At 37.9% G+C, this 119,407-nt stretch overlaps 24 protein-coding genes across 33 annotated transcripts; 10 read left to right on the top strand and 14 right to left on the bottom strand.

Annotated features, from left to right (window-relative positions):
- Positions 1-1,719: 1,719 nt before the first annotated feature.
- Positions 1,720-4,848, bottom strand: LOC137735674 (uncharacterized). The gene is made up of 4 exons (XM_068475122.1): positions 4,436-4,848; positions 3,428-3,893; positions 3,045-3,278; positions 1,720-2,941 (listed from the first exon to the last, which is right to left on the bottom strand). The coding sequence occupies exons 1-4, from the start codon at positions 4,547-4,549 to the stop codon at positions 1,971-1,973; spliced, it is 1,785 nt and encodes a 594-aa protein (XP_068331223.1). The 5' UTR covers positions 4,550-4,848; the 3' UTR covers positions 1,720-1,970.
- Positions 4,849-5,742: 894 nt separating this feature from the next.
- Positions 5,743-10,510, top strand: LOC137734091 (uncharacterized protein At1g51745-like). Of its 2 annotated transcripts, XM_068473368.1 has the most exons (5): positions 5,743-6,317; positions 7,291-7,484; positions 8,037-8,321; positions 8,829-9,067; positions 9,172-10,510. In XM_068473368.1, exons 1-5 carry the CDS (start codon positions 6,127-6,129, stop codon positions 10,090-10,092), a joined length of 1,830 nt encoding a protein of 609 aa, XP_068329469.1. In that variant the 5' UTR covers positions 5,743-6,126; the 3' UTR covers positions 10,093-10,510. The 2 variants fall into 2 exon arrangements, with proteins under 2 accessions (XP_068329469.1, XP_068329468.1); XM_068473367.1 differs by having other exon boundaries at positions 7,291-8,321.
- Positions 10,511-11,487: 977 nt separating this feature from the next.
- LOC137735574 (phospholipid scramblase family protein C343.06c-like) lies at positions 11,488-16,985 on the top strand. 3 transcript variants are annotated; one of them, XM_068475005.1, is made up of 11 exons: positions 11,488-11,604; positions 12,080-12,730; positions 13,080-13,166; positions 13,620-13,807; positions 14,035-14,083; positions 14,199-14,255; positions 14,368-14,429; positions 14,554-14,674; positions 15,219-15,296; positions 15,392-15,498; positions 16,753-16,985. In XM_068475005.1, the coding sequence occupies exons 5-11, from the start codon at positions 14,075-14,077 to the stop codon at positions 16,781-16,783; spliced, it is 465 nt and encodes a 154-aa protein (XP_068331106.1). In that variant the 5' UTR covers positions 11,488-11,604; positions 12,080-12,730; positions 13,080-13,166; positions 13,620-13,807; positions 14,035-14,074; the 3' UTR covers positions 16,784-16,985. The 3 variants fall into 3 exon arrangements, 2 of the variants coding, with proteins under 2 accessions (XP_068331106.1, XP_068331105.1); XM_068475004.1 differs by having other exon boundaries at positions 14,035-14,100; XR_011068665.1 differs by lacking the exons at positions 14,199-14,255; positions 14,368-14,429; positions 14,554-14,674; ... (1 more) ...; positions 15,392-15,498; positions 16,753-16,985 and having other exon boundaries at positions 14,035-14,053.
- A 1,044-nt stretch (positions 16,986-18,029) lies between these two features.
- On the top strand, positions 18,030-19,514 carry LOC137734000 (gluconokinase). Its single transcript, XM_068473228.1, has 4 exons — positions 18,030-18,268; positions 18,409-18,451; positions 18,810-18,889; positions 18,970-19,514. The coding sequence occupies exons 1-4, from the start codon at positions 18,247-18,249 to the stop codon at positions 19,374-19,376; spliced, it is 552 nt and encodes a 183-aa protein (XP_068329329.1). The 5' UTR covers positions 18,030-18,246; the 3' UTR covers positions 19,377-19,514.
- Positions 19,515-19,628: 114 nt separating this feature from the next.
- On the bottom strand, positions 19,629-22,513 carry LOC137733998 (cell division cycle 20.2, cofactor of APC complex-like). The gene is made up of 5 exons (XM_068473226.1): positions 21,822-22,513; positions 21,277-21,546; positions 20,891-21,160; positions 20,215-20,796; positions 19,629-20,116 (listed from the first exon to the last, which is right to left on the bottom strand). The coding sequence occupies exons 1-5, from the start codon at positions 21,918-21,920 to the stop codon at positions 19,976-19,978; spliced, it is 1,362 nt and encodes a 453-aa protein (XP_068329327.1). The 5' UTR covers positions 21,921-22,513; the 3' UTR covers positions 19,629-19,975.
- A 377-nt stretch (positions 22,514-22,890) lies between these two features.
- LOC137734796 (protein VASCULATURE COMPLEXITY AND CONNECTIVITY-like) lies at positions 22,891-25,301 on the bottom strand. Its single transcript, XM_068474080.1, has 3 exons — positions 25,079-25,301; positions 23,684-23,886; positions 22,891-23,429 (listed from the first exon to the last, which is right to left on the bottom strand). Exons 1-3 carry the CDS (start codon positions 25,172-25,174, stop codon positions 23,090-23,092), a joined length of 639 nt encoding a protein of 212 aa, XP_068330181.1. The 5' UTR covers positions 25,175-25,301; the 3' UTR covers positions 22,891-23,089.
- A 1,019-nt stretch (positions 25,302-26,320) lies between these two features.
- Positions 26,321-28,449, bottom strand: LOC137734093 (protein MET1, chloroplastic-like). The gene is made up of 6 exons (XM_068473369.1): positions 28,231-28,449; positions 27,774-27,995; positions 27,341-27,507; positions 27,144-27,228; positions 26,813-26,881; positions 26,321-26,725 (listed from the first exon to the last, which is right to left on the bottom strand). Exons 1-6 carry the CDS (start codon positions 28,354-28,356, stop codon positions 26,555-26,557), a joined length of 840 nt encoding a protein of 279 aa, XP_068329470.1. The 5' UTR covers positions 28,357-28,449; the 3' UTR covers positions 26,321-26,554.
- A 2,002-nt stretch (positions 28,450-30,451) lies between these two features.
- Positions 30,452-33,474, top strand: LOC137735303 (late embryogenesis abundant protein At5g17165-like). Its single transcript, XM_068474716.1, has 2 exons — positions 30,452-30,649; positions 33,020-33,474. Exons 1-2 carry the CDS (start codon positions 30,546-30,548, stop codon positions 33,294-33,296), a joined length of 381 nt encoding a protein of 126 aa, XP_068330817.1. The 5' UTR covers positions 30,452-30,545; the 3' UTR covers positions 33,297-33,474.
- A 1,964-nt stretch (positions 33,475-35,438) lies between these two features.
- LOC137734586 (uncharacterized) lies at positions 35,439-37,089 on the bottom strand. Its single transcript, XM_068473822.1, has 2 exons — positions 37,045-37,089; positions 35,439-36,002 (listed from the first exon to the last, which is right to left on the bottom strand). The coding sequence occupies exons 1-2, from the start codon at positions 37,087-37,089 to the stop codon at positions 35,439-35,441; spliced, it is 609 nt and encodes a 202-aa protein (XP_068329923.1).
- A 3,691-nt stretch (positions 37,090-40,780) lies between these two features.
- LOC137735131 (LOB domain-containing protein 2-like) lies at positions 40,781-41,913 on the bottom strand. The gene is made up of 2 exons (XM_068474512.1): positions 41,271-41,913; positions 40,781-40,842 (listed from the first exon to the last, which is right to left on the bottom strand). Exons 1-2 carry the CDS (start codon positions 41,911-41,913, stop codon positions 40,781-40,783), a joined length of 705 nt encoding a protein of 234 aa, XP_068330613.1.
- A 968-nt stretch (positions 41,914-42,881) lies between these two features.
- On the bottom strand, positions 42,882-45,516 carry LOC137735130 (protein APEM9). The gene is made up of 6 exons (XM_068474511.1): positions 45,276-45,516; positions 44,999-45,169; positions 44,726-44,803; positions 43,998-44,283; positions 43,291-43,619; positions 42,882-43,177 (listed from the first exon to the last, which is right to left on the bottom strand). The coding sequence occupies exons 1-6, from the start codon at positions 45,374-45,376 to the stop codon at positions 43,048-43,050; spliced, it is 1,095 nt and encodes a 364-aa protein (XP_068330612.1). The 5' UTR covers positions 45,377-45,516; the 3' UTR covers positions 42,882-43,047.
- A 583-nt stretch (positions 45,517-46,099) lies between these two features.
- LOC137735470 (putative pentatricopeptide repeat-containing protein At5g36300) lies at positions 46,100-49,003 on the bottom strand. Its single transcript, XM_068474896.1, has 5 exons — positions 47,676-49,003; positions 47,421-47,573; positions 47,219-47,290; positions 46,689-46,884; positions 46,100-46,550 (listed from the first exon to the last, which is right to left on the bottom strand). Exons 1-4 carry the CDS (start codon positions 48,912-48,914, stop codon positions 46,774-46,776), a joined length of 1,575 nt encoding a protein of 524 aa, XP_068330997.1. The 5' UTR covers positions 48,915-49,003; the 3' UTR covers positions 46,100-46,550; positions 46,689-46,773.
- A 2,499-nt stretch (positions 49,004-51,502) lies between these two features.
- On the top strand, positions 51,503-53,530 carry LOC137733717 (large ribosomal subunit protein eL13x-like). The gene is made up of 5 exons (XM_068472877.1): positions 51,503-51,630; positions 52,109-52,224; positions 52,388-52,521; positions 52,891-53,049; positions 53,152-53,530. Exons 2-5 carry the CDS (start codon positions 52,116-52,118, stop codon positions 53,371-53,373), a joined length of 624 nt encoding a protein of 207 aa, XP_068328978.1. The 5' UTR covers positions 51,503-51,630; positions 52,109-52,115; the 3' UTR covers positions 53,374-53,530.
- Positions 53,531-53,988: 458 nt separating this feature from the next.
- On the bottom strand, positions 53,989-56,180 carry LOC137735379 (protein AGENET DOMAIN (AGD)-CONTAINING P1-like). The gene is made up of 3 exons (XM_068474804.1): positions 55,611-56,180; positions 54,802-55,248; positions 53,989-54,279 (listed from the first exon to the last, which is right to left on the bottom strand). Exons 1-3 carry the CDS (start codon positions 56,067-56,069, stop codon positions 54,265-54,267), a joined length of 921 nt encoding a protein of 306 aa, XP_068330905.1. The 5' UTR covers positions 56,070-56,180; the 3' UTR covers positions 53,989-54,264.
- Positions 56,181-56,215: 35 nt separating this feature from the next.
- LOC137735375 (pentatricopeptide repeat-containing protein At3g18110, chloroplastic) lies at positions 56,216-61,855 on the top strand. Of its 2 annotated transcripts, none has more exons than XM_068474799.1 (6): positions 56,216-59,994; positions 60,109-60,309; positions 60,430-60,520; positions 60,620-61,218; positions 61,362-61,442; positions 61,595-61,855. In XM_068474799.1, exons 1-4 carry the CDS (start codon positions 56,357-56,359, stop codon positions 61,178-61,180), a joined length of 4,491 nt encoding a protein of 1,496 aa, XP_068330900.1. In that variant the 5' UTR covers positions 56,216-56,356; the 3' UTR covers positions 61,181-61,218; positions 61,362-61,442; positions 61,595-61,855. The 2 variants fall into 2 exon arrangements, with proteins under 2 accessions (XP_068330900.1, XP_068330901.1); XM_068474800.1 differs by having other exon boundaries at positions 61,544-61,855.
- On the top strand, positions 61,183-61,764 carry LOC137734585 (uncharacterized). Its single transcript, XM_068473821.1, has 3 exons — positions 61,183-61,218; positions 61,362-61,467; positions 61,595-61,764. The coding sequence occupies exons 1-3, from the start codon at positions 61,183-61,185 to the stop codon at positions 61,762-61,764; spliced, it is 312 nt and encodes a 103-aa protein (XP_068329922.1).
- A 641-nt stretch (positions 61,856-62,496) lies between the features above and the next one.
- LOC137735377 (SWR1 complex subunit 2-like) lies at positions 62,497-65,315 on the bottom strand. The gene is made up of 11 exons (XM_068474801.1): positions 65,127-65,315; positions 64,971-65,040; positions 64,795-64,866; positions 64,651-64,697; positions 64,331-64,574; positions 64,135-64,210; positions 63,887-64,006; positions 63,683-63,751; positions 63,540-63,582; positions 63,356-63,421; positions 62,497-63,200 (listed from the first exon to the last, which is right to left on the bottom strand). The coding sequence occupies exons 1-11, from the start codon at positions 65,195-65,197 to the stop codon at positions 63,011-63,013; spliced, it is 1,068 nt and encodes a 355-aa protein (XP_068330902.1). The 5' UTR covers positions 65,198-65,315; the 3' UTR covers positions 62,497-63,010.
- A 64-nt stretch (positions 65,316-65,379) lies between these two features.
- Positions 65,380-66,661, top strand: LOC137735380 (uncharacterized). Its single transcript, XM_068474805.1, has 4 exons — positions 65,380-65,844; positions 65,952-66,005; positions 66,119-66,241; positions 66,387-66,661. The coding sequence occupies exons 1-4, from the start codon at positions 65,395-65,397 to the stop codon at positions 66,564-66,566; spliced, it is 807 nt and encodes a 268-aa protein (XP_068330906.1). The 5' UTR covers positions 65,380-65,394; the 3' UTR covers positions 66,567-66,661.
- A 149-nt stretch (positions 66,662-66,810) lies between these two features.
- Positions 66,811-69,273, bottom strand: LOC137735378 (VAN3-binding protein-like). The gene is made up of 5 exons (XM_068474802.1): positions 68,778-69,273; positions 67,691-68,213; positions 67,497-67,607; positions 67,313-67,414; positions 66,811-67,232 (listed from the first exon to the last, which is right to left on the bottom strand). Exons 1-5 carry the CDS (start codon positions 68,877-68,879, stop codon positions 67,066-67,068), a joined length of 1,005 nt encoding a protein of 334 aa, XP_068330903.1. The 5' UTR covers positions 68,880-69,273; the 3' UTR covers positions 66,811-67,065.
- Positions 69,274-70,547: 1,274 nt separating this feature from the next.
- LOC137734740 (cullin-associated NEDD8-dissociated protein 1-like) lies at positions 70,548-80,595 on the bottom strand. Its single transcript, XM_068474014.1, has 29 exons — positions 80,437-80,595; positions 79,800-79,909; positions 79,481-79,650; positions 78,701-78,908; positions 77,645-77,810; positions 77,181-77,310; positions 76,855-76,969; positions 76,554-76,711; positions 76,328-76,451; positions 76,155-76,205; positions 75,997-76,079; positions 75,577-75,661; positions 75,397-75,498; positions 75,202-75,300; positions 74,914-75,024; positions 74,745-74,828; positions 74,514-74,654; positions 74,307-74,399; positions 74,057-74,178; positions 73,782-73,941; positions 73,457-73,696; positions 72,911-73,159; positions 72,646-72,822; positions 72,395-72,541; positions 72,098-72,214; positions 71,659-71,827; positions 71,479-71,556; positions 71,258-71,396; positions 70,548-71,091 (listed from the first exon to the last, which is right to left on the bottom strand). The coding sequence occupies exons 2-29, from the start codon at positions 79,833-79,835 to the stop codon at positions 70,995-70,997; spliced, it is 3,651 nt and encodes a 1,216-aa protein (XP_068330115.1). The 5' UTR covers positions 79,836-79,909; positions 80,437-80,595; the 3' UTR covers positions 70,548-70,994.
- A 4,241-nt stretch (positions 80,596-84,836) lies between these two features.
- LOC137733440 (protein MOR1-like) lies at positions 84,837-100,671 on the top strand. 3 transcript variants are annotated; one of them, XM_068472592.1, is made up of 54 exons: positions 84,837-85,206; positions 85,362-85,467; positions 85,557-85,680; positions 86,302-86,381; positions 86,472-86,649; positions 86,743-86,807; positions 86,903-86,985; positions 87,361-87,446; positions 87,643-87,756; positions 87,858-87,977; positions 88,676-88,778; positions 88,971-89,107; positions 89,492-89,557; positions 89,659-89,749; positions 89,877-89,911; positions 90,114-90,185; positions 90,296-90,403; positions 90,501-90,606; positions 91,272-91,384; positions 91,499-91,586; positions 91,723-91,823; positions 91,975-92,082; positions 92,187-92,292; positions 92,367-92,446; positions 92,527-92,676; positions 92,786-92,861; positions 92,944-93,068; positions 93,163-93,273; positions 93,350-93,499; positions 93,739-93,813; positions 93,914-93,992; positions 94,076-94,188; positions 94,271-94,366; positions 94,445-94,519; positions 94,613-94,708; positions 94,793-94,894; positions 94,994-95,095; positions 95,201-95,383; positions 95,484-95,595; positions 95,727-95,803; positions 95,886-95,965; positions 96,973-97,035; positions 97,152-97,281; positions 97,455-97,577; positions 97,687-97,764; positions 97,894-98,052; positions 98,139-98,297; positions 98,486-98,583; positions 98,686-98,842; positions 98,930-99,046; positions 99,193-99,288; positions 99,416-99,487; positions 99,605-99,878; positions 99,993-100,671. In XM_068472592.1, the coding sequence occupies exons 1-54, from the start codon at positions 85,047-85,049 to the stop codon at positions 100,247-100,249; spliced, it is 6,015 nt and encodes a 2,004-aa protein (XP_068328693.1). In that variant the 5' UTR covers positions 84,837-85,046; the 3' UTR covers positions 100,250-100,671. The 3 variants fall into 3 exon arrangements, with proteins under 3 accessions (XP_068328693.1, XP_068328691.1, XP_068328692.1); XM_068472590.1 differs by having other exon boundaries at positions 84,838-85,206; positions 89,659-89,776; XM_068472591.1 differs by having other exon boundaries at positions 84,838-85,206; positions 89,659-89,776; positions 97,455-97,581; positions 97,691-97,764.
- A 1,201-nt stretch (positions 100,672-101,872) lies between these two features.
- LOC137735405 (uncharacterized) lies at positions 101,873-104,772 on the bottom strand. Of its 2 annotated transcripts, none has more exons than XM_068474831.1 (6): positions 104,594-104,772; positions 104,384-104,501; positions 103,163-104,025; positions 102,930-103,041; positions 102,719-102,814; positions 101,873-102,637 (listed from the first exon to the last, which is right to left on the bottom strand). In XM_068474831.1, exons 1-6 carry the CDS (start codon positions 104,650-104,652, stop codon positions 102,554-102,556), a joined length of 1,332 nt encoding a protein of 443 aa, XP_068330932.1. In that variant the 5' UTR covers positions 104,653-104,772; the 3' UTR covers positions 101,873-102,553. The 2 variants fall into 2 exon arrangements, 1 of the variants encoding a protein (XP_068330932.1); XR_011068646.1 differs by having other exon boundaries at positions 102,592-102,637; positions 102,930-103,058.
- Positions 104,773-105,392: 620 nt separating this feature from the next.
- On the bottom strand, positions 105,393-109,521 carry LOC137733892 (autophagy-related protein 13a-like). Of its 3 annotated transcripts, XM_068473104.1 has the most exons (5): positions 109,333-109,521; positions 108,943-109,043; positions 107,344-108,853; positions 107,071-107,252; positions 105,393-105,904 (listed from the first exon to the last, which is right to left on the bottom strand). In XM_068473104.1, the coding sequence occupies exons 3-5, from the start codon at positions 108,709-108,711 to the stop codon at positions 105,601-105,603; spliced, it is 1,854 nt and encodes a 617-aa protein (XP_068329205.1). In that variant the 5' UTR covers positions 108,712-108,853; positions 108,943-109,043; positions 109,333-109,521; the 3' UTR covers positions 105,393-105,600. The 3 variants fall into 3 exon arrangements, with proteins under 3 accessions (XP_068329205.1, XP_068329203.1, XP_068329204.1); XM_068473102.1 differs by having other exon boundaries at positions 107,344-109,043; XM_068473103.1 differs by having other exon boundaries at positions 107,344-109,038.
- Positions 109,522-114,217: 4,696 nt separating this feature from the next.
- On the top strand, positions 114,218-114,933 carry LOC137735209 (protein RESPONSE TO LOW SULFUR 3-like). Its single transcript, XM_068474613.1, has one exon. It carries the CDS (start codon positions 114,292-114,294, stop codon positions 114,616-114,618), a length of 327 nt encoding a protein of 108 aa, XP_068330714.1. The 5' UTR covers positions 114,218-114,291; the 3' UTR covers positions 114,619-114,933.
- Positions 114,934-119,407: the final 4,474 nt, after the last annotated feature.

Below are 119,407 nucleotides of genomic sequence, written 5' to 3'. Positions count from 1 at the left end.
TAGGAAAATAACAGATAGAGAAATGCATACAAAACCCTGAAGTTTAATCTGAAATCTGACTGAAAAGGAAATTGCAGATCGTTTTTGGAAAGAGTATCGAAATGTACCTGGAACTCAAGTTAGAGAGAGAGAGAGAGAGAGAGAGAGAGAGAGAGAGAGAGAGATTTGAAAATTGGTATAGACTGGACTGAGAGTGAGAGAGGGGTCAGGTTTTTGTGGATTTTTCCCGCTCATCTTTAATTTTCAGTTTTCAAGTTTTAATTGACAGAGTGTGAGCGACGGGTGAGGTTTTGGGCCGTTGGCCCTTATGAAAATACAAGGAAATTTCAACTTTGATTTATAATACAACGTGATTGAAATCACACTAAATAAAGCATTATTTACCGCTTAGAGTTATGCCCTAACATTCCTTCATTTGCTTTTTTTTTTTTTCTTTAAAAAGGAGACAACTGTTGGCTTCACCACAAAAATCCACTTTTTTTGGGGTCGATAATACTCACAAAGACATTTCATCTTCCTCTTGTGCGATTCACCAGCGCCAAGAATCAAACCCAATACGTATCGTGTGGAATATGGGTCTAAAATTTATCTCTGACCACTGTGGCACCTTGTGGTGGTCACATTGTTCGTTGGTTTGTTGGCTGTTGTTTGTTTTTTTGGGCAACAATTATTCACATTATCATAATTTCAATATGTAACTAAAATTTGATTATTTATTTACTAAATAACATTATTAGATGTTGATCATTAAAATGTGACCGAGAAAATAGACCGCCTAAATCAAGTAGCAATGCAAATTTAGAAGGAAAAAGGAGGTTGGATTATAAAACTCCCAAAATTCCAATTTACTGAAAAATAATATCAATTATCAAGTTGGCTCATTCGATATATTGATTGTTTATACATTCTTCTTATTTTTTAAGATTCTATAATGTTGATGGATTTTAAATCTTCTGCACCAAAAACCGTGTGTGGTCTATCTACTCAAGTTGACTTAATTTGTCTTTGCTTTTTTAATTCATTTTATTGAGAAGATAAGTCAAAGAGTTAACACTATTATGAGGGGTTTAAATGAATGACTAGATGTCAACAAAAGAGATAAATTTAAAAATTAACATTATTAAGTGAGGTTTAAATAAATGGCTAGGTTACAAACCACACCACATAGAGCTTTGTTTGTTAAAGATTTGAACTCTGTTTGATTATCAGAACATTTATTTTGTAGGCCATTCTTTGAAGATCAACTTTCCAAAAAATCAACAAAACCAAAAAATGTTTAATCATCTGTTATGTTGTCATAATTTTTTTTACAACGATATGGGCTAACAATAATATGATTCAAATTCGCTTTTGGGCTAGTAATAACATGATTCAAATTCGTTTTTAGCTAGAATTGAACTTAAGATCATTTACAAGTGAAGAAAAATACCACTAGACTGTAGTATTAAGTAGCCATAATTTTTATATTTAATTAAAAGGTGGTTTATTTGTTGGGAAGCAGTTAGATGAAAGTGACTTTGATTTTAAGGTCAGGTCATATCCATAGAGAAATGCTAAAAATACTCTTTTAAAGTAAAAATTTTCATGAACTCTTTATCACCTCATAGGTTGATGTTAATTTCCATGACAACATTGTAAAACATTATACAAAAAAATATAAGGTGACAAATAATTCATGAAGAGTTCGACTTTTAAGAGAGTCTTGTTTGCATTTCTCTAATTTACACTTAGAAAGAGAGAGTTAGCTGATGTATGGATTGATATGTTGCAAAAAATGGTAAGCACAAATGACAAATTCCAAGCCCACAATCACATGATTGGGTTGGTGAGCATTATTATTAAGGAAAACAAACCCCCAAAAACTTCTCTATAAGGAGGCAAAATCAAGGTTTAACCCCCAACACCTTAAACCCAAAAATCATAATGTAAAATGACCATTCTCTCCCCCTTACTCAGTCTCTGTTTCTGTTTCAGTTCCCATTGCCTGCCATTTGGTTCTCTGCTACTTCCTGCAACGCAGTTCTTGGCTTCTCTACCATCTTATCTTCTGTTTTGATCTTTAATTGACTTTTCAGCATTTTCTTTAGCTGCCTTAGACTCTTAGCCTCCAATTCACTCGCCACGCTATCCTTGTCGGTGGCATCCGCGTCTCTCTTTACCTCAACTCCTCCATTGTCACTGCCACCATCCATGTTTTCCTCATTGTCATCAAAGATGTAGCTCATGATTTCCGATCGCTTCTTGCCTGGAGACTTCCCGGGTTTTGAGAGAGTTGGACGGGGAAACTGAAGCGGAAGCTGCTCAGATTCCGAGGGTGGCAATGTTGGAGCCTTGTCCAAAACTGGGCCGCCTTTTACACAAACATCGACTTCAGAAGTTATTCCGAGGTTGACAACTTCTGCTACTTCAGCCACATTACTAGCACCAACCAAACTTTCATCACCAAATTCTTCTCCTTCCTCAGTGACGGCATCATGAGAACCATCTTCGGTCATGGATTCTCTTTCCGAATCGAATTCATCACACTCAACTGAGTTTTCAGCCGTGGTTTCATCTTCACTAAATTCTCCTTCAGTGCTGTCATCAGAATCTCCATCCTTGATCGAGTCTGATCCAAAATCGAATTTCTCGTTATAATCCGCCTCTGCCACGTCATACGTTGAGTCCTTGCCACTAAGCATAGGCTGCTGGTCACCAGACAAGCTCAGAGTCAATGGCTCAGGCTTATCAACTTCTTCTGTATTAGCCACATCCATAACTTCTTCAGTCTCCCCAGCGGCAGATTTCGAGTCAGAATTGTCATTCTCAAGATTTTGATCCTCCACCGCAGTGATTTCATCTTCCGGTTTCTCAGCAGCAATAGAATGGTCCATGTCCTCAGCAGAAACGTCATCAGAAACTTTGGCGGCCAAAGAGTTTTCCGTTTCTTCATCATTAGGTTCTGCAGCAATCACAAAACAAAATGGAACCCCAAAATTAGAATTGAGAACCATAAAATCAAATGCACAAGTATCTTGGCCATAACAAAATCTCCTTAAACTTACTCTTGTCATATGCTGCATCCGTAACTTCTGAAACCACAATGTCATCTGAGGCCGCCTCTGATTCAGATACCTCAGCTTCCGGTTCAGATTTTTGCTCGAAATCATCTACTTCAATCCCATCGGCCTTGCTATTTTCCTCCACATCACCGTTCAACTGCCCTTCATTCTCCAATGGAACTTCAGAAACATCAACTCTCTCTGAGTTCGCCTCCGGTACTGTCCGCATATTTGACCCTGTTTCATAACAAGAATTATGTCAGAGAACATGATTTTCCTTCCTAATATATATCTGAGAAACAATACACTTAGTTGATTAAAAAAATCAAATTATAAGTAGAAAAAACTTGATATGCAAATGAGCAAACGAATGCCGCTGGACTTACCCTCATCAACTGAGACATCAGTCTTCTCCGAATCATTGTTGATTTCAGAGGAAAGTTCATTCATCTTAAAAGGCATACTGTTCTCATACCCCAAGCTCAAGTTAGCCATGGTCTTTTCCAGCAGCCTCACGGATCGCCTCGTGTTATACACGCTCTTCTGCACGGAAGCTGTCTCCTTCTGCGTGTCTGTCTTTTGGCGAGCAGAAGCAGCTGGAGCCCTACTCCGAGTGCTTGGTGCGGCAGGAGTCTTGGACACCACCTCAGCCATTTCCTGGTCCACCACCTCTTCAGCGACTGCTCTCCTTGTCACCCCGCGGCGATTGCGTGTCAATGGCTGTGAGCTTTCTGGCTCTTCAGTGATTGGCTTTCTTCGAGCGGAGGTTCTTGCAGCAGTACGAGGGATACTTAGTGAGCCATTCATTGTTTTCTGTGGAGATTGATTCAGCAACTCTTCAATTCCTTCCACCTGACACAGCAAGACAGTCAGATTACAAAGAGACAATTTCAGGCATGTTTAGCTTCAAGAAAATACATGAAAATAAAATCAACTATTTAGATGTTGTTTTCTGATTGGAAAATAGGCATCTGATTCTCGGCAACCAAACAGAATAGGATTTCAGAGAACGATTCCCTGATTTAATTTATCTTAAAAAATTATGATTCAGCTGATACTGAATAGTATTATATAGGTTTGAATCGATATACGAAAGATCCACAAGGATTGAGCTCCAAACACAAAAGAAAAAAGTTCAATCATTTTTTCCCCTTCGGCTCATTTTCTCACCAACCAAACACAAAATAATTTAGAAAATGAGATGTACAATCCAAATTAAATAGATAAAATTTAAACAAGGAAACGGCAATCTCCAGCAAATTTGAATCTGGAAATGTACCGACTTTGGAGATTTCACTTTCACATATCAATTTTCTCCGAATCCAAACGGATACGAACTTAAACCAATATTTTATACCAAATCAGGAAAAAGAAGAAGGGGATAAGAGCATTACGAGTGTGAGATTCTTGAGAGAATCGGCCATGGCGACATTGGTGAGGTTGGCTGGGAGTTTGTTCCTCTTGCACAGAGTCTGGAGCTCTCTTCTGGAAAGGGTGGAGAAATCCATGGCTGTAGGGAACCCCTAGATGATCAAAACAAGCTGTTTTGGTCTTAGAAAGAGACGGCTAAAGATTCAGAGTGAAGAGTGTAGAAGCGTTGGAGAAAACAAGTGAGCAATCGGGGGTATTTATACTAGGAGAGAGACAATTGGAAAACCCTAGAAATTGTGACCGTTAGGGCGCGGATTTGAAATTTGAAATTTGTTTATTATATTCCTTTTTTTATTTTATACGTAAGTGATTGAAAAATTCGACCACTGATAGAAAAAAATATGACAAATTCATATGAACAATTCTTCGCTGTCCAAAGAATAGCAGTAGCTGTTTTTAATTACGAATGGACATCTGTCTAATAATTGAAATTGAAAATTATGTTTGGACACATGTCTTTATGTAATTTGAGAGTTCAGCAAAGAAGTGGTGTTTAATTCGTATTTGGTAAATATATATCGCTGTATATATAAAAGTATCATACAGTAGCGAATTGCGTTAATATTTCATTGGCCCTAATTTAAATATGAATTCATAGTAGGATTAAATTTAATTATCAAATTAACATTATTAATTTTATTGTTGGATTTCTAACTCGAAAGTAATCTGATCATGGTAGCTCTTTTGTTAAGTTAACGAGTTATCTAATTATCATATTGAGTGCCTTAGTCCATCTTCTATTGATCATATTAGGTTGGATCCAAAATTGATACTGTTTAAATGTATGGAATTAACAAAATGTGAAAATTGCACTTAATCAATGATTAGTCGAGTGTTTAGTTTGATAAAATGATACATCTGCACTAAGGGGTTAGAGATAGGTGAGTATTTATGCCTATATTATGACATGCAAACTTATAACATTGTGCAACGGGGTCAGTCATGTGACCTAAGTCAAATTTTTTCTATTCCAAATTCTTCACTATGTTACTTTTCCTAGTTCGTTAAACATCGAAATTCAATTGAAGCAACATCCAATAAAATTAGAACAATGTAGAGGAATAACAACGGGACTTGCTCAAGAACCTGAATTTTTTTTGGGTCAATTGGGCCTAGAATGTTTTTGGGCTAAGAAGTTGTAAAAACTGCAGCCCAAACATATAACCGTCCACGTGTTGAAGACAGAAATGCTTTCGCAGCACGCGTTGGTTGGGACCAAAAGTCGTCCGATTTCCGCAAGTGGTATTAATCCCCCCACAGACGACCACAGACGACCACAGAGATGCATGACACAGACCCACTTTTTGCTTGCTCAGCCAGCCCACCTTCTTCGACAAACCATCCAATTTTTATTATTTTTTCCATATTTTAATTTAATTTTTTTTTTTAACAGAGAGAAAACAAACGGAGGACAAATAAAATAAAGGCATAGAAATGAAAAATCCCCAATTCTGAATGGAAACCCTAGCCCTAACCCCAATTTCTCAAATTGGACCCTCCATTTTCGTAATTCTTCGGATCTTCCCTCCCGCACTATTCTTTGCTGGAGGCTGAGCTCAGCTCCGACTTCCTCCATTGTTCGCCGACCGAGAGAAACACAATAGAGAAAGAAGGGAGAGAGAGAGAGAGAGTGTGTGTGTGAGTGCGTGCGTTTATGTGTGTTATGGGTAGTGCGGATTCAGGTGCGGGCGATTTCAGCGTAGGATCGATCGTCTGGGTGAGGCGGAGGAACGGGTCCTGGTGGCCGGGGAAGATAGTGGGCCCGGAAGAGCTCTCCACTTCGCATCTCACGTCGCCTCGCTCTGGGACCCCCGTCAAGCTTCTCGGCAGAGAAGATGCCAGTGTGTATGTCTCTCATCATTTCCCCTTTTCTGCAAAATACTTGTTAGTTTTAGCATATGGTTGTGATTAGATATTTATCTATAAATCAGCAAAATAATGAAGTTTAGCGAGTGTAATATCATGTTTTAACGTTTTATTGTATGAGTGAGCCGTAAAGAACGCGGTTTTTTCTATTTAACTTGAAGAAATCACAACATATTGGAGCAGAAGTAGAAACCCATGTCAGAAAATTACTGCAACTTAGGTTTAAGATGAGATTATGGAATGGAAAATATTTGATTAGTTGTACAATTCGGAGTCAAATGAAATGTTAAATGCCAGGACTTAAACCCCATTTTATGCATACCTTTAGGTACACCCTGTCATGAAATACTTTGGTTATTTGTCAAAGGATAAAGAACCAAGCTCCGAAAAATCTAGATCTTTCATATAGAGATGAGAGATTTCTGGCACACGTCTGAACTTTGAGCATATTATTGTCATAATTATGCCTTGTTTGCTTAAACATGTATTTTGATGATAGATAAGGTATATCCTTATGTTGAGAATTTATTTGTTAGTCAGTGAGTGTTTGGAGAAGGGTAACAACAAAATCACGAGAGCAGTGGATTCTCAGAGATGTTGTACTAGTACCTTGGAGGCCTTGTCATTATTTCCATGCCATTTTAAACTGTGTTTCAATGTACATATGATTGGTTGTCATGTAAAACTATTTAGCAGAATCCTTCAAATGGTTCAGATCTCCAGAGAATGATTACATACTGATGACTCTTTTGGCCTTATCTACCTAGCAGACATTTTTTTTGTTACAGATTAGTGAAGATGGATTCGATTAACTATGTTACTTTTATGGAATAGTCTTCTCTTTTCAAACTGGAGTCTGTTCATACTTGCTGATTCTTCTACTCATGCCTTCTTTGGTTTTATGGTTTTACCTACTGCTATAGTAATGGATATTCTGTGGTGTTTCTCTCAGTGACTGGTACAATCTGGAAAAATCCAAGCGTGTTAAGGCATTTCGATGCGGTGAGTTTGATGATTGTATTGAGAAGGCCGAATCAGCGCAGGGTATGCCTATAAAGAAAAGAGAGAAATATGCACGTCGAGAAGATGCTATTCTTCATGCGCTTGAACTTGAGAAGCAGTTATTGAAGAAACAAGGAAAGTTAGGTATAACTTCTGAACGCTTGAACAATAAATTATCTGATGCTGTGAAAAAGGAGTTAGTTATTTCTTCTGGGAGCTTGGGAATTGACAATGCAAAACTTGCAAATTCCAAATCACCTACGTCTCATAGAAATGACATTATAGGCAGTCCTATGTCTTCAGAAAGAGTCGAAGAGGGAAATCAACTAAGTGGTGATGATGATCATTCTGAAGTCGTGCCTCGGATGAGAGGCTTGCAAGACTTTGGTCTCAAAATTGCCCCTTCGAAGCAAAAAATTTCTTCTATTGCTTTAAACGGTTCTTTGAAACCCACACTTAATGGTAATGTTCAAGCTCTTAGTCGCGGTGGTCTTAGCATGGGAGGAACAAGTCATGTGAATGGTAAACATTCTTTAGAGCAAAGGAAAAGGTCACATGATGGATTAAGTGATGAAATTTTGGTCAAGAGACCTGATAAACGTCGTCCTCTTGTTCAAGTTTTGCAGAATATTGCAAAATTAGCAGTCCCACAGTCCTTGCAACCTGACAGTACTACTCTTTCTACTTCTGTTTCAGGAGTGGAGCCAACGGGAGTTATTTACAAGGCAAAGAGGAGTAAAATTGTATATTTGCCAGCTGAGTCTGGTGAATCCTTGGGGTATGAAGCATCTCCTTCAAACCATGTAGAGATCTCAGCTTCCCCAGTTGGTGCTCGTCCTCATGCTGAGTCCATGATTTCAGAGAACACTTCTGGTTTTACAGAGGATGGCTCTGATTCTTCTGAAACTGATACTTCTGAGTCCGAGTTGGATTCATCTGAGACCGAACCAGATATGGATGAAGACATGCCTTTACTTTCAGGTTCAGCTTTTTACTATCTTTATATTTTGAAATTCCATGGGTTATTAGTTGCCAGATTGTCTGATATAAAATAGTCCCACTGTTCATATTTGTTGGAAAGTTAAGCTCTATGATTCTTATTTATAATATGTATGTTACATGATAGTATGAATTCTTTTTGCATTTACCTCCTTTAATGTTTGGTACGCGTATTTTGATCTTCCAGGGAAGATGTGATTTGTAGCATGTTTCTCTCATCTCAATGCGCAGATTGTGATTCAGCATTTATGCTTTTAAGCGTTTGCACTCCAACTACAATCTATTGTTTGAACTTAAACGAAGTCTATCCTTCTTAATTCTTCCTTATTTTTATTCTTTATATTTGTAAATGTGTGCTGTTATAAATTTTGGAATATGCACTTCATGCTATTGCGTTGGTCTCACTGAGCTTTGGCCTCAAGTGTTCATGATGGCTTCACCACTTCTTTGTCAACACCCTCTAAGTTTTGTATGTACATCAATCTACAGAACCAGAAGTGGGAAGATATGAAGCACAAGAACACAGAATCATGGTTGGTGAGGAGCCTGATGAATTATCGCATTCTGGTGAGATGTCTCACCTCTATAGTCATGACTCTCTATTTGCTAGTGGAGCTGTGTCCAAATGGCAGCTGAAAGGGAAAAGGAATATCCGCAATCTTACAAAAAAGTCTATGGATGCAACTTACGGAAAAGGCTATAATTATGGACCGTATTCTGAAGAAAAGGTATGTGCTTTCATCTAAAACATTCGTAAATCTCAAGTTTATGTTGATACAGTGATTTTAATGATTATCATCATAGGGCTAATGTGGATAGTAATGATTTTCAGACTGAGTTTGTACTGGAAGATGAATACTCCATGGCGTCAAGAGCTTCAGCAAGACGTCAAAACAGTGTTGGTCGGAATATGATTGATTGGGAGGACTGGACCTGGGAGGATAGGTCTGCTTGGAACGAATACTGGGACATCAAAAGAGAGCGCTTTCACCCGGTATATGATGGCCGTCATCATTATCGCAGGAGGCCAAAATACTTGATAGATGTTGACTTGAAGGTCCAGGCAAGTTACCAAAAGGAGCCTGTTCCAATTGTTTCTCTGATGAGTAAGTTAAATGGGAAGGCAATAATAGGGCACCCAATCCAAATTGAAGCCTTAGAAGATGGTTCATCCAACTCGCTTCTTTCAACAGTTGATGAATTTGGTGAAGAAGCAATTGACAATAATGGGGTTGCAACTCTTCCACACGCATGGAGGACGGCAAGGAGGACAGCAAATGTTCGAGTCCCACGCCCTCATTTATCATCTGCATTGGATGGTGATGAAACTGCTCACTACCCTCCCTTTTCAGATGAAGAAAGCAGACCGCCATTTAAGAAACTAAATATAGGGAGTTTCAGTAACAAGGCAAGCCAGGGCAAAAGGAGCCTTCCTTACAACTCTCGGCTTCCCACTGATAGAAAGCTCTCAAAAAAGGCGGCCAAGAAAGTGATCTTATCGTCAAGCCAGAAAACGAGGACCATATCTTCAATACCCGTTGAACAGAATTTTAGTAACAAGCGAATGCATCATGATAGCAGTAGTTATCAAAGGGAAGGGCTGATCAAACCGGAGTCTTCTGGGGCTGCTACTACTGTAGCTTGCATACCGGTGAAATTAGTATTCAGTAGGTTACTTGAGAAGATCAATAGGCCTCCATCAAAAGCAGTTAGTACGGTTTTATTGAATAGCGAAAAGGAGAGAAATTCGTGATAGATTTTACCTGTACATTGTTATATAGTAAAATAAGTTCATACTGCTAGCACCATATTTTACTGCTATTCTCTTCTTTCTGGGCGAGCACTACCCACCAGGGTCCAGGACACTAGAAGAAGACCGAGTTTTTCTGCCGTCTTTTGGAATAATCAGATGAAGCGGGTAACCGACATGAGGAAGCAGCCATGGAAGTACACAGGGGTTGTTAACTGCATTACATTTTGCTGAATATGGAATTCTGAGGATGTGAAGGAACTAAGGTTATGTTAGGGAGGAAGTAGGTAATAGATAGAATTCATAGGAAAATGTACATTTAATTCCATACAAGGTTATTAATATGTATCTTGGCTGTTTTTCATTGACTAATTTAAGTAATAATATGTAGCTATGAAAGTGGGGGAATGTGTTCTGTGAATTTCCAGTTGTCACGTTATCAGATTAATGTGTGTGTTGCTGATATTTCGTTCCTTTAAAATGCTCAAGCATTTCGAATAGGAAATGATTTCTGCGCATATTCCCCTTAAGAAATGCTAAGGACTCTTAAAAAAAGAAAAAGGGGCTTTTCATGTAGTCTTTGCTATTTGATGTTTTGGGCACAATGTTTTGCAGTGTTGGCTAGAACTGACGTTGAATTGTGAGGTGACAGAGTACTCATATAAACTCCTACTTTGAAAGAATCCACTTAGTATTTATCATAGTCTTTTTGCGCACCCTTTCTATTTTCTTACTTTGATTTTTGAGTTATATATTTACAAGTAAATTGGATTGTCAGTCGCTAAATGTCAGCTTTGTTAGAATTTCTTGAATTAAAATTTGTAGGGATTAATTTAGTTATGGTTATCAAGTTAAAAAATCATTAAAATTGATAAAATATTATGTCAATTCCGTAAATAAATTCTTAAAAAATTGTGCAGGTAAAAAAGAAATTTTTAATACAAACGATATTACTACTATGAAATAACATTATAAAGAGGAAAAAAAAAAAATAAACTCAATATACAATGAATTAAAGAAGTAACCATCAACCACTTAGTATTACGATCTAGCGGTATTCTTCTTCATTTGGAAGTGAGAGGTCTTAGATTTGAATTTTTTAAATGACGAATTCAATATCAAATTAGAAGTTTGCGTGCCTACAATTTTCCTTCAAAATTGCATGTGTCAAAATGCAGCCCAACCCATTTAAGTTGGGTTGATTTAGACGGTTGGCACTGAAATTACGATATTGTGTCAGGCCAGCTTTTATATATCAATTACAGTTGACACGGATTGGTTCAATACCACACTGAATACAAAAACGTTAAGAGTCTTTGTCTCGTTCACAGGCAGAGAGAGGAAGTTAGAGAGAGAGCGGGAAAGCTTGGAACTTCATCGGGGAGAGAGAGAAAGAGAGAGAGAGAGAGAGAGAGCGGGAAAGCTTGGAACTTCTTCATCGGAGAGAGAGAGAGAGAGAGAAAGATAGCGGGGAAAGCTTGGAAATTCATCGGAGAGAGACAGAGAGCTGCATTGGTGAGTTCGTCTTCCTCCATACTGCTCACAAGAATGTTGTGTTTCTTGATAACATGTTGACGATCAAAATCTATTGCGATCAAATGTGACCTGCGTTCTTCGATTCTTCGCTTTTTTCTGAATTAAATGTTGGTTATTGTACAGAGGATTATATGTAAAGCGCTAGTGGATTAACACTTCATTTTCTTTCCTTTGGTAATCTCATGGAAAACAATCGATGGAAAATAATGATAGAGCTTCAGAAAGTTCACTTAAGCATTGGGATTAATTGTGGTTTTTTGCTTATTTCTTTTCTTTGCTCAATTTCATGGAAATTCTTTAGTTTCTGTTAATTATGTATTATGAAGCGTTGGAATTAATTGTGATTTTTAGCTTAGTTTCTTTTCTTTGGCTTAATTTCGTCGAAAGATTCTTTATTTTCTGTTAATTATGTTTATTTTTATAATAATTGTGATTCTGTAATCTGCATACGCAGATATATGCTTCGGGTTCAATCTGTTCAAGAAATTGTAGTAGATTATAGATGAACTGGACAAGGTTTTCCACCAAGATTTACAAAACTTGTGCAGCAGATTCCAGATGTGGATCCTCATTCTATCATACTAGAAAATCCCGTCACAATGCTACTGATAACATCGAAAGCATTCAGGTCCGCTGTGGTTTTCAGTCTCAAAGAGGAAATTTACCTGCTACTTCATGGCCTAGGGATGGATCCTGTGTTGCTACTGTGGCGAAAGATTTTCAAGATTCTGAGCAGAGGTTGATTGGATCAAGAAATGTCATTTCAAGGTTTAATGGAAATTCTGTGTGGTCAAAGCAGAGCCTGGTATCTTTGTCTCGTCAGTTTGGACACAAGGCTGGTAGTGGTGGTGATCCTGAATTGGCTAGGGACTTCTTTGTACACCTCTGGGTTGCAGATAGGAAAATGGAACAGTCTAAAAGAAACGGGAGAGGAAAAGCTGTGAAGTATAGTAAACAAACACCATACCACTATTCATCCTACGGATGGTGTCCAAGTGCACCTTTCAGTCAAGCAGCCTCTTTTGATGAGGATGAACCCAATATGAAGCAACCGCCTCCAAGCCAATCCATCTCGGGATATCTGAAGCCAGAATCTCCAGAAGAGGTCAATTTTTTGCTCCCTATTTCTTTTTTCGCTCTTATAATTACAGCTTGTCAGTTTATCCACTTAGATGCAATAACCTAATTTGCCATGCTCCCCTGGTATTGTTTTGTAGTAAGTATCGTTGTTTAACCTTTCAACTAATGTATGCTCTTAAAGAGTAGCAACTGAAATGTGATTTTTGCTGCTGTTAGAGACATTCGCTTATATAACTATGCTATAATTGTTTGCCACAATTTTTTACTTATGCTCATCCTTCTAAGTCTCTACTTTCTAGTATCCAAGTCGTTCCTTGCTGTGCCTAGTTTGAGTAACATGAAATGTCTTACTTGCCATTCGTTTTATTTTTTAGGCCCAGGTGATGCCTCTTCTTGCTAGATCAAATCTGCTGATTACTAGGGAGATAGAGTGGGTAAATCTTACTCTTGGATTTGAGCAGGTGATTCTTTGCCCTATTATTGTTCTTCCAGGGACTAGTTTGTATGTACATATTGTCATGGCCAGAAGGCTAAGATTATGTACTTCGGTGCTTGACGTATTTGCTGGTTCTAAAACTGTTGACTTCTATTAAAAACTCTTGGTTTTTCTTTCTGTTTGCCCCCTTCCCCTCAAATTGTTGGCCTTGAATGTTCAGAAAATATTTTATAAATTTAATAGGTCTGATGTGTTTTCCACATATCTTTTGAGAACCTTGAATGTTGTAAAAGTTTGTAGAATTCTTCGTCTCAGCATCTCTCTCTCTCTCTCTCTCTATACATACATACATACATACATACATATATATATATATCATTTTCACTCTATCTGACATTTATTGGGCATTTTATTTTTCAGTTCGTCTTCTTGCTTCTAGTGGTACTCTAGTTACTAATTGTATTTGACATAATTCCAGGAAAATCGGTATGCAATAGTGGATGTGTGCTACCCACAGTCAGTGAGTAATCATTCTAGTTCACATCACTCTTGGTTCCCATACAAGAAGTTTAGGTTTTAAACTAATGGACCATTTCCTGTTACTCAATGTTCTTTTTGTAGCCTGTTGGTTTTATTCGTGAGAAGAGTCAGTTTATTGGTAGACAGGTACTTTCTAACCCAATCTTTACATTTTTGGCTGATATTCTTTCATGTACAGTTGTGCAGCTTGAACATGACATAGTTATTTAGTTACTTCATTTTGAATATTAATCTTGTTATTGATATGCTGATTCAAATATAAAATTACCTCCTTTTGACTACTGATTGCTTCTTGTGCTTTATGTTATCTTATAGAGGTTTTTCTGTGCTGATGTTTGCTTTTCATTTTGCAGTTGCTTCGCCTCAGGCGCCCTTTTGTTGCTCATGTAACTGATGCCATGTGTAATGAGCTCTTTAGGGTGAGGATATAGAACATTTATTTTTGTCTTTTTAGTTGGAAAAATGCATTCTGAATATACTGACATATCAGTTTGATCTCTCATTTTGTCTTATTTAGGTTCGCAGGCCTTTTTGGTGGATAACCAGCTCAATTTATGTAGAGATCAACAGTAAGGTTGGAAAACTTGACATAACTTCTGTTGGTCGCCACAGCAGTTAAAGAGATTGTTGAGCATGTGAATTAGCATTCAGATTGTTGATGGTGTTGGATATCTGTTACTTTCTAGGAAATCGGTGTGGTTCACAGACGATGGCATCTTTGGAGGAGGGTGTATGATTTGTACCTAGGGTAATTTCCAAATGCTACTTTATTTTAATGCAGTGTTTATTTGATTCAGAATGAGTTACCTCATGTAGTCAAGGTTAGTGCCCTATTCTGCACATTGTTGCCTTATGCTACATGGTTGTTGTAGGAATAAGCAGTTTGCAGTTGTAGAAAATCCTGGCTTCTGGCATTGGACTTTTACTTTGAAGGACATTGACGACAAAGTTTTGGCTGAGATAGATCGTGAATGGAGGGGTTTCGGCTTTGAGGTTTGCTTTCTTTCTTTCTTTCTTTTTTTTTTTTTTTTTTTTTTTTTTTTCCATTGTATCAATGTATATAACTGCGGTCAAACATACAACATTAATATCTTATGAAGAAAGTATTTTATGTTTTGGAAGATGCATATAGGGACCTAGATATCTAGTGATTATTAATGGTAAACTTGATCTTATCAAATTATGAATCTTTTAATTTTGGTTCAGTCTTTATGTGCATATTTGGATTTTTTTTGTCAAATTTTCCTTTTCATTTGTTCCTTAAACCTCAAAGCATAAGGTATCATATTTGATCCCGCACGGATGTGTACACCCTATGGGCCTCCTCCGGTTGTTTGTGCCGGCCATCTGGATTGGAGGGTCTACACATGCCCTTGGGGATATTTAGTTGGATTGAAGACCGAGAAAGCTTAATGATGTATATCTTCTTTTACCAAAGATCTTTTATATTTGTATTTTTCAGTTAAGCTATTAGATTTTATGTGGCATTGTTTGCAAATTATGTTGTAGATTTACCAACTAATGTTTTACCATTCAGATTTTCACTGATGCGGGGCAATATGTGATTCGGTTTGGGAGTTCTGATGCCAGCTCCATTACTGGTTCTGCTAGATTGGTAGAGTACCCAATCAGAAAAACGATGTTCTGTTTGATTTGATTTATTCCATTTAATATTCTTGCTACTTTTTCTCATTAATTATTTTATGGCAGATTAACGAGTTGGAAGTCATTCGACCACTGACTCTGTTAGAGAGAGCTGTAACTGTTGCCCTTGCTGTATCGTTGGACAACGACTATTTCTCAAGACACGGTGGATGGTAAGCCAAAATCCAAATGACTTTCTTAAGAAATCATGGCTAGAATGTTCATTGTTAGCTCAGACCTTTGCGTGTATCAGTACATCCTGACTTGGTACGAATCACTGGTGTGTGCCATACAAATTTAGAAAGTTCCGATCTATAGACTCAGGCACTCCAACTTCTGTCATCTTCCATTGTTTTCATAGTCCCATCATTGAAATCTATGGGAAATTTGGAAAAATAGCCAAAATTTGGCTTTGTCTATAATTTTGGCCTTCCGTTTTGGCTTATGATAATTGTAACCGAAAGTTGGCATGAAAGTACTCAGATACCTTAATTATTAGAAACTTATTTCCTTTTCTGTCATTTCCCCTTCCCCACCCCCTCTTTATTCTCTTCAGTGCCGACCAACTTCCATTTTCTTGATCTACTTACGCAAACTACCGCCATAACTGGTACCATATTTCCCAACAAACTCCTCTGAACTCTTCCAATCCTTCCAGCGCGTATGTATACCTCTTCAGCTATAGAAGGAACAGACTTTATGATTTTATTGAAAGAGAGAACGAATTAACAATCAACATGGCTTTCATACTAAAAAAACTAAAACAACGGGAACACATGGTACCCAATTAACTTGCAGTAGCATCTGTATAAACCTTTAGATATTTCTAAGTCGATCATTGATTGATCGATAAATATGCAAGCTTTGTAAAACAGTAAATATACGAAAACATGTAAAGAAGAAACAATGTGTCATTTGCAGATGACAATTAAATTGAAATGTTACTCTACAGAAACAATCAATATACCTTAAAATAATCTTGTACTATGAATGAGTTTCTTAAAAATTAACTTTCATGGCGAGTGTGGATGGTAATACTTAGTATTACGACAGTAGGGAAGATGAGAAGGAAAGATGCAGCTGATGAGACGCGAGGGGAAACAAATTAAAACTGAAAAAACTTGGCGGTATAAGCGTGCTTGAAGAGGGGAAGGGAGATGTGGTTTAGGGTAAGGTTATCATAAATCAAAAGAGTTGGCTAAAATTCTAAATGGGACCTAAATTTCAACGATTTTCCAAATTTCCCGAAATATTATGTTCGTTTATTCTTTATACAATGTATGTCTTGGAGTCTTGGAGTGTTGGAGATTGTTTCAGTACTTAGAATGCCATCTCTATCCTCGTTGCCTATTGAACGAGAGTTGAAAATGCAGGCTGATGTTTTTTGTATGTGTTGTGCGTGCGTGTTTTTCTTGTTTCGGTTCCAGGGGATTGCCATTTTATGAAGTAGGAGAATAGGTGTGGCTGGCTGTATGCAGACGAAATGAAAATCCGTATGTTTTCATTCTTAATATTCGAGGGCTCTCAAAGACAAGGCCTTCCCGGCTGCTTTTAGACGGGCGACGGCTGGTTTGGTATTGATGTGCTTTGAAAAAAAGCTGCTTCTACTGTGCTGTGAGAATAAGCTCATTTTTGCTGCTTTACGTTTTCAGCTTTTTTTCACCTGAAACTGTGAAAATAAGCTGTTTTTAAGTCTTTACCAAACACCTTTTTGAGCTCAACTTTTTTATTATACCCACTTTTTATAAAAGCACTTAAGTACCAAACCAGTACTCTAGCAGGTGATACGCTGTTTTTCTTGTTTATTTATGAACACATTATTGTACTTAAAGTCGCGAAGTGCCTGTCTGTGATGATGAATGAGGAAGAATTGTAAATTGGCATATCTTGGTGTTCAAAGTGGATCATTTATCTAATCCTCGATTAGAAACTTCTTATTAACTTCAAATTCCGACATCATGTCCTTAACTCGTACAAACGTGGCTTGATTGTCCCGTTAACTCAAACTGGAATTTGGGATTTGCATAATACCAACTAGCAATATCTCAACAACATTGGCAATATTTCGACTTGCATCCAACCTTAAACACGTATCAAGTTTGGGGAGAATGTCCGCTCTCTAGCAACCAAGTTCGAATTGACTTATACTTCTGTACAATTAGAAATAACAAAAAAAAAAGGACAAATTTGAAAATAATTTATTGAGGACAAGTGTAAAATCCAATTGGCTGATGGCTATAAGCAATCTGTTGCACCTTTCACAATCATTCAATCAGGAGGCGTCTACTGTGTTTACTATTCGGCCTCCGGAATCCCGCAAGATAAATGCTAACGAGACTCTCAAAATAGAAGTTTCTAAGAATTCTCTACCATCTAATATCTTAACGTGAATTATCGTGCTAATATTATAAAAAATCAAATACAAAAACATAAAATGACAAAAAATCTACCAGTCCCACTTTTATGAGAATTTTCTTATCATTTCCCTTCCTGCTAATCAAACCAAACGTGTGGTTACCATTGAATGTCAAATTGTCAGCCTTTATGCTCGTTACCAAACATTTCTATAGCTGGCAACAAAGCAATAGCATTGGGAGTAGGATTCTTCCCTCCAAATTCCCTTTCTCTTCAGAGCAATTTTTAATTGTGACGAAAACACAAATAATATACTACGTGTTTTAATCCGATGTACCGGTTATATTGAAAAATCTCTCCCCTCCGGTCTTCATATTTGAGCCGTCACCATTAACCTGCGTCAAGATATTACGTTGACTTTGGAGGAGAAAGACAAAGCAAAAGGTGAGAAAGGAGGGGAGGCGAGCCGTCGCGTGTAAATTCACCAACCAACATATGATTCATGAAGTTTGAAGAAGAAAAGCAGCATTCTTTGTAGATTCATTTGATCGGTAAGCGCGACGAACATGGCTTCAGATCTTGGCGGAGGTATTGCTTTGCTTTGCCTGAATTTAAAATTTATATTTCTTTTGTAAATGTTGGGAGAATTTTGATATCTGGGTTTGTTTGGAAATTGGATTTAATTTCCAATAGCGTCTCGTGAAATTGATTGGTTGTGAATTGTACAGGAATGGTTGTTGTGATCATGGGAGTCAGTGGTGCTGGCAAATCGTAAGCCTTTGATCTCACCTTTTGTTATTTTTCATTTCTCTGTAAATATATATGTAACATGGTAGCATTCATGAGTTCATCATATCTTTTGTTTTCGAGAACCCTATCAAACTTGCATTTACATGCACCCGAGGTCCTGAGTTCGATTACCCCTCCCCCAATTTGCTTGTATATGGAAAAACAACTAACCTTCTTCAGAAGCACAACCACATACCGGATCCTAGTGACTTTCTCAATTGCCTTGGTGTGATTGGATTTAGATATAACGGCATCACTTAAGAAAGTTGCAGTTTCTTATATTCGATCTTCGAATGTTGTAGTTTGTGCTTCTTATGCATTCCGTTATGTTGTTCAACAGCACGATAGGTGAGATGCTGGCGAAAGAGATAAATTCTAGCTTTATAGATGCAGATGATTTCCACCCTCAATCAAACAAAGGTAGGTGCTGGTGTGTAGTTTATATTCGATGATGGCAACTTTTATAGTTTCTAATCGATCTTTTATCTTCCTGTAATCAGAAAAGATGCGTAAAGGGATCCCTCTCACAGAAGAAGACCGGATTCCTTGGCTTGAGACACTTCGAAATAGCGTAAGGGACAAGTTGGTCGCTGGAGGAACTGTGATTCTTGGGTGTTCGGCTCTGCAGAAGCGATATAGAGAAATTTTAAGATCTGCCGACCCTAATTATAAACCGGGAAGTTGCGCCAGTTTGGTGAAGTTCGTCTTGTTGGATGCTCAGGCAGAGGTGCTGGCTGCTAGATTAGAGAAAAGAATCGCGGAAGGGAAGCATTTCATGTCACCTGCACTTTTGCAGTCTCAGTTGGGGTTGCTTCAGATTGATGATTCTGAAGGAATACTTAAAGTTGATGCCACTTTAAGTCCTCAAGAAATTGTAAACACCATTGAAAGATTGCTTTCGATTTAAGAGTTCAGAATTGTAATCATTAGGCCTGTTTAGCAGCAACCTAGTACGACACTGTAGATTTCTTCCGGTTGAAAGCGTTCTACAGATGTGTGTAATCCGAGTATTTCGTCAATTTAAGATGCATTCCTGTTCCCGTCTCTTTTTCTGGTTTAACCATGGACAGGAAAAAGTATCATAAGTGCTGGGAAAAAAACCTGTACAAATGAAACGTACGTAGCAGAAGTATCCAACTTAAAGAGAGGGAGAGAGAGAGCACAAACACACAAAAGTTACGTGGTTCGGCAATGTGCCTACGTCCACAGGAAAGGGAGACAGAAAATCCATTACTAAAATTAATTACAAGGATTTCCTATTTTCTATCACCCTTTTTATACAGGGGAGTTGTACAAAGAATGTGGACTGAGATTGCCCTGTGCTGCAATCTGAGACTATTGATGAAGAACACTAACTTGCGCTGCTCCGAAGTAAGGATATAATTTCTTATGTTCTTGAATCTTGATCAGCGGTATGATTCTCAAAGAAAGAATACTGCAGCTCCATCTGATGTAAATGTGCAAATATGATTCGAAGGAACCGTAAACCCCTTCTCTTGTTCTTGATCAGCGAATGCGGTTCAAATGAGCAAAGGGCTCAGGGTTAGCTTTGGGAGCTGGTTTAGCCACCTCAGGGACCCCAAAAACGTTCCAAAACCTGAGTGTTTCATCACCAGCTGCTGATGCAACTGTGCAACCATCGGGGCTCTGCAGATAATTCACAACACGAAAGAATTTAGTTTTATGTCTGTAAGGGAGCATAGCTTATGTACTCAATTCCATTATAAAGTTGTCAGATTAATTACCTGAGCCATATAAAGAACTCTAGAAGTATGGCCAGTGAGCTCGGCAATTTTAGCCATCGACGGGTATTTCCAAAGAGTGAGCTGATTCTGAGTAAACCCATGTGAGCTAAGCAATTCCCTTTCATTCTTGTTCCACAGCAAAGAACAGACCTGAGATCCAGTGTCGACCGAGTTCAAGCATGCACCTGTGTGAGTGTTCCAAAACTTTATGCACCGGTCACCCCCGCCTCCACCAGAAGCCAATAAATTGCCCTGGAAAGGACACCAAGCTAGGGCTTTCACTGCAGCTGTATGATCTTCCAGTCTGTGAAGCCACTGAGTTGGTGAATTTGAAGATGCCACTGATCTGTCCCATATATGGAGAAGGTTGTCGTTTCCTCCGCTAGCCAATTGCTGGCCTGAGGCCGACCACTTCAGTCCACAAACCTCTTGCTCATGTCCTCTGTATGTCTCAACAATGTGTGATCTAATTCTTACATCATTGTTCACAATGCAACTGTCCATCCCTCCAGTTGTAAGAATGTGGTTGTTCCATGCCAAAGAGCCTACTCGTGATCGGTGGCAACCTCTCAAAGTTCTCAGCTACAGAAGGAAACAACGTCACAAGAAATGTTGGTAAAATTGGCCACAATGTAACATAAAACAGAAGAGGAAAATGACAACCAAACCAACCAACCTGCTTGTTGGCAGTCGAATCCCATAACTGTACTTCAGAATTGTCCAGTCCAATAGCAATGTGGCGCCCATCAGGAGCCCAACTGACGCTGGTCACAGATCCAACTTCATCCTCAAATGTGACCAGTTCCGAAGTAGAACCATTGGTAGCATCCCACAAATAAACTGTGTTTGCAAGAGCTATGGCGAGGACATTGCAGCTCCCCCAATCCAACAAATTGAGGTAGTAATCATCCACAAGGTCCGGAGCATCCAATGTCTTCTCTGAGGTCTGAATATTGCATCAAATCATTAGTAGTCAGTTAAACACCACAACAAATTTTCAGAGTAACCAATAAAGTTTAAGCAAATATGTTCAAGAGATCAGAATAAAAAACATATACGCACTTGAGGAATGTGTCTTCGGGGCTTTGCAGGTTTATCCTGTTGCAGAGAAGAGAACTCGCGCGGGAACATCTCAACAGGGGCAGGTGGCTTGTTCTTGAATGCAAGGATTCTAGTCCGGTTCATGTTCATTGCCTCTGCCAACTGCTTCCGATAGGCCTCTCTGGATGGGGAAGAGACAGCTGGGTTTTCCTTACCTTTCCTACCTTCCGTTAGCATCATGTTAGCGAAATCAAAATCCATTGCTGACCTGTTTGGTATGAACCTGTCCAACTGGTAAGGTAAATTACAAAAGATGCATATCAGAACATCGGTCAATTAAAGAACCCTAATTACAGAAATCAATTAGATATCAGATCCCAAATCTAGATGAACCCCAAGCCCAAACATATATACCAACCAATAACAAATATCCAAATCAAAGTAAGATCCCTAATTTCTGAAATCAAATTGATTGAACCCTAATAAAGAACAGAATCCCAAATTTCCGAAATCAAATCAATTGAACCGTGAAGAAAAATCTATTCGGTATAAAATTAAAAACTCACGTTTTCCCGAGAATTCCTTCGCTGAAGAAACTGTTCTTGAAGAGGGCACCTAGACTGCGACTTCAAGCTGGGTGAAGAACCCATTGATCCTGCATCCATTATGTAAAAATACCCACACAAAATGTGTATATATATGCGAAAAATAAAAGAGGAAAATTTAAAAATCCTGCAAAAAATATTAGTTAATTCACAAAATCAATTCTGCAAAAAAGGGAATGATTCAAGAAATCCCAAATAAAGAAAATTGGAGGGCGCGTGATGCAATAGATCTCTGAGCGTTGCGAAGAATTGCGATTTCAGAGAGAGAGAGAGATAGAGAGAGAGAGAAAGAGCGTAAGTGAGTAATGCTAGGTTGAATTAGTGGGTTTATATAGCGATGAGATGAAGGGGATGGCAGATGAGCTAGGGTTGATGGGAAGCTTGCAACGGCTATGTGTCTAGAGAGCCGTTGAAAACTTGTGTGACGGAAATACCCGTGCGTTTGGTCAGATACAGCACACCGTTTGAGTTCCCTATCTAGTTATTTTAATTTTTTTTAATGAAAAATCCCTAATCATAATTATTAAGGATATCAATTATTCAATTGTGTCTCATTCACCATAATATTGCAAGATCGAGCATTATTATTTTCTTTTTATGAAAGTGAAGGATCTGACATTTTTCAAGAAATTTAAATGGGAGATACACGATAATTTTTTTGAGGTATCAATAATAGTAATTTTTATTTATTTTTTAATTTATAGCTTCACAATTCTTTTTAATTTTATCTATTTTTTAGTAAAAAAAGATTAACCGATCGTTTTGCTATGATAGTCTACCCTTTCGAAGGCCAAGAAGACTCACATAACATTTCTTTTCAATTTTATAGTTTTTTTTTTTTTAATGATTTCACACGTTTTGAATCATATATTGTTATATGCTTTCTGCATTAGTATGCTCCAATATTGTATTAATAATTGTATTCATTATTTCTAGTTTTATTTAAGTATTATTTTGTAAAGAAAGAAAGCACGTGAATCAAAGTACCTCATTTGGTCCATTTCTGCCAAAATCAATAGCAAAACCAGGCTTATGAATCAAAACTCAGTCCATCCATGTAAAATTCGTAAATCTTAAATAATCCATCCAGCTGGTATTCAAACACATTCGGTTTCTTGGACAGTACGTTATGCACAAAATTAAACCCCCTTCTTAGAATTCCAACTATTACATCTTCAGAGACTGATCAGAGGCTCATACCATAAAGTCTAACCGATGTAAGCCCCAGATCATGTGAACTGCCGCCTCATGTACGTGTCTTCATGGACGAATACTGGTTCTTGGGTAGTAGTACTCTGCGGTGGCATCTGGGGTTGCCCCATAGCTATTGCCCCTTGATTAGGAGTGGAACCAGCCCATGAAGGATCACTGTTCTTTGCTGAATTTAAGGTGACATAGTAGACAATTCCGAGTGCCACACTTGCAATTGACAGAAGGGCACCTCCGGCAAACACTCCGGGTTTCACAACGTAACAGTAGTAGTTGCCAAAGTACATGCTTTCTACACCATGTCGGTCATTGAGTGCGGCACCAGTGAGCAGCAGAAGAAACGCTATAACAAATGTGAACCTGCACCAGCGTGGAGAGTGGAGTAAACGGAAAACACATTCATTGTTAATCCAGTTGAAACAGATAGGTAAGTTGCCTTTTTCTTGTAGAAAAAAATGCGCATGTGCTTTTTAACCAGAAAAACAACAGCAGCAACAAGAATAGTAAGAAACTGACAAGATAACAAAACGATGAATTAACCAGTCATGCTTTTGGATTAGCAGCCTTAGTCATTTTCCTCATGAATGATACAACAAGTTGTGGTTGAGAATTACCAGGAAAGAACAAAGCAGAACAGTGCTACCGTCCAGTTAGAGTTGGAAGGCTGAGGGCTCCTTTTGCAACAAATGCACCCAGAAAATACATTTATAATGATTTGAGCTAACATAAGAGCCATTGCAGCAGTTACACCAAGTCCAAGAGCTGGACTCCGAGGGTATTCACATTGAAGAGTTGAGACAAACCGAACCTGAGACCCCTGCACGTTAGAAAATGAAGTAACAGAACATTTTCAGCATCGACTCCACTATGCAAACTGAATGCCAACAAAACTGGAAAAAGCCGGAGAAGAACATAAAATAAACTTAGCATGAAGAGGCACTTGCTTAAAGGTTCTAAACAATCACTCCATACTGAAAACTGACAACTTGCGAGCATATTCTAAACAGTTTGAGTCCATCGACAATAACTGCCGAATGGAGAGGCAAGGCGTAAATCTCTCAGTCTCTCCATTAATCTCCATCTCAGATTCTCACATGAACACAACTCTTTTGACATTAGAGTTCAAAAGAATGATTAAAGGAAATGATAGAGCCTAAAAGATGACTGTTCTTGCTCCAGATTTGAGATTTTTAATGCATTTGTAAAGAAATAACACAATTCCAAACTGCGTTTTCATTTACCGAAAAATGGGCAAATCTTCATTGGCAACCTACACTAGTGAGTTTCCGCAGAGTCATTTTGGAAGCCCGAAAGCTGAAGCATTGAAGTCAAATAAATAATTGAAATTTGGAAGTTAAGGTAAAGGCATCGGAAGTCAACACTACATACGATATTAGTTTCAAGTCTTACCGAAAAGGGGAAATGTAGAAGTCAGCTAAACAAACAGCCATTTTCTTAATAGAAGGGCTGGGTTAGCCACTCAGTACGTCTATTCCTCTTCACTTGGAAGTGAGATAGGTGTCTTAGGTTCAAATTTTGTGGACGACGGATAGATACCTAATTAGGCTACATGGTAGCCAAACTCCCTCCTCCTTTAGTGTAAAAATATTGATGTACTAAAAAAAAAAAAAAAAAGGGCCGGGTCTAGCCCGTCTGAGGTTAAAAAATGCCTTGGATTTCGAACAGGAAATTCGAACAGATGCAGTGGAAACAAGAAAAACAATAGCAAAAGAGAAAATTAACTGCAATCCTCAAACAACTCTCCGTTCGTTGAAGCAGATAAGAAATTAAAGCTTCAAGCTTTGGAATTTGCACCCTTCAAGGATGAACAAAACAGATTAGTTAGTAATAACATGAATCCCTCTTCTACTTTTCTTAATTTCCCAATTTTTCCCAGCAACCGAACAAAGGGTTAGAGTATAATCAAGCAGAAAGGAAGCAGATTTAGACGAACCCAAGTGAAGAAAAGAAGATCTAAGCAAAACCCAGATGAGCCCTTTAGCTTTTACCTTGATTCTCGTGCCCTCGGCGCCGAAACCTGTGGCGGCAGATAGCAGCCCCAGTAGTCCCACCACGCAGCAAACCAGAAGTACTTTTCTCTCCATCTCTGGCTTCTGGGATCAGCCAAAAGAATCTCCCCACTAACACTCTTTTTTCTGTTTCTTGCTGTTGGGCGTAGATTTTGATAACTTGTCTGAAGTGTGAAGAAGAAAAGACGTACAGTTGACTGCGTGCCTATACAACGAACAGGACAAGCTTAAAAACAAAAACAAAAAAAAAAAAAAAACATCCAGTACATTCTTTTTCACTTGTAAATAAAATATTTTAAATTTAAATTTTGTAGACAACGAATTCGATATCAAATTAAGTAGTTTATTATATAACTTAATCGGACTCTTCTTTAAAATATATCGTTGTACTAATAAAACAGTGTCAAGAACAAAAAAATTAACATAAATTATTCATTATACGACTTAACCGAACTTTTCATTTCACATAATATAAAATATATCGTTATATTAAAAAATAAAATAAAAACACATCAGGAAGAAAAAGAAGTTATTGTGGCTTTCGTTGATTACAATTTACAAGATTATTTAAACACCAAAAAACAGGCCCAACATGAAATGTCAGCCCAAGAAAAAGCTCAACTGGAGAAAACAAAATTGCAAAAATACATTTAATTAGGGGTGACGTTCAAACCGTTAAGCCGAACCGGGAAAGTACATTTGGCCATGATACGTTCGGTTTTCGATTTTTCGACTTTTAAAACCAAACTGATGGGCCAATATAATTTTTTATTTGTCTTCTACACTGGTCTTTTTCATTGGACATCCTACTCAAATTGTAGAGCCGACTCTTATAATTCCATCTATTATTTATTTTTGTCTTTTCTTCTCGTTTGTTTTCTTTTCCAAATTTTACAAAAACAAAACTTATGGAGTTAAATCGAACCAAACCAATTATAAGTATGTATCAAACTTCTCGTTTGTTTTCTTTCCCAAATTTTACGAAAAAGAAACTTATTGAGCTAAATCGAACCAAACCAATTATAAACATGAATCAAACTGAATTGGACCAATTAGGCCCAACCAAAAACGTCTTTAAAACAAAGTATTAATTGCTTGTTTTTGTATTTACAAGCCAAACCAAAAATTAAGTAGTATAAATTGGAGCCTACCCGACTCATAGGATTGTTTTTGGCTCGTGATTAGTTAGTTTTGTGCGTTTATATTTACAAGAAGCTATTATTAAGATTCCAAATATGTTATGTTGCATTCAAATCTGTAATTTCATTCAAATAGATACCAACCTTACCCTCTTAAGAAAGAAAGACGCTACCCTTCTTGAATTGATAATTTAAATCTCAAAAACTCCATGGTGTTTTTACATTTTCTAGAATATATATAGGCCTGTTGCAACAACTGATACATGATCGAGGGTATTAGTATAATTTAATAAAATGCAAGTATTTAGCTGTGTGCTCATTGAAGACCATATACAAGCAAAGCTCCGACGCCGGCAAGACCAACCGCTAGGCCAATGATGACGCCGATCGGAGGCAAACCGCCGCCAATGGCTTTCCCGGTGTTGACATCGTATTGTGCAAACCGCTTCTTTGGTGCTAGACATTGAGGGCATGTGTACGAATCCGGCTGCAATTGCATGAATGCATCAAAATCACGTACACAAACTTGTCTAATCTAATTGGTAATTGGTGAAAACGGAGCTAATTAAATTACCTGCTCATCAAAAGGCTTCTGTAATGTGTATATGAATCCACAGTCAAGACATATGTGGGTAGCTCTGGCCTGAAAATTGTTCATGGTGCACCCAATCAATAGTATAATTCATAGGGCGCGGAATGTAGAAGCTTATGACAAATAAAACACAATAGGCTAGCAATAATGTGGTTCAATAGGCTAGCAATAATGTGATTCAAATTCGCTTTTGATGAGAATCGAACTTAAAACCTCTCATTTACCAGTAAAGAGAAATACCACTAGCTAATGAATCTAAGTAGCACCAGTAATAGTATCATTCCGCGGGTTATGTTAATAAAGTGATGCTTGCCTTTTGAGCCTCGGTTAGTTTCCGTCCAAAACGAGGTGGAGCCGGACGCTTTGGTAGGCGTTTAACGTCGACAGCAGCACCACCTCTACATTAAAAATTACCACAATTAACTTCATTTTTCCGACCTAAAACAGTGTTATTAATTCAATAAAACCAATTTATACTCTTAACATAAAATTAAGAAATAGATAAACAACCTGCTAACAACAAAGTAAACAGAGTCTGGCTTGGCATTGATGGCAGTTTTTGTAAACCCTAGTTTATCTGCTGGCCATAATTCATCACCAAAGAAGCTGCTGGTGTAGATCACCTGGTCCCCTGCCTTGAGCCCTGCCTTTGCTGCATTCCCACCTCCATCCACAGCCTAGACATATTATCAATACATATATTACAAGATTAAACTCCCAATTGTAATTGACCATCTTCGTATGGAAATTATGCGTTAGCACTCCAAAATAGTCATCCTGCAATATATCATCCCTTTTTAATCCTATCACAACTGAGGGGTGCATGTGACTATTTTGGAGTACGACTAACAGCTCCATGTTCGTATAGCCGTATAAATGGAAATTTGTACAAAATTATATTGCAATTGGAGATAGAAAAGGAAAGATAATAAGAGAAACTGACAGTAATGGTAACAGGACCTCCAGGCTTTTGCCCCAAAGTGAGGCCTAAAGGCTTGTCCACCTCAGCCTCGATCGACTTGGCTGCCCCAGCAGTTCTTGCTGTAACCCTAAGCCCTCTTCTTACGTTGTTGCCTAAACCACTCCCATTATTCAAATCTGCTACCAGAGAATATAGCACTCCCCGTTTGGCTTCTCCAAGTGACAATCCTTGGAAGCTAGACTTCTAGATATATAGAATATAGAACAAAACAAATGTAGAGTCATAAGGTTAGATTTCTTGAACAGCATGATTCGGAATCAAAACATATCCAAACGGTGTGACACTGTGGCAATGTCACAAACCAATCACACACCGATAGCTGATATGATCACTACTTTGGAATACTGCCACAATGACATACCCGTTGCGATAGATATTCTTGTGGTTTGAGGCTTTGAGCATTAGAATTGGTACCTACCTGGCATTGAATTGGTGGCAATTGTTTTGGAGTAGTGACCTGTGGAGTTCTTGTCGAGTGGTGCCTGTTGAAGGTGGGGAAGCAAGAGGAGGAGGAGGAAGCAGCTGCAAGCACCGCCTGTGACATGTTTGGTAGCGCTAAATTGTGACCAGACAGAGAAGCTAGAGCGAGTCAGGCACACACTCTTCTAGTTTGATGTCTAGATGAATGAAGCTGCTGTGCACAGGATTGCAGGACCAGATAAATTTCGATTGGCCACGATTGATTTTAGTGGCCACTGGCCAGCCACAAATTACAAGCACCAACTTTCTTCCAAAAATAATTACATCTTATAAAAATTGCTGGGTCGAATGCTAACCAAGCCTGGTCAACCACGTACTCGGGCCATCCTTACAAGCCCAAGGTAAACAAGAAGGACTCAATTACACTAGATGTTACTGTGACATTTCTAATTTATATCACAACATTTTGTGTTTGAACTTTCTCATATGGTGCCGCATCATTGTTTTGTGATATTGTCTCCTTATCATATTTGTTTAATATAAGTTATTTTTCAAGGTAACCCCATGACATGCCAATCTAAATTACAACTTGCACGCCTTCGTCCTTGTATACGTGTGTTCCGCAAACCAAACCCGCGACATGAGGGATCGCTTGCTGCAATTAATTTTCCAATTGACGACTGAAAGGGGTTGATAACTATTGGATATTGATTTTGTCACGAAAATGAACTGTCACTGATTCATTGTGCAATGCGCACATTCGACCCCGCCCTTTAGCATGCCTTGGCTCCCACATGTGTCCCCTCGCGATGTTCTTCCCAATAATGTCTTAATTCCTGTACTTTTGGTCAGCAATGCATAATTAAGTAACGCTCTTTTTACTCCATATGTTTGTTTGTTTTGGCACCCAATAAATTCTAGCGTTCGACACTCGTGATTACGTGGTTGTACGGTACTAGTAACAAAAGAATGGATCATTTTCTGGGTAATTTCACTTACCAATTGGTCACATTTGTGGGAACTATAAAATCTTTGCTTCTTAGTTTTTTTTTTTTTTTTGGCACGCACACTTGTTAGAAAAGTGAAAGATATGCTTATTTTTGAGCTCGAGATTCATGCAAACATAATATTTTAAGTAGTTCTTTATAAACTTGTAAGAGACTCAAGACTTGATGATGAATGCCTAAACATGTGGGTTTTGGTATAATGCCATGCTTGCCTAATATACTGGGGAATATTCGAGTTCCATCTAAGCATAAAAAGGACTTTCAATTGTTAATTAGCATTCCTTTTGTTTTTCTAATAATTAAGTGATTATTAAACTTGAGATCTAGAAATACATGAACAAAAAGATTCTATTTCACTCAAGTGGAGAGGTTGTTGGTAGAGTTGTTAGCCATAGTTAATCAACTAGCAGTCAATAGCGACCACTGGACTTTGGAGCTTAAATAAGAATTGACAAAATATTTGCGGATATAGGTAATTGCACTAAACTTAATGATTACAGTTATATAAAATCGTTTACATAAATACATGATTATGAGTCTAATTATTTACGTGAACATGGATATTACCAGCTAGTACAAACGACAATTCATTTAACCATGTGTACATGTAAACCTCCATGTCTTATGAACCTCAATAATACAAATCACTTTGTTAATTACGTGTCTGTTAAAGGTGAGTTCTAAATACACAAAACGTGGTACAAATATATGCACTCATACATTTAGCATCAATGGGGTTAGGAGAAATTAAAATGTCTTTGTGAGTCTCTTTTGCCCTAAAAAATGTAGACTGTTATGGCGAAACCACCAATTGGTCCCTTTTTTTTAGAATTAAAAAAAAAACCCAATGTCTAATAGAGGTAAAAAGTATCATTTTAGACAAGAGGGCGTGTTATTAAAAATGTCGATTTTGTGTGTCTATTTTAAGACACAACTCAATAACTGTAAAAACACCAGCCAATGACCAAACGCCACCACATAATTACAAAGGCCTCCAAAAAACAGCGTTAAAGCATTAAAGCGAGAATGTTCGACCAAGTCCGCGTCTTGGACGCGTAAAACAAACCAACCGTTCAAGAGAACGACGCCGCTTAGTACTAGCAATTAGCAAAGAGTACGGTGGGCGGGTTGGTGGCATACAAAAAAGCGAGTCTGCTGGGGCAGGTGGACGTAAAATATTAGACACCACCATCCAGGCTTCCGCTATATAAGACAGACTCCTCATCCAAATCATTTTACACATAAAAGCCGACGATCGCTCACTCCGTCTTTCTCTCTATACACTTGCGCTTAGTCTTTTACTTGTATGGCCGCCAATTCGAGCAGTCGAGGGATCGCGAGCTTGGGAAAGCGACTTATCAACGAGATCCGAACGCGCGATTCAGCTCAGCTCTCTGCTCTCACTCTCAGGTATCCATTTTGCGTTTGATTCGAGCTTTTTCGCGTCTGTACTTGCGTTTAATTTCTCAAACTTCTAGGAAATTTTGATCTGTTAGTTAATAATTTCGTGTTGAAGAAGCTGCGATCTGATCATCTGAGTTGTTTCGCTAGTTTACCGTTTGGAAAATTTGCTTTAATTTCTGCAAAAAAAAGTTGAAATTTACTAAAGAGAATATATGATTAATTAAGTGTGACTTGTGAAATATATCCCTTCCTTTTTTGTGATTGTGGTGTGAGATTCTCCTCTGCGTGTTCTGGCTTTTTAACCGTTAGATCATTTAATCAAAAATATGATGACGAAGATCTAACTATTAAATTCTTTGGAATACAAGATGCTCGGAAGCACGGTAGAATTTTGGATCTATTTTCAGCTTCGTTTTTATCGATATTTTATTGTTTTATGACTAATCTTTTTTAGGGAAGAAAAGAAAAAAGTTTAGAAACAAAGTTAAATAATGTTTATGGGCATTTTCGTACCAAGGGCCTGTTAGCCGTGGTACTCGCTTGCTGCGGGGTTTCGATAAGGACACGCCACTGACTAGGATTCTCATTGGACAATCTCCACCGTTCATTAATATAATAAGAGGAAAAAGATGTCACTTTTGGTAAATTAAGTGACATAATTACGATTAGGGTTTCTTTTTTGAAGTTAACCATGGTGACATGTGGTAGCAAAAGTGACATAATTACGATTAGGGTCCCTTCCATCCGGATCCTTTGGATCAAGCTGGGGTGAGAGATGGAGGAGAGAAGATAGAGAGAGAAGAGAGTCAGAGAGAGATGAAGAAGAGAGTCGGAGAGTGAGAGTGAGAAGAGGAAGAAGATGAACAGTGAAAAAGGAAATTAATTCCTAACCGTTCAATTTTTGATTGAACGGAACGATGGAAAGAATCCAGAAAAGATCTTATTCTATAGAGAAATATTATTGGCATGTCAAAAATTTATTCTACGTTATTCACAAGTGTATTTTTTTTTTAATATAAAAAATTTGAAAAGTAGAATGAGATTTTTGAAATGTTAATAACAATTCTTATTTTATATTAGGAAATCTTTAGAATTTTTGCGGATCTATATCGTAGGGTGGTTTTGTCTTTCAAATATCTATGTGGCAGCGTTAACTTTCAATAGTGACATGTGGATGTGCATATGCCTAAAATCTAGTGTCCTTTTCATGGCAAGATCTTTTGATGAAATATCAACTTATAATATTTTATGTGCCTAGCTTGCATTGAATGCTGCGGTCAAACTGGACTTTTGGTAGCTTTTGACATTAACATTTCCAATCCGCTTACTCTGACCATGAAGATTTTCAATTTTTCTTTCGTCAGATATTTGGCTTATAATTCATTTATACGTATGAATGACCTTATTCGCATGCCTGCTTGAGGACAATAGGCCGGTGAAGTGCAGTGTGAGAAATAGAATATCATACTAGTTTGTTTTTTGTTTTTTTTTTTTTTTTTTAAAACAAACGATATTATCTACAAAGCAAGTAGGAGAGTAAGCTAAATCTTACAATGGATTAGCATTAATGTGGTTTGAATTCGTAAGAATCGAATCTAAAACCTTTCACTTACCAATAAATAAAAATATTATTAAATTGTAATACTAAAGTGTTAATATTTATATGTATTAACATTGGAATATAAAAATTGTTGGGTCAGTTGGTAGGTGGTCATTATCTTTTATTAAATAACATGGGTTGGGGTCATGTGACTTGAATATCTTGTTTGGGTGACACCTATCATGGTTGGCATGACATCGATACCTACCCTTAAACAAATCCTTTTATGCATTGGCCATTAGGGAATCTAATTAAGATAAAACCGATGCCCAACTTGTTTGGTAAGCAGGTAAAGAGTACAAAAGATTGTGGGGGCATTGTTATCCTTTGAAAAGTTGAAAATAACTGGCTAGATGGTGCATTTGTGGTAAGGCAAAGCTGTCTGTTCTGTCCCTATCTTTCAAACATGTTAGCTTAAGCTGCAATGTTTTTAAATTCGCTTCCATACCCTTTGTGTATATTTCCAATTGGTTCGTTCATCCTTTCTTAAGTGGCGTTTTGTTTAATATTGGGAAGAAATCGTGCTTTAGGACGTCATTAACAAGAGTGGGAAATAAGAGCTTTTACTTTTAGTTTTCTTTTTCTTAGAAATATAAATATTAGCCGTCAGGCGCACTTAACTACTGTCTCAATTATGTTGTCTCAATTAAGTCTGAGGGACGCGAATCTTATGACATAACCAAATCATTATGCTATTAGAATAATCTTTGTGATTACGTTTCCAATGGTCAAGTATGTACATAATTGATCAGTTGCTTGTATGTATTGATATTCAGGAGGGCTGTTCACACCTCAATCTATGACAAGAACCCAGAGGAGCAGATTCGACCTAGCTTTGTTCCAGATGATGTGATCCCGCCCCAACCTGACAAGTACTGGGCTCCAAACCCCCAAACCGGGGTATTCGGGCCTGAAGCTGAACATACTTCTTCCGTAAGCAGGGAGGACGGTTCCTCCCCAGTGAATGGTGGTGAGGGATCCTCGGTGCTGGAGCAGAAGGCTTGGTTCCGTCCTACCAGCATCGAGGACTTGGAGAAGCCTCACCTCCTGTAACTCGGAGACAACATATTCAAGTATTGAATATATATTATAGATAAATAAATAAATAAAATATATAGGCGTGCTGGAGACTGCCTATATGTATGTATGTAGGTGTAGTGCTTAAAGTAGTAGTATTCTGCGTGTTTACATATAGAATACAAGCAGTAGTACTGGGTTGATGTTGATGCTGATAGAATCATATTATTCTATAGTTGGTAGCAGAGCTGGAGCTTACTGCGTTACATATTGTATGCAACTTAATGGTTATGTACCCATGCCTATGTGCTGTGTATTTGTACGGTATATTTTCTATACAAGGGATATGCTTCTGACCTTACTAGTATTTTCACGAGTAATGTTGGGAAAATTATATTTTTGTACCATATTTAGTACTATCTCAAATTCTCAAGTAGCATACAATTAAAATTCAATAATTAACGTGACATGTACACAATATTTCTCGCATAAAACGAACACAAATATATTACAAAACTATCATTTACCACATAAAACGTACACAAATTTACTACAAAACTATCGTCTCCCTAGTATTTTTCTATTTTCCCTCCTCTCTCTCTCTCTCTCTCCCCAGATTTAGCATGCGTAAAAATCAGGCTTTGGGACGAAGCACCAACCTCGAACGGGGCACGGGTACATTTTTCTACTCTAAAACATTACCTTAAAATTTTGATTGCTCCAAGAAAATAATCCTAGATGCTCATGAATTCATTTTTGAGGAATTCTAAGGAGAGTCTCTCTAAGTGGGCTTCTTGATGAATTCTCTATCAACAGATGATCACACCATCATCTTCCATCTGTGTGCCGCTATTGGCACTGTTACTTGTGAGATGTTTCTCTCACGAGTTTCATTCACTTGGTGGCTGTAGGTTTGAGTTGTGGCATGATGAAAGAGGGTAGAATCTTCTTCTTTTCCGATTTGGAGGCTATGTTTGGTTGGATGCCGGTGAATGCAAGGGGCGGTAGTTCCGATTTGGAGCACTTAGTATTATCTTTCCGAAATCCTTGTCCATCGCATCCCTTCGTTGGAGGAGTAGCGGAATTAGCCACATCGATCGTACAAAAAAAGAATTGGGAAGTCGAAGGGTTTGGGGAAAAGAAAATGGGGGCAACTTTAAGGTTTTGGAAAGAAAAAGTTTGTGAGGGAAAATGAGAGTAAATCTGTGAATTTAAAGAAATGAAAACTAATGAAAAAAACTTGAAAACTTTGAGTTTTAATCAAAAGAACAAAAATGCGTTGTAAGTGAATAGTATCAGAAGTGATTTTTTAGAATAAAAATGTCTTTTTTCGTTAAAGTGAACAGTACCGAGAGTGTTTCGTTAAAACTCCCTTTAAAGAACCCATTTGACCTTTGCGTGACGAAACATTCATTGCGCAAATTCCACAGTAAATACTACGATTTTAATTCATTTTTGACCGACTCACTTTCCACGACGAAGGACGAGTCCTTCCACACTTTGTGCGACAACACCTTCATTGCATAAACTTTGTAGTAAATACTTAGTCTTAAAAACTGACCATTCGAGATCGTTTGCTGCTACGACAGTCCCGTCGCGCAAAGATTTCACGGGAAAATGACTGTCGCACGAGGTTTTGGCACCAGATTTCTCTCCACCAGCGTTATTTCTAATAGGGCTGGGCACGGGCCGGGCTGGGCCCAATTTTGAAGGGACCAGACCGGACCTAGGTTCAAAGAGAACGGGGCGGGCCGGGCCGGGGATTACATTTTCTAATATAAGAACCGGACATTACCCGGCCCGGTTGAAACGGGCTGGTTCGAGCCGGGTCCACGGGTCCTTTATTTTTTTTTTTATTTTTTTTTTTGGTTGTTTGAAAAAAAAAAAAAAAATTTGTACGGATTGCAGATTGCAATCTGCACAAAATTGCACAGATTGCAAACTGCACAGATTGCAATCTGCACAAAACTGCACAGATTGCCTCTCTTCAAATACTCGAAACCAATAAACTATGGTAATCAAATACTCTTAAATTTCTGCAAATTTAAATACCAAACAACTTAAAATCTACAATCTATAAGCAGATCCATAAAATTCAAAACCAATAAACAGTATTGGAAAAATCAACATTTAGAGTCCTCCAGGAATTAGAGGCAGGGGAAAGGGATACAAAGAGGTTTACCTCCAGTTCAACCGCGCCGCCGTGTCCTCCAGTTCCAGCAGCGCCTGCTGCTCTCTCGGTGCCCCTTCGAAAGTGCTCCCAACGAAAAACGAAAACGGTGTCGGAAACAGGTTCCGTCGCAGGTCCTGCACATCCTTCTCCGGCTTCCCGCCCAACCGATTTGACAACCGAATCACATCCTTCATATACGACTCGACCTCGCTGGCCAACGCCTCCAGGTCCTCCTCGCCGTCGTTCGACGGCCGGTCTTCGAGCCATTGGACCTCCGCCACCAGGTAAGGTTTGGTACGGACGAGGTCAGTGACCCGGAACCGCTCCTGGCGTTTGCAGATGAGGAAGAACCGGTCATCGACGAGGCGCTCGTGCTTGACGACCTCGCCGACGCAGCCAACGTCGGCGGTGCCGGAGACGGCATCATTGTAGATAACCCCGAATCGGAGATTGGTCTGGAGGAGGGAGTGCATCATGATACGGTAGCGGAACTTGAAGATCTGGAGGGGGAGGATGGCGCCGGGGAAGAGGACGAGGGGGATGGGGAAGATGGGGAGCTCGAGCGAGGTCTAAGACGAGAGAGGAGAGGAGATTTGGGGAGTGGGGTGTCGACTATGGGAGTCAAGCACGCAGAGTCTGAGACTCTTACTTGAGTGCGATCGGATTAAACCAACGGATCAGATTAAATCTCAAATTTTTGGAAGATGGAAATGGTTCGGGTCGGGGACCCGTTTCCTCAGCAATTAAGACCCGTCCCGCCCCGCAAATGACATGGACCTGCCCCGCCTCGCCCCGTTTCAGGATTTTAAAAACAGGACCCGCCCCGTACCCGCCCCGAATCGCTCGGACCCGCCCCTACCCGCGGGTCCAGGCCCCGTTTGCCCAGCCCTAATTTCTAACCCTTTGAGCAATGAACAGTTGGTGTCGTCGAGCAAATACCTTTTGCGAGACTAATATGTTTGTTGCATAAGGTGTTTAATATATTTTTTTTGTCAACACGTTTTGAGCAACAAAAAGTCTTTTGTCGCGTAAAGTCTTGTCACGCAAATAGTCTTATCTACTAGTGTAAGAGCATGTTTGTCATTGTTTATCTGAAAAGGGCTTTTATTATTAAAATCTAAGTGCTTTATAGAATAGCATAAATACTTTCCGAAGAAACATTTAGAATATAATTTTCCCATAAAGCGTTTTTACGAGTCAAAAACACATTTATATTTTTCTGTCAAACGAAGTCAATAATTATTTTTTAATGTTAGAAAACGCTTAATTTTCACTCTTTAGGAAGCAATGCACGCATGACCCAACACCCCTAATTCACTCTCAGTATAATTATATTAGTTTTTTTATTTTTTACCAAAGAATTTTATTTATTTTCATTAGTTTTCCTGCTAAAATTTTGATTATATACATACTCAGGAATATGCGTGGAGGGGCAGATAAAGGAATTATTTAAGGATTGTTGAGTATAATTTAATGGGGTTTCGATAAATAAAAAAACTTAAAAGGGTTTAGAGACAAATAATGGAGACATGAATAATTTAACGACATATATATCCAATTGACAAAATTTAATTTCTAACAATAATTTTATATTCTGAGGTCATGCCGTACTTGAACAGAGGGAGATGTTGGAAGTATGCCCACAAAGCCACTCATTTGATGTAATAGCTTTTTTGGATACTTATTGTGTTAAACTTTTATATGTTTAATAGAGGGCAAAGCTTATTGTTAATCACTATTTATATTATCTTGTGTTTAAGCAATAAGGGAATCCAAGGAATGTATTTGATCTAAGAGACAAGTGATTTAAGTTAGTTAAATTAACGAGACCTTTCTCTTATGTTCATTCCTAAAACGTTCCTAGCCATAGGATTGCCAATTGGGCATTGACAATCCGCTAAGGTTAGTATGTGTTATGTCGACTCAAGCGTGAGTATGAACTAGTCTCAAGTCATTTGGTGTTGGACACTAAGGCAAACACATAGGTGCTCGAAAGAGTAATCGAGTACACTGAACAACGATCAAACGAGAGTTTGAACATACATGTCATGTGAGAACTCGATAGTTGCAATATGCAAAGTAGTCCTTTGACCTGAGGCATCATTGATGTCTAATGGTTAGGTCCTTGATCTTTGATTATGTCAACGGCATTCCATTGGAGTGTCCACGGCATTGTTGGGGTCAAGCTATCTAGTCATGTAGGCATATGAATGCACAACAAGGGATCTCTAACCTTCCATGGTGGAAGGAGAATGCTCTAAGATATGATTCGAGAGTCTTTGGCCAAAACATATGAATATGACTAAGGAAGCTTGTTCCAAATCTTATTCAATTGAATCATATAGAGAAGTATCACATTGGATATTAGACATGAAACAAACTATCACTTAAACAATGTGATTAAGAGTATTGTATTAGAGAAGGACCGTATTGCATTGTAGTTGTAACTGGATAGGTTCTCCAACCACTTCTACTTAGCTTGGGTAACCATGACATACTGCTAGGCGTCACCCATGGTTTGTGGAAGCCCTAAAGATTAGCAAACACTAATTTTAAGGGAGAATTGAAATGTGGTTTCAATTCACAATCGATCGTTAAGAGTAACATCGCCCACTACCTCGCTAATTGGAACCTAACGGATCGTACACCGAGTAAGGATATAAGTGAAGAAATTATATGAAATGGATAAGCAATTAAATGGTTTAATTGAAGAATGGTCAAGATTAATTAAATAGTTAATTAATTATACGAAACGTTCGTTTTGGGCGTTTAAGTTAGTTTTGGGCTTCGGGGCACAAAAACGTTTTGGTCCACAAGGCCCATTATGTTTAAGTTGTATGACAACTAAAACAAAATGGGCAATTAAGCCCAATAACAACATATGGCCGGCCATAAGGGTGAGGGGTAGCAAACTTGTATTAATTACAAGTTTACCACTCACATGAAATGAAGTATAAAATCAACATTATAGCTTTGTTTCACATTAGGGTTTTCTAATTGAATTTGGGTGAAACATATTCTCTCATTTTCTACATAGAGGCCGGCCACTTAGGGAAGGAACATCTAGCAATCTTCTTCTTCCCTAAGTCATCCATTTCATCTTCACACTACATCTTTGGTGTGGAGACTTAGAGACACCAAACCTTTGGTGTTTTTGGAGAACAAATCCTCAAATCCTCAAAGAAGAAAAGGAGCACTAAAAGGGAGGAAATCACAAGGAAGATCCAAGGAGCAAGGAGGTGACTTGAAGGCCCTCCACTTGGGTGAATCCCTTGTGTAATCAAGGATGAGCTTCAAGGGTAAAGAATCTCTAAATTCTTATTCTCTTTAATATTGTTAAAGAGTCTTATGGTTCACCATATACTAGGCTTTGAAAGTCATGGGTTTTATGAATTGTTTTTGAATGCATGCCTACTTTAAAGTGTTATTAGTATGCCTATGTATTCAAATGTTCTTACATGTTCTTAGCTAGGACAAAATTTTTCCTTCAGGAGATACACAAACAAAAAATTGCGGTGATATCTACACATAATTTTTTACTTCTTATACAAACTATGTTGTTTATGTCCTTTGGTTTTTTCAATTAATGGATTCGACGGTCAAAATTTAAGATAAGAATGTAGTAGTTAAAAAAATATGTGTGGATAACACTACTCACTAAAAACTTCTTGTTATTATTGCGTATTAACAACGACCAACTTTTTAAGACTGTCTTTGATCTGTCTTGTTAACTTGTATGTATTTTTGTTGGTATTAAGTAAAATAAAGAGTTCTCTCGACAACAAAAATGTAAAATAAAGAGTTTAAAATCAATAGATAAATTAATTAATGATCAAGTAACGTCATGTTATCATTACATAAGACAAACTAATTAGTCAATTAGGTCGACTCGGAGAATCTTTAGATCCATCTTTGCAAATTGGCAATTTGCATGGACGGTGTAATTTTTTTATTTTATTTTAGGTCAAGTGAGCGTTTCATTCAAACAAACAAACAAAAATACAAAGAAAACGAACAAGGCCCAAAAAATATAGATTAGGCCCAAACAGAAACAATGGCAGCAAAGAAACTGTTGAAGTCTTTGTCACCATCGTAACATTGGTGAACCATGACGTACGATATACTGATAATAACAAAAAAGAATAGTTTAGTTGCGATCCTGTTCTTTAACCGTTATAAACTTAAACTTTATGCATTTTATATTTTTTATTGAAGCCCCTCTCCTGCTACGTAAATGATATAATAATAAAAGAGATGCAATAATACCAATAAAGATTCAACCGTTTTTTTTTTTTTGGCTGTTATTTACACTACAAATTTAATTATTCAAAATTGCTTATGGGTTTTGATAAAAAACAAAAAAAACAAAAAAGAATTGCTTATGGGTGCATTCCAGATTATTAAAAAAGGGATTTTATTTTATTTTTATAAAATGAGTACATTTATATAATAAAATTTGGCTACATTTACATTAAAACGTGGGCACATTTTATACAGAAAACAATGGGTACATTTTATATTAAAAAAACAATGGTACATTTTAGATTAAAAAATAAATAGATTTTACTTTAAAAAATGGGCACATTTTACATAAAAAATGGTACTTACAAAAAAAAAAGGATACATTTTACATATAACAAAATGGTATATTTGTAAAAAAAAAAATATGGGTACATTATAAATAAATTATGGGTACAGATAAAAGGTTAAAAAAATTATGAGTACAAATAAAAGGTTAAAAAATAAGGGACAAAAAGAAATTAATATATGGGTACAAATTAAAATTTAAAAGAAAATCAGTACAATTTAAAAAATGGTTGCAAATTAAAAATGGGTACAATATGATAAAAAGTTTAGCCATAAATATAATATACCAACTCTAACGTTTCTAATACTAAATGAATATATTTAAAAATAAAACTTAATTATCTTGACATGTAAATATTTTGTTTTTGAATAATTAATGGCATTTATTAAAACCGAATGATCTTGCTAAAAATTTGAAAATGAATAAGGTTTTAATCAATGGAGTAGAAAAAATAAGGATGAGAACCTAATTTCTCCTAACAAAACTAAAAATAAAAGTTCAGTAGATAAAAATATGGACGGGGCTTGAGTTCAAATCACTTAATGCATAATATACATGTAGTTGCATACGTTTTGAATAGTATTGTAGTTCACTTACTGTCACACATACTTCGTGTCACTTGTTTATCTACAAGTGAAAGATTAAAAGAAGAAACTGACACATGTATATTGTTCTTTCTTCAAGCAGTCACGCTTAAGATGAAAGAAGAGGGACGGGGCTTAAAACAATATATAATAAAATCTTTAATTAATGCAAGTATTATGATCCTCCTTCCCATATTGTGCCTTCTATCCTCTTGCCAATTATTTCATTAAATTGACCTACAACAACAAAACAAAAGAAATTTTGTTACATCTGGTCAGGAAATAAATTACAACATAACAAATATATAATAAAAACAATAGTAAATAGTTCATTCGAATTCAATTTCTCGATTAGTTCTTCCCTTCCTTTAATGTAAAAATATCAATGTACTAAAAAAAAAAAAAAAAAAACTCTCCATTTAGTTATAACGTTATGTATGTACTATGTAGCTAGATACTGGTATAAGAGAAAACTTGTACCAAACTACGGAAAAATAGCCACGGGGAATATGAAAACTTAAACCCTAAACCCTAATTACACAAGCCAGGAAAGGACATTGGATGAAGAAGTTATAAGTAAACATTGTCATAAGTTAAATTTCAATCACGATGAAATGTATGCAATCAAATGAAAATTGTCATGCATTATAAACAACAAATTTTACCTGTAAGATAATACCGTTGATTGATATTGTTGACTGAATAATGCTGCTGTTGCTGGTGTAGTGGAACAACAACAGAATCTACCATTTTTACTTGCTTTACCACCTTCTCATGACTCTGTTGTTCACAATTTAAAGGGTAACCAAACGGGGCTGAATCCGGTATAACATCGTCGTTATCACGAAGATAACCCGAATTGTTAACATTAGTGATTCCATTAGTGATTCCACCATTCCAATTACCCACCAAATCCGACAAGGATTTGTTGAAACACAATCCCTTTTGCACTTGTAAAGGAACAGTATGGTTTTCACGATTCTGCTGCTGCTTATACCTTTTAAGCTCATCAGAAACCATCCTATACTCTCCGTACGCACCGAGCACTGGATCTTTTTGCCTACAAAGAGCTTCCCATACCAACGATTCAGCGACCTTTCTCCGATTGGGTTCCTCGACATTCTTCACCATCTTTGTTACGTTGCTGACCCCGAAAACTTTGTGCACGGCGAGGAATTCCCGAGTTCTATCAGCAGGAAAATACGGTGCCAATATGCAACCAGCATGACACTTTTTCCTTTGATGTTTGCATGCTGCACATGCCGGTTGTGTTGATCCTGCTGTGCCATTGTTATTCGTCCTCTGCATGATCTTAAACCCTATATATATATACACACTACTTTAATAAATTAAAACAAATTCAATTAGATATAATACCAACAAGAGTAATTGGTTAACATGATTGCGAAAGAAAAAAAAGTAATCAACGAAAATTCAATTAACTTTTTCTATTTATAAGAAACGATTTTTCGAGTGCGAGCCTTGGCACAACAGAAATATTGTTTATTTATGATCGAAAGGTCACGGTTTGAGTCGTGAAAATAACCTCTTTGCAAAGTAAAGTAAAGCTATATAACACAGATGTTCACCAAACCTTCTAAAAATGGAGAGTCTTGTTGGCTTGAGGTCACTTCTTTTTAAAAAAAATGAGATTTCATTCAAGTAACTTAAACAAAGAGAGGAACAAGAAGCTTACGAACCTTGTTGGTATAAAAAATAGAAATGGCCTGGCGGAGAAGGCTTTAAATCTTATATCTGAAAAGTACGTAGCATGTAAAGATGGCACGCCTTTGGGTTAAAAAGAATGACTTGTGCAGGGTTGATCAGGGTTTTAGGTAGCTCACAGCAAGAAAGAGACTTGTATGGAAAACAATAAAATAATTGGAGATGATTTTTGGTAATCAGTAGGTGTCTTGGACTATTGGGCGCACAGCCCACTTCCTCGGTACTCAAGCTCAAGCCCACATTTAGTATTTGCAACGAAACGCCCAGTCATATCGTTAGGCCCGTCACAGTGAGACTAATGTGTTAGTGTACTCAAACACGGCCACGTGATGTTACCATTATACTTAAATTCGGGTGTGCATTCGTTTTTGATTGATATACAGTGACTTGTTTGACGATTCCAACTAGTTTCCTTTGTTACATTGGAGAGTTTCAAACCCTGTACACAACCTTCTCCTCACCCTACCCACCCTCATCGCTAGGCTTTGATTATTCCAATTTCATTTACCTGTGACCAAATAAAAAACCAACCAAAAGAAATGAGCAAAAACAAAATGCAACAGACAGGTTTTCTCAATCAACAACCCAGATTTTTATCATTGCTTTTGGCAGTTTAGTAGTTCATACTAATGCACTTTCACACAACAGAACTCTGCTATTGGCAGTTGGTTTTCATAGTAAAGAGCGAATATTCAAGGGAGAACGCCTAAAATTAAATCACCGGCCTCCTTGTGTTGCAGCGGCAAGAGGTTGAACAGCAGCTAAAGGATTCACCTGGTATGAAAATGCAAGCTGCCACAAGTCCACCAGAGCTTTCTTCATTGTCAAAGCTTGTCTCTGAATAGTCCTGTGACGAACAAATATATATTTGCGAAATCTCAAATGATTACCACGGGAATGGAATCAATAGTTTGACATGGGCATTGAAGACATGCATGTTGATTATGGAGTATAACTCACCTCTTTATGGTAGCTTGTTTTCTCCGCAAAATGTAATATATGAGCAAAATCAAGAATCCTGAGACAATCTTTCCATTAGATATTACCACCCGAGCACTACCAAATTTCAGAGTGATCGTACGGAACCACCAGACACATGGTTCCAACTTTTTGGACAGATTAAAAACTGTTTGTTTCTTAACAGTCCCTCCATATCTGGCTTTTGGATATCCGGCAGGCACAGCTATCTGCTCCACATCATAGTTGTCCTCCAGTGAAGACGACAGGGATCCTTGCGGTGAGTTTGTGGCTTTAACAGAATGTAGTGAGTGTAATCTTCTCAAAAGTACCTAGAAAGACATGGAAGACTCTGAACTGGTATCAATTCTTTTAACCTATGACTTCGATTAACATAACATACCATTCTAAATTAAGTTATATTCACACGAATAAGCATTATGGCAAGAATTCAAGAAAAGAAATAAGTTAGAGGACAGTCTCATAGCACATGGAAGAAACTTCTTCAATAAGCGACTCAGCCATACTTGTACTTAATAAGGAGTGCGGCTTGCCATTCAAGAGGCAGACATAATTTACGATGAATAGGGTAACGATAAAAAAAGTGAAATTTGTTTATATTTAATAGACATAAAGTACAAACAATAGGACCACCTCAATCAATTGTCGCAGTGCCGAGTCTAACATAAGATGCATATAGATGTAGTTACCTGTCTCCTATCCTCAGGTAATTCAGCAGTCTCAACCCAAGAGGTTGCAAGCTTGACATCATTCAAAACGGTTCCCAGAAGCTTCAGCACATAGACCTCAACTACTTCTACATACTTGTCAACTCCCAGAACAAAATGCTCATCACTTCTTTTTGCATTATCCGCAAATTTTTCTGTACTAGCAAGAACATAGTATTGTTCATCCACAAAACTCCAGCTGCTAAGGAACTCTTCCAGAAATTCTTGAATACCAAGGGAATGCCCTTCTGATATATAAAAACATACCCTGACAAACAAGATAAGACAGAAAAATGAAACTGAAAAATCCAGTTATGCTTGGCGAGATTCTTTCTGTTTAAAAGGCTAAAAGCAATGTGAAAATCATGTAAAAAAAGCGTTGTTATGGGTCAAACTTAGAGATCTTTTTGCAGACATCTATATATTTGGTTTTCAACTGGGTTGGACAAAAATAAAGAGGATTTTTCAGGAATCATTTTAAGTTTACACCGTTATAATTACTTTCTTACAGTTATATCGACCTCCTTTTCAAACAAATAGAATTTCAATGTAAGAACTTTAAACAATACACACTTTTGGATAGGTCCAAGAGAAGCGGTAAGCATCGCCCTGAACAGTGGTTTTTCTAAGTCCATCAATGGTTGAAATCGTAAAATCAAACGATATGAAATGTTAATCAAAAGAATAACTTGAGTCACAGATGAGAGTACCCAGTGAGAAGAGCTTGAACAGGGATAGTACCAACAGAGGCAAACAATGGTTTGAGCTCATTCAGAATCTCTGATGTCCTGCATGAACCAATCACATCCACAATATCAAACATTCAATATTCCGTGAATATAGCGGGTTATCGATACCAATCCCAATCCAATCCTAACAAGGCCAAATTGTGCTTTTGTAAACTTTCATTGTGTGCAAGCAATCAATCCCACAAAAAATGAAGTTACTACATTCATAAGAACAAATGAATTGAAGATACATACCTTCCAAGTTGTTTTAAGGATTGCACAAGCACCATACCGGCCGATTCCGACATGTCGTAGAGCTCGAAGCGGTCGCCGTCGGCTTCAAGGTGTTGACTGTGTTGTGAAAGAGGCTTCAGAATAGAGGAGGCTAATGAGGCTGCTTCCTCGTACATTGAGCAAACAAGGTAGCTGCAGCATGCAAAATAATCACATCACAGTTCGAAAAACAATCGGAGGAGACAAAATAATCCAATCCAATCCAATCCAATCCAACACTAGAGAACAACTGACCGACCTCTCGGAAAGCTCAATTTGCTCCCAGATGGCAGGGCCGGAGGCGGTGGACTCCATCCCTAACTCGGTTGAAGGAGACGAGCCATTTGCCTCCTTCTCCATTTTCGATCTCGCAGTAATCAACGCAGTCGCCCGAGAGAGAGATGGAACTTCACAGATTCTGTCGACAATTTTGGAAGACGAAAATCATTTGGCTAACCCTTTATTCTGTCGAGTGTCGACGGTTCTATCCAGGAATACGTCGTCATCCTTTTTTATCTCACCTACAGCCTTTTGGTCAAATTCTCCAATAAAAAAATTAAAATGCCCTTAACTTAAGAAAATCACCAATGACTTATTTAAAAGAGGTTTAGGTTCGATTTTCATCAAATGCGAATTTGAATCACATTATTGCTAATTTATTATGAGGTTAAGCCTACCCTGTCCCTTAATATCGTTTGTTCAAAAAAAAAAAAAAAAAGGTTATCCACACACTCATTTTTACTTCTTACAAACTTCTCTTAATTTTCGATCGTCGGGTCGAATTAATTGAACAAGATCAATAGCCAAAAATACCTAACGGTGTGTTAAAAGTAAAAATTAATTTGTGGATAACATTTTCCGTTGAAATTTGACAGCTTTCTACCCTAACAAGAGATGTAAAATTTCATTCCAAGGTATTTTGCAGGACGCATCCAATTGTCCATAGCAACTTCTCATATTCCATAGTAATAATAAATAATAATTATATTATATTATAAAAGAGTGTACGCGCATGCCTAGAGGCGAGTTAAAACTTGAAACATTTTAAGGTAAAAGAAGTATTATAATTTAAAAAGATGAGTTTAAACAAGTATCCTATAATTACATGGGTATGGTGGAGATAATACGAGTCGACTCTAAAATATATATCATTGCTGAAATGGCAGGAGGACTGAATGTGGCACTTTGAAACGCCAATTTTCCCAATCATTCAATGTATCATGTATGGGAGGAAGGCCTGTTTGAGCTGCAGCCCTTTGAAGTCAATTCTTCCAAATCAATGCTCTTCATAGGAACCAAGATGGTATGGCTCATAAAAGTGACTCGTCCTCTCAACTCCGAAGTAAGTGCTTTCGTGTTGCAAGTCCTGGTGTTGTCCATGTTCCAACTGCTAAACCAGAAGCAGGTTTCATTATCTCCGAGTACTCTTGCTTCCCGTACAATCCCTTGAGATTATCAGTTGTGCACTATAATGTGATAAAAATCAACACCCCATTTGGTTTGAGGTGTTCATGCGACCGGCATCCCATAAGGTCTGAGGAAGCATTTGACAAACCAAAAACAAGTTCAGTATGGTACAAAGCCATACGACTAGGATTCTAGGAGTCTTGGAGTCTGAGACGTAAAGTGAACAAGAAAAAAAAATCGTGACAGAGAAGATTAAAAAGCTCACCCTAGTTGGACTGCTGAAAGGATCATAGGCTGTGTCCATACCCAACTGCACAAGCACATTGCATCATAACCCAATCTATTCACTATTACTCACAATACCTCTGTTGAAGGACCATTAAAGCAACTTGTAACATCTGTCTAGCCTTTCTATCCGGAGTGCATCCGGCACGTTCCATTTCCTTGTATATCTCCGGGACCTGATCAAGAAACCGCTTGCATATTTAGAGATTTAGAAAAGAAAACAAGCTTCCTACTCTCTTTCTCGAGTTGGAAACTAGAGATTTTAAAGTTACTGAATATTCAAGTGGGGAGAACTACTAAAGAGTCCCTCACAAAACTTTGTTTTTTTATCGAAGAAACACGACAACTTTTCTTATTATTAAGGACATTTTTTGTATCACAATGACAAGAAAACAAAAAGGGAGTCACACTCCATAAGGGTTTGAATTAAAAAAAATGTCCTTAACAATAAAGAAAGTGTCGTTAATAATAACAAAAGGTGCCTTTAATTTTCCTAAAGAATATAAGCACCTTGTCAAACTTCCTTGCCCTAATAAACGCCTTCATAAGGGTAGTATAAGTAACCACATCAGGACTAAAACCCTTCACAGACAAAAAAAGCATCACCATTAGAAACTTAGCTTGAAAGTATCACAGAAACTGAATTGCTTGAAGAAATTCAAGATATCTGACAGCCCAACAAGAAAACAATATAGGCAGAAACAAGACTTACACTTTCTTTTATATGGTGATAAATGGATAACGCCTCTAAATATCTACCAGCAACACCGAATGCATTGATCAGCACATTCAGCATTATGACGTTTGGTTCGATTCCCTCAGCTTCCATGAGCTGAAGCACCTTAACCGTCTGATGACATAATCCCTGCATTAAAAAGAATACAGACGTTGTAATATGCACAAGATATGGATATATTTCGAGATATAATGAAATAAAACGAAAACAACGTTGGGAGAATCAGAAAACCTGTTGAGCGTAGGCATTTGCTAAGACACAAAACATACTGGCTGAAGGAATAAGACCTTCCGCCTTTAGGGCAGATATGCACTCTTGAGCATCCTGAAATTTTCCATACTGCCCATAAATATCAACCAAAACAGCATAAATTATCCCACTTTTCTTATGCCCTCGGCGCTTCATATTCTCAAAAGTCTTCTGGATCATATCCCACTTCCCCTGCTCCCCTAATCGGCTAATAACAGTGACAAAGATCTTTGGATCAGGATACAACCCCTGTTCCTGCATCTCGGTAAACAACTCAAGAGCCTTGCTTATATTCCCTGCTTTACAATGCCACCTTATCAACGAATTAAACGTCGTTATATCAGGCTTCAGACCTTCTTGTTTCATTTTATCAAACACTTCCAAAGCTTCGTCCAATTCGCCATATTTCCCAAACGTATCAATAATGCTGTTGAAAATCTGTTTATCCAATGCCATCCCCATTTCCCTTATCTCTCCCACAATGTCCATTGCCTTCTTCCACATCCCATTGTCCCTGTAAAGACCAATAACCTTGCTATACACAAACGAGCTCAACCGAAACCGCTTCCGCTTCATCTCATTAATCATTGACCAGGTATCTTCCAACCTCCCGGCACTGACATAGTAATCAAGAAGAATCTCATACGTCTCTTCATTTTTCTCCACACCCAAATCGCCCATTACTGCCAAAACTCTAGTAGCAAGTTCTAAGAGGCCTTTCTTCAAACACCCTCTGAGCATAACATTGTAAACCCTGATTCGTGGCCTCAACCCAGAACATATCATTTCCTGAAACAACACATCGGCCTCCAAAGTCCTGCCATTGCTTCCAAGACCGTCAATCAAATGAGCGTAAGACACCGAATTGGGTCGAACGCCGAGAGCTTCCATTTCTGCAAGAACAGCCATGGCCTTGTCGATATGCCCTGCCCTGCAGAACCCACTTATCAAATTGTTGTATGATTCGCCCGAAAGTTCCTCTCCAGTGGTTTGAGCAATTGGATAGCTGGGAACTGAAGTGTTTTCGTCATTGGGGGACGTAAATTTGACTTCTTTCCTGGTCTTGATGAGATTCGAGTGGGTGAAAGAAGCGTAGAACTTGAATGTCCCGGGGTGTTTGAGGCAGCTCGGAAAGAAGAGAGGGAGTGGAGTGATTGTGAAGAAGCTGGCTGTGGATGAAAGTGAAGGTGAAGTGCGACACCAAATGGACTGCACCAGCATATCTCTATGCTCTAATGTCGCGGGTGCCGAAGATTTCAGAGTGCTTTGTTTGCTTTTGTGGAAGAAAGGAGACGATAAAGTTATATTAACATAACACGGCTGGCGGAGATGTATAATCGTTTGAAAGTTTTTTTTTAAAATGATTAAAAATGCTTTTAAAGAAAAACAGTTGAGTTATTTTTGAAAATTTTAACGAAAAGCTCCAGGTATTGTTTATTTTAACGAAAAATCATATTTTCACACTAAAATATCAATCATGTACTATTTACTTTACCATTTATTTTGTCCTTATCATTAAAACTCAAAGTCTTCAAGCCCTTTTCGTTAGTTTTCCTGATATTTTTTTTAGTAAAAAATACAAGTGAATCTTATTACAAGAAGAATCAATTACATTACCTACTTGAATCTCGAGGTAAACTCAAATTTAGGTTCTAAACTTGCTCCAACCCTTAGGCCAAATATGAGTTTTAACCCAAAACTCATTTTTGAAGCAAATTTAGCCCAAAATTTCCTTTGGTCTAGTGGGCTGGCCTATCATATATGTGTAATTTTTTTTTTATAGTTTTATATTTATATATTCATTGAATTCAACAGTTAAAATCTAATATGATCAAATTTAACGAAAAAAAAAAATCTAACAGTCCAAATTTAAATTCAACGGCTAAAATAATTTAAAAAATTATTTCATGTGTTTCATAGTGTTTCACGAGATGGAGTCAAATATATTTTATTTAATTTTTTAGTTTAGCTGCAAGAAGGAGTCAAATTTATTTAATTTAATTTTTTCATATGTTTCATATTCTTTCATAGTGTTTCACGAGAAGGAGTCAAATATATTTAATTTATTTTTTTAGTTTAGTTACTACAACACATACTTCTTATCACTTGTACATTTTAGCTTAGCTGCAAGTGAAAGGTTGAAAGAAAACACTGACATGTATATTGTTCTTTCCTCAAGCAGTCACGCTTAAGATGAAAGGCTTATGACAATATAATACAATTCATTTTGCAAGTATATATTATGATCCTCCTTCCCATATTGTGCCTTCGATTGTCTTGCCAATTATTTGATGACCTACAACAACAAAACAAAACAAATTTTATTACATAAGGTCAGGAAATAAATTACAACATAACAAAAGCAAATATATAGTTCATTGGAATTCAACTTCTCTATTTGGCTATAACGTTAATATGTACATATTATGCAGCTAGACACCGGTATAAGAGAAAACTTGTACCAAATGATTACGGAAAATAGCAACGGTGAATATGAAAACTTAAACTCTTGCCTTAAACGCAAGTGTTTAAGTTATACCCTAAACCCTAATAGAGGCGGAATAGGGGCATATGCCGTCAAATATCACTACAAATCAAAGGATAAGCCGAAAGGAAGTAAAAAGGAGATCAAACAATTTGCTGCAATGGGCTCAGGCAAACTTACTGCCACGAAGGCATTTTCCCACGAAGTAGATGATTATAATGGCGGGATTGAGGCCTTAAGTGAAGAGAGGGCAAATGAATTAGTGGCATATTCGTTATCAAAATCGGCTCTGCAAGTTTCTTCTACGAGAGGAGGATTACATGGTAATCGCTTCCTCAATCTACATATTTTATTGTGTTACAAAAAGTGTGCTAGTAATATATATACATATATTTTTATCTCGTTCAACAGTGGCATGCATCTCATCGAGAAAAATTGACGTGCAGTCTTGTTGAGGCATATCATCGATTTTTCAATAAGTTCACAGCCTGTTAAAATGCATGAAATAAACATGTTGAAATAATGGTAGGCTAGTCAATTTTCTTGTTCAAAGTTAGGCAAGTTAGGTTAGTCAAGCAAGTTAGGAAAGTTAGGCAAAATTAGGCTTATGTTCTTTTTCTTCCCTATATATATGTTTCATCTTGTAATTGTTTCATTAAGCCATTCATCTTGTAATTGTTTCATCAAGCAAATATACAAAACCATCTTCAACACTTCTCTCTCATGGCTTAAACTCTAGAACCCATGAAACCTTAGCAGGTTCATATTTTATCACAGCCGTTAACAAGAAGGCCGTCTTTGTAATATACAGCTAGAAGAAAATATCTGTAGACAATGTTTTGAAACATTGTCAATTAGACATCCATTGACAAAATTGAAGGACGAGTACTACATTCAATGCATAGTTTTCAAGAAGAAACAACGATGGGTTATTGTCATACTGAAAGAAGCGAAAAAGGAGGATGTACAACAAATTCATCAATTCACGAAATGCCGCGATTTAGATTAATTTGACATTCAAGGGACCGAAAGCGTACAACGGGTTTATGTTGCAAGGACTTGAACGCTCACAATTTGATTCAGGGTGTAAAACTATAGCTTTCAATGTCATTACAGTTTGATGTGGTATTGTAAGAATACAAGTATTCTAAATAAACCATGTCATGTGGACCACAGAGAAAGACTGCAGGAGTTGTGGTTTAGGCCGACCCTAACTGTGACTATATATATATATATAACCGACCCAGGAACCCAAGAAAAGTAACCCGTTTTGAAAGATAAACAGTTTGAGCCCGCATGAGTAAAATTACTTACCATACGAGGCCCAAAACGTCCGGCCCAGTACTAAAGACACGCGAGTTTAACCCTAGCTGCATGCAGCGTAGTTGGGGCTGCGCGAGTGGAGGAAGCAAGTGAGCATTTCATCGACGCCGACACCGACGCCGATTTCAGGTTATCCTTACTTTCTCTTTCCCTCTCTATTTTTCTCTAGAAATCTTCGATTAATTGTGTCCAATTTCATTGCTTTCTTCGTCTCATGTGTCCTTCACCCGCCGAACGAAGATTTAGGTGTTTGAATTTGCAAATGCTTAGATTTGTAGGTTTTATTGCTTCTGATATGTTGTGGATTTTTCTTAATTTTGGTTTTGTACGGGTTAGGTCGCTGAGTTTTTTAATGAACTGGAATAACTTTTGTATGTTGGAATCTGTCTGTGCTAGCAAATGTATTGCATTTTCTCAACTCTATGGTTCGTATTTTTTAGGGTTTTTAATTACTTGTTATTGATTCAGGAAGAAGATTGTTTTCGTGTTTTTCGTTCGATATTCGGTATTTGCTGTGTGAGTTGTGCATTTGGAGTTCTGAGTGAAGTTAACATAAATGGAATATGGATTTTGTGTTTCTGAATTATGCGATTCGGTTTCCTTGTAGGTAAGCCATGGTGAAGCACAACAACGTTATCCCGAGCTCTCACTTCAGGAAGCATTGGCAGAACTATGTCAAGACCTGGTTTAACCAACCTGCTAGGAAGACCAGGAGGAGGACTGGTGAGTTACACTAGTCGTGTTTATCACCTCTTTTCTTGTTTCTTAGCTTTACGTCTACTCTTTTGTGTGCGCCGTACTAAACACTGTCGCTCACATCATCCTGCTTATTTCACAAACGATCATTTGTAATTTGACTGACTTGACTCTTTTATAATATCATCAGCTCGCCAGAAGAAGGCTGTGAAAACCTTCCCTCGTCCAACCACTGGGCCCCTGCGTCCCATTGTTCATGGACAGACTCTCAAGTATAACATGAAAGTGAGAGCTGGTAGAGGCTTTACTCTTGAAGAATTGAAGGTAAGTCGGGCGTCTAGTGTTATTTACTCATGGATTCCAATTATGGCATGCGAGTTTTATGGAAATCTTTGACAAAGTGCTTCATTTCATTCCTCTATTTTGCTTTGGAATTAGTGTTGGAATTCATCCAGCTTTTATTGTACGAGTTTATTGAAGTTGATTACAGGATGAAGTGTTATAAGGATAAATAAAATACGATTGTTTTTCAGTTTCGAAACATTTGCAGATCGCCAGATTCCATAAAAATATAAACATGATCCTAAATTTGGAATTCTTAGATCAGTTTTTGTGTTTATTTTGCTTCTGGTTTTAACAGGTGAGCTTTTATGTGATGATTTTAACAAGTTGTTTACCTTGTTTGCTTACCAGTCTGCCGGGATTCCAAAGAAACTTGCACCAACAATTGGAATTTCTGTTGATCATCGTAGGAAGAATCGTTCTCTCGAGGGTCTTCAAGCTAATGTTCAGCGTCTGAAGACATACAAGGCCAAATTAGTGGTCTTCCCAAGACGCGCCAAGCATATCAAGGTGATGTTAAGTGGTTGATGTAGAGAAGTTTTAAGAATGTTGATTTTATGTGTGCATGGTATCTTATCTTCATAAGTTCGTTTTTTTTTTTTTTTTCCTCAGGCTGGTGATTCTCCTGCGGAGGAAATTGCCAATGCCACCCAGCTCCAAGGCCCCTACCTTCCAATTGCACGTGAGAAGCCTACAGTTGAGCTTGTGAAGGTTACCGATGAGTTGAAATCATTCAAGGCATATGACAAACTTCGCGTGGAGAGGATGAACACACGCCATATTGGTGCCAGGCTCAAGAAGGCAGCAGAGGCAGAGAAGGAAGAGAAGAAATAGAGAGCTTGATGCGCACTTGGTGTCGGGTTTCATTTTGGAAGGATTTTTGTTTTAGATTTTCATATGTTAACTGCGGGATTTGTTTCTTGAACCCATCAATTTTAGAGTTTGTAAACTTAAGTAATCCAAGTTAAAGAGATGCTTCCATTGCTGTTTATTTCTGATACCATATTGGTGTTTATTTCTGATGCCAGATTGGTGTTTTGTTATTTGTGCTTGCATTTGATTTCGAATGGTGTCGATTAAAAGCATATGATTTGGATCCAAGTTCCCTTGAATTGTTCATTCACATCAATATCAAATGGTTCAATCCCAGATCATACCATCTACCAAAACGAGGCCCTAATCAAAGAGGCATATGACAAAGTTGGCATGGAGAGGATGAACAAACGCCACGTTGGTGCCAGGCTCAAGAAGGCAGCCGAGGCAGACAAGGAAGAGAAGAACTAGAGAGCTTTGGAGTCGTTTTAGGTTTTCATCTGTCGATTTGCTTCTTCAACCCATCAATTTTAGCGTTTGTTATATCTGATACCATATTGGGATTTTGTTATTTGTGATTGCATTTGATTTCGAATGATGCGGATTAATAGCATATGATTTGGATCCAAGTCCCCTTGAATTGTTCATTCACATCAAAATCAGATTGTTCAATTCCAGATCATAATATCCACCAAAACAAGAATCACAAATCATAATCTCTGCAAAAACTCCTACTAATTCCGTACGATTGAGCAGCAAAACGCGCTGGTAAGTTAGTGCTCTCTCTTTCAAAAACTACACAAGAAATCGCAATCAAATCCAACGACGACTCTGGAGTCTACTACCAGGCGTGCCAAGAACCCCACAAAAAATGTCCACCACCTCCCGATGGAATGCTTTCACGATAAGAACTCAATGCTTCAATGCCTGAAAAAATTTGTTAGATAGCATGCCGATGTAAGGATCTTCATAGAAATGAGTTATCAAACTATTTTCCCCCATCTCCATCTGCAATAATTACTACTGCCTAAAAACCTCACCGAAACTTGGAAAGAAATGAGATATTAAGCATGATTTATCTCCGAGTTCAAACGTGGCTTAAAACCCTAGATCCTGATACATCGATACTCCGCAAGACTAACTGTAACGAAATAATCTGGATTCGATTAGTTTCAACCACATAACTGGTTTAACAATGCAGCTGAGTATTTATCAAAACTCGGCATGTCTAGATTGTGGGTGTTCACACACTTTGGCTACGCAAGAACTTCTAGGCAGATTCTACGTTTTCTGTTACTTACATTCCATGTGTTCTATTAACTATGTGTTTCATTGTCAAAACACTCTATACACCGTTACTAACAGATTGTAAGTTCATAATCCGAAAATCTGCAGAGGAAGAAGATGCTTAAAAATTGCATCAATAAAGGAGAGTGTTCAGACGTATACCTGAGAAGCCATAACCCATGTTCTATCCATCCAATCTTGGCGTGGCCTCAAATCAGAGTGCTGAAACATCAGTTCATCATCTGTACCTTTGAAGTAAACTTTGTACCTTCGCCCGGGAAGGACCTTGCGAATCACACCTTCCCACCAGCCATCATTATAGAAAGCATCAACCTCTTCCGTCAGACTGAAACTTTCAGCCGCAACCACTTTTGGAGGACGAGGCCTTATGTGCTCTGCATCGACCTCTTCCGTCAACAACTCCTTGTTGTCATCTGTCTTTATTGTCTTGTATCGAATGAAAAACTTATCCTTCTCCATTACTTTGACAATATTTGCAGCAAACCAAGCGCCTTGAAATCCATCCTCATCAGTGCAAACCTCAACCGTTGTTCCTTCCATCAATTCCTCCTTCATCTGAGTCTTTGGTTCTTTGGCATCTAAGACATCCTGCAGTCCGAGTTTTGACGAGGTTGCACTTAAAAACAAGACACAAGAAATTCGCAAGTCTTATCCCACTAAGTGGCGTCGGTTGCATAAACCTTAGAACGCTACTGCGCTCAGTTTAACGAGATAACTTTCTTCAATTTGGATATGCATTACTCAGAAGAGCACAACACGATCCTTGGAATCTGAATTTTCACTGCGACTATAAATACTACTAGGAACATGTCACTACAAATCATCCTTAATCATTGGAAAAACACACATAAGAACAAAGATTCTGTCTTTAATCCCTAACTGGCAACAGTTAAACAGCACAAATAATCAAAACCAAGAAAATGTAAGAAAAATTGAAAAAAATTACTTACTCCTTGTTGAAGAGGTGGGACCCAGGACCCCTCTACCCACTCTCGGTGAAGCCGCAGCTCCTCGGGCTCGAACTCAAACTTCTCCTTGGCGAACCGGAAGTAAACCCCAAGCGTGTTGTCCACCAAAACATCACTGACCACGACGCCCTCCCACCACCCGCCGCAAAAGAAGGCGTCCACCACGTCGCCCAATTTGAACCGGTAGTCGTTTTCTCGCGGCGGAGGAGGCCGGAGGAGAGCCGCGTCGACCTCTTCCCTCAGCGCCGCCTTGCCGCCCTTGTGGCCGCCGCTGATCTTGCGATCGATCCGGGCCTTCACTCTGTTGTACTCTACTTTGAATTTCGATTTTGTTCTCGACTTGGCGACGATTTTCGCCTGGAATGTGGTGCCGCGCATGTTGTGGATTGGGGAGGTGACCTCCACCTCGTCGCCTACCTCGAAGTGGGGGTCGTCCGCCATGGCCGTCGCCTGCGAAGCTCTCTGTCAAGTAGGTCTCTAAGTCTTGGACTCTTAGGCTCAGAGCCCATCGGCATTTAAACTCGTGCCCTTATATATAACATTTAAAGCCGAAAAGCCCAATCACATCGTTGGCCCAATCCAAGACAGAAATATCTACGACTGATAGCATCATCTTCTTCTTCCCAGCCAAAAACGCGAGCACCAGAGCTCCATCTCTGCAACCTCTCAAATTCGACGGAAACAAACAATGGAAGAAGAATAACGCTGCAGTCTAAACCACAGCAGCCATGGCGTTCTCAGGAGTGCTGACCGTCACCACGTCACCCTTACTGCATTCAAGCTCGATGTCCTCCTCACCTTCAATTTCCAAGGTATGCAGCAAACCAACTTCTCTAATTTCTTGCTCTTTGACACCTACGCCGCCGTCTGCCACCGATTCTACTTCTAGATTTTCCGCGGAGCCACCGTCTGACTCTATTACTACAACTAACGTCAAAACCGCTCAGAAATTTAGCTACAGCAGAGCCTCCCCATCAGTCAGATGGCCCCACTTGAAACTAACAGAAACTTACCCCTCACCGCCTACACAATTCACCGTTGCTTCTCCTCCGCCGAACCATGTCGTCGGCGATTCCCCTGATGGTGGAGAGGAAGACCAGAATTTGGGTTCTGTGGGAGCTTTGGAGGAGAGGAATGACGAAACCCAACAAGTGCTGGGGAGGCCGAGCAAAACCAAGGCGAAGAAAATGACGAAACTTGCTCTCAAAAGAGCAAAAGATTGGCGGGAAAGAGTGAAGCTTTTTACTGATAGGATTTTGGGGTTGAAATCCGACGAGTTTGTAGCCAATGTGTTGGATGATAGGAGAGTTCAAATGACTCCGACTGATTTTTGCTTTGTGGTGAAATGGGTAGGCCAGTCGAGCTGGCAGCGCGCATTGGAGGTGTACGAATGGTTGAATTTACGCCATTGGTACTCCCCAAATGCTCGAATGCTTGCCACTATCTTGGCTGTTCTTGGAAAGGCTAACCAAGAAGAATTGGCTGTGGAGATATTTCAAAGGGCTGAACCTGGAATTGGGAATACAGTCCAAGTGTACAATGCAATGATGGGTGTTTATGCTCGAAATGGTCGGTTTAGCAAGGTCCAAGGACTGCTCGATGTAATGCATGAGAGAGGGTGCGAACCGGACCTTGTGAGTCTCAATACTTTGATCAATGCTCGGCTAAGGTCAGGTGCAATGACACCAAATTTGGGAATTGAACTTTTGAATGAGGTGAGAAGGGCGGGTCTTAGGCCTGATATAATCACTTATAACACTCTTATAAGTGGCTGTTCGCGTGAATCTAATTTAGAGGAGGCAGTGAATGTTTACAATGACATGGAAGCACATAATTGCCAACCTGATCTTTGGACTTATAATGCCATGATTTCGGTGTATGGGAGATGTGGAGAGTCAAGCAAAGCCGAGCAGCTCTTTAAGGAATTGGAGTCGAAAGGGTTTTTCCCAGATGCAGTGACATATAATTCTTTGTTGTATGCTTTTGCAAGAGAACTTGATATAGAGAAAGTAAGGGATATTGGTGAAGATATGGTGAAAATGGGGTTTGGTAAAGATGAGATGACGTATAATACCATCATCCACATGTATGGAAAGCAGGGCCAGCATGATTTAGCATTTCAGGTTTACAGGGACATGAAAATGCTAGGCCGGATTCCTGATGCTGTTACCTACACTGTGTTGATAGATTCACTTGGAAAAGCAAATAAGATAACACAGGCCGCTAATGTAATGTCAGAGATGTTGGACAGTGGAGTGAAACCCACTCTTCGGACGTATAGTGCTTTGATGTGTGCATATGCCAAGGCTGGTAAACAGGTGGAGGCTCAAGAGACATTTGATTGCATGGTTAGGTCAGGTATTAGACCTGATCATCTGGCATACTCCATTATGTTGGATATCTATCTAAAGGTCAATGAGACAAAGAACGCAATGGCATTGTATCACGAAATGATGCAGGATGGTTTCATGCCAGATAATATTCTCTATGGGGTCATGCTGCGGGTTCTTGGAAAAGAGAATAAATTGGAAGGCATTGAAAAAGTGATCAGAGATATGGAAAACGTTGGTGGTATGAACCCACAAGTTATCTCTTCTATTCTTGTTAAGGGAGAATGCTATGACCAAGCTGCCAGAATGTTGAGATTAGCTATTAGTAGTGGCTATGAACTAGACCGGGAAAATCTTTTATCTATTCTTAGCTCGTATAGTTCATGTGGAAGGCACTCAGAAGCATGTGAATTGCTTGAATTTTTGAGAGAACACGCTCCCAGTTCCACCCAACTGATAAATGAAGCACTGGTTGTCATACAATGCAAGGCTCGTGAATTTGATGCTGCCTTGGTGGAATATAGTAATACCAGGGGATTCCATTCTTTTAGTAGAAGTCCTACCATGTATGAAATTCTTATTCAAGGCTGCCAAGAGAATGAACTCCTTGGTGAAGCTTCTCAGGTTTATTCTGACATGAGATTATATGGCGTTGACCCCTCTCAACATCTTTACCAAATTATGGTGCTCATATATTGTACGATGGGTTTCCCTGAGACAGCACATCATTTGATTGATCAGGCAGAGACAAAAGGCATTTTATTTGACAATGTCAACATATATGTTGATGTTATTGAAGTCTATGGGAAATTGAAGCAGTGGCAGAAAGCTGAAAGTTTGGTGGGAAGTCTCAGACAGAGATGTAAATCAGTGGATAGGAAGGTCTGGAATGCCTTGATACAAGCTTATGCTGCAAGTGGTTGCTATGAGCGAGCTAGAGTGATATTTAACACAATGATGAGAGATGGTCCTTCCCCAACAGTAGATTCTGTTAATGGTCTTTTGCAAGCTCTGGTTGTTGATGGGAGATTGGACGAACTCTATGTTCTAATCGAGGAGTTGCAAGATATGGGTTTTAAAATAAGCAAGAGTTCAATTCTCTTGACACTTGAAGCATTTGCTCGAGACGGTAACATATTTGAGGTTAAGAAGATATACCAAGGAATGAAGGCTGCAGGCTATTTTCCCAACATGGATTGTTTCAGGATTATGATCAAGTTATTGTGCAGGGGAAAACGAATAATGGATGTTGAAGCAATGGTTTCTGAGATGGAAGAGGCAGGATTCAGGCCTGATCTCTCAATATGGAATTCTATGCTTAAGTTATATGCAGGAATTGCGGATTTCAAAAAGACAGTTAAAGTATACCAGCGGATTAAAGAGGCTGCACTTCAACCAGATGAGGATACTTATAATACTTTAATCATAATGTACTGCAAAGATCGTAGACCAGAGGAAGGTTTGTCATTGATGCATGAAATGAGAAGGCAGGGGCTAGAACCTAAGTTGGATACTTACAAAAGCTTAATTTCAGCGTTTGGTAAGCAGAAGTTGTTGGATCAAGCTGAGGAACTATTTGAAGAGTTAAGGTCAAATGGATGTAAATTGGATCGCTCATTTTATCATACCATGATGAAAATGTTTAGAAATTCAGGAGACCATGACAAAGCTGAGATGCTGTTGGCGACGATGAAGGAGTCTGGAATAGAACCCAACTCTGCCACAATGCATTTGCTTATGGTTTCTTATGGCAGCTCTGGACAGCCTCAAGAAGCTGAAAAGGTGCTTGACAATTTGAAAGTAACTGGCTTAGATCTTGATACGTTACCGTATAGTTCAGTTATTGGTGCTTATCTGAAGAACGGAGATTATAACATTGGAATTCAAAAGCTCAACGAGATGAAGGAAGGCGGTCTGGCGCCAGATCATAGACTTTGGACTTGTTTTATAAGGGCTGCAAGTTTGTCTCAGCACAGAAGTGAAGCTTTTTTTCTCCTAAACGCACTGCGTGATGTTGGATTTGATCTTCCTATCAGGTAATTATTGGTTCTCATGTTGGAGAGAGACTGAAGCTCACAAACAGAATTTCTTCTTCTTCCATGCTTTATTGTTTTGGCTGATCCATTTCCAAACAAATCGTTGTCTTGTAGGCTTGTGACCGAAAATCCTGAATCGCTAGTTTCAGAAGTAGACTGTTGTCTAGAGAAACTAGAACCCCTAGAAGACAATGCAGCCTTCAACTTTGTCAACGCATTGGAGGACCTTTTGTGGGCATATGAACTCCGAGCCACTGCTTCATGGGTTTTCCAATTGGCTGTAAAGAGAGGCATCTATAACAATAATGTGTTCAGGTAGGTATTGATAGGTCGAAATTGTGAAGGCTAACTTAACCAACAAACGATGTGCGTTTTCCTTATTATTCAGTATTATTTCGATCAGTTAGCTTATACCTAGTAACCCTTTAAATGCAGGGTAGCTGACAAAGACTGGGGTGCTGATTTTAGAAAGTTGTCAGCTGGTTCTGCTCTTGTTGGTCTTACATTATGGCTTGATCAGATGCAGGCAACTCTCTTTTTCCCCTGTAGTTTTCTTTGCTATCTACCCTTTTGTATCTCCACTTTCATTTCTGAGTCTTACACAGAGGTCCTTAACATATGGCAGGATGCATCCTTGGAGGGTTATCCAGAGTCTCCGAAATCAGTTGTCCTGATAACGGGAACATCCGAGTACAACATGGTTTCACTTAATAGCACATTGAAGGCATGCCTTTGGGAGATGGGTTCGCCTTTTCTGCCTTGCAAAACACGAAGCGGCCTTCTAGTAGCAAAGGCACACTCCCTCAGGATGTGGTTAAAGGACTCCCCATTTTGCTTGGACCTCGAGTTGAAAGATGCCCCATCTCTCCCCGAATCAAACTCAATGCAGCTCATCGATGGATGCTTCCTAAGACGCGGTCTCGTTCCTGCGTTTAAGGAGATAACTGAGAAGCTTGGACTAGTGAGACCAAAGAAATTTGCTAGATTGGCTCTGCTATCAGATGAAAAGAGAGAGAAAGTTATCGAAGCTGACATTGAGGGGAGGAAAGAGAAGTTAGAAAAAATGAAGGAAAAGGGGGAACCGAGGAGGGTGAGCAGGATTAAAAGGCTTGGGAAGAGGAAGTATGTAAGACCAATGTTGTCAAATACCAAACATATTGTATCAGCAAGAAAAGCCTTCAAATAGATATGTATATGGAGACCCCATTGGGAAGAAGCTTTGAGGTAAGCATATGAGCTCACATTCCGAAATTATGCAAATATTTTGTCTTGTTGATCATTTCGTGTTCGACTATTTGCTTTTTTGTTTCGTGTTTTTTAAGACAATTTTCTTGTTGTGGTTTGCATTATCCGGATGGCTTTTTCAGATATTGATTTTCGCTATTTGGGTGCTTCCATTTGCTGCTCCTCTTCTCATCGGAGCAGTTGCCAACAACCTTGTTATTAAGGTATTACTGGTTGCATATGTATGTGGTTAGTGATCTGCTAGTCTGCAACTAAACCGATTGGGTTTGTATGGAAATTTTAACTTTTTAACGCAATCAATCAGATGGCTATTTGAATGGCTAAGTGTGTTGTGCGAAATTTGGAATTTGGACAGGGTGCTGTCAGGCTTGTAAGAGGCAATTTGTTGGTTACAAGAATCGAGTAATCCGTTGTGGAAGCTGTGGAAACAGTGTGGCAGCCAGATTTTCAAGAGACGGTAGAGGAGGCCCTTCTTCGTCAAAGTCAGAGCCGGAGATTATTGATGTTGACGTTGATGAGAAATGAAGAGAAACCCAAGATGTGGGCGAAATTCGCGTATGGTAGACTTTTAGATTACATACAGAGCAATGAGAAGGCATTAGAGTTTTTACTTTAATTTTGATAGTCTTGTTCTTTGCTTTCGTGTCCATGTAAATAGTGCCTTCTGTATTAGTTCTTGCAAGAATTGTGCAACATGCCAATGTGTACATCTTTTTCTCTACTGGGAAGACTCGGAAAACAAAATACATGGCCTTGTTAGTGATGACTGATCAGCAATTTTTGGTGCTTCTGTTTGCTTTAATCTGGAGTCAGGATAAGTTGTCGTGTTATTTTACAAGGCATCTCGCTTTTATTGGAGACTCAAAACAACTCCATTTGTCGCAGTTTCTTGTTATTGTTTCCCTTTTCGGCTTATATCGACATCTGTATTGAAATTCTCAGGTCAGTTTTCGGATTACGCTGTGAACTCTTAGCTTAGCTAGCTTCCAGTTGCATTGTTTTAGTTAACAGTTTGATTTTTATTCCATCGAGTCTGGTCTATATTTTATCTATGCTCCTAACCTTTGATTCTATGTCATGTGTCACTACAATCTGCATTGTTTTCTAATTACAAGCGATATTCTTCACTAATCTTAGTATTCAGACCCAAAACGTTGTAAATTGAAGAAAATTGCCATAATCCACCACTTCCATTTTTTTTAGTTACGCTTATCGCTACACGGAAAAATGAAATAGTAGAAACATGTAAGAACCGAGTGTAAGTGACCAAATTTATAGAAGGCCAAAACTGGAAAACACAAACTATTAACATGAAATGACTGCATCGGCAACAAAATACACCCAAAAAATAGAGCTTTAGATGATCAACGTGACGTAGAATGCAATGCAACATCTGCAATATATCACATAGAACACTGCTTCCGTCTGTTGCAACTCGCCGGCTCTTCATTCCAAAACAGTAGTTGGACATAGGCACCTGGCTAGAACGATCAAATCTTGCACCATACAACCCTACTGCCAACATAATTGCAGAGAAATACTTGTGCAACTTCTCCCTAGAGCTTTTATCGTCTTTCATCGAGTAATTTATATCCTAGTTCTTCTGTACCACACCGATTAGGCCTCTGCCCAAAAACATATAACATTTCTTCCCTTTATGAAATCACACACGGCAAACAAAGCCTTCCGAGAGTACCATGAGACATTGAGCAAGGGCATCCTATGAGAATAATATCAGATTCAACAGATACTCTTCAGATTATCATGGAACCTAATCGGAAGATTCGCTTTCAAGAGCTGGAATTCTGCGGAAGCGTGCAAAATATCGAGAGTACGACACATCCACGTTATTTGACGCCACGGATCTCTTCTGCCTTGCCGAAAACCCCTTACCAGAAAGTGAATCGTACAAGTCACCCAGGTCCATCTCTTTTCTGACCCTACCACTTTCCTGTAGAAAACTGGAAATTTACAACCAAAAACATATCAGGGAATCTATATTAGATATAAAATATAACTAAAAAGCAGGAAACTATATCACAAGATCGAAATATTTGCTCATTGAAAGTGAATGCCTATTGCCTGGTGATGGTAAAACAATGAATTTTGACCATACCGTTGGCGAAGGATGTTAAAAGCTTCTTTTGTTGCATAAGGTAGCCCTGTCTTTGGATCACGGTACCTAAAGCATCAAATGAACCGAGATGGTAAGATAGGCGCCTTAAACATCACTCCTCACATTCTCTGTGGGCATTCATAGCTGCTTGTCTAAACAACTACTCAGAAACCTAAGCACTTACTTGGCAGGTAAACCAGTAACAGCACAGACAGCTTTCTCAGGGTCTGGAAATAAAAAGGAATAATAATACATGCATCAAAACCACGGTTATGATACTGAACTTTAAGAAACCCTGAATGTAACATTCATAAAACTACTACGTACAGGGAACAGGCGCGGTAGAGATTTCTGACTGAAATGACAATCCTCTACTGAATTCCAGATATGAGCGGCCTGAAGGAAATGTAACTTAGATTTCTTTCTAGGAAACTGATATTGCCATAATAACAAAATCTGCATACGCGGACGGGTAATTCTTGTTTCCAAACAAACAAATTTGGTCAAAATAGTGTATTGCTGAAAGCTTACCATCTTTTGAGAAATAACGTACTTGTGGACCAGTATAGACAGCCTTATGTACAATTGCTCTTTTCTTTACTTCTTCCTCCCTTGCTAGAACACGCTCCAAATTTCTCAAGTTCATAATTTCTGTAGATTTACAGGTAACAAATCAAGCTTAGTTACAGCCTCACTTCCAAATAAACATTAACAAGTACCACGCAATTCACGTCACTTACTAATTAGTAATTACTAATGCTGAGACATAAAGTCCAAACCTGTTTGAGCTGCTTCTAAGAGCATCTCTTCTTGGGTCATCCTCTTCTCCTCGCCTTCCTTTTTTCTCTTAATCGGCTGATTAAAACCAAAATTGATATCCATTACAAACAGTATGATGTGTTTGTCAACACAAGGATCTCATAACCAATAAACACCACATCTTCAATCAGAATTTGAAGTTCATTCAAAACTGACCTTCATGGTTGCTTGCAAAGCCGCGCGTATTGCGTCCCTCTCAGCTTGACGGACAACCACTGAAGTTCTCGTAGATTTTCTCACAGTTCTCTCTACTTCTGCTTCCTCAGGAGCATCCTGATGTTGTTCGGGATGAGAAGACTTCTCACTTCCATCCTTAGATTTTAGTTCCGATAGAACTCTCTTCTTCTTCTTCTTGCTCGATTGCTTTCCCGGATATATCAGCCGCTTCTTCGTCCTGACTCTGTTCATTCACCAAACACAATCAAGTCCGAGTAAAGAAATCTAAATGTCATTTGTGCAAACAAAACTCAACCCACCTCTCATCTGCGTCGTTGTTTTCCGCTCCTTCGTCGGGGTCTGGCTCCTAACAACAGATTAAGAAACTCTAAGAAAGATCCAACTAGTACAATAGTAACATATAAAGTGAACAATAAAAAATAAATAAATAAATAAGTCCTCACATCTTCGTCGAAATCGCTATCAAACTCGTCAGCAACCTCAGGCTCTGCTTCATAGTTTCCATCATCTTCATCCTACCACAATTTTCATTCATAACATAAACTATAAATACAAAAAAAAATAACTGAAAAATATATAAAATTAGACCAAATTTAAAATATATTATTTATTTTTTCACCTCTTTGAGAGCCTCCTGATTCCAGAACATCTCATCCTCTTCGATTTCCTCATCGAGTAACCTAGTCATCCTGAAAAATCATTAAAAAAAATTAAATTCTAAAAAATCGAGTCCAAAATCTCGATGCTTCTCGAATGAATCGGTTAATTTAATCACCTCTTCCCTCTGGTGGCGCGTGAGGTCCGATCGAGAAAAACAGCCGGTGGCTCATCCATTGGGACCTCCATGGCAAATCGAGAGAGATTTCGAGGACTAAACAGAAAAATCCGTTCCGATTTTGGATCAGCTGGACGGACCGTGCTCTGCTCTGCCCTAGCTCTCCCCCGCCAAAGTTTCAATCTCACAGTTGAGTTAGGTACGTAAAGAGAAAGAGAAGGATATAAATGACACGTCGTGCGTTTTGTGGCTTGTTACGACGAACGACATGTCGTTAACTCCGCAGTTGAAGTGTTCACTCTATCAGTATCGGTCCAGCTGGAGTTCTCCCCTCTCTCTCTCCGTCTCTCTCCCATCTCTAATGGCGACAACGCTTCGGTGCCCGCAAGCAGCGGTACGGCTTCCGTGGGGGGCGAGAAGGCCCAACGGCGGAAGAGGCCCCCGCCAGTGCCAGGTGCCGAACATCCAGGCGTTCCAGCGTAGCGACATCGGAAGCTTCGCGAAGGACGCGTGGCGGAGCGCCAACGACGGATTCGAGCGGTTCCTTTTCGAGGCTAAGAAGACCGCCGAACGCCTCGACCGCCAGTACGCCCTCTCGCGCCGCTTCGACACAATCGCTCGCTCAGCCGCCACTCGCGCTAGAGAAATCGATAGGGAACTCGAGATTGGCACGCGCTGGCGCGCTTTCAGCATGGATTTCAACAGAAATTGGCCTAGGGTTTGTTCTTCTCCCGCTCTTACTCTTTTGCTTTCGGTATATATGTATGCGCATGTCGTTGCGTTTGCTGAATTTCCTGGTTTGGTTGGTGTTTGGCAACCTTGCAGTACAGGAAGCAGCTTTCTGATTCCTTGGAGACCCCGTTGGGAAGAAGCTTTGCGGTAAGCGTATGAGCTTACATTCCAAAATTATGTAAAGATTCTGTCTTTCCTGTTGATCATATCGTGTTCGACTAATTCGTATTTTCGCTTCATGTTTCTGAATGATTTTGAAGACCATTTTCTTCCTGTGGTTTGCATTATCCGGATGGCTTTTTCGGATATTGTTTTTCGCTACGTGGGTGCTTCCATTTGCTGCTCCTCTCCTCATAGGAGCTGCCAACAACCTTGTTATTAAGGTATTAATGGCTTTTTGTTAATGTTAGTGATCTGCTGGTCTGCAACTAAATCGAGTGAGTTGTATGGTAGTTTTAACTTTGTGACTCAATCGATCGGATGGCTATCCGAATGGCTAAATGTGTTTGTTTTTTGAAATTTGGACAGGGCGATTGTCCGGCTTGTAAGAGGCAATTTGTTGGTTACAAGAACCAAGTAATCCGTTGTGGAAGCTGTGGAAACACCGTGTGGCAGCCAAAATCAGACTTCTCTTCAAGAGACGGTAGAGGAGGCCCTTCTTCAAAGTCAGAGCCGGAGATTATTGATGTTGAATTTGAGGAGAAATGAAGAGAAACTCGAGATGTGGGGGATGATCGCGTATGGTAGACTTTTAGATTACATACATAGAGTAATGAGAAAAGCGTAAGAGTTTTTACTTTCCATTTATTTCGATATAAAGTCTTGTTCTTTGCTTTCGTGTGTGTGTGTGTGTAAATTGTGCCTCATGTGTTTTTGAATGTCTTGTAAGAACTGTGCATTCGTGCCAATGTATACATCTTTTTCTCTACTAGGAATGTTGAGAAAACAAAAAACATGGCCTTTTTGGTGCTTCTGGTAGATTTAATCTAGAGAACGGACAAATTGTCCTGTTATTTTGCAAGATATCTCGCTGTGTATCGGAAATTCAAAGCAACTGCACTTGTTGCAGTTTCTTGTTATTGTGGAGAATGTCTCGTTCGATGGAACGGTCTTCAGAACAATACAAATGACAGTGTGCAAGAAACACCGTCGTTAAGCGATGAGTTTGAATATTAGAAACTGTAGCCGTTTACAGGTTTGCTAAACATCAACTATGCATCTGTAAGAGATTAGAAATGCTTGATGTCCAGACCAAAGTTTGGTTTTCATCTTTAAACAAGAGCTTGATATCTCCATTGTTGCTCCTTAGGCAGATCGAAAAGTTGCCGTGACCCTGAGCTTCCTTGTATCCCTCCATCACACGCAAAATCTTATCTGGAAATATCGTAAGGAAACTGTAAATTCACTGAAAACAAAACGAAAACAAAACGAAAATCAGAAGCCTCTGATCTTACACTCCTTTCTTGTTGCTAAGAATCCCAGATGCTTCTTTTGGATGCTCAGAATGAGCTGACTGTGCTTCGAGTATACGGACGCCCACCCGTATCTTCTGCTTCCTGCTTCAGCAAACAATAATTTATCTTCTTTTCGTTCTTGTAACAGCAACGGGGTTGAAAAATGTGTCCCGTATTTTCTTACCGGAAGGAGTGACAACTGATAGTTCGGCCTTTACTTCCAGCAAATTTCGGTTTTTTGGAAAGTAGGCATCCGGGATAGCTCTTGCTTTGAGTGCTGCAGCTCCTCTTAAACCTGCAAGGGATCATTTCGTCAAGTTAAACCCATGTTTTTATGCAGATTCTGGCGAAGGAAACATTCGATGGATTGGGAATTACTTGTTGCAGCAGCGGCTGTGAGTGTGATCATGTCGCCGGTGGTCTGGATAGCCAAGACTGAGTTGATGGCAGAAGAAACATGAGTGGTGTGCGCACCCAACGACTCTGCAGCTTCGGCACATACTGCAGTAACCAGAGCTGCCGCAGAAGCAACAATGTTGCCTATGATGATGGGATTGCCATCGTCACCCACTTCTACTGATTCTATGCCGTTCTTGGCAGCTGCAACGCTGGCAATTGCAGCAGCCAAGCGCGTGACAGAGAGCGCTGCATGAACGCTAGCTGTGTGAAGCCGGATATCTTCTTTCTTCTTCAGTCTGTGCTGTCTAAGTAAGCTGGTTAAGGATTTGCGTCCCCACCATGATCCCCTGCTGAACATACTGCTTCTTCTCTGAAGTGGAAACTCATTTATAACTTCTTCTAACGCCAGTTTCGGATCTTCGGGTTCCCCTGAGCTAAACTTATCGTCCGGCTGTTCCTCTTGTTTCGCTGAACTCCGGTCGTCATGTGAAGGAGACACGTCCTGCAAATTAAGGAGTCATCTTCGTAAGGTAGACCAGAGTAGCCAACTTGGCGTTACGAGTAGAAGTAATGTTTCCGCACTTTTTTTTTTTTTTTTCCTGTACTCCTCCCTCTTTTCTTCGGATTAAATATAAGTGATAATCCTGAGATTGGCATAATTCTTACTTTGGTTCCTAAGAATTAAAATCGATACAATTGGTCTTTGAGTTTGTCCATCATCAATCTTTCTATCCTTATGAGATAAGTCTTCATTAAATAAGAATAAAATGACAAAAATATCCTCAATTTTTGTAAATATTTTGCTTTATTAAATTGAGGATATTTTTGTCATTTTGGTCCTAATTTAACATAATTTTCACGGAATAACCAAAGTGATTGATTCAAATCTAAGGAACCAAAATGAGGAGTTATGTCAATCTCAGAAATCATTATGGCTAAAAGCATTTTATAAATTATATGAGAATCAAGAGAAGAATGCATAGGAGAAAACGAAAGTGTGAAAATCATATTAACAAACGATTTTACGTTAATTTGATAGATTTATTAAAGCGTTAAGGTTTCTCACGGTTGATGTAAGCATCTGTTGAAAGTTATGGGCAGACGAACTCCACGAGCGACAGAGAAACTCCATGGCATGAATTGGGCAGTGTGGAATCTCCACGTACATTGCACACCAAATAATTAGCAACAGAAAAAAGATTAATTAAGTTGAAATAAACTCAATTTTTCACTCCCGACCCTCGCAAAATAGAGAGCCTTATTAGCTTGGGATCGTCCGTTTTTAATTCTCTTTTCTAGCCAATAAACTCACTGTGTTAATTGATTGGTATTGCTGGGCTTTAAAGGAGACTGATTTGCCCGCTCCAACAGTCCTATGCAGTTCCTCCATGAATGCTACATGTGCCTGCATTAAAAGACTATCACGTCGGAAACCTAACAAAATAAAGTACAATACGTACTATTTTGCGTAAAATTTCATACCTTCAGTTGAGGACAGACAGTCGTTGAAATTAGTAACGTATCGTTAAAATTAGTAGCATGTTGTTGGGATTAGTAGCGTGTCATCTTTCTCTAAAACCTTAATATAAGGATTTAGAACTAGTTTGCATGACAATAGTAACCAAAGTAAACAAAAGAGTTGCTTAAATAGGAAAACTGATCATCCCAATGGAGTGCTAGTTGTGTACAATTTTAGTAGCTTCCGAGGAAGGTGGTGGGGAACTAGGGTGGGTGAAAACTGTGACACTCTTCCCAAATAGACCCCATAGTTTAATTATTAGTATTATTTTGAGTAGTTCTATTTAGGGATATATGGTCACGTGGGAAGCAAGAAAGATGACCAATCGTTTCATCTACTTCATACTAAAACAGGACTCTGTCACGTGCCATTTTCGTTTTGCCCAATCGTTGCAAGGGCTGCACGTGCACATGTATGTGGATGTGTTACAATTTTGATGCACTTGTGGCCCTTCAGGATGTTAGTTTGACAATGAGATCATCTAATATCAATGGTTTTAAAGAAACGGGCCGCAATTGACTACTTATTTTATTGAAATTGTCGTTGTAATTAAGTTTCTTACTACCTAAATGGTGCGAAAACGAGAGTTTTATCACAAAAGAATTTATTATTATTAAAAAATTTGTGGAATTTTCGATGTAAGATTTTTTGTATTCGTCAACATCCAAGCCATAGAAGACCAGTTTGCGGATTTCAACCAATTATGATGATGAGTTTTTCTCTTTTATTTTGTTCATTTGGTGCAATAAAATGTCGACTTAGGGTATTGTTTATGTTTCAAATGACGTGAGAGAGAACTTGGATTACTTTCGGAGAATTAAATATAAGACCTCGAATGCGAAAATGAATGGACTAAAGCTACAAATGTCTTGCTTTTAGTACCTTTTTTGTAAATATGAGCTTCTCTCTTCGTTGTAGTCGTTTTCTTGTTTGATAGCATTTTGCTTTGGCTTCTTGGAGATTATTGCAACCAAGATAGAGTCGTAATGGCATAATATGTCCAACAGATGTTTGCTACATATTTATTTTAGGGCATCGTTGGATTGAATAAATCAAACAAAAACAACGATCATGATTAAACATAAATGATTGAAAACTTGACAAAATGTGTTGCATAAATTCTCATTCCAATAGAAGATTAATACGTCTAGACGGCACCTCCGTTCTTATATGGGTACCGGAAAAGGGGCTTCAAACGAGAGTATTTGCTAACCGTGCAACTTGGGGCCGGGCTGCTCAGCGTGCCACGCCACGAACACAGTTAAACACAAGTTAATGCTAGAGAGGCCAACAATTTAAATCATATTTTGTTAATCATATTTTGTTAACCGTAAGTTTACTTATTATCAAAATAAGTGAATTGGAACATAAATTTGAAAATTTTAACTTCCAACCACAATTTAGAGATTCCACACCAATACATGTGTTTTCTGTAGTAAACTTGCTTCCTGCCACATACCGGAAAACAAAATTCGGCGATTTTGATCCTAACCAAGTGAATAGAAGAGTTTGGGAGGGGGCGGTACTGATCCTGAGATCGCGCAACAAAAATACGGTTGCACAAGGCAAAAACCACGCAATTACTTTAAACCTATACAAGAACCATAACCGGCATTTCTACAATAACAGAACACGTTCATACGGCCTCCATCTGTTTCTTGTATTCTGCCGCAGAAAAGCTTCTTAAGCCCTCAGATGTCCACTAATGAGAGCGACATAATCTCCTTTTTTTCATTCATTGTAGACTGCAGCAAGATAGGCAGGTCATTCATTTCGGATAGAAACATACTTGTCACCGAGCGCTTGAGATTTTAAAATTTCATTCATAAGGTTCTTGAACTTAAGGCTGCAATCTCCACCGCTGCAGGATAACAACATATAACAAAGTATTAGACGGTTCATTCAATGTTCAAAACAAACGCCATGCACACAGAGCAAGGAAAACAAAATACTGTACAGAAAGGAGAAGAAACATGAATTTCGTGCAGAATGTACAGCAGGACTAGGATATAAAGCAGGGGCAAAACCTTATACGATGCAAGGACGCAATAGCTCTCAGAGCGCTGCGAATCATGTCTTCATTGCGGTCTACTTCTTGCTTGACAGCATCTTGCTTTGGCTTAAAGTTGATAGTTTTTTGGAGAGGATCCACCAACGAGTCCAGCACTGGAGGATAGAAAATTTTAGATTGCAAATTAACGGCATAACTTCTGAATCTTAGGAAAGAAAAATCGGTAAATTAACTGACCTGCCAGTACAGCAGACGGACACTTGTCCGCAAGCTTTGAGAGGATAAGATGGCAAGGCATCTTAACATCATAATGATCTGGAAAATTGAATCCAATTCAGTTTACAAGGTAATAAATTTAATAAGCACCACATGCTAACCATCCATCTTCAAATATGCATGAACAAAAACGAAACTCACCATCCAGACCAGATCTAAGATAAGGAACAATAAAAGACGAAGGGTTCACTTGATCAAGACAACTATCCAGCAATGTGTCCACACATTCAAATGCAGCCTTCCTTAACTCAAGTCCATCATCTACAGTGTGCTTAAAAGGGCCAAGATCAACTGTCCTGATCAATTCTTTCTGCATCCAGGATTTTCAAGCTAAATAAGAGATCAACCCATGGCTAAGTAAAACAAATGAATGAATGATAGATGGCGGTGTTACATATAATACGGAGCATTCAAGCTCAACTGATACAAATCAAGTGACAGCTGATAAAATGTAACTCGGACTTCTATGCAAGACAGATAATAATGCTATAATTGTAGTAATACCATGAATGTCCTATATTCTGCAAAGGCAGTCTAGCAACCACATAACAGAGGGATAAGTTCAGAACGCTCAACCAACCTTGATGACAGTTTGATCATAAAGAAGCGGCAACAACTCTGGCAGGAGCCCCTTGATCAGATTTGGCTTATTGTGGGCAAATGTACTTAAAACCAACACAGCCGCACGCCTCACATGCTGCATTAGACCATACCAAATCAGTCACCAAAAAATCTAAAAGTCCAAACCAACCGAGAACATAACAGCTAACACAATATTGAAAAACAGAAACAATCAAGGGAAACGAAAAACTGAAAGATGGTTTAAAACCCAAAGCACTTTATTTAGTTTATCAAGCATCAGAAATCTAAGACTAACCCGGTCATGATCCTTAATAAGCATCAGGAAAGATGCAATTTCAGGATACAAAATTTCATCTATCCTCTCCGGCCTCTCAACTATTGAATATTTAACTGCAATGACAACAGTAGCTCTTGTGAAAGCAGCTGGACTGGTTGTTCGTACCTATAGAAACTTAGGATTAGAAAACACAGATATGAAAGTGCAACCCATCAAATATTTTACTAACAAAGCTTAGGCAGAAGGCACAGGGTCGTTTGATAAAATACCTTCAGTGCAGGAACAAGTTTTGTGGGTTCGATAAGTGCTATTTTACCAAGACACTCAGCTACAACATTGCGAACACCCTCTTCCTCGCTTTCACAGTAATTAAAAAGTAAATTAAGTATCTTCTCAACACTGGAATCTGGAAACTCTGCTTTATCTACAGATTGCCTTACTATGACCTGGAAAAAGGATGAATACAAACTTAAATACGACAAAACAGACAATACAGATAACAAAATCAGGCTCTTAAAGTTCACAAGAATGCACCTCCTTCAGAGAATGAAGCAAGAGGTACTGTTTTTTCTGCTGATTGTCAATCTGGTCCAATATAAAAGGCAAATACTTGAGTAGGTTACCAACAGCAATATTGCCAAGAGCATAGGAGGCTGCAGATTTAATCTCTTCGAAAGGAGATTGAAAGGACTCAATGACAATATTCTCTATATGGTCGTGGGAGCCTAGATCTTTCCGCCTCCCAATCTCCCCGAGACACAGCAAAGCAAGGTGCTGCTTAGCCTATATCATAATATAAAGAAAGCAATTATACCGGGCACAAAAATAGTTTATGGCAATAAATAATACTAATGAATCCACTAAATCCCATCATTCTACCCCAAACCAACTCAATATCTACAATTAATCACCAAACCATCGCCACCTTTAAAGATGACCAAATAATAATAACTTATCAAAAATCTATTAGACTATCCCATCTGTACAGTGACAGTTTGCTTACACCACCAAATCACTGTCATCTGTGAATATAACCATAATTGAGTTGATTTCATCTTTTTTCCGAACAGGACGACTTACTGAATTTGTAGTGCTGTCATCTTTGAGAATTTCAGTGAGCATTTTCACGGTAGATGAACATTGCTGGTCACCGGCAGCAAGGCAAAGGACGGCCACACATTGAGCTATTGAATACAAAGCTTGCTTTGCAACCCCACCCAACTGAGGAGATGGTTTAGCACTCAAAAGAAGAGAGTCTAGCAAGGCATCAAAACCTGTATTTGCAGAATACACCAAGGAAGCAAAAAAGCTTTGCAAAGCCTGCATTATTCAACAAAGTATGTTCTCAAACATGTGCAATGTTTCAATATCATAACAAATCACCCGCTAGATAGAAAATTTTTACCAAAAGGGCTTGCCCCTGCAGCAATGAGCTTCTAATTAACGTTAGTGCTTGCGGAAGAACTTTGCTTCTAACAGCCAAACCAATAACTGGGCTTGACCTGTCCGCCATCAAGGTGCAGCAGAGTTCCAGGGCAAGGGCTGTCATATGCAAGTCTGAATCACTGTAAAGGGGTATTAAAAGGAAATTAGGGTTCAGAAACTAAAGCACCCAGCTACTGATCAGACAATACTATGGAAAGAACAAAAAGAAAAAAAATGGTGAAGCAGCAACAGAACCTTATCAGTGTAGCAAGCTCTACAATAATAACTTCATAAGCTGCTGAACCAATTTTGTCGCCGTAAGCAACAATTAGGGAATTCAAGGTCCCCAATGTTGCCTGTCTTAAAGGCCGATTAGCCTGATTTCCACAAAGGCAAAGAATGTTAGAAAAAATTCCATACATGTTTGAGGGGTTCTAAAACAAATGTAAGAAAAAATATTTGTACAAAGTATGAATTCAACATCAAATTAAGCAAATTACCGCACCTTCCTTAGGAATGCAGTCAACTCCGCAATCACTTGCTCCAACACACAGGACAGATCTATTTTCAGCGGAGAAACAGCAATGACGGCAAATGCCTGGAAGCAAAGCACTTAAGACCTTAAAAACTAAACACATAAACATTGAAATAGAGAGTCCCGTGTATGCCTCGAGAAAAGAAAGCCCCAAAAAATGAATATGCGCAGAATTACCTTCACAGCTGTAAGTCGAGTAATCTCATTTCCCATTCGATCAACAAGCACAGGAAGGCATACAGGTAACTCAACATCAAGGTTATCCCCAAATGTTGACACAACTAGACCCATGCAAGATATAGCACATTCCTTGACCTCCTGAATAAGAATAGACATGAGCAACAATACAGACATAACCATTTAAGACAAATTATTCGTAAAGAACAATCTAAGAGGAATTTTACTGACCTGATCTTGATCTTGGTTTGTCAAGCGTGACATTATGGCATTATATATTGGATGAACATAAGGTTTGAAGTCAAAACCAATTCCCTACATGAAAAAAGCCAAATAATTTAAGCAAAGTGGTTTGACAACGCATCAAGCCTAAAGTGCCTAAGGGTGCCAACTAATTCACCTCAATATTTGGGCGAACCACACGGACAAGTTCCCCACACACTCTTAATGCCTCAGCTGTGACTTTGTAATAACGCTCCCCCACAGCAGATAAAACAGGACTAGAAAGAGCCTGCAATAATATCAGTTCATAAATTATACTGTCACCATACCTACACAAAATGCACCTTGTGGTCTATTTCTCACTATCATAATGTAATTAACTGCAATATATTTCAATAAAAAAAAAAAATTGTATCATATCAGCATATTCATAGCATAGCATAAACGTAAGAATTACTGTACTTACCTTGATGTAAGGATGGAAAACAGAAGGATAATGCGATGCCAAGACCAATCTTGTAAATATAAGAGCTTCAATCTTCAAATTGGAGGTAGAGGATTTATCCTAGAAAGAAAATTAAAGAGAACAAATATCAGCATTAGAGAAACTTAAATTAAACTAATAGAGAATAAACTTCCAGTTTGAGAGAATAGTACTTACATTTAATGCCTTCTCAATTCCGGGAATGAGTGAGCCAATGTGATCCGCCAGGCAATCTGGCAAGACCACCACAAGTTCTTTCAAAACGGAAAACGCACCAACCTGCAAATAGATAAATGTTATATAGCTCATAATATGTCCATAATGAACCCATCTGATAGGGGCAGCAGATATTCCAACCTTTGTCTTGATAGATTTCTCACGTAGCTGCCTATTTATAGATCTGATGATCTTTGGCACTTCTTGCTTAAGTAGCCATCTTGGACTGCAAAATATGCCAATAATTTAGCCAATATCACATCATGTATTCTTGATAACGAGAAAAACCATGCAACTTAAGCAATGGGGAAAAAGAAATAGAAATCCCAAGGAGTTGCTGACAGAGTAATCTCTCTAAAGTTGTGGAAGATGATCATAGAGTAAAAGAAAGCAGTAATGAGAACTATACACTAAACATTTATAATAATCAATTCCCTAGTTAAGAATCTAAAATTTCTAAAACCATACTCATCCAAGAAAATGCTAGATAGGAGGTAAGAACGAAAACAAACTGCGTGTGATTTGACAATAGGATAACGCACAAGTATACAACTAAGTTACCTCTGTTCATTTATGTCATTTTGTCCTTTTGTAACATTTCCAGTTTGCTGCAACAGTTCAGTGAACGTATTGAAAATGTCCATCTGCAGAAAAATATTATCAGATAATCAACCCCATGAAGCTCAATGGAAAACTAACAGATGTTCATTCTGGCTTACCTTGACATTTTCCTCCCTCTCTTTAAATCTGTCAATTAATTTCGGACAAGCCTGCAGAAAAGCAGAAACCCACATATTATAATATCATAGGAAAAAAACAAAATTATGGAAGCAACAACTTTTGTGTGAAAAAAAAAAAAAAAAACATAATTGAAGAGTTATTTCAAAGATACCTCCCCATACAGCTTTGATAGCATCTCAGGACGTGATACAATTAATGCCGATAAGCATTTAGCTGCTGCTCTTCGAACTTTCCAGCTGACATCTTCATCATCTGTATATTCCGTCGCACTCCCACTATAACATAATAAAGAAGACAGAATAAGTAGAAATTTTATTGAATACCTCTGGGTCTGTGACTATGAACCAATTATAACGTCAAACATAATGAACACGTACTCATCTTCCTCTTCCTCATGAGTTTCATCATCAGTATCTTCTTCCATGTTATCAGTGAAGTTCGGGTCATAACTTAGATATTCCAAGTTAAGATGAAGAATTTCATCACAATACGGAGAAATGTCCCTGGGGCACCTAAGCAGAAAACTCTCTAATGCCTGCAGTCAAAAGCATATATGAGCATAAACCAAATTTATAAATATAGGTATAAATAAAATCGGTTTATACATAACACACCTTTTATATAGTCCTGGAAATAAAAAGAAAAATCTCAAAACAATACAGAACAAACATACAGTACCTGCAAGCTGTATTCACGAAGCTCCTCATCATTCTCTGATGCACTTGTGCAGTAATTAATTAACACTGGGACAGTGTCAGCAAGATGGGGTCCAAAACGATATCCAACAGCACGACTGCACACAGTGATATAAACTAGTTACCAATAGTAAGTTACTCTATGACTAAAATCAGATACTTGTATATCCATGGTTATAGTCATCTACCCCACTTCTTTTGGCCATACATTACTCCCCACTTGAAAGTGAATAACATCAGCCTTTATTGCCTCAGCTATAAATGGGGAAATGGAACCATAGGCATTTCATTAAAACCCACAAAGCTCACCTTAAAGCACCAATCATCTGAATATTTGTTCGAGTCATTTCTGATTTTGTGCCTTTATTTCTCAATTTCTGGACAACTTCAGTGGTTGCCTTTGCTAACAGATCATCTGACAAGCTCGATGCAAGGGACGCTGAAGGCAAAACAATTTGTACAGTTTAATCTACTATTTCATTATAGACTTGCCAACACCAACTTCCACAAGAATGAACAGGTTTCTCAATACATGGTATTGTGTACATGTTTCTTTGGAAAAGATGATTAATTACAATCTAGGACAACTTTTAGATTTCAGAAATAAATAATAAGAACCCAAAATAGTATAAACAGACTAGTTGTGTTCAGATCTTCAAAACAACTTGTACTTGTTTCAGGCAAAGCAAAATAACGTTGATGTGATCAACCACATGACCCTCTTGAACTAGTATTATGGGCTCAGTGAGTGCAAAAGAACCAGTGAATCTTACCAATGCATGACACAGTTTTCTTCCTCACGCTGGCTTGATTGTAGCTCAACTGAGACAAGAGAGCACTTAATAGCAGCTCATGATCAGTTGCCATTAAATTGCCAAACTTATGAAGAACGTCACATAAGTTATCAAGGCATTCACATTTGATCTCATGGTTCATTCCCTGGGATTACAGCACAATAAATCAGAAATAAACACCAAAAGTTGGCATCTATGAATAGCAAAAGCAAAAATGGAATAACAGATGACAACAGAGGAAATGAAAGATAGCACAACCCTGAATAATCCCTTTTTTTATTGAATTAATCACTAGTTTATGAGCCTTTATTCAAACAATATCACATATCAATTAACTAAGGGATATAAATCACTCATTTCCTTTCCCTTTCAGGTATTACCCCAATTTTCATTGTGTTATTCCGGTTCACAGACAGCCTACAGAACCAATTGCCCTTCTACTAACAAAGTTGCCAAAAACAAAATAAAAATACCAAGATAAACACACATCAATTCTTTGTCATTGTAAAATTGAAAAGTTATAAAACCCTCATCATCACAATGAGCCCACTAAGCTTCATGAAATGTCAACAACACTCTAAGATAAATGGCACGCTAGAAACTCGGTTTAGTTGACTAAAAAGTCAACCGTGGATCAAAATCGAAGATAGGGTTCAAAACCCTAGAAATCTAAACCGGAAGATCCGCGTATTAGATTTATGATCCGTAACTTCTAAACATCCACATTATGCCTCTAGAATAACATAGTAAAATTTCATTATGATTCATTGGCTGGATCTCCGCCAATCGCAAATTCAAGTGGCGATCAACAGCCTTCACACTTTCCAAAGTGTGGCTATTTACAAATTTCAAACATCACTACGGTCACCATGGGTGTGAATTTGTTGAATGCATGTGCAAATCATCAATCTCGTTAGTTACTTCATCTCCAAGTTAGTAGACAGAACTTAACTTATTAAATAAAAGAAAGAGTATGTACCCAAAAGGGAAAAAATATCTATGATAAAGTGAAAAGGATAAGATCTATCAACTCACTGGATCAGTAATTCCTTTAACCAATTGCGGCAAAATAGATAGAAGAATGGACTGGGCAAGAGACTGAGTAGAAATTTCAGCAATAATAGTCTTCAAAGCTATGCTTGCAATATCACGATGATCCTTGTCCTTTAGCAATTTTTCACAAAGCTTATTTGTCATCTCCACAACTCGTGGCTCGCTGACCTTCTTAACTAATGGAACGAGACTGCAGTATTACATAAAAATAACAGACAAAGAATCAAATTAAATGTTGCATAAATCTTCAACTGCAGCATTTCCGTATCATAAAATTTTATTCCAAATATTCTACTCATCCAAACAGTATACACCAAAACAAAATAAGGTGTCAATGAAAGGTTATGACTAGTTTTTTTTTTTTTTTTTTTTTTTTTTAATGATTAGTAGGACACTTCAATTTGGAGATGTGAGTTAGATAATTGAGGACATGATACTTGAAAGCATCCATGGCTGAAACTTCTGCAGAGACTTCCATAACATTCTATTAATCAACCTACAAACTGAGACAATATATCTAAAACTTATGCAAAGGTTACTTTACTTGCAAAGAACTAAGAAAGCTTTATAAGTTTGTAAAATTCTTTATTACAATCCACCAATAACAGTTATATAATCATTTGCAAACACTAGTCAGAACCATACTTGCACAGCAATGACAACAGTGAACAGTGAATTGAATTAAAGCATGGTGTAACCAACAGATAAGAGGAAAATCAACTCTGTTTGTGTAATAGGTAAAATCATAAAAAAATTCCATACCATTTCACGGCCAATCCAGATACATCACCAGCAACATCATCAAGTTGCTGTATAATAATACTTGTCAACTTTATCTCCAGATCAGAATCAGCTTTAAAACTATCTTTGTTTAATTCATTCAGTAAATCAGAAGTAGCCATATATCTGAAATCCTTATCCTTGCCCGTCATCTGCAAAACAAACTCAAACAAATCAAAACATATCACACGTACTGCTAGCTGAAACAACGGGTGAGAATTCATCTTCCTTTCACCAACAAACATGCTCCCAGAAACAAATTAGTTTATATCATGGAAACACAAGCTTCAAAGGAACATACCTTCTCCAGTATACCGGTCATTGCTAAGTTCGCCATTTCGGCGATGCTATATGAAGGGGTGCTGTGCGCAGCGAACTCGAAAAAGTGTCACTGCTTACTTATATCCAAATCTAACAAGAAACAAAAATGAAATTCCAAGATTACATAATCAAAAATTACAAAACACAGTACACGTTATATATAGGGAATTGTTATTGGGACTCCAAATTCCTCATTCTATGCTCGAAACTTTCTATATTTAGAAACAAAAATACTCTTGTGAGGAGTGTAGAATGAGATTTTTGGAGTGCCAATAACACTTCCCTATATATATACACCACAAAATAAATTAAACAAATACGTCGTGCAACCCAAAAGAAAAAGAAACCCTAGCTGCCAATCAGTAATCAGTAACAGAAACTATGAACAATCCATGATAAACACTAACCCTAGCGACATTGCCAAACTAAAAGCTACCCCGTTTAACAAAACTATGAACAATCCATAACATATCGGTTCATCAAACGATCCACCGCTTCTAAAATATTCCATCACGAACAAATAGCGAAACAAAAACGAGAATAATAAATTGATAACGGGGAAATTGAAACGAGTTGAATCGCATGGGAAGAAAACAGAAGACGAAAGAGAAGCTTACCGGCGGTTTGCGGCGGCCGGAGACGACGAGCTCAGTGAGTCAGTGAGGTGGGTATAATGTAGGGGATGGTGGAGGAGAGTTTGTGTGGAAGGAAAGGGGCATTTTATATACCTGTACAAAGCACTCGACCCCAGATCCGCAATACCATCCCTCCACCTGGAATAATTTGGTGTCCCAGACCACGCTTTATTTTTAAATCCAATTATTTAGGCATAGTTCTTGGATACAATGTAACATCCACACCATCTTGAGCTATCTTCTCATCCCTACCTTCATTGGCTTCGAATTTCATTGCAACTCCAAAGTTAAGCGAGTTTCTACGAGGTTATTCTCAAGATGGATGGCTTCGGATTCCATTAGAACTCCAAAGTTAAGCGAGTTCGTACGAGGTCATTCTCAAGATGGATAACCCACTAGGAAGTTTTGCTCGTGTGAGTTCTCAAAAACAAAACCGTGAAGACGTGATTGGGGATGTGGTGGGGGCCGAGCTGAGATGTGACAATTTGGTAACAGAGCCAATTCCTGGGCGGAAGTATGCCGACGAGGACGTCGGGCCCCTAAGAAGATGGATTGTAACATCTCATATCGCTCAGGAAAGTGGATCTTGTAAGCCTTATATGTCTATTCTCATCTCTACCTAGCATTTTTGGAAACTCATTGTGAGTCCACTCCTCTGAACGATGTGAGATATTACATGTGGAACCCAGTTGCTAACGCTATTGCGAAAAAACCAACAATTATTTTTTTATTGAACGGCCCATGTGGTTGTATTGTTAGTTAAACTAATGTTCTATATTCCATTTTAAAAAAAAATCAAATTTATAAATACATTAAATCCAATGATTGAGACGATAAAATCTAACGGTAAAAAAAAATATATAACAACCAAAAATTGAAATTAATTTCAAATTTATAAATACATTAAATCTAATAATTGAGATGATCAAATTTAGCTGTAAAAAATATATATAACAACCAAAAATTTAAAATAATTTAAAATTTTATTTTAATCAAAATTCACTAAAAAACTATCACATCCCCGCCCGGGGGACCACTTCCCGGACCCACTCTACCACCGTAGCACGATATTGTCCGCTTTGGGTCCCAATCACGCCCTCATGGTTTTGTTTCTGGGAACTCAGACGAGAATTTCCCAGTGGGTCACCCATTACGGGAGTGTTCTCACGCGCTACTCGCTTAACTTCAGAATTCCCATAGAACCCGAAGCCAGTGAGCTCCCAAAAGATCTCGTGCTAGGTAGGGATGGAAATATACATATAAGGATCGCTCCCCTAGACGATGTGGGATGTCACAATCAGACGAGAACTTCTCAGTGGATCACCCATCATGGGAGTGCTCTCGCGTGCTACTCGCTTAACTTCAGAGTTCCCATAGAACCCGAAGTTAGTGAGCTCCCAAAAGACCTCGTGCTAGATACGAATGGGAATATACATATAAGGATCACTCCCCTGGACAATGTGAGATGTCACAATCCACCCCCTTTAGGGCCCGACGTCCTCGTTGGCACACTACGACCAGGGTTAGGCTCTGATACCAAATTATCACATCACGGCCCGGGGAGACCACTTCCCGTGCCCGCTCCACCACCGTAGCACAATAGTGTCCGTTTTGGGCCCCAACCACGCCCTCACGGTTTTATTTCTAGGAACTTACACGAGAACTTTCCAGTAGGTCACCCATCATGGGAGTGCTCTCGCGCGCTACTCGCTTAATTTCAGAGTTCCCATGGAAATCGAAGCCAATGAGCTCTCAAAAGGCCTCGTGCTAGGTAGGGATGAGAATATACACATAAGGATCACTCCCCCGGTGTCACATCCCGGCCCGGAGCGGATCACTTCCCGGGCCCGCTCCACCACCGTAGCACGATATTGTCCGCTTTGGGCTTACCATTCCCTCACGGTTTTGTTTTTGGGAACTCACGAGCAACTTCCTAGTGGGTCACCCATCATGGGATTGCTCTAGCCCCCTTCTCGCTTAACTTCAGAGTTCTTACGGAATCCGAAGCCAGTGAGCTCCCAAAAGGCCTCGTGCTAGGTAGGGATGGGAATATACATTTAAGGATCACTCTCCTAGGCGATGTGGGATGTTACACCCGGGCGATGTGGGATGTCACAAAAACTCTATAAATTCAAATGTATTTGTTCAAACATTTACACAAAATCAACTACTGTCAAGCAATTATTCCTTTTTTTTCTTTCTACCCATCTATGTATTTATGTTTAAGAATGTTCTTTCATATGGTGCATATGTGTAAGAATAAGGTAGGTTTAATGATTTTTCATTATTTAAATATTTTTATGTTAAAATGTTCATAAAAAAAATTAGGATAATCTACATAAATAATATTTTTAAAAAGTTATCAAAAAGTTAGGTTAAAATAATTTTTTTGAATTTCAGGCTAAAATTTTAAGTAAAACTATTGAATGAGAAAAGTTGTTACTAATCTAAAAAAATTGAGTAAATTATCACAATGGTACTTCAATTTTAATCAAATTTGAGCAATGGTCCTTCAATTAAAAATCAATTGCCATTAGTCCGTCAACTCATTAAAACATGCATCTATGATCTTTTTCGTCAACTCTATCAAAATTCTATCAAATAAGTTATGTTGGAATGACTATTACTACAATCAGGTTAAAGTTGAGGGACTATTGCTCTAATTGGGTTAAAGTTGAAGGACTGTTTCTCCAGTTGAATTAAAATTCAAAGACCATTAATACAATTTTTTCCTATTTGATTTTTCATATTTGACCCTTGATTTATCTCTTACATACATGTCATGTGACTCATTTTGACAAAAATTCTAATGAAGTTGACGAAAATGATTAAAGTTGCACGTTTGATGAGTTGAGGGACCAATGTTAATGATTTTTTAGTTGAGAAATCAATGCTCCAATTAAAGTTAAGGGACCAATTGGGTTAAATAGAATTCACTGAATATCTAAAGGCTTGTTAAAAATGTTTTTAAGATGACCGAAAGCGTTTTTGTTAAAAATGTTTTTGAAATCAATCCTTAGTAAATATTCAAGTGAATCCTGAAAAAACACTTGAATTATTTCATGTAAGAAGACATACAAAATACATACAAAACACATGATAGAGATGAAGCATACACATAACACATGTGAAACACACGACACACGCGAAACACATACAAAATACATACAAAACACATGAAACGTGTGAAACATAAACCTACACACATGAAACACAATTTTTATGAAACTTTTCAATGATTTTATCCCACAAAACCATTTTATTTTGATTCGTGCCAACTGCACAATCTTCACTAACAGAAACCTATGCCAAGCATAAAGCAACATTTTCCTCACATGTCCAATTACGACCTCTAATATGCTCTTTTGCCATGTTGAACAATTTGGAAATGGAAAGAAATGGTAGAAAGAAAAATTGGAAGAATTGTAGGAGAAAATTGAGTTTTGTGTGGATGTTTGATCAAATACATAGGTATTTAAAGAGTCTTTAGGTGAATTTTGAGTTAAAAAAAAATTTAATTATTTTAGCCGTTGGATTTAAATTTTGGCTGTTAGATATTTTTTGTACTGTTAGATTTGATTATATTCGATCTCAGCCATTGGATTCAATGTATTTTAAAATTACATTTAAAAAAAAACAAAATTTGAATCTGGATTGTTGGACTAGCCGTCGGATGATAAAAAGAGTCGTTGGGTTCATGATGGTGGCCAACAACGGCCTTTACAGTGCTTCCCACCCTGTCGGGCGTTGAAGGCCTCAATTCACGTGGGACGAGTTGGGCCCATGATCGGGCTGAGAGTGGGCTCCCTTTGGGTGAGTCCACACATTTTTGGGTTATTTATTGGAGAGTATTTGGCCTTGGTTTGGCATTTGGCTTTTAACCTAAAGATTTGACTTGAGTTGAGTTGGGTTTAGAGGGGGAAAAATAAGTGGGAAAATTTGGCAAATAGCCAAGATGGTTTGGTCTAACACACTGGAGTGTATTTACATAATTGCTTTCCGCGCGGTAAAACGCAATATGGTGCCCACGGTTTTAATGTGGGGGTGACTCATGAACGCTCTTGTGTCGTTAAGAGGCTCGAAAAAGCGAAAACGACATCACACGCACCGGACTACAATCCACTGCGACGCGCTCACAACTCCATCGCGTGGATCTCCCGCAAGGCCGGCCTTTAATTTGAAATAAAAGGTCGAAATCGCGGGCAACTTCAATCGGACGGCTTAAACGCCATCACTCGTCAACAGAGAGAAATTTTGAAAAGTAAAAAAATAAGAGAGAAATTTTGAAAAGTAAAAAAATAAGAGAGAAATTTTGAAAAGTAAAAATATAAGAGAGAAAATAATTTCTGCCGTCTAAATAAAGCCAAACCAGCAACAGTGCGTCATTTTCTCTCTCTCCTCGATTGAGCTCTCTCTCTCTTGCCCAACACTCTATGGTTACAATACCTTTCTGTCAACAAAATTAGGTTTTGTATTCCGAATTGCTTTTCCAAAAATTCTGGATCCCGATCTGCCCTTGCACGCTCTGCATTTGCATTTGTGCAGATCAGATACTTAGGGCACGGCGATTTTTCCATTTTTTGATTTGAGAAATGTCGGAGGAGGAGAAATTGCTCAAGGAGGCGAAGAAACTGCCGTGGGACGATCGGCTCTTCCACAAGAACTGGAAGGTGAGGAACGAGGCCAACATTGACTTGGCCGCTCTCTGCGACTCCATCGCCGATCCCAAAGACTCTCGCCTTCGTGAATTTGGTAAGAAATTACACTTGGGGATGGTGAGTTTTGTGTGTTTTTGTTTAATTTAATTTTTTTAGTTTTTGGATACTGGTGGTGACCAATCTTCCTCTGCATTTGCATTTTGGCGTGGTTATAATTTAGTTTTTGTGTGTGTGGTTTTTTTTGGTTAGGTCCGCTTTTTAGGAAGACTCTGGCGGATTCCAATTCGCCCGTGCAAGAGAAGGCGCTCGATGCCTTGATTGCATTTTTACGAGCTGCGGATGCTGATGCTGGAAGGTTTAGTTTATCCTAATTGTTTTTATTTTTTAACTTGTTTTGTTACAAGCCTTTGATCGAATTGCTAATTTAAAGTTTGTGTGCTGCAGATATGCCAAGGAAGTTTGTGATGCCATTGTGGCCAAATGCCTCACTGGCAGGCCGAAGACGGTGGAAAAGGCTCAAGCTGCATTTATGCTTTGGGTTGAATTGGAGGCCGTGGACGCTTTCTTGGTAAGTTATGTTTTTTGGTTTGTTTGTTTACATGGTAATTTGCTCCAGTGTAGACTGGAGTGCCTTTTTTTTATTTTTAATTGTGATAGTTTTCAAGTGAACTCTCATATAATGTAGTATTAGTAGCAGTTGCAGTAAGTTGTGAAGTGTTGGTGGCTGTTTCCGTTTGATTAGTCCCAGTAGTTATTTCTTAGTTTTGGTCTTGGCATGAAGGACTTGTCAAATATAGACATATGAGCTAAATGTAAAGATTTAAACTTGGCAGCAGAGGGCATTCTACATGTAATAGAATGAGGCCATTGCTATTTCGCTTTACTCCTGGTTCATATGTAGGCATACGTGGACTTTTGGTGGCAGAAAGGAAGGGAGAGAGGGAGGGTGTCTTGTTGGGTTGGAGCCACGTTATGTAAATTAAGTCAGGCATCTATATACCAGAGTTAGTTGTTTCTTTGGTGTTTACAAAAATTGAAAACAAGTGAGAAAAGAGTGATGGAAGGCAATTACATGGAATGGAAGTAGTTTAGGATCAGTGCTGTTGGTTTATAACCATTTTGTTTATTTCTGTCTGCTGTGTTTGATGAAGAATGTTGTTGACCTTTACAATGGTTTGGTTTATTGTAGGATGCTATGGAGAAGGCAATAAAAAACAAAGTTTCCAAAGCTGTTGTGCCTGCAATTGATGTCATGTTTCAGGCTTTAAGGTTTTCCACAGAGATTTCTTTTCTGAAAACTAGTTATATATTCTTCAACTTGTTTTTCTAACTGGTTTATAATATTACTCACTGTAATAGTGAATTTGGCGCAAAAGTTGTTCCTCCGAAAAGGATTTTGAAGATGCTCCCTGAACTATTTGACCATCAAGATCAAAATGTTCGTGCATGTTCCAAAGGGCTTACTCTTGAGCTTTGTCGTTGGATAGGAAAAGATCCTGTTAAATCAATATTGTTTGAGAAGATGAGGGATACAATGGTATGATAAATATTTGTATATGTTGCAAGTAACTTTCCGTTCATTTTTTCTTGGCAAAATGAATAACTCTATTGCCCCCTTTTTTCATTGAAGAAAAAAGAGTTGGAGGCTGAGCTTGTAAATGTTACAGGGATAGCCAGGGCATCTCGCAAAATCAGGTGAAAAGTCTGCTGTTAAATGTGTTTTTAACTGTAGGCAGGACACATGTATGTGGCTCTAACTTATACTGGATTGTCTTAATTGTATTTATTAGATCGGAGCAAGACAAGGAGCCAGAAAAGGAAGCTGTTTCTGAAGTAGTTGGTCCTAGTCTTTTGGAGGAATCTGCAGCAGATGGTATCTGATTGACTCTTGGGACTTATAATTGCTTTTCTATTTCGCAAATGATATTTGAGTAGATTATGTAGATCTTGTTGCAGTGAGAGAAAGTAATTTTATCTGTTAGGCTTTAGACATTGCAGTGCCACTATTTTATCATTTATGCTTACATATTTTTTATCAATCTTTTCTGAATGTATCTTAAAAACACATTTAACAGCAGTGCCACTATTTATCTCTTATGCTTACATATGTTAAGCTTTAGACATTGCTGCGCCAGTATTTATCTCTTATGCTTACATATGTTAGGCTTTAGACATTGCTGTGCCAGTATTTATCTCTTATGCTTACATATTTTATCAATCTTATCTGAATTTTATATGTGATTGTCAGCTCCTCAGGAAATAGATGAATATGAGCTTGTTGATCCTGTTGATATATTGACTCCTCTGGAGAAGTCTGGATTTTGGGATGGAGTGGTCAGTGTTATCTCTCTATCTTAAAATGCAGTTTTTTTTTGTTTCTTAGTGGATGCGAATTACTTGTTTCCATAGTGGATGTGGATTTGATATTACTTTCACCAGAAAAGGTGATCTTATACACAGTTTATCCTTTTAAGTTATGCATGCTTTGTTCTCGCTGCTTATTGCTGTCAATATTTTCACTATGTTCTAGAAAGCTACAAAGTGGTCAGAACGAAAGGAGGCTGTTGCAGAGTTAACCAAGCTTGCTTCAACTAAAAGAATTGCCCCCGGCGATTTTACAGAAATCTGTCGGACATTAAAGAAGGTATTTTTATGTATTTTAGTTGAAACAAGTATTTTTGTGCTCACTTCAACATTGTTCTCTGTCCAATTCATTTCTCTCAGTGAAATATATTTCTCCTGCAGCTTATAACAGATGTGAACATAGCTGTTGCAGTTGAAGCTATTCAAGCTATTGGTAATCTTGCTAAGGGTCTAAGAACTCATTTTTCTGGGAGTTCACGATTTCTATTGCCAGGTTTACTTGTAAGTTTATTGCTATACCCTTTTGAAGGTTCATTGTTATTTTAATGTTGAACTATATTCTAAAACAATCCAACTATGTATGAGGTATCCCAGAGCAAGTTACTTCTGCTGCCATGACTATTGTCTATATTTGATTATTTTTCAGTTTTAAGTTAAGGCTTTGCATTTGAAGTAGTTGTTTATATTTTTCTCTCTTGATTTGCCATGCCTGCTTTGATGTTTTGAAGTGGAAAGCTTTATTCTGCATGTAGGCATGCTCCATTACCTTTCCTTCTGATGGTTTTGGGCAAACAATTTTTCGTCTTGATTAATTTATTTCACTGAGGCTATGTTTGGACGAAGGATTTGCAAGTACAAAGGGGTTTTGGATAAATTTGTTAGAGGGATTTAGATTGCACTGCATGAGGGTTTAGCCATGTTGGGATGAGGGATTAACAAGTACCAAGGGGTTTTGGAGAAACACATTACAAAAGACTTAATCAAGGGATTTACAAATGACTTCTTTGAAGTACTCTTTTGGAAATCCCTTTTAATGCATTGTATCTACAAACACTGCAAATCCCTTGGTACTTGCAAATCTCTCCTCCAAACACAACCTGAGGATTTAGCTTATGAAGTTTATTTTTACACTACATCATCTATAATGTTTTGAAGAGATTTATGATTCAATACTTATCTTTCCTTTTTGTTTTGCATAGGAAAAATTGAAAGAAAAAAAGCCAACTATGACTGAGGCGCTCTCACAAGCTCTTCAAGCAATGCATACAGCTGGCTGCTTAAATCTCATTGACATTGTTGAAGGCAGGTTTTATGTTTTAGTCAGTAATTTATGCATCATTTTCACTTTGTGAATTTCGTTTGTATGCACTGACGTCATCTATCGTTTCTTGGTATTGAATATTGTCTTATTTTACTGATTATTTGAGGGCAAGATGTAATTCTCTGGTTAGGCAGTTTTTGACGTTAATGTTTGATGAATGCTTTGTATTGTAGATGTTAAGACAGCAGTAAAAAATAAAGTACCACTTGTGCGTTCATTGACTTTGAACTGGGTGACATTTTGTATTGAAACAAGCAACAAGGCTGTTGTTTTAAAGTTACACAAGGATTACGTTCCTATATTAATGGAGGTCAGTGTTTGCCTTGATGTCTACTGTTTTTTTTCCTTGTTTTTCGTTCAAATATTTTGTAATGTTTTATAATATGAATATTATGTGCTCAATGCTTCCATATATGTACAAAAAAAAAAAAGGTTAGAAAAAACTCTGTATTTATTGCATGGGGGTTGAAAGTTCACGTCTTTTTTATTTGTTTGGTCAGTTTTAATAGCCAATCGAGAACAGTCCTCAAAACCAGTCCTATGGGATACATTATTAAATATAAGAATGGGTATAGTTGCAAACCTATTAGAACAACAATTTCGTTTAGCAGGGTTTAAACTATATTTTGCTATTTGTATTTTCAAATTTGTAATTGCATGCAATGGCTGAAACAAAACAATCTGGACCTTGTAGTGCCTCAACGATGGAACCCCAGATGTGAGGGATTCATCCTTTTCAGCTTTGGCAGCAATAGCTAAGGTAGTATGTTCAATGCAGTAAACTGGTTTAAGGTTTGTGTCTTAGGCTTGGATGGTAAATACTGACATTAATTTCATGTCTCCCATGTCCATTTTCTTTAGATGGTTGGTATGAGGCCCATGGAAAGGTCACTTGAGAAACTTGATGATGTCAGAAGAAAGAAGCTCTCTGAAATGATTATGGGTTCTGAAGGTGATGCATCCACTACTGCAAGCTCAGGTTCATTTTCCTTTTTGGTGCTTCTAATTACTGTTTCTCTTTGAGTATTCAAAGTTTTTTAATTTCTCACTTTGCTCTACACCTCATATGCCAACTGCAGCCCAAAGCTCTGGTGTGACTGCACCCTCGTTGGAGGTAGGTTCCTTCTTGTCTTTCAGTTTAGGGTTTACATTACACGCTACAGATTGGTTGTTAGATTCCCTTCTATTCTCCTACTGTCTTTTTGCTCATATAAATAGATATTATCCTGTTACACATTTTGCATTGTTAGATTACCATTCTGGATACCAGACTATCTTTGATCGTAAAGGTTTTATGTTGACTAAATTGTATGCAGACTACAGACAGTTCATTTGTTCGAAGGTCAGCTGCAAGCATGCTTAGTGGGAAGAGGCCTGTTCAGGCAGCTGTGAGTTCATTTTAGCTCTAAATTTTTAATCTGTGGTTACTTTTTTGAAATTATTTTGGATTTATTATCATCATCATGTTGCATGGTTGACACATTGATATTGTCATTAGCCTGCAAAACAAAAAGGGGGATCTGTTAAATCGGGTGGCAGTAAGAAGGGAGGTGCAACTGTGCAGCCAAAAGCTTCTAAGTTAATTGAAATACCTGAAGATGTTGAGGTACTTAATTTTTGGCTAATATGCTCTTTGGTTATTTTCCTAGTAACATTATTAAAGATGTTTTCTTGACCGCACCTTTGGTTGTGAAATGTTACAGCCAGGTGATATGAGTCTTGAAGAGATTGAGAGCAGATTAGGTTCTCTTATACAAGAAGATACCGTCTCTCAATTAAAGAGTAGTGCATGGAAAGAACGGCTTGAAGGTTGGTGATGATGCTTATTCATCAATGTTAATGATTATGACATTAAAAGCTTATGCCTCATGTTTCTGAAAAATTTCATCCATAGATATGGTTATACTTATACATATTTATTTTAAGCCTTCATTGATTGTTTAAGATCTGCTTATGGGTGCATTGTGAATATTTGCATGTCAAAATGTATAGTATGTATTCCTAGTATTAGATTAAGTAATATTTTGACCTTCTAACAATTTCTTCTGCTGGTATGAATTGACGTCACGATCAAGGTACCAAAGCTATGCGGTTTTCCCATTTTAGCTTTTTGGAGTATTGTTATGCTGATGAGTTGTATTGCTAGAAGGAAAACTACCATGACCGGTACCCATGGCTCTAATATTTTTTGTTTAGATTTTTCTTCATTGATGCTAGGACGATTTCCTTTTGAGCAGCATAAATTGATACAATACTTTATAGTTTATATTCAGACATCTCATGAATTTTTTTCCCATTGTGTTGTATGTATATTTAGTAGTTTCTTCAATGGTAAACAATTTTTTTTTTTTCTCTGTTCTGTTGTTGATTAATGTGTTTGCCTTTTGTCTTTGGTGGTCGATTGACACGGTTGATATTCCCATGTTTTCCGTGCAATATTCTGGTTGAATGTAATATATTCGATTTTGTTGCAGCCATATCCTCATTTAAACAGCAAGTTGAAGGTTTACAGGACATTGACCATTCAATTGAGATTTTAGTTCGTTTACTTTGTGCTGTCCCTGGTTGGAGTGAAAAAAATGTTCAGGTATTTATGCTTTGAATATTTTGTTAGGCAGGTTTAATAAGATCTTGTTTGCTTTTCTCTCTTATTAGTGTTTCGGTGTAAAATTTATTAAGACGCGTATTTTGAGTAATGCAGGTTCAGCAACAGGTTATTGAAGTTATTACCTATATGGCGTCCACTGCGAAGAAGTTTCCTAAGAAATGTGTAGTACTTTGTCTTCTGGGTGAGTTTTTATTTTAATTTAGATCAGACATCAGGATTGGAGCTTGGTTTGCTTTCTGTCGCTCTTCAGGTTGTTGCTGTGGATGAACATGTATGGTTGTCAATCTAGCTTCTAATGGTGTTGTGCACTTTGACAGGTATTAGTGAACGGGTTGCAGATATCAAGACCCGGACTCATGCCATGAAGTGCCTCACTGCATTTTCTGAAGCCATAGGTCCAGGATTAATTTTTGAAAGAGTAAGTTTAGATGTGATTCTTCTACTAGCCATCATTTTTCTGAATGCCTTCTGTTTTTCCTGAAAGCAAGGATGCTTAATCTTATACCCATGAGCATGCACTATATATTGCTCGTTTTCCAATGATTGATTGGTATTTCTGCTTATTGTAGCTTTACAAAATTATGAAAGAGCACAAGAACCCTAAGGTTCTCAGCGAGGGAGTATTGTGGATGGTTTCAGCAGTTGAAGACTTTGGTGTCGCACATGTGAAACTTAAGGTTTTTGGATTCTGTTCCGATTTAGCTGATTTGTTTTCTTTCATCTGTTCCAGTCATCAATTAGTACTTAGTAATTTACATAAAGAGGATAATATGTTTTACAGGATTTGATCGATTTTTGTAAAGAAACTGGACTGCAGTCCAGTGCTGCTGCCACTAGGAACTCTACTATTAAGCTTTTGGGTGCTATACATAAATTTGTTGGTCCAGGTGAATAGTCTTTTTAGTTTGGCTCCATACCTCATCTTCATTTCGGCACTTCTAAGATTACCTCTATGTTTCAGATATTAAAGGGTTTCTTACTGATGTTAAACCTGCACTACTCAGTGCACTGGATGCAGAGTATGAAAAGAATCCATTTGAGGTATTCCTTATGATAGTCAAAGTTTGCATACATCAGTCTTTCTTGTTTATTAGCAACTCATGTCTTTTATTATTTTCCAGGGTGCTTCTGTGGTTCTGAAGAGAAGTGTTAGGGTAACGGAATCTACTTCATCTGTCTCTGTTGGCGGGTTAGATGGCCTTCCACGTGAAGATATTAGTGGAAAGGTCACCCCTACGCTGCTGAAGAGTTTGGAGAGTCCTGATTGGAAGGTCTTGTTTTCGAATTATGTTATGTCTGTATGCTGTTTTTAATGGTTGTTTTAAGAAAGTTGTTATTTGTTAGAAGCTATATTGAGTGTGTTCTTTTTCCATCTTCCAGGTTCGCTTGGAGTCAATAGAAGCTGTCAATAAAATTTTAGAAGAAGCTAATAAGCGCATCCAGCCAACTGGAACGGGTACAAACAATATATTTTATTGTTACCTACAGAATAGTTGCCATTCAATTTCTTGATAACTTGTTTATTGTTTGACTGCCAGCGGAGTTGTTTGGTGCCTTAAGGGGGCGTTTATATGATAGCAACAAGAACTTGGTCGCTGCAACCTTAACGGTTGTTGGTAATGTTGCATCTGCAATGGGCGCACCAGTTGAAAAGTTCAGCAAGGTTTGTTTATATCCCAATTCCAATTTGACAACTACTTATATGAAATATCTGTTTTGTTGTTTTTAATACAGTTGAACTTTTGCATGAATTGCAGGGCATTCTGTCAGATGTTTTGAAATGTCTAGGAGACAATAAGAAGCATATGAGAGAATGCACTTTAACTGCATTAGACTCATGGCTCTCTGCTGTTCATCTTGATAAAATGGTGACTGTCTTTTATCTCTATTCGTGATTTGAAATTTGAGTCTCATGTCAAGTAGTGTAACAGTATGTTGTTGTAGGTTCCTTATATTACAGCAGCTATATCAGACACCAAGCTTGGTGCTGAAGGGCGGAAAGATCTTTTTGAATGGTTGACAAGACAGCTTTCTGGGTTAAGTGATTTCTCTGATGCTGCTCATCTTCTGAAACCAGCTTCCTCTGCTTTGACGGTAAATTGTAATTGATTATCATAAGAAATTCTTTTCTTATTTATTTTAACCCTGTCCATCCATCAAAGCACACATTGAAAAAAATCTTACAATGATGTAAAACGCTTAAGTAACAGACACACTCTGTGACACGGACACACAAATGTGTATGTATATATGCTAGTACATATATGTACGCTTAAGTTTATTCATATATTACTCGCTTTTGAAAAAACTTGGATGTCTGGAATCTTTTATAGGATAAATCCTCAGATGTTCGTAAAGCAGCAGAGACATGCGTTTCTGAAATTTTGAGAGTTAGTGGGCATGAAACGGTAAGTGTGCTAGACAACTATGGTTAACTTTTTTTTTATTCCTTTTCACATTTCGATTGATTGATATCTTCTCATTTATTTGTTTATATTACTGGTTTAGGTTGTGAAGATTTTGAGAGATATTCATGGGCCAACTTTAGCTCTTGTTGAACGATTGAATCCTCATGTATCTTTTAAAGGTGTGTTTGTCAAATTCTTAGCTCTGGTGTTTTTGCTTATAATGCATTAAACTAATCAACTAATTTGAATGGTTTCCTCTTAGAATCTTTTGAGTCGGCCAAAGCAATACCGACAGCCCCAACTTCCAAAAGCATTTCAAAGGCTGGAAAGTCTGCTTCCAATGGAGTTCTGAAGCATGGAGCCAAAGCTACTTCAGTACGTCCCTCTTGTGTAGTTGATAACAACTTTTTTTTAGATGTTATGATCATATTAATTGATTGTCCTTTGAATTGCAAAGAGGACCATTCCCACAAAGGGATCAAATTCCATGCTGTCAATCCAAGATATAGCTGTCCAGTCACAGGCCTTGATAAATGTTAAAGATTCAATTAAGGTACATATGACAATAGCATGGAAATTGAACTTGTTTGCTAATCTTGAGTCTATTGATGAATGGATATTTGAACTACAGGAGGATAGAGAGCGATTGGTAGCTAAAAAGTTTAAGTTTGAAGAGCCACGGATAGAACAGATTCAAGATCTTGAGGTTTGTACTTGTACAGATTTCACAGAACAATTCCTTGTGTTTTCCATTGTCATTGCATTTATGAAAAGTATTTTAATCGGGCATTACATGCAGAATGATATGACGAAGTACTTTAGAGAGGATGTGCATAGGCGGCTTCTTTCTACAGATTTTAAGAAGCAGGTTGATGGGCTTGAGATACTACAGAAGGTATATTTCTGCTATTCCTAGTATCTCTATTTGTATCGAATATGCCTGCTTAGTTTGACCCATGTTCTTGTGTATGCATTCCAGGCGCTTCCAACCATTAAAAAGGAAATTATTGAAGTATTGGATATACTGCTGAGGTGGTTTGTTTTACAATTTTGTAAATCGAACACAACATGCCTGTTAAAGGTGCGGTCTCTTTGTTTTCGTTCACTCTTATTTCCTTGCTTTTTAAGTGTTACGGTTTCCTGGGTGTTTTGTTCTAACCACGTATGTTCTGATTTACAGGTGCTGGAATTTCTGCCAGACCTTTTTGATACATTTAGGGATGAGGCGTACATGTTGACTGAATCAGAAGCGGCCATATTTTTTCCATGCTTGATAGAGAAGGTTTCTATTTTTATTGCCACACCTTGGAAGAACTGAATATTTTTGTATTTAGTAGAAGGCTTGAATGGAGTTTTGCTAACAGAAATGTTGAATCTTGTGCTGCAGCTCGGGCATAACATTGAGAAAGTACGAGAAAAAATGCGGGAGTTGACCAAACAAATTGTGCAGGCATATACTGCTGCAAAAAGCTTCCCTTATATTTTGGAGGGATTACGTTCTAAGAACAACCGTACTCGAATTGAGTGTGCTGATCTTGTTGGATATTTGATTGATCACCACGTAGCTGAGGTAAGCCTGTGCATACTTGTATGTTTTAGATACAATTGTGTATATGGTACATTATACTTAATTGTGTTGCAGGATACTTAAGTCTACTTCTTTCTGGCAGATTAGTGGACAACTAAAGTCTTTGCAAATTGTTGCGAGCTTGACAGCAGAAAGAGATGGTGAAATTAGGAAAGCTGCTTTAAATACGCTAGCTACTGGTTATAAGATTCTTGGTATGTCATGATGCCACATAATGAGCTAAACTTGTTGGCCGTAATTCTAAACTAATGTTTAATATGTGCCCAAGGTTATTTACCAACGTGATATGTTCTCTCATCAAGCAAACTTTTTATCCTTTCCTTAGGTGAGGACATATGGAGATATGTTGGAAAGTTAACAGATGCTCAGAAAAGCATGCTAGATGATCGATTTAAGTGGAAGGTCAGTATATCTTTATGTCCCATTAAGTTCATGTATTGTGTGATTTATTTTGTTTTCTGTTAATCAGAATAATTCTTTTCAGGTTCGAGAAATGGAGAAAAGGAAGGAAGGAAAGCCAGGCGAAGCCAGGGCTTCTCTGAGGCGTTCTGTCAGGGAAATTGGGTATGTGCTTTTGCTATGACTTTTGCACACTAAGAGAAGATAGAGTAGTTACATAGTTCCTTAAAGAGAACGTATAAATCACTATCTGTTCAGTTAAACTTAAAAATATGGACACAGCAGATTAGGAAGCCTTCGTTTGGATAGGAAACTTTGACTAAATTGCATGAACTGCTACTGCCATAAATTATATCTTTAGGTTTTAGGGTTACAAGTAATGGATTAGTTCAGGGTCTGGTCAAAGGGACACATTTGGACTCACTTTTTATCTCATTGGACTTGAAGACTTTGGATGGTGGAAATTGCATCATCTGAACAGTACATCTATTTTATTTTTTCAAGACAGTTTAACTCTCTCTCTCTCATATAAATTCCAAAGGAAGTGAAGATCGGCAGATTCATGTGAGATGAGAACCTCAACCTGAGATTAGATGTCATATGTTCTAAATTTTCAGTTTGCTCTTTCAAATCCAATGTCAAATATTACCAAAAAGCAAAAAAGCATTTTAATACTCAACTTTCAATTCTCAAGGGTAAAGTACCCAAAAAAAAAAAAAAATAATTAAAAAAAAAAAAAAAAAAAAAAAAAAAAAAAAAAAAAAACGAAAGCATTCTTTACTAGACACGAAAAATCAGTATTCAAATCAACACTCCTAAGATTGCAGGTCTGAAGCTGAATTTGGATATCAGATTATTTTAATGAAAATTCATTATAAATAATGTTTTTCCAACTTTCCTGAAGTGTTAATGGTTTCTTGTACTCTTTGAAATTGTACCCCAAAATAAACTTAAAGGTATAAGACTGAGATGAAACGGTTTCAGTTTTGTGTTTCCAAGAGACATCAATATTTTCTTTGAAATTAAATTTGTAAATAAACGTGCAAGCCAGATGCAGTCTTAACCCTTTAAAAGTGTTTAAAATGCGTGAAAAAATTTGTTGCATGACCTGACCCCAGTCGATTGCTTAATAGAAGTCGTGTAAACTTAAATCTTTTTATATTTGTCACTAGGCCTGATGTAGCAGAGCAAAGTGGGGAGGTTGCTCGATCTGTTTCTGGTCCAATGCTTTCTGGGTATACACAAAAATTTCAATTTTTTTTATAAACCTTTATTTTGTACAAATACATCTAGTTTTCTAGTGTAATTATTTATCTAATTTTGGTGGGATATGTTGATATTTTTCTTCTAGGAGAAACTATGGCCATCCTGAGCCTCACTTGGAGAGGCAACTGATGCCACCCCATGTACTCACAGGGGCCAATGGCCCAACAGACTGGAATGAAGCTTTGGATATCATTTCTTTGGGTTCTCCTGAACAGGTATGCAACTTATCTTGTTTGTTTTCTTTTGGATGTGATAACAATCTCTTTCTTATAATCAAAAGGACGTAGACTCTGGTCAAGTTTGTTTTATCTTAATTTAGTTGCTTCTTTCTTGTGCATATTTCCTTGTAAACACTTTTCACTTTTTCCTTTTGTTTTTGGTGCTGCAGTCGGTTGAAGGAATGAAAGTAGTGTGTCATGAGTTGGCACAGGCGACTAATGATCCGGAAGGCAGTGCTATGGATGAACTAGTGCGCGATGTAGATAGACTGGTTTCTTGCTTGGCAAATAAGGCAAGTAGAGTAACAGTTCATTGTAGATGCTTCTCCATCTGGACTTGTCATCTTTTAATCAAACCCTAGTATTTACTGAAATTTCTCTTTCCTTTTATTCTTCAAAAAGGTAGCAAAGACTTTTGACTTCAGTTTGGCGGGAGCTTCATCTAGGTCTTGTAAATATGTCCTGAACACTCTTATGCAGGTAAACATACCATCAAGTTCTTGCCTTAGTTTTCATTCAAGCTCATGTGATCTAAATGTACTATGTAAAAGATTATTACCTTTTACGAACCTTTTTCCTAACATTCTGATATTTTGGACTTCTTTGCAGACATTTCAAAATAAAAGACTTGCTTATGCTGTCAAGGAAAGTACTCTTGACAGTCTAATCACTGAGCTCCTACTGTGGCTTTTGGATGAAAGGGTTCCCCATATGGATGATGGCAGCCAACTTCTGAAAGCCTTGAATGTTTTGATGCTAAAGATTCTGGTTAAGATCTACTTGTTATTGCATTGGTTTCCCCATATTAATTGCTGGTGTTACATCAGTTATAACTATGATTTTTATTCTTGCAGGATAATGCAGATCGGACTTCGTCCTTTGTTGTTCTCATCAACCTCTTACGTCCTTTAGATCCCTCAAGATGGCCATCACCTGCATCCAATGAATCATTTGCTTCCAGAAATCAGAAGTTCTCCGATCTGGTTGTCAAATGTTTAATAAAACTTACAAAGGTATTGCCAAATTCGTGACCTTCTTTTCAGCTTCTTTTTTCATGAGCCATGTTAGCTGTGACAAAAATATCTCACATGCACATCAGCACAATGTAAACATCGAGTTTTTATTTTGTTTGTTGCCATTTCATAATCTTTGTGTTCGATAATCTTTGGGTTTCTCTTAAATCAGAAATTCTCTTCCACAGGTTCTTCAAAGCACAATATATGATGTTGAACTGGACCGTATCCTTCAAAGCATCCATTTATACCTACAAGACTTAGGGATGGAAGAGATTAGGAGAAGGTATTCTTAAAGAGATTCCTGAAATCCCCCGTCTCATCCCGTCCTGGTCATTTTCATGCAGTGATATTCTCTCCTGACTTGTGAAAAATAAAATCATTGTAGAGCTGGTGCTGATGACAAACCACTGCGTATGGTGAAGACCGTTCTGCATGAGCTTGTGAAGCTTCGTGGAGCTGCAATTAAAGGTCACCTTTCCATGGTTCCTATAGACGTAAAACCGCAGCCCATCATTCTTGCCTACATTGATCTTAATCTTGAGGTGATAATTGAATTCTTCAGTCCCACTTTTATTTATACAGGGACAATGATTTATCCTTAATTGCCTTTTTTTGTTACGGTCTGGCAGACATTAGCTGCGGCAAGGATGCTGACATCAACTGGGTCTGGGGGCCAAACTCATTGGGGTGATTCAGCAGCCAACAATCCTTCATCTGCCACACATTCTGCTGATGCACAGTTAAAGGTATTATTGCAACCTTGTTTATCTTTAACAATCTTATCGGTAAATTCCTTTGCTATTCCTCACAATTTCAGTGTTCTGTTTACGAGTCTCTCTGTAAAATGGTCATGTTTTTTTATGCTCATTCTTTGGTTCTGTTTCACTTTCAGCAAGAACTTGCTGCCATATTCAAGAAGATTGGCGACAAGCAAACTTGCAGCATTGGTCTATATGAACTATATCGCATAACCCAACTGTACCCAAGAGTAAGTAATGTGTGTAAGTAGTCTTTAGGAATTATTGACGTGATTTAGGATTTCGCCTCCTGCATGGCAAGCCATTGATTTCTCAGCATGAATCTTCTGTTTCTGAAGTTTGTAAAACTTATTTCAGGTTGATATATTCTCTCAACTCCAAAATGCTAGCGAGGCTTTCCGGACATATATTAGAGATGGTTTGGCGCAGGTCAGTATCATCATTACCACCGGCAAAATATTCTTGTTGGCACACATTTAATGATTCCTGAGAAAGTAAATTAGGTTTCATTGCCGCAGAAATAAATTACCATGTTCTTTGTCACAGATGGAGAAGAATGCCGCAGCTGGAAGGACTCCTTCAAGTTTGCCAATGCCAACTCCTCCCCCAGCTACTCTAAATGCTTCTTCACCTGAATTTGCACCCCTGTCCCCTGTACACACGAATTCCTTGGTTGATTCGAAATCATTAAATGTGAAATCTGAACCAACTAGCTTTAATCTACCGCCATCATATACTGAAGAATACAGGCTGAATAATGCCAGAGGTCTCACCGAAAACTCTTTGGTAGACCAAAGGAATGAGAGATATATTGGTGGAGGTAATTGTATTAATGTTTTTACCTTTTTTCTTCTCCTGCACCTTTGATTCTTTTTTTTTTTTTTTGTTATCGACTATAATGACCTTACACTAGAACTCATCTTGGAACCTACAGTGACCAACGGAACCTTGGATGCGATTAGAGAGAGGATGAAGAGCATGCAGTTGGCCGCAGCTGCTGGGAACCCGGATCAAGAAACCAGGCCGTTAATGTATGTGAATGACAACGTAAACCAGAGCCTCTCTGGTCAGATTCCTCGTGCATCAGAGAACCCACTCCAGATTGGGGTTCACCCCATGGATGAGAGGGCATTATCCGGACTTCAAGCCCGTATGGAGAGACTAAAAAGTGGGACAATCGAACCCCTTTAAAAGGAAGAGTTAACACATATAGGAAGCGGATTACTTGTCATGCTCTATTTTCTAGTAAATGGGCTGGGAGGTGGTGCTGTGCAAGTTCAGTTCCGGCTTCGGTACCGGCATCCCGTTGCAACCGACGATGTTGTGGCAGAGTTTTGGGACAGTATGTGTGTCTAGCAATTTGGCATTTGTATATTGTAGAACAAGCTTTTGACGGGGGAAATCGTCGCCACCGCTTTCTTAGATCCTGAAATTTTTGGCCGAGGTTTTATTTTATAGGGGTTGTAGCACTGTCTGCTATTGGGCTTAATTTTTTCACTACAATTGTTTGGCAATTTGGCGTTGTATATTATTGTTTCAGAAGCATTTAGTCCTCGACAGCTACGACACCTTCCTTTTTATTTAATACTACAAAGTACATAAAACTTCGCTTATAGTATATTTTCAAGTATTTTTAGGTTTTCCTCTAGGTCTTTTGCCCTAGTCATCTGTAAGTCTGTGGTTCATGTATGTGAAATATCTTAATAAAAACTAATAACAGGAAACAAAATCGATTTCTAGGTGTCGAAAATCTTCGGACTGTTTTACATTGATATTAGGAAATATGTAGAGCGGTGAGAATGACTTGAAGATAGGCTTATCAAGATTTGGCAAAAATTCGGAAAACCAATTGAAAACGTGGGTTATAGTTGAGCAATATATTTTTCATAAGCAATAAGGAAAATTTTATAAGGCATTTGAAAGTGAATTTATGATTTATTGAGGAACAAATGTTTAATTAGTAGAATATTTAATTCGAAAACAACAAAAATAAATGAAAAATATAGTAGTGAAAACAAAAAGATTGAGCGATAATATATGTACAAATTTGCAAAACTGACTAACAACTGTGAGTGTTAACCCATACTTTTTGTCAAAAATGCAAATTTTTTATTTTCGCGAAATATTTCCTGTGAGCATTAAGGAAAACTTTATAAAGCATTTGGAAGCGGATTTACGATTTGTTGGTAATTTTTAGTAGAATATTTAAGTTGAAACTAAAAAAATAAGTTAAAAATATATCAATGAGGCCCATAACATTGTCAAATGAGGTTCCACATCAAGAATATTAACGGAAAGTCTTACCTTAATTTTTCAAAACTTCACAGTGAGGCGAATATGAAAATAAATAGATTGAACCTTGATTTATGTATGAATTAGACAAAACCTACTAATAACTGTGAGTTTTAATCCACGTTTTTTGTAAAAAACGCAATTTTTTAATTTTCTCGAAATATTTTCTTTGAGCATTAAGGAAATCTTTACAATGTATTCAGAAACGGATTTACGACTTATTGAGCAACAACTGTATATTTAGTCAAATATTTAAGCCGAGAAATAAAAAAAAAAAGTGAAAAATATAGAGATGTTAGAATCATTTGTAGGTAAGCCTTAAACAATAAATAACAAAATTTTGTTTCGTTAAATAATCTTTCGCCCTCTTTTGGCTGGCAAAGAGGATTCTATTAATATGTAATTTAGATTTAGATAAAAGAAAAATTAACAAAAAGAAAAAAGTTTCAAATATCCTTAAATTTAGGTTTTAATTCGTTGATCACAAGTGCTTAAATACGAATTATAATTGATTTTGCACGGAAAAATATATTTTGAAGAACATGAACATCGATAGTTTTTGTAGTGATAAGAGAAATAAAAGAAAAATTAACAAAAATGTACAAAAAGATTTAAACTGTTGGGATGTCAAACTAGTGCCTAGCGTCTTTTAGAACCTGTCCATTGAAGGCATGTATTACACCGGAAAGCAATTTACATGCCACGTGATTGTGTCTGCCACCAAATCTTCCAGGCATCCCCAACCCCTCCAGCACTCTTTCCATGCTGCCCGATTGTGTCAGCCACCAAATAACCAATATGTCCCAGATTACGAGCTGGCCAAACATCACAGCTCCCTAGCAGCTGAAGAGTCGGAAGATCTGAATCCCTGACCTCTCTAGCACTCTTGCACATACAAAAGCTATTAAGAGTAACGCATTTCCTCAAAGTCAATCTATCATTCGTCAAGACCATTTGTACAGAACAAGTCAACAAAAAAACTGCAACTGCAATATCTTCAGAAATCAAATTGTCTTTCGAAGGCTCGGGCAGGCAAACCATAAAACAGTGAATGTCAAAGTTCTCTTTTAGGCTGCATTGATCCCAAATGTATCTCATCTGTCTCTTTCCCGTCTCATCGTATATAAGCGAACTATCCGTTCCTCTAGCCAAGAAACGACTCGAAAAGCTTCTATCCGGGTCTCAAATGTACAACAGGATCCTCTAGAATTCAAGAAAGACGCTTTCCATTGCCTTAAGCAACTCCTTTTCCTCCCTGCTTGCAATTCCAGGATCGATATAGCACAACTGAACAAAACCGTTACATCAACTCCAGTCCCAGAGCGTAATCAAAACCAAAGGCAAATGTAAGGTTTAAATGGTCATTACCTGGTACTGTGGCTTTTTCAGCGTGTGAACCCCTCTTTTTACAAACTTCTGCCATCCTACCTTTTCTCTAAGCGATCTTTCCAGATCTTCCGTTCTCTGCAATTATGCGTCACAAGATTGAAAATTAAATTGTATTCAATAGTGTATTGCAAAATAAAGGATGATAACTTCAAGATGCACCACGGATCCATAAAAACAGGCGGGAAATTACATGGCCAGGGTCTAATATTAAGAGATTGTGCTGGAGCATCCCATTATGTTGACGCTTGACTTGAATCCCAACAATCGTTCTCGAATGTCCATCATGTTGGAAGTACAAGGGTCTGCTCGAAAAATCCCTCTACAAATTAGAACAAATTATAAAACATAGTACTTGAATGCATTTTGCTCTCTTGGTACTACAGCTACTGATCCAAACAGGAAAAAAAAAAAAAAAAAACTTACGTTTTGTCACTGACAATGACCTGATGATTTCCAGATTTGGTAAAATTATTGTCAGAAAAGTAGTTCCAGATCCAATCAATGAGAACCTGACCGTTGTTTTTCCTTGTAAACTTATTTCCCGAAATCTCATCACTTGTGCTACCCATAGAGTCACCAAGCTGGATATTAGAACCTCCCGAATTTTCAAGTCCACTGGAACTTGCTTGAGTAGTATCATGATTCCTTACCAACAAATACCTATCCATCGGGCCACGAACCTGGATTGCTTTCCTCTTTCCGCCATCCTGTATTCTCTTTACCTCTTTCCCAAGACTTGAACCAGGAAGAGAAGGATAAAATGTTTCAAGTTCCTTGGGACCAAAATCCACTACCCTTGCTCGAAGTCCAAAAGAACGGAAAAGGGCAGCACATTCAGTAGCTCCAATCCATTTTCTTGAGCCATAAATGTTGTTAGCAAAATGATCAGAACCAAGTGTATCAAAACCCTTTTCCCAAGCAATCTCAAGCCACCTTTGAAGTGATGGGATATCAGGAACAAAACCTGAACCACCAAACAAAACCTCCCGAGCTTCTTGCCTTTGCACAAGCAAGTGGGAGCTAAGCATTTGGATGTTACGCCACCCGCAACCCCACCCCTTGTCCTTGGATTGAATGCTCTGAAAATGATCAATATAACCGGACACAATAGTGGTTGTATTTCCATGTTCTAACTCCAAACAGCCTCTGAGCAATGCCATTAAGCCACCTTCAATCTTGTGGAAAGTAGTCCTAGTCTGTAAAGCAATCAAGCAAGAAACTTTTTCCTCCATACTAATGTCTCCATCACATTGCCAACATGGTAATTCACCGATTGCTTGATTATTCTGCGGCGCATATCAATACAAAACCAATAAATCAGTAGACTGAGCTTCGGATTACAGATTAAGCAACAAATAACAAGAATAAAATAAATAAATAAATAATATTTTTTCAAAGAAAAACAAATAAAAATCTGTTATTTTTTCTTATATGCTTTCGATGAGCATGGAATAAGTACTCGTTTAGGACTGCTTCTTTAGGAATCACTTATGCTCAAAGTGTTTCTGCTATACTATTAATTGCTTCTATAAGTCTATGGTTTTAATTTTTCTGTCATAAGCGCTTTTGATTGTCAGAAAACACTTTAGACTTCAAAAGCAATTCCGAAAAAAAGTAATAGGCAGAAAGTAGAAGAGTAGCTACCATGGCTGATGGAGGTGAAGCAGGAGCGAGAGAAAGCTGTTGGGCAAACTCCAAATCCCTCGCCAGTTGCTCATCGACCTCATCATCCTCAACCTCCTCAAAGTGACCGTTGGCGTGCCTGCAATTTGAATTCATACCATTACAATTTCAACCACATAAAAAATTCACAAAAAATAAGGGATTAAATTTATTTGCAGCATATTGTAATACCTTTCAAGTTCGGCGGACAGAACTGTCAAATCACAGAACGGGCAACTCGAATAATCCATTGCTCGGATACGAGAGTATCGACCAAATACACAATTTTTACGGCGGCGGAGCTGCTGAAGAACGCCGAGGGCCTCCGCCGGTGCGCGCGCTTTGCTTTACTCTTGCTCGAACAGCGCGGTTGCTCTTTCTTTTTCAACCACGCACGTGTGTTAGTAAACCTCACTTGAGAAGGAATGGCGCAAGCCAAAAGAGTCAATTATACCCTTACTATTTTGTACTTTACGAGGGTGATACGGACATTTCATATTTTACCTTATTCTCATATTGGCCTCAGGGTCATTGCATATTTTGTAAAATATATTTGCCAATTGGGGTCCAAGAACTTGAGTATTTCATTTTGGCCCATCTTCTTTGTCAATTTATGAAGTTATGAATAGCTCAGTTGACTAAGGAGTGTTCAACCCACCCTTGTACCTGAGGTTTCGTTTTGAGTTCAATTCTCTCTCAATATTGCTTGTATAAAGAAAAACATTCAGATATATATTGTTGATTCCGATGCTTTATGATATGGAATGTTGGACGGTTAAAAAGCAACACGTGCAAAAATGCGTTTAACAAAAAAAGGGATAAAACAACACCAGACACAACGGAAAAGGCAAAAGATTGAGGTAAACGAAGTTTCTCCAAAAGAGAGAGCTTGTGAAGATGCGAATGCTAGTTAGGGTACACGAGAAAGGATATGGTTAAGACCAAGAATATCCGAGGTAAAATAAGAGTGGCCGTAATGTAAGCAGTAAGGTATACACACTTTCTAAACATTAATGGTCATTAAAGTTCCAGTAAACTGAATTAAAGATAGTAACTAAGTTTTCGGTCATGATATACACAGGCTGTTAGTCCTCCATTCAGTCTATCCACATGAAAATGTATGTAATGTTTTCAGATTTTGAAACCATAGCGCGGCAATGGCGCTCAACTTGGGCAACACTTGCAGCAACTCCAACTCTTTATGATTCGTCTTTGGCAAGCACCCGCGTTCCGCTCTTGGAGAGTAGAAGGTCTTTCATATCTCGGTAGCTTCTGAGCTCCTCCAGTGCATCGGATGTCTTCCGCGGCATAAAGAAACCAGAAGCCGTAGCAACTCCTCCCTCATGCTCATTCTTCCCAGACTGGGATGAGTAACAACTTGAATCTTGGCGCAGAGGCGGAGCTGTCCTCAGCATCTGAACCAGAACGCCGACAGCAGCATCTTGTGATTTTCTACCCATTGGCAGTGACTGAGATATGAACTCTGAAGGCCTTTTGCCATCACTGTTAACCCAAAATGTGAAGAGAGAAATATATGATGATACGGAGCAAGCTATGCATCTTTTTCAGCAAGCAATATCCTAAATGTAAATTCAGATTGTGTGTATACGATAAGGCAAGAAAAGACATGTCAATTCAAGTCATTTAAAGTAAATAACCCGTCAAACATAGTAATCATATGTTTCCATTTCTTACGTTTTCAACATACCATGCACATTACCAAAAGAATCTAGCTAAGAAAACAATAGTTACAATCTCTAACGGAAAGTGAATTCCGACACAAGAGCTGAACCAGGCAAATGATAGATCATGACCATTTAAGCAAATACAATGGTTTTTAATTTTGTTTGTACCATACTTGACCAATCCCGAAACTACTAAGCACCGGCCAACAACATACCGTCAAGGACTCACAAGACTTTTCCTCCAACCAGGAGGCCAATCACAACACGACACATGTCGGTATCAGAAGCCAATCACAGCACGACACGTGTCGATATCAGAGGCCAATCACAACATGACACGTGTCAATGTCAGAACAAAGCTAGAAACTCTCTTCTATAAAAGGGGATCATTCTCCCACAATAATCCCTAATGTCATTTGTACTAAACTGTTCACTAGAACTCAATAAAAGAGAGCTTGAACCTATGTATTTGTGTAAACCCTTCACAACTAATGAGAACTCCTCTACTCCGTGGACGTAGCCAATCTGGGTGACGTACATCTTGTGTTGTTTGCTTCCCTATCTCTATTCATTTACATACTTATCCACACTAATGACCAGAGCAACCTAGCGAAGGTCATAAACCTCACACTTTCTGTTGTACCGAAGTCCTCGCCGATTTTGTGCATCAACAAATTTCATCACAGGGATTCAGGTACAAAAAAGACCCAACTATGTTCTGTTATTTACTGCTTCTTTTATCCAGATTCCATCATAAAATCCAAAAGTTCAAGAAGACGGAAGCAAATAACCATTACGGTGAGCAGCATGAACAATGCATGCAGTAAAGTAGTCACAACAATTATGGTGGAAATAAAATTATACCACTGCAGAAATCAAAATTTATCTTAGGTCAAAAATGGGCAATGACTGCAAATATATGCATATATACCATAGAGATTCGACCAAAAAGAAAATTTGTATACCATAAAGATTATTAAGTACCTGGCTTGAGAATCTGGTGTATCAACATCATCCACGTCAAACGGACATGAGAACTCAAAATCATCCAAATCATCCTGGAAAGACAATCTACTCGAGCTTCTAGAAAATCCAACACATGGTGAGCCACTAGATGACAACAATCCTGAGAAACGCCCTGAATCATCTTTGCTGTCTTTCATCACCTATGAAACAAACAAAAGCTGGTGTTATAGAAACTGTGAGAAACAATTTACTTCAAAACCACAGGTTGCATAATCGGAAAACAGGGACTACCTTCTGACCAATGTAATGATTTGAACTTCCAGGGTGAGTCTCTCCGGCCCTTGAAACCTCCAACTTTCTGATTGCCCTGATTCCAGATGGAGACTCTTGAGAGGAATGATCATTTCTTGTGCTTCTGGGTGATAAAGGAGGAAGAGGATTTCTACTTGGATCAGAAAAATTGGGGGATAAGTATCTAGGGCCCCCCATTGGAAGGGGGATGCTTACAGGGGCAGTTCCTGAACGAATTCGAGTTTGCATAGGATTGAAATTACCACTGGACAAGTATGCTGGGGGTGATGGCGACGGGGATGGCGAAAATGGAGGTGAAAGCTGATACTCATCTGAACTCATATTTCTTTTATGACTTAGAGGTCTATAGTTTTGACCTCTGTTGGCAAATGTATCAATAGGAGGAGATCCAACATCATGTGACATAGGAGATGCACGATATGCAGGTGGAGATCCAACTAAGGGTCTATTGTGAATAAAAGGAGGTGGCCTGTGGAAGCCACTTGTCCAGCTGTGTGGGCGTTGGTGTGGCACACTGGATGGCGGTCGTGCTCCTCTCGACAGAAAGGAAGTTGCACTAAAACCCTTCCCTGATGAGGGGAAAGACCTCAGGGGGTCAGCGGCAGGACTACCAACATAATCAGTAATTATCCTCGGTGGCATTGGTGCTGAAGGCTCAAGATTGAAATCAGCTAGCATTGGACGGTAATTCACAGATAAAGAAAGGCGGCCAGGATGAGCCTCTACGGGAGCAAAACTGAACTCCTCCATCAATTCCTCCTCCGCCCTTGAGAATGGATCTCTAAGTGAAGACACCTTGTAGATAATATCAAAATTGTAAGTCTGACTAGATGTACTTAGCTGTCTGAAGATCCTATAAGCTGGAAGAAGTCTCATATACGAATAAAGAGTACGTAAAAGAATGATTGACTTCTTGTATGTCTTTTTGTAAGAGGCTGAAGTGTCACCAGTTTGGGGAGCCACAGCCCTTGGAGTTTCGTACTGGACAACCCACCTCTCTATGATTGTCTCAACAGACGTCCCCTCCACTGTATTCGCATACAGATTGTCAACAGAAGAACTAGGTCCTCCGCGAACAAGCATAATGTCAATTATCATAGGATCCATTACACTTCTGTGCCAAAAATTTAAATTCTCAAGAGCTGCAGGGCGGTCTCCTAGTATTAAGTTAAACCACTTGTCACTCTTTCTCACTTGAGTTGCAGATGACAGGTCACCGCTGCGATCATGTGGGTGAAGAGAAGGAATCCTAGAGTCCAAAACAATATGCAAGCTTTTCAATAGAAATTGGGAAACAATCTGTTCCATTTTCCCCGATTCGAGCTGAGAATTATTCTGAAAGTCCATAATTCCTGAAAACTAAATCTTTAACTAGACTCCCACTCCCTCTCGTACAGCATTTCAATCAGAAGCAACCGGTACCCACAAAAACCTCACCTTGCGCAAATCACTCAAAAACAACAACCCGAATTCGGATAAAGTCTTGATCCTGCATTAAACTATACAACTATTTGATGTGATCCAATGCAATTCTCGGATTAAACGAACAGACAAAACCAGTGAAAATTAAACACCCACTTCAGGAAATCTTATTCAACCATCGATTAGTAGTTCAGAAATGCCAGAACAAAATTAAATTCAACCATTGGCAATGATGATGGTGCCGTGTTGCAGCTACTCTGCATACAAAAATGGAGAAAAATCAAATGACCCAAATAAAACCCACATCCGAAATTCAACATGCAAAGCATTCCCTGACCCATTAAGCATCTGAAAGCAACGGATCAAGCATATCGGGCAAATGGGTCCTCGGATGATCCAACAAGAAGATCATTAAATTAGAAATAAATTAACAATTTTAACCAAACATAAATAATCAGATTACGTTAAAAACGAGAGATCTAATCTTCCCAGATGATCTTGAAAACGTTATTAGACAAATAAATGATGTGGAAACAGGAAACTTACTGAAAGAAAAGAGCGATGATAATTTGGAGTTGTTCTTCTGCAATGCAAGAGAGAGAAGGAGAGGGAAGGGAGAGAGAGGAGCGCCTAGGGATTGCGTAGAGCAGGAAGAGCCCACGTATCTCCCTTCTTGCTCAGTTTGTTCGATTGTTTGAAGTAAGCATTTTCAAATTTTGTTGAATAAAAAATTGCTCAATCATTTGCGTCAAAGTTATGTCATAGCAAATGGTCTGACGTGAGGATGAGGGTGACGAGATAAAATGATATTATCTACGTTGATGTAACGGAAAGGATTTAGTCTCATAATAAATGTGTAATAATGTAATTTAAATTTGTATTTGGTGAAAAATAAATATAAATTTTTCTGGTTACAAGTGAAAGAAAATACCGTTATATTATGGTATTAAATTATGGGTAAGGGAATAAACTTGAAACATGATGATTGATTTTGTTTATTTATTGTATTAAAAATAAAAATCAAGTTTTTTGTCCAGTAAACTTAAATAATTAGATTGCAATAAAATTAATAATTTTATTTAAATATCACCTTTTATAATTCATAATTTTATTTATTTTTTGTCTGAAAAGATAATTTAATTAATCCGATAGAAGGTTATAAGCCAACACAAAGGAAGGCAAATAATCCAAATATATTGGGAGGAATAGATACATGAAAGCCCAACTCAATTAAATAAACTAAAACGGAAATCCAAATTCCTGATTTTTTACTGCAGAAAGCAACTTCTGCTGCCGTCACCGCCACGAAAGTCTTGCCAACAGCTACCGAAGCAACAATACTAGAGAAAACAACCGAGTGGTAAAAACGAACAAGACATCGCAACACAAAAGTACCAAACCCGCAACAAGAAGCACACCACATCAAAATTTCTTTACCAAAGATGCAAAACCAAAAGATAGTTACTAGATCCAAATCCCATTCACAAATCCTTGCAAATATATACAAACACAATAACATATGGGTAAAAGGTGAGGCTAAGGGGATATGTAAAATATCCTTACTTTGGCCAAAGCTGCAATACACTTGGCCTCGATGGAAAATCTAGTAAGCCATTTTTTTTTGGGGGGGAGGGAGGGGAGGGATAGTGAGGGAGAAAAATAAATCTGGCAACCATATTTGGCCCGGAGTCTGTCGATCAGAGCAAAGGGTGGGGTGGGGATGGTTTGATGGGGAAGGGAGGTAGAGGGGAAAAGAGAGGGGAGATGGAGTTTTGGGTTTGGAAAAGAATAGTTAGAGGAGAGGGAGGGGTGGAGAAGAGGGACATGAAGCTAAAAAGTAAGACAAACTCACGGAAAAATTTGAGACAATACCAAGGAAACTGAGAAAAATCTCAAGGGAAAATTGAAAAAGAGAGAAAAGGATCAAGAGAAAGAGGGAAAGAGGAAAACAAGGAACTTGGACAAGAATAGCCACCGGCACCCAATTCAAATGCTAAGGCCGGCGGCAAAGGAGTTTGCAAGTTTGGTAAATCAAAGAGAATTTCACGCATTTTAATTCATAACTTTTTTTTAGTAGTAATTCATAACTTTACTAAAGGGGTTATAATTATATAGTTAATTGGTAAGAAGAAGAAAAGTTGGTGGGGAATGGGGATCATCAACCCGCATCTGAAAACACAAACATCATTCATACTTATGGAAAGAGTTTGTGTGTGTTCTTCTCTGATAGGTGCCACATACCAGGCCCGTGCAAGTAGTACAAGTTATTTTTTCTTGAGATGGATCTTTGCTGCCTCTGCAATGGTAACGAATGGCTCGATAGAGACGAGTGAGGAGGCGTTGGGAGCATCAGTCGTCTCTTCCTTGACATCATACTCGACTGTGGTTTTGATGATGCAGCAGCAAAAGCCAAGAGGGTTCCAATTCCCCCGGCAACTCCTAATTTCTCTGTGACTTCAAACCGAACACGGTATAAGCTAAGTCCAAAATCCAGATGTCCGCCTTCAATCACCTCAGCTTCTTTCACTCGCGTCTCATTGTCTACCGTCGTGAACTTTTCCGTGTGTTCAACACACACACCAATTAGCTCAATCAGTTAACATTAATTAATTATATGTTTAACCAAATCATTTAGCAAGGCAGGCGGCAGGGCCTAAGGCAAAGTAAACCATTTCTCGGTTCAGAATCCTGATGATCAGCAACAAGATTAGCGCGGATGCAGCAGAAGGTGTTGTAACAATAACACATGACTTAAAGTTTGGGGGGCTTCCTATCATAATCCATAAACTCTATATAATTTAAAATATCAGTTTAAGTGGAAATATCGATATCGATATTGGCTGCTTTCGACGGAAATTTGTAATAGGGTAGTTATATCAACTCATTTAGATTTAGTCGCAATTCAAAAAAAATATTCAAAAAATTCAAAAGTTTGACATCTGCAATGAACCTAATAAAATTTAAGTAGTGATCAGTAAATAGTGTCGATATGCATTAATCCTATATCTCGCCGATTTAGAGTGAAATTTGCATTTCACATTCTATCCATATTGATCTTTAATTTTTCGTATATTTCAACAAAAATATCGATAATTTCGTGAATATTTTAAATAATGAACTAGGTCTTATAATAATATCTCACTCATAAATGATCGGGATTCACCATTATTTACTTACGTTTTCTAATGCATGCTAACCAATTTAGTGTTAGCTCTATGAGTGCTATTCTAGTTTAATTGCTTACGGTAAGCGTGATTAGATGAGTTGACTAGAGTATTGTATTTAACATTCAAGCACTAACTCGAGGTCAGCCCTTAATTATGTAATTTTCAAAGTAATATAAAAAATCTAATTGGCAAAAATAAATTGACACTGGATATCGGTCCAATTCGAAATACAACTTATGTCGCAACTAAAAGGATGACAATGATAGAAATGGCCACAAACTTCGAACAAAAAAAAGGAAAAAGAAAAAAGAAAAAGAAATGGCCACAAACCTTCCACGGCCACGCAGTTGAGATAAATACAGTGGATAATGGTCATCATATTCCGTCCACATAAATTTAGGATAGTAGAAGCAAAATAAACTAAACATGGAACAAACCGTCGGTAAATATTTGCAGGTAATGTTTTAGATTACACTGTTTCAAATTTGCAAAGTAATCAGATCTCAAACTTTCTATTTTGTCTAAATTATCGGAACATGAATTCGAACGTAAGTACAGAAGACAAAAAATTTAATATTCATGCATCTAACGGCATCGTCGAATCACTAATTTTCTATCAAGATTCATAACACTAAGTAAAGCATATTCAGTAAATCAAACAACTCTCCACGTAAGTATAAAGCATTAAATATCTAGTATTTATTGTAAAATTAGTAACATTAATCCGTTCACTCAGATTTTTACCGTTTTGCCGCGTATTTATTGCTGACCCAACTTTAGGAAGATTAGGACATCCCACCCGCTAGTTTGTCAATCAAATGACTTATGCGACCTCGATAGGCCACGATGCTCCATCAAAAGTCCATTTTCACATGCATGCCAAATAGGTTGCGTAATTGCTAACTCACGACTCGTTTTTTTAAATAACAGAAAATATTTTAGAGAAAATATTTTTGAGTTTTAAAAGTATTTGAGTGTTTTCTAAAGAAAGCATCCAATATGAAAGTACTTCAAGTGTGTTTTTAAAATTCATTTGCGCCTAAAAATTAAATTAAAAGATACTTTTACCAAAAATAATTTTAATCATTTTAAAAACACTTCACAACGAACTCTTATTTGTTACTGCCAAAACCTTGTCGAGCATTGTTTATATTAACTTCTTTTTTTTGCCCTATAAGGGTAATGAAACAATAGGAAGTGTGGTTGGATTTGGTCAGATACAATCAAACGGCCTGAAAAATCTGATAAGTTTTCTTGAATTAGTCAGTGGTCATGGTCAATATTAATAACGTGTGGAAACAATGAGAAAATGTATTTTTGAGCTAAAAAACAATGAGAAATTTGATCAGCAATATTGAGCTCAACTCAATCTTCTTCATTATTTGTTTGTGTTTACATATGACTATTCCAAACATTGACAAATATATAATAAAAATGAAAAATTATTTGAAGAGGAAAAGGATGGTTGATTCAGTTAGTAAGGGAGTGTTTGTGATTAATCTCTAATTTAAGTTCGATTTTCACCGCTAGCTGTTCTCGTTGGTGTACGATCTAAACTTTTGAACAACAAAAATGAGTAACAAATTATTTCAATATAACGGAGTTGATTAAGTTAATATGTTCTCTTTGTATACAAGTTTGATTACCTCCTTTTCATCTAATTTATCTTAGATTAGAATATTGATTAACAAAAAAATATAATTAATGAAATTCATTAACTTTCTTGTTTACAAGTTAACTTGTGAACTTTTTTTTTTAATTTCTTTTGAGAAACGCGATAAGTGATATGTTATAGTGGTTTCGTTAAAACTTTGCTCATAAAATCCCATTCAAGAATTAAGAAAAAAAAAGAGAAAAAGTGATACGCGGGCATGTCTATGTTACATAACAGTGTAGAATACAGTATTGATCAAATATAACGTTCTTTAAATTAAGAAAGAAATAAGTCAAACGATGAGTTACATCATTAGCTTGACAACTGAAATCCAATTAAATTAAACAAAAGAGTCATCAAGATATATCATACAAAAGATTTCTACTATATTTTAAAGTTTTAAGCCGTAAAATGTTTAGTTAAAATTTTGATGATCAACATCGAACGGCCAAAAACTTTAGAGAAGATTATACTACAAGTACGCAAAGAGACATGATTTATGACAGGCGCAAAGGCGTAAGCAGAATCACAAATTCGTAACCAAGCAGATACAGTGAACCTGGACACTTCATTTTTGGCCTTTAAAAGCGTACTCTGCGCACCGCACCCACCAAACACTTTATTTTCTGTTAGTGTTTATTTTCTGTTAGCTGTGACCTGTGAGCTTTTTCGAGTCCAACAAAAATGGCGGTAACGAAGCAACTGCCGGCGGCGGAAGAAGAGAAGCTGCTGAGGCAGAGGAACGAGGAGTTGGAGAGGGAGTTAAGGCAGAGCCAGGAGAGGGAGGAGCGGATGAAGGCAGAGCTCCAGAGAGCCCGCGAGAGACTCCGAGTTGCCGAGGAGGCAGAAGAGCGTCTCTGCTCTCAGCTCGGCGAGCTCGAAGCCGAGGCCGTCGATCAGGCGCGTACGGATCACGCCCGAATTCTGGCCCTCGCGGACCAGCTCTCGCACGCCCAGCGCCTCCTCCAGGCTTCCGCCATTCCCCTGCCGTCGGGGCTCGCTTCCAAATGACAGCCTGGCTGAAACATTAGTTAGTAACCGTTTCCTCTTTTGTGAAAAAAGAAAAGAAAAAAGCTGTAATTTTGTTCTAGTTTGTGTTGAGTTGTTGGTTGTAATTAGAGTGGTACAGAGAATTACGTATCTCAAATTAATAGCGCATTTTTTTGTAAGTAAGTCCGGTTTGTACGTTTTTTTTTGTTGTAATTTAGACGTGTTCTTGTTGTGTATTATGTTTGATAATTGAATCATTACTTTCCCTTTGAAGAAAACGAATATGTAGAGAAGAAGAGAGAGACTTTGTTGTGCAATTCTTGTTCTTGGTGTTTGCAATTTCCGGCCGATAGTGTTTAAAGGTTAGCGTGGTGTCGATCATATTCGGATTGATAACTCATTAAATTCAATGTATATCGATAGAAAGAATTGATGCTTTATCTAAACGTCGAAAATTAATTAGTGTTCCGCCTTAAATTTGGATATTTTTTTTCCCACCACCATCTTTCTTCTCTTACAAAATTTCTAATGTGATTGAGGTTTTGCTTAATATGAGATAGGTTGTTGCTGCATTGCGTAATTAGGTGACATTTATTATTTATTAACATACATTGAATTTAGTGAATTTTTTACTACATAGGCCAAAAATTTATGATCTTGAAGTCTCTAGATCTCCAAATCCAACCACAAAGTTATGATCTTGAATTTAGATCTCCAAGATTTTGGTTGGTTAATTGTCGATATAAATGAAGATTAAAGTAGATGAGATGGACTGTGTGAAAGGTGAAAAGTATATTTGTGGACAAACTTGCGACTGCGACTTTCTTTTTCCCCACCGAAAGGAATACGTGGAAGAAAAAGGAAATGTGTAGGGGTGAGATCACAATGCAGACTTTAAAATGCTAACTAATAACGTCTACGCAACATGTTTGAAAATATTTGGACGTCCTTGATTTTGACGCGCATTAATGCAGAAAAAAAAAAAAAAAAAAAAAAAGGAAGAAACCCCAATACTCGTCTGTTTCCTTTGGCCTAGCTCTATCTCTCTGTATGCTTTCGGAATGAGTTACCGTGAACGGGAATGTCAAGATGACAGTATTCCAAATAAATCATGCAACGTGTAGTGGGGTTAAGGTGGTCTAAGACCACCTTTTTTGTAAGTAATTCTGGTTTGTATTTTTTTTTATGTTGTAATTTGGACGTGTTCGTGTTGTGTATTATGTTGTTTGATAATTTGAATCATTTGATTTTGAATCATTTCTTTCCCTTTGAAGAAAACGAATACGTGGAGAAGAAGAGAGAGATTTTGTTTTGCAATTCTTGTTCTTGGTGTTTGCAATTTCCGGCCGATAGTGTTTAAAGGTTAGCTTGGTGTCGATCATATTCGGATTGATAACTCATTAAATTCAATGTATATCGATAGAAAGAATTGATGCTTTGTCTAAACGTCGAAAATTGATTAGTCTTCCACCTTAAATTTGGATATTCCTTTCCTACCACCATCTTTCTTCTGTTATAAAATTTCTAATGTGATTGAGATTCTATTTAATATGAGATAAGTTATTGCTGCGTTAATTGTTTAATTAGGTGGCATTGATTTTTTATTAACGTACATTAAATCTAGTAAGTTTTTCACTACATACGCCAAAAATTTATGATCTTGGAGTCTCTAGATCTCCAAATCTAACCACAAAGCCAAGATTTTGGTTGGTTAGATCCAAATGAAGATTAAAGTAGATGAGATGGACAGTGTGAAAGGTGAAAAGTATCTTTGTGGACAAACTTGCGACTCCGACTTTTTTTTTCCCACCGAAAGGAATACGTGGAAGAAAAAGGAAATGAGTAGGGTGAGATTCATTGACTAATAAGACCGAAATACCCTCTTTTGAATTGTTACGAGTACGTCAACAAATCATTGCTTTCTCTTTTGTCAACCCATTATCGCAGGATCTGTTCTAAGCTTTCAAACGCGAGATAAAAGCCACCATATTTTATGCATTGCTTTCTTCCGGAAGCACGAAAGAGATTTACATTATACGAAATATTATTGTGGCAATGTCTTCGAATTTATTCATGTTGGTAGTGACGGATTTAGAATTCGAACATTGGAGGGTTTCAGTGTTAAAATTATAAGTTATTAAATAGAAACAATAACAAAATTTTAGTTTATTCACTGATGCATTTTACTAAACGCTTGTTGATTTTTTGTTGTCGACAATAGTAGAGCCAAGAATTATTTGGTGGATGGGCTAAGTTAAAATTATTACTACTAAATCAAATACCTTTTTTTTTGGTTACCTAAGTTGTATACTAATAAACCTAAACGTAATATTTTGAAGTAAATAAATTATAACTCTGCATAACTCAAGTTTTAACTAGATTTAACAAAGAAATCATTTAAATTTTCAATTTGCAATAAAAAGAAAACAAATATCATCAATCTTATTCAACTTAACAAATTAAAAAAAGAAAAAGTACATATTCAAGTTGTGCCCTTCGATCCTTGATATAATTGAAATCCCTTGTTATTTCATCTGAATCAACATTTTTGGCAAGCTTTTTTTTAATGTAGACAACCATTGAATTTGGTAGAAACTCACTCTCTATCTTGTTGCGAAGTCTTGTTTTAATAAGATTCAATGCTAAAAAAACTTGTTTAGTACTTGCGGTAGAAACGGAAAGAGTCAATAGAAGTCAAATTGACCTATCAATCAAATAATACCTTTAAAACCTCTTCAATAGATGCAGAAAATGTATCACTCTCTAATTTATTATCATTATCTTTTTTTCTGAAAAATGAATTGATAGTTCTAAACCTCCTCATTAGACAAACGGTTGGACCTAGCAAATTGAATAATAAAAAAACAATTGCATATGATAAATTATACCTAACAAATTTCGAGTATGAATTTTTAGAATTCAAATAATAAACAAATAAACAACATCAGGAATTAAGAATAAAGCGGTAAAAAACCTTTACAATTGATGAGAAAATCAATAGACTTTCACGTGTGCAGATTTCAGAGGGTACTGTGCCTTCGAAACAGCCGAAAATCGTGCTAAAAACGTGTAACTAGTTGTTGAAATGAATAAAATAATAAAAATTAATAATTACTTACCCCTAGAAAATCTAAAACCGTATGGTTTTGAATAGAATAAAAATATTAAAATGCTAAAAGTTGATTATTATCTCTAGAACCTAGGAATCGTATGGATTTTGAATTGATTAAAATAATGTTAATAATTATATTTTATTCTTTAACAGACTCGTGTGCGTACATATTAGGGAATGAGGATCTTCTTTGTAAGGATTTTAGAGATCTTCAAATTATGTTCGTTAATTACATGTGGTCAGAAATTATTTTAAATACTTTTATTTTAAATTAAATATAAATAATATCTAACGAAAACTAATAATATGATATACGATTGAAAATTCTCAGGATATACGATAAACAAACATAATTTGAAAAAAAATATTTTTGTCTTGGTGGATGTCTCTCTCATTTAATAAAAGTCTGGAATCTTGGTTTACTAATTGGTGCAATACTAGGCAATACAAATTTTTTTTGAATGATATTCAAGAAAAGAGAATTCTAAAAGAATTCATAGACTTGGAGGAACTCTTAGTTTGGACGAAATGATAAATGAAAACCTGGAAACACATTTACAAAAGTCTCGCATCGAAATCTACAAAGAAACGATCCGATTGATCAAGATGCACAACGAGGATCGCATCCGTACAATTTTACACTTCTCGACAAATATAATATGTTTCGATATTCTAAATGGTTATTCTATTCTAGGTAATGAAGAACTTGTTCAAAATTCTACAATGTGTCTTATAAACTGGTTTATTGGATGACTAGATTTCCGTATTTTGAGTTAAACATTTCAATCGAATCGTAAAATCGTACTTTTTAATCTCACTAAATGAATGACTTGAACGTATCTTCTTGGTTATAGGAACATGTGTAGTAATATGCATAAGTACAACGTTACACATGGACATTGAAGATGACAGATCTAGTTTCACATGGATTGTAGAGGTAATTGCTTGCACTGTATGTGTAGCTTCGCGTTGCCCTCGTCCTATGTCCATTTTTGAATCGGACAGAGGTGGAAACTGAACGCATATGAAGTATGAAGCGGAATGCGAAGAAATGCGTAGCAGTTATGTTAGACAAACACGTATATGACTTACGAACACAGTCTGAACTGCTAGATGCCACATGACCATGTATGGCACATGAATTTAACGTTCGTATATTGTATCAAACATGTCATTTGTGCAATGGTTCGTATGGCATGGCAGAAACTTACTTAATTAAATTGAGATATCATTATAATAACATATCAGTTAAATGGAAGTCAAAATATAGAGAGCAATTTATATGAAACTGGTTTACTGCTATATGACGGTTCGATCCAATAATATATTGTCATGTGAATAAAAACTTTCATAACAATGTTTTATAGCAGTGTAGAACCAGGATTTTATCCTAGAAGGGGCCCAAAACTCTCAGTTCGAAATGCTCTCTTGATGTTACGAAAATTACTTTGTCGTGTGGTAAGCAACCGCCGTCATTGGATTCGGTATGGTGACGTCCTCATCATCCTCTTCCTTCCTTAAATGTAAGCCCCAAGCCACTCTGACTTTCTTCCTCTCGCCTTCAGCTGATCCCTAGACCAGAGTCCTCCTCAAAGCTCACAAGCAACGAATTGCTTCAATTGCATAGGAACCACCAACCTCAAATCAAACTTAATGAAAAAAATCACAATAAAAACTTAGGATTAGAGTCTTGAACCT

This window comes from Pyrus communis, chromosome 5 (genome assembly GCF_963583255.1).
Source record: "Pyrus communis chromosome 5, drPyrComm1.1, whole genome shotgun sequence".
NCBI lineage: Eukaryota > Viridiplantae > Streptophyta > Magnoliopsida > Rosales > Rosaceae > Pyrus > Pyrus communis.
Note: the sequence above shows the minus strand (reverse complement) of the source record. Positions and strands in the feature narration are given on the sequence as shown.

Bases quoted from the DNA above. Each gene is read 5' to 3' on its own strand.
- LOC137735574 (XM_068475004.1), top strand. From the start codon at position 14,080: ATGTGTAATGAGCTCTTTAGG. The intron at 14,675-15,218 runs GTTTGCTTTCTT...TTTACCATTCAG, and splicing joins GGAGGGGTTTCGGCTTTGAG to ATTTTCACTGATGCGGGGCA. The intron at 15,499-16,752 runs GTAAGCCAAAAT...TTTCGGTTCCAG, and splicing joins TTCTCAAGACACGGTGGATG to GGGATTGCCATTTTATGAAG.
- LOC137735377 (XM_068474801.1), bottom strand. From the start codon at position 65,197: ATGGAGGTCCCAATGGATGAGCCACCGGCTGTTTTTCTCGATCGGACC. The intron at 65,041-65,126 runs GTGATTAAATTA...ATGATTTTTCAG, and splicing joins CGCGCCACCAGAGGGAAGAG to GATGACTAGGTTACTCGATG. The intron at 63,201-63,355 runs GTATGGTCAAAA...GTAAATTTCCAG, and splicing joins TTTAACATCCTTCGCCAACG to TTTTCTACAGGAAAGTGGTA.
- LOC137735209 (XM_068474613.1), top strand. From the start codon at position 114,292: ATGGCGGTAACGAAGCAACTGCCGGCGGCGGAAGAAGAGAAGCTGCTG.
- LOC137735375 (XM_068474799.1), top strand. From the start codon at position 56,357: ATGGCGTTCTCAGGAGTGCTGACCGTCACCACGTCACCCTTACTGCAT. The intron at 59,995-60,108 runs GTAATTATTGGT...GTTGTCTTGTAG, and splicing joins GGATTTGATCTTCCTATCAG to GCTTGTGACCGAAAATCCTG. The intron at 60,521-60,619 runs GCAACTCTCTTT...AACATATGGCAG, and splicing joins TATGGCTTGATCAGATGCAG to GATGCATCCTTGGAGGGTTA.
- LOC137733440 (XM_068472590.1), top strand. From the start codon at position 85,047: ATGTCGGAGGAGGAGAAATTGCTCAAGGAGGCGAAGAAACTGCCGTGG. The intron at 93,993-94,075 runs GTGTGTTTGTCA...GTTTCCTCTTAG, and splicing joins TCCTCATGTATCTTTTAAAG to AATCTTTTGAGTCGGCCAAA. The intron at 98,298-98,485 runs GTATTGCCAAAT...TCTCTTCCACAG, and splicing joins GTTTAATAAAACTTACAAAG to GTTCTTCAAAGCACAATATA.
- LOC137734000 (XM_068473228.1), top strand. From the start codon at position 18,247: ATGGCTTCAGATCTTGGCGGAG. The intron at 18,269-18,408 runs GTATTGCTTTGC...TGAATTGTACAG, and splicing joins GGCTTCAGATCTTGGCGGAG to GAATGGTTGTTGTGATCATG. The intron at 18,452-18,809 runs GTAAGCCTTTGA...GTTGTTCAACAG, and splicing joins GTCAGTGGTGCTGGCAAATC to CACGATAGGTGAGATGCTGG.
- LOC137735470 (XM_068474896.1), bottom strand. From the start codon at position 48,914: ATGCTGGTGCAGTCCATTTGGTGTCGCACTTCACCTTCACTTTCATCC. The intron at 47,574-47,675 runs GTTTTCTGATTC...TTTTTAATGCAG, and splicing joins CAAATGCCTACGCTCAACAG to GGATTATGTCATCAGACGGT. The intron at 47,291-47,420 runs GTAAGTCTTGTT...TTGTCTGTGAAG, and splicing joins ATCACCATATAAAAGAAAGT to GGTTTTAGTCCTGATGTGGT.
- LOC137735378 (XM_068474802.1), bottom strand. From the start codon at position 68,879: ATGTACGTGGAGATTCCACACTGCCCAATTCATGCCATGGAGTTTCTC. The intron at 67,608-67,690 runs GTAATTCCCAAT...GATCCCTTGCAG, and splicing joins CACAGCCGCTGCTGCAACAA to GTTTAAGAGGAGCTGCAGCA. The intron at 67,233-67,312 runs GTAAGATCAGAG...CGATATTTCCAG, and splicing joins CTTAGCAACAAGAAAGGAGT to ATAAGATTTTGCGTGTGATG.
- LOC137734740 (XM_068474014.1), bottom strand. From the start codon at position 79,835: ATGGCGAACTTAGCAATGACCGGTATACTGGAGAAG. The intron at 72,215-72,394 runs GTTAGTCTTAGA...GGTCTAATGCAG, and splicing joins TTATTAAGGATCATGACCGG to CATGTGAGGCGTGCGGCTGT. The intron at 71,828-72,097 runs GTTGGTTGAGCG...TCCTGGATGCAG, and splicing joins ATGATCAAACTGTCATCAAG to AAAGAATTGATCAGGACAGT.
- LOC137735674 (XM_068475122.1), bottom strand. From the start codon at position 4,549: ATGGATTTCTCCACCCTTTCCAGAAGAGAGCTCCAGACTCTGTGCAAG. The intron at 3,279-3,427 runs GTAAGTCCAGCG...GTTATGAAACAG, and splicing joins TGATGTCTCAGTTGATGAGG to GGTCAAATATGCGGACAGTA. The intron at 2,942-3,044 runs GTAAGTTTAAGG...TGATTGCTGCAG, and splicing joins GGATGCAGCATATGACAAGA to AACCTAATGATGAAGAAACG.
- LOC137735303 (XM_068474716.1), top strand. From the start codon at position 30,546: ATGGCCGCCAATTCGAGCAGTCGAGGGATCGCGAGCTTGGGAAAGCGA. The intron at 30,650-33,019 runs GTATCCATTTTG...ATTGATATTCAG, and splicing joins CTCTCTGCTCTCACTCTCAG to GAGGGCTGTTCACACCTCAA.
- LOC137734585 (XM_068473821.1), top strand. From the start codon at position 61,183: ATGTATATGGAGACCCCATTGGGAAGAAGCTTTGAG. The intron at 61,219-61,361 runs GTAAGCATATGA...TGGCTTTTTCAG, and splicing joins CATTGGGAAGAAGCTTTGAG to ATATTGATTTTCGCTATTTG. The intron at 61,468-61,594 runs GTTAGTGATCTG...GAATTTGGACAG, and splicing joins ACTGGTTGCATATGTATGTG to GGTGCTGTCAGGCTTGTAAG.
- LOC137734796 (XM_068474080.1), bottom strand. From the start codon at position 25,174: ATGGAGAGAAAAGTACTTCTGGTTTGCTGCGTGGTGGGACTACTGGGG. The intron at 23,887-25,078 runs GTAAAAGCTAAA...TCTAACGTGCAG, and splicing joins CCGAGGGCACGAGAATCAAG to GGGTCTCAGGTTCGGTTTGT. The intron at 23,430-23,683 runs GTAATTCTCAAC...ACGCTGGTGCAG, and splicing joins TTCTGCTTTGTTCTTTCCTG to GTTCACATTTGTTATAGCGT.
- LOC137733998 (XM_068473226.1), bottom strand. From the start codon at position 21,920: ATGGATGCAGGATCAATGGGTTCTTCACCCAGCTTGAAGTCGCAGTCT. The intron at 21,547-21,821 runs GTGAGTTTTTAA...TTACCTTACCAG, and splicing joins GAAGGAATTCTCGGGAAAAC to TTGGACAGGTTCATACCAAA. The intron at 20,117-20,214 runs GTAATTAATCTG...AATTATCTGCAG, and splicing joins GAGTTCTTTATATGGCTCAG to AGCCCCGATGGTTGCACAGT.
- LOC137734586 (XM_068473822.1), bottom strand. From the start codon at position 37,089: ATGAGTGGCTTTGTGGGCATACTTCCAACATCTCCCTCTGTTCAA. The intron at 36,003-37,044 runs GTACGGCATGAC...CTCTCGTCTTAG, and splicing joins CAACATCTCCCTCTGTTCAA to ACCTCGCTCGAGCTCCCCAT.
- LOC137733892 (XM_068473102.1), bottom strand. From the start codon at position 108,711: ATGGACTTTCAGAATAATTCTCAGCTCGAATCGGGGAAAATGGAACAG. The intron at 107,253-107,343 runs GTAGTCCCTGTT...TTTGTTTCATAG, and splicing joins ATCATTACATTGGTCAGAAG to GTGATGAAAGACAGCAAAGA. The intron at 105,905-107,070 runs GTACTTAATAAT...TTGGGTTAACAG, and splicing joins ACACCAGATTCTCAAGCCAG to TGATGGCAAAAGGCCTTCAG.
- LOC137735380 (XM_068474805.1), top strand. From the start codon at position 65,395: ATGTCGTTAACTCCGCAGTTGAAGTGTTCACTCTATCAGTATCGGTCC. The intron at 65,845-65,951 runs GTTTGTTCTTCT...GCAACCTTGCAG, and splicing joins TCAACAGAAATTGGCCTAGG to TACAGGAAGCAGCTTTCTGA. The intron at 66,006-66,118 runs GTAAGCGTATGA...ATGATTTTGAAG, and splicing joins CGTTGGGAAGAAGCTTTGCG to ACCATTTTCTTCCTGTGGTT.
- LOC137735405 (XM_068474831.1), bottom strand. From the start codon at position 104,652: ATGGATTATTCGAGTTGCCCGTTCTGTGATTTGACAGTTCTGTCCGCC. The intron at 104,502-104,593 runs GTATTACAATAT...TTCAAATTGCAG, and splicing joins CTGTCCGCCGAACTTGAAAG to GCACGCCAACGGTCACTTTG. The intron at 102,638-102,718 runs GTAATGACCATT...GGTTTTGTTCAG, and splicing joins TGAAAAAGCCACAGTACCAG to TTGTGCTATATCGATCCTGG.
- LOC137733717 (XM_068472877.1), top strand. From the start codon at position 52,116: ATGGTGAAGCACAACAACGTTATCCCGAGCTCTCACTTCAGGAAGCAT. The intron at 52,522-52,890 runs GTAAGTCGGGCG...TTTGCTTACCAG, and splicing joins TTACTCTTGAAGAATTGAAG to TCTGCCGGGATTCCAAAGAA. The intron at 53,050-53,151 runs GTGATGTTAAGT...TTTTTTCCTCAG, and splicing joins GACGCGCCAAGCATATCAAG to GCTGGTGATTCTCCTGCGGA.
- LOC137735130 (XM_068474511.1), bottom strand. From the start codon at position 45,376: ATGGAGAAGGAGGCAAATGGCTCGTCTCCTTCAACCGAGTTAGGGATG. The intron at 44,804-44,998 runs GTATGTATCTTC...TGGTTCATGCAG, and splicing joins TCCTTAAAACAACTTGGAAG to GACATCAGAGATTCTGAATG. The intron at 43,178-43,290 runs GTGAGTTATACT...TGTTCGTCACAG, and splicing joins AAACAAGCTACCATAAAGAG to GACTATTCAGAGACAAGCTT.
- LOC137734091 (XM_068473367.1), top strand. From the start codon at position 6,127: ATGTGTGTTATGGGTAGTGCGGATTCAGGTGCGGGCGATTTCAGCGTA. The intron at 6,318-7,290 runs GTATGTCTCTCA...TGTTTCTCTCAG, and splicing joins GGCAGAGAAGATGCCAGTGT to TGACTGGTACAATCTGGAAA. The intron at 9,068-9,171 runs GTATGTGCTTTC...AATGATTTTCAG, and splicing joins GACCGTATTCTGAAGAAAAG to ACTGAGTTTGTACTGGAAGA.
- LOC137735131 (XM_068474512.1), bottom strand. From the start codon at position 41,913: ATGCAGAGGACGAATAACAATGGCACAGCAGGATCAACACAACCGGCA. The intron at 40,843-41,270 runs GTAAAATTTGTT...TTGTTGTTGTAG, and splicing joins TCAACGGTATTATCTTACAG to GTCAATTTAATGAAATAATT.
- LOC137734093 (XM_068473369.1), bottom strand. From the start codon at position 28,356: ATGTCACAGGCGGTGCTTGCAGCTGCTTCCTCCTCCTCCTCTTGCTTC. The intron at 27,508-27,773 runs GTCAGTTTCTCT...TAATATGTCTAG, and splicing joins GAGGTCCTGTTACCATTACT to GCTGTGGATGGAGGTGGGAA. The intron at 26,882-27,143 runs GCAAGCATCACT...AACAATTTTCAG, and splicing joins AACTAACCGAGGCTCAAAAG to GCCAGAGCTACCCACATATG.
- LOC137735379 (XM_068474804.1), bottom strand. From the start codon at position 56,069: ATGGCGGACGACCCCCACTTCGAGGTAGGCGACGAGGTGGAGGTCACC. The intron at 55,249-55,610 runs GTAAGTAATTTT...CTCGGACTGCAG, and splicing joins TCCCACCTCTTCAACAAGGA to GATGTCTTAGATGCCAAAGA.